The sequence below is a fragment of the Equus przewalskii genome, chromosome 2 (assembly GCF_037783145.1).
Source record: "Equus przewalskii isolate Varuska chromosome 2, EquPr2, whole genome shotgun sequence".
In the NCBI taxonomy this organism is placed as follows: domain Eukaryota; kingdom Metazoa; phylum Chordata; class Mammalia; order Perissodactyla; family Equidae; genus Equus; species Equus przewalskii.
In genome coordinates, this window is record NC_091832.1 from 40,000,101 (window position 1) to 40,141,878 (window position 141,778).

At 52.8% G+C, this 141,778-nt stretch overlaps 1 protein-coding gene and 3 long non-coding RNA genes across 8 annotated transcripts; 1 reads left to right on the forward strand and 3 right to left on the reverse strand.

Moving 5' to 3' along the window:
- Nucleotides 1-10,495: 10,495 nt before the first annotated feature.
- On the reverse strand, nucleotides 10,496-83,312 carry DISP3 (dispatched RND transporter family member 3). 5 transcript variants are annotated; one of them, XM_070603380.1, is made up of 21 exons: nucleotides 83,175-83,312; nucleotides 41,052-42,153; nucleotides 39,909-40,128; nucleotides 30,477-30,613; nucleotides 29,539-29,673; nucleotides 28,857-29,017; nucleotides 27,397-27,536; nucleotides 26,324-26,472; nucleotides 25,937-26,098; nucleotides 24,952-25,113; nucleotides 22,308-22,421; nucleotides 21,572-21,708; nucleotides 20,245-20,429; nucleotides 18,231-18,361; nucleotides 17,981-18,153; nucleotides 16,861-16,987; nucleotides 16,156-16,301; nucleotides 13,878-14,037; nucleotides 13,202-13,315; nucleotides 12,626-12,792; nucleotides 10,496-11,778 (listed from the first exon to the last, which is right to left on the reverse strand). In XM_070603380.1, the coding sequence occupies exons 1-21, from the start codon at nucleotides 83,175-83,177 to the stop codon at nucleotides 11,416-11,418; spliced, it is 4,188 nt and encodes a 1,395-aa protein (XP_070459481.1). In that variant the 5' UTR covers nucleotides 83,178-83,312; the 3' UTR covers nucleotides 10,496-11,415. The 5 variants fall into 5 exon arrangements, with proteins under 5 accessions (XP_070459481.1, XP_070459467.1, XP_070459469.1 ...); XM_070603366.1 differs by lacking the exon at nucleotides 83,175-83,312 and adding an exon at nucleotides 81,556-81,701; XM_070603368.1 differs by lacking the exon at nucleotides 83,175-83,312 and adding an exon at nucleotides 60,641-61,421.
- A 12,988-nt stretch (nucleotides 83,313-96,300) lies between these two features.
- Nucleotides 96,301-97,040, forward strand: LOC139078765 (uncharacterized). Its single transcript, XR_011531819.1, has 2 exons — nucleotides 96,301-96,456; nucleotides 96,954-97,040. It is a non-coding gene; the product is annotated as an uncharacterized lncRNA (long non-coding RNA).
- A 24,147-nt stretch (nucleotides 97,041-121,187) lies between these two features.
- LOC139081988 (uncharacterized) lies at nucleotides 121,188-123,781 on the reverse strand. Its single transcript, XR_011537573.1, has 2 exons — nucleotides 123,476-123,781; nucleotides 121,188-121,508 (listed from the first exon to the last, which is right to left on the reverse strand). It is a non-coding gene; the product is annotated as an uncharacterized lncRNA (long non-coding RNA).
- Nucleotides 123,782-124,294: 513 nt separating this feature from the next.
- LOC139081987 (uncharacterized) lies at nucleotides 124,295-127,757 on the reverse strand. The gene is made up of 3 exons (XR_011537572.1): nucleotides 127,624-127,757; nucleotides 126,810-126,951; nucleotides 124,295-126,652 (listed from the first exon to the last, which is right to left on the reverse strand). It is a non-coding gene; the product is annotated as an uncharacterized lncRNA (long non-coding RNA).
- Between the last annotated feature and the right edge of the window lie 14,021 nt (nucleotides 127,758-141,778).

Sequence of the window (141,778 nt, forward strand, 5' to 3'; positions counted from 1 at the left end):
GCATCTTTAGAGACAGTAATAGAGATGGGCAATGGTTTGTGCTTCATGAAATGAAAGCAATCAGGACTATGCCAACAGGGACCAAAGACTTTCCATCCTGCCTTTCTGAGTTGGGGTTCAGGAAGCTCTTGGCTGGGCTGAGAGGACTCAAAACTTGAGATGAGGAGGCAGAGTAGAACACATCTTTAGTGTACCTTGGCTCGGATTCCCTTGGCTTGCAGAGTTGGGGGTCAGGTAGGTGTGGTGGGACAAGAGAGGGTGCCATGTTCCCCCTGGGGCCCTGGGAATCTTGGAGGGTAACATAGATCCTTAACATGGCTTTAGGAAGTCCCTGCAGGACTGGAATTGAGAGCTCTGCCTGTCTCAAGGTTATTTAACTTCCCCATCAGCCATCAAGGCTACCTGCAGGTCATACAGGAAGTGATCTCAAAATCTGCCACAGCTGCAGGATTTTCCTCCGGCCTACTCCACCCCTCTGGCCTGAAGATGGTCACTGTCAGCACTTTCCCTCTCTATGTAGATCAATAGGGCCCTTGGATATGACCTCAAGTTCAATTACAGATTCAATTATGGAATAAAGAGGCTGTTATTACACACCTACCTCTTATTAAGAAAGCTGCACTGGGGGCTGGCAGAGACTAGACCTGGGGGAAATCATTAGCCCGCTAATTTGAAATCAATTTAAAGTACATTTGCTTAATGGTATGAGCACTGTGAATTATCTATAAATTGTTAATTTAGTTGGATATCACATCAGATTTTCATTTTATAAATTACATTTTTGGGTTGGCAAATATATGTGACCTTCCTCTCCCCTCCACACTTGCTTTCCCTTTTTTTCTAAAACAAAGCTTGATAATCCTGTCTCTGGGATTCAACCCATAACAGGAGGGTTGAGCACGATTCAGCCTATAATAGGAGGCCTTGTGTACTCCCACTCATCCTCCAGGAACCCTGACACTGCCTTGTAAACAAGCCTGGTGAGTCACACATGGCCTTGTGACCCCTGTTCCCTGAGCCTGACAGCTTACAATCTTCAGTTAATCTAAAGTCTTTGGTGTTAGAAACAATTAGGGCAGGAAAGAGATGCTACAAAGTGCTTGCATACCTATGACCCACCCATGCATAAGCGACAACTTGGGGAGGAGGATGGAGGAGAGCAGTGGGCCTGGAAGAGCTACCTTGCCTCTGAGCTAGCTCTGCCTGGCTCAGAGAGGGAGGTAGCTGTGCCCTCTTCTCTGTGGGTCACTGCCCTGTCTGCACCAGGAGACAGGAACATGTACCGAGAAGCAGCTTGGCAAGAAGAGTGAGCTCGGCTTTTGAGTGGCCTTTATGTTCTCCACAGCAACCACCATAGGAACGAGGATGTCGGTTTACAAGGTAGCTTTTTCACTGTGGACTGGGCACCTTCAGATATGAAGTGAGCCCTTGCAGCTCGGCAGGGACTCTCTATAGCAAACCAGCTGGAATTCGTTAGATTCTGTGAGCCTCTGTTCCCTGCCAGGCATTGTGCTAGACACTGGGCCCTTATGTGAGTAAGGACCCTGCCCTCAAACATACCTACGGATAGACCACCCTTTGCACTTATGGAGTCCCTGCTTTGTGTCTTGCTCTGTGCTAAGTGCTTTATCAACATTTTCTCGTTGAATCCTCACTGGAACTCTGAGTTGGATACTTTCACTGGCCCCATTCAACAGGTGAAGTGATTAAGCATGGTTGATTGTTTGCGCAAATGACCATAATTATTCTCCCTGTATCCCAACCCCTTTGCAACATGACTTCCCAGTTCCTGCCATCAAGAGGTAGAGTCTATTCCCCAGCGTTTGAATCTGGGCTGATCTGTGTCTGACTTTGATAGTAGAAAGCAGCAGAGGTGATGGCACACCCATTCTGATCTTCGGTCATAACAAAGTGCTGAGGGGCTCCAACCACAGAAACTTATCACCTCACAGTTCTGGAGGCCAGAAGTCCAAGATCAAGCTGCTGGCAGGTCCAAGCTGCCTCTGAAACCCATAGGGGAGGATGTTCCCTTGTCTCTTCCTAGCATCTGATAGTTTGCTGACAATCTCTGGCATTCCTTGGCTTGAGGATGCATTGCTCCAACCCTCCATCTTCACGCAGTGTTCTCTCTGTGTGTCTTCACAGCATCTTCCCTCTGTGCATGTCTTTGGCCAAATTTTCCCCCTTTTTATAAGGACACTGGTTGTATTGGTTTTCTGGGACTGTCATAACAAAGTACCACAGACCGAGTGGTGTAAACAGAAGTTTTTTGTCTCACAGTTCTGGAGGCTGGAAGGCCAAGATCAAGGGGCCAGCAGGTTGGTTTCCTCTGGGGCCTCTCTCCTTGGTTTGCAGATGGCCGTCCTCTTGCTGCCTCTTCACATGGTCATCCCTCTGTGTGCACACACCCCTAGAGTCTCTCTGCATGTCCTAATCTCATCTTCTTATAAGGACACAAGTCAGATTGGATTAGGACCCGGCTTAACAGCCTCGTTTTAACTTAACAACCACTTTAAAGGCCCTATTTCCAAATAGGTCGCATTCTGAAGTACTGGGGTCAGAGCTCCAACATATGAATTTGTGGGGGACATGATTCAACCCATAACAGGAGGCCTTGTGCATGCTCACCCCTTTTCCAGGAACCCTGACACTGCCTTGTGAACAAGCCTGGTGAGTGACACATGGCCCTGTGAACCCTGTTCCCACAGCTTGACAGCCAGCCAAGCCCCCAGAGCAAAACCACCCAGCTAATGTACAGCTGACTGCAGACACATGAGGGAGACCTCTAGGATCAGAAAAACCACCCGGACGAGCCCAGTTCAATTTAACTAGCGCACAGAATCAGGAGCAGAATAAATGGCAGCTGTTTTAAGCCACTGGATTTTGAAGTGGTTTGTTAAGCAGCGACAAATAGCTGGTACACTGAGGCTCAGAGAGATCACGTGGTTTGCACAAGGTTGCACAGCTGCAGGTGGAACCCAGGCAACCTGATGGTCTGAATACCACACCACGGAGAAAGGATCTGTCCCAAGGTATCAGATTTGTCAAAGTCTCCCTAGGACAAGGGTCCAAGAGCCCCTGAGTGAGACCTCTGGAATTCATTGATCCAGGGGACAACATGGGAAGAATCTTGCCTCAGCTTCAGCATTTGCTGTGAGACCTTGGGAGCAGTCACTTCACCTTGCTGAGCCCCAGTTTTCTCCTCTGTAAAATGGGGTGGTAATAAGCCTGCCTTGGAAAGTTGTGAGGAACCAGCGAGACTCTGAATGTGATAGCCCCTTGTGAGTTGCATAGTATTGTATACATTTTAGGGAGTCTCTCTCTCTCTTTTTCTTTTTTTTGTGAGGAAGATCTGTGCCAATCTTCCTCTGTTTTATGTGGGATGCTGCCACAGCGTGGCTTGACCAGCGAAGGCTTCCTGGAGGAATCTGAGTCTTGAAGGATAAGCGGGGAGCTATGAAGGTGCAGTGTGAGAGGAGAAGTGTTCCAGGCAAAGAGAACAGCCTGTGCGAGGGCCTGGCCATAAGCCACAGCTCTCCACATGTCAGGAACTGAAAGAAGTTTGGTTGAACTGAAGCCTGAAAAAAAGTGGAGACAGTAGCATGAAATAAAAATGGGGGAAATTGGGGCTGGCCTCGTGGCCAAGTGGTTAAGTTCACGTGCTCTGCTGCAGGCGGCCCAGTGTTTGGTTGGTTCGAATCTTGGGTGCGGACATGGCACTGCTCATCAAACCATGCTGAGGCAGCGTTCCACATGCCACAACTAGAAGGACCCACAATGAAGAATATACAACTATGTACCAGGGGGTTTTGGGGAGAAAAAGGAAAAAAAAATAAAATCTTTAAAAAAAAATGGGGAAATTGTCAGTGAGATCGTAAAGGGCCTTGAAGGCGCCACACTCCTGCTCATACCAAAGGTTGTGATTGGAACTCTTTGGCTCCAGAGCACATGATGGTTCCACATCCCTGCTCAGAGAAGAGGCAGAGAGGCTGCTGCTGGCCCCACCAGATCCTAGCAGCTCCCAGGTTCAGAGCACTTCAGCTGAGTTTTTGATGCTTTCTCTGGGTGAGGGGTGAACCCCCTCCCTCCCTATTCACTGCTCTCCCTAACTCACTCCATCCTCCTCCAGTCCACCCTCCACTCCTCAGCCAGACTGCGCTTTCTAAGGAGCAAATGGAAGCCACATCTCTTCTCTGCTCAAAAAAGTCATCCAGCTAATATGTTCCCGCAGTCCAAAAATCCAACAGTGTAAAAAGATTTATAACAAGGCTTCCTCCCGTTGCTGTCTGCCATTCACCTAGTACCTCCCATCTCCACAGGTAACCACTGTTTTCCTTTACGAATATACAAGCAAAAATAAGTATATAGTCACTTACCCATATTTTAACACACAAACTAGCATATTTTACACACTGTTTTCCAACATCTTCCCACCATTTAATATAACTTGGTGATTTTTTGCATATTGGCACTTAGAAAGCTTCCTCGTTCTTTCCTTCCAGTATGGACTGACTGTAACTTATTTTGTCTGTCCCTGTGCTGATGGACGGCTAGGAGCTCCCAGCCCCTCGCTATACCAGACAAGTCTTCAGCGAATAACTTCCACACTTGACCAGTGTAGCTTTATCTGCAGGATACATTCTCAGAAATGGGATTGCTGAATCAAAAGGATTGTGTGAATGCAACAGTTATTGACAAATTACCCTCTATGACAGTTGAATCAGTTTATACTCCCACCAGCAATTCATAAGAGAGCCTGTTTCCCCATATCCTCACCAACAGAGTGTGTTATCAAACTTTTAGATTTTTACCAATTGGATAGGCATTAAATGGTTTCCCGCTTTAAAAAACCCTCCATGATACCCCCATTCTCCTCAGATAAAGTCCAGCTTCCTCTGGCGGTTGTAGGGGTGTCCTTTTTCAAGAGCTTTTCATGAGCCAGGGAGGTGGATGTGGACCCGGCTCACTATAGCATGACACTTGTGTTCCAGCAAAGAGCCGAGAGAGAATAGGAAGCCTTCATGGAGGAGGTGGCATCTGAACTGAGCCTAGACAGATAGGTCAGAGTCTGACAGGTGTTAATGAGAGGAAAGAGAGGGAGATGTGTCCATAGTCCAGAAGAGAGATGGGAAATGTCTGGAGAGAGTAAAGAGCCCAAGGTGGCTGGAGGACCCAGAAGAAGACAAGCCTGGAGGGGTTTGGGGACCGGTCATCATGGGTCTTGAATGTCATGTGAAAGAGTTGAGGATTAGACCTGCAAATGATAGGAACACAATGAAGTCTTTTGAGAAGGCATGTGAAGTGGGTGAGTGGAGGGACTGTTTAGTTGGGACTCTTGATTTAAAGTGAAAGAAAACCCTGCTCAAGGTGACTTAAGGAAGAAGGGAATTTATTGGCTTGTTTAAGAAAAAAACTAGAGGTAGTTAGCTTCAGGCATGGCTGGATTCAGGGGCTTAAATGACATCACCAGAAATCTGTCTATCTCCCTTGGCTCTGCTTTCTTCTGTGTTGACCTCATTCCCAGGCTGTCTCCAGCCTTTCCTCTCACGCCTTAGAAATATCAGTCAAAAGAGAGTACATCATTCCCAATAATTCCAGCAAGCACACAGGAAGACACTCATTGGACTTATTTGGGTCAGTCGCCCATCCCTCAACCAATCCCTGTGGCCAGGAAGATGGAATGCTGATTGGCCTCGCCTGGGTCACATGCCTACCCACATGGTGGAGTGGTGGGAAGTTGGGAGGTAATGGGGGGTGGGGGAGTGGAGGTAAACGGAGGGAGTGTTTATGAGGGGAGGGTGTCTAGCAGCTTCCCCTGCACCACAGGGTCTGGGGTGGAGAGGGACCCTCAAAGACAAATCAATGTGTGGTGACCAGAAAAGGGAAGAATGGGCTTATATGGGGGACAGAATAAAGGTAGAGAAATTAAAGAAGAGACTGTAAGGTGCAGGCAAGAGGGATGAGGGAAGTAGAGGGGGCTCCCTGTGAGCTCCTCCCCTGAAGGTGTAGGGCGGGGATTTGAGCTTCTCCTTGTGGCCAGGTGGTGCGTTCCACCGGCCGCTGCACTCTGGTTCTTTCTAGAAAACAGCAGATCTTGGGCCCTAAGGCAAATCTAGGTGGCCTTGGAGGGCAGGTCTGGGCAAAGACATGAGGCCCCATGCCAATCTGAGACCTCAGGCAGGGTGGTGGTGTGTGGACCGATGGCCCCTGACTGCTGGGCTCGTATTTTAAGTCAGTTTGGAGTGGCTGGCATTTCACAGGACTCCGCTGAGCCTTGAATGCCAAAGGCAATGGTATTTAGCCTGCTGGAGCAGGCATAAACGCCAGTCTGAACTCTGGAGGCCCCGGCTTTCCAAGGGGCACCTCTGTCCGAGGTGCTGAAACAGCCTTGAGGCGCTGTCTGGCAGCATGTGGTCACCGTACCCTGCCATTGTTGGGTCACGCTGCAATGACAGCTGCTGGAAATCACAAGGCTGGACCATAACTCAATTCTCATTTGGCATGTCTTGAAGTTCATCCAGTAGCTGCTGCTGCAGCCATCCTGTTCTGCGTCAGGGAGGCCCTGGAGGAAAAGGAGATTGTTCTTCCTGGGCAACTTTCTCTGCAGTGACCAAGGCTGGTCTGAGATCCCTGCGCAGAGGGCCAGCCCACCTTGATTCACTTGGTGGGATGTGTGTGTGTGTGACTCTGAGTCCTGTAGGTAGGAGTTCCAAGCTCCTGAGATGTCCAGTTGTTTTCTCCTGGCCCAGCATGCCACCCCTTTCTCTGTTCACTGTCCCCAGAAGGCTCCAGTCTTGTCCCCTATAAGATACAATGAACCTCTTCTTTTATGCCCTAACATCAGCCTGCAGGAGGCTGGATTTTGGCTCAACAAGCCCTGTATCTGGTAGGATCAACTCCCCAAAGGCAAGAAAACTGGTCCTCATCTTTTAAATCTCAGGGCAGAAGCCACTTCCCCAGTGACTGCTCTGCCAGCCCGGCCACATGGCTCAGTGCCCTTACCCCACACTCTTCTCCCTCGAAGACCTCTGGCTTGTGGTTGTATATTTGAGAGATTCTTTTATTAAAGTTACTCTCTCCATCTTGACTATAAGGTCCCTGAGGTCAGGGTCAGGTCTGTTTTCGTGTTCTCTTGTATCACCGAGGCCTGAAATAGTGCCTGGCACAGAGCAGTGCTCAATAAATAGTTGTTGAACAAATGAATGAACAGCTCCCATGGGCATCCTCCTGCTTATCAGATGTGAACAATGAGAACAAGAGAGACTCACAGAAGAAGGATGGCAACGATGGTGGGCACTGAGGGCAGCTTGATTTTAGGAGACTCAGATCCTGGCAGCTCAGCAGTGGAAGGAATCAGAGCTCTGGACATCATTTTCTCCCCTGTCCCATTTTCCAGAGGATTAAATCAATGTTCAGTGGCATGCTCAAGGCCCCCAAGCAGGGTTGGGGCTAAGACTCAGACGCTGGACTCTTGATTCCAAGCCTGGGCTCCTTCCGCTCAGAGTAGCATGTGGGTGGGTGAGTGACTGCTGCTGTGGGGAGAACCTTGCCTGCCTAGCTGGCTGGCTGCTTCTATGAGTCAAACCTGGCGGAATCCTGAGAGGCCACAGGGGAGAGAGCAAACACTCTCCACCATCAGCCCTGAGTGTAAATCCTGCTCTATCATTCACAAGCTGTGTGACCTTAGGGCAGTTACTTCATGTCTCTGGGCTTCAGTTTCCTTAGCAGTGAAACAGGACAAAATCATCCCTTCTGAGGAATGCTGTGAGGATTCCCGAGAATGTATGGGCAGTCCTGGGACACAGTACTCCAAAAACGCTGGCTCTCTTTTATACCTCCTGGCCTCCAAGGGAAGGAGAGAGAGAAGCAGGGGCTCAAAGAATCTTTGCAGGTGATGGGGGGGTCCCCCTACCCTGGGCTCCTCTCACGCCCTCTGCCCCTCCTTGGCCTGCAGAAGGCCTGCACAGCCTCACAGATCCTAGGCTAACCGCTGTGCCAGAGCTACTGGAGAGCATCTCATTAATGCTCAGCAAAAGCTCATTAAGACCATGAGCTCTGCAACAGCGACAAAGGAAGGTCAAGATTCTTTCCATGAGAGTTAGTGCCTCTGGGACCCTGTGGCACCAATATTCACAAACAAGATGAAGGGGGATTTATCTGTAGGCAAGCAGGCAGCCAGGTGGGTGGCCCAAGTTCCCTGGAGCTCCCAGTCACCCACATCCTGCTCCCAGCCTTGCCCTGGCCTCTGCCCCTGGGAGGGAGAGCATTACCGGCCGGGAGCTGAGCAGAGCAGTCACCACGCAGGGCCTTAGGGACCAGGGCAGGTCAGTTTTAATGAGAGGAAGATCTGAAGTTGAAAATGCCATCCATAAAGGCTGAGGCTGGCAGGGAGGCAGAGTAGGGCAGCGACCCTGGGCCAGGAGAAGCTGCCTTGTGGTGTGCTGTGGGCATTCACCTCCCCCTCTCTGGGCCCCAGTGTGTTCATCTGTAAGATGGGAACTCAGCTTGCAGGAGAGTTATGAGGCTCAAGAAAGAGTTGTATTGATGCGAGGGAGCCCTAGTCACCCGGGGGGAGGGGAGCGACAGTGACACCAGGGCCTGACCTCCTCCACCCCTGATTTGCCTGCCCATCACCCCTGCAACACTCTGAAAAGATAGAGGCCAAGGGGAAGGAAGAGAAGCTATTTCTTAAAAGCAAAGAAATGGGCTAAGTGAGGGTTTCCTTACAAATGGACATTATTTGGACTGCGTGCAAATGATACGCAAATGACTCCGCCTCCACTTTAAAACTAGGCTATTGGGAAGGTCTCAGGACAAGGACTTAGAGATGGCAGTCCTTTTTCTGAGCACTTTCTGGGGTGTCTTAGCTTGCCAACTCCTCCTCTGTCTCACCCCTTCCCACCTGGCCTCCTCCCGTAAGTTTGCCCCATTCCTCTGGCAGCTGTGGTCATTGGAAGAGGTACGACCTTGCACAATGGCCGGAGCCCTGGGTTGACTGGCCTGGATCCCTCATCAGCCCCTTTAGGGCTGTGTGGTCCTGACCCTGCCCCCCAGCCACAGTGCTCTTTGCTGAGCCTCTGAGGGCTCAGGTTTCATGTAAGACTGATGGGGAAATGCTGAAGTATGAAGTATTGTACAAATTCAGGGGTTTCCATTCCAGAGTCTCTAAGAACAGGCTTCTTGACCACCAACCTTGAGCTTCCCTGTAACTGTCATCACCCTTTGTGTTAAAATTCTAGGAGAGGCTGTACACCTTAATGGTTGAGCACACGCCCTGGGGCAGGCTGGCTGGGGTCAAAAGCATGGTTCTACCATCACTGGCTGCGTGACGTGGGCAAGTCAGTCTCTCGGAGCCTCGGTTTCCCCATGTATAAAACAGGAATGAAAGTACTTGCTCCTTGAGGTGAACAAAAGAGCTGATGCATGTCGAGCCCTGTTATGGGTTGACTTGTGTACCTACTCCCGCAAAACATGTGCTCAAATCCTAACCCTGGTACCTGCGATGGGCTTCTCTAGAAGTAGAGTCTTTGCAGATGGTCAAGTCAGGATGAGGTCAGGAAGGGGGGCTCTAGTCCAGTATGGCTGCTGTCCTCATAAAGGGAAGATGACGTGAGCCTCACAAAGACAAGACAGGCTCATGAAAACAGAGGTGGAGATCAGAGCGATGTGTCTACAAGCCAAGGAACACGAAGGGCTGCTGGCAACCAGCAGAAGCCAGGAGAGGGGCATGGGACAGACTCTCCCTCAGAACCTCCAGAGGGAACCTTCCTGCCAACACCTTGGCTCTGGACTTCAGCCTCCAGAACTGTGACAGAATAACTTCTGTTGTTATAAGCCACCCCGCAGGTGGCACGTTGGCATGGCTGCCCTGGCAGACTAATACGAGCCCAGCAAGGAGCGTCTGGCATGGTTAGTGCTACGTGTCAACCAGCACCACTAACTGCTTGTTTGGTGTCTGTCTTCACCACAGATGGTGGGGCCAAAAGTCTGATGGTTCTTCAACAAATACTGAGTTTCTGCTTGGTGCCAGGCATGCTCTAGGCAGGGGAGATGGTGTTGCACATCTGTCTTGCATGCCTAGCCCCCCACTTCATATTTACAGATGACCAGGTGAGCTGGCCTGGAGACCACCTTTGATGACATCTTTCCCACCCTCAGGGCTCAGTCTGTGTCCAGTCGCCTAAGGCTCAGGGGGCCATGCCTGACCCAAGGAAGGTCAGTGCCCAGCACAAAGCCGGGCTCTCCGAAAGCACTCAAAAATGTCCCAACTGGGCAACCAGATGAGCCCCACTCCCACAGTGTGACCGAGAGGCCCCCAACTCCCCCCTGGGCCGCAGAGCACTCCCTCACCCTGGTCTCTAGGAGGTCCAGCACCCTCCACCTCACCTCCACCTCCTTCCAGGCCCAGCCCCAGGCCCACCCCTCGTCCCACGTTATGGCTGGGCAGCACCCGAACACTTAGTTATTTCAATTTTAAGAATATGACGGAGTCAGCGAGGCTTAAAATGCGTGTGTTAATAGCGGCGGTCTGCAGTTTCATTTCACTTTAACAGGAACCATCTGCTGCGAGCAGGCGGCAGGCACGGCCAGTTCTCCCCCCACACAGCCTCCCCCCACAAAATGATTCCATCCCTGGAGTCGAGTAGGGGAGATGGGGGTTCAGAGCTGTGAGGAAGGCCGTGCTGGGGCCCCACAGCCCCCAGGGAGGAGGAGCCCCTTGAGGATGGGGCCGGGAGTAGGACATGCAGAACCCCAGGCTCGTCCCTCCATCCTCTCTGGCCAGGAACAAAAGGCCTGGGGAGGACCACAGGACCACCGAGCACTGGCCGCTGCAAAGCTGAAAGGGAGGAGAGGAGGGGGCAGGGGGTGCAAAGCCCCCGCCCGCGAACCCACTGTGCTCTTCCTGCAAAGTCCCGGAGGAAGGCACGGGGCTCAGGAGGTCCCTCTGGCTCTGCCACCGACCCAGCCACGGGTCACTTTGCCTCTTGGTGCCTCAGTTTCACATCTGTAGACTGGGGGCTCTGACACCCACATTGGAAAGTTGTTGTGCGCACTGAGGGAGTGTGAGGGAGGCCCCCTGCAAAATTAACCTGAGCCCGGGGGGGACCAGGCACGGGAGGAGGGATGGTCTCTTCCGCTGTCGGGGGGAGCCCAGGGCGACTGCTAGCAGCCCGGAGGCTAGGGTGGCGGCTGGCTTCACACCCAGCTCTGGCTCAGCGCTGTGATGACGGCAGTGTGGGCCACACAAGTGGGCACCAGTTCCCATCCTGGGCCGCCGGGCACCTTCCAGCCCAGGCCTGGGAACACAAATAGTTGGAGCCGAGCTGGGAAACAGAGTGTCTCTGGGGTCAGAGAACAAGAGCCTCATCCCCATCCACTGGACCAAAGGTGAGAAGTCAAGACCCAGTGCCAGGGCTATAGGGAGGTCCCGTTGGGCAGGGGGATCTTATAGCCACTCTGGAGGAGCACAAGGCAGGCGCCCAGCCCCAGGGCCCCTGCTAGGAGCACGGCGGCCAGGGCTTTGAGGAAGGAAGTCCTGGTCCGGGTAAAGGAGCCGGGCGCCATGATGCCGAGCAGGGCCGTGCTGACCGTGAGCGTGTAGAGGATGGAGATGCCCGTGTTGAGTGCGACGATCTTGCCAAACTTGGCAAATGGGGCGATGATGCAGAAGAAGAGGGGCACCGTGGCGATGACAGTGGTGAGGGCGCTGGAGACGATGGCCACGCCCACGTGCCGCACAGCCTCCAGCGTCCGCCACTGGCGCTGGGAGTGGGTGTCCTGGGTGCGGCGGGGGGGAGAGGGAAAGCTGGGGCCCTGGACACTGCTGCGATCCCTCCCTGCCCAGGGCTTGGGGTGGGGCTTGGCCTCTGGGTAGACACATACACCACTGCCCAAGGCCAGCCCTGCCCCTGGAGGCCCCAGATTCTGCCTCGGTAACTGGCTATGATAACAGCAGCTACTGCACGGCTTGGTGTGAAGGTGAAATGATTCCCCTACACTAGGCACAGTGCACAGTGGGGGTGCATTAAGTGTTGCTGTGATGACGAGGATGCTGATCATTCGCATAGTAGGTCCTCATAAATGGGAAGCCCTGACTGGAACTGATTTCTTTCTCTTGACCAAAAGCAGCTAACTGTGTAATTAACTTACATATTTATGAATGTTTTCACACCAATACAATTCCGAACTAGGAAAAAACAAAAACTTCACGAGACCCAGGGCTGGTTTCAGCACTGAGTACTTGGGCATGTCCTCATGAAGCCAGAGGGCCGGAGGGGGGATTGGTGGCCTCGGGGTCATGACTAGAAGGGCCCAGCCGTGCTCCCAGGCTGGAGAAGGAGACTTGGAGCCAAGAAACAGGATGGGCCCTTGGCCGTGGCCTGGTCTAGCTGCTCAGGCTCACGTCAGGAGACAGAGGCTGGAGTCATGGACCCGCCCAGGGCCCACAGCACTGCTTGGGCAGAGACTTGAGTCCCCTGGGCGTGGAGATCGGCCCCAGAAGCCTCAGCTCCTGGAACATGCCCTGGTTGGGGGCTGGGCACTGGGGTGTCCAGCTGCCCTTGGGGAGCTGCACCAAGGAAAGAGAAGATTTGCTGGGGATGGTTAGGGCAGGCAGGGGGCTCACCTCAGCCTGGTGGGGGGGCAAGTTCTCTCCAGCCAGCAGGTAGCCCTCGACCAGATGGACGCAGTAGTCCACAGAGGAGCCGACGAGGATGGACAGGGAGATGGCTTCCACGGCGCCCATCTCCCAGCCACTCCAGTACATGATGGTCACCACCAGGCAGACGATGCCTGCAGGGGCAGGGGACAGCGGGAGGCAGCTCGGACTCGGCCCTACCCTCATAGTCCTGGGGAACGGGGAACGCTGAAGTCTAGAGTGGAGCCCCCAGCTCTGATGACAGGACGGAAAAGGAGGAACAGGGGCAGAGAGACCTGGGAGGGCCCCAAGAGAGGGGACAGGTGCAGCAACATATCACTGGGCTGAGAGCTACTACATGGTGACAGCTGGCTCTCCGTGGGGAGCATGCAGACTTGAGGACAGTCCTACAAATGTCGCAGAGACAGCAGTGAGCAGAGGGTCTTTTTGCTGGGGCTGGGGGTTGGGGAGGCCGGGAAGCCTTCCCCGAGGAGATGGGACAGCGAAGGGTTGAGAGACCTCTGCTGTGGGACCCCTGCAGCCCCTGCCCCACGGCCCACGTACCCAAGATGCTCAGGAGCACAGGCAGCAAGAGCAGCACATGGGTGGTGAACACGGCCACGGCAGCCACGCAGATGAGCAGGGAGAGGGCCAGGCCATACAGGGCGCTCTGCACCCCTGCAAGGGGAGAGGAGGGCCCTCAGACGCGCTGTGCAGACAGGGCACCCACAGCCCCTCACCCCACGGTTCAAAGGTTGCTGGGGTTACACAGATGGGCACAGTCACGGCTAGCTGTCACTCTGTGAAACCACTGAGCCTCCATTTCTTCGTCTATAAAAAGGGTTAATAACAGTACCTATCCCACAAGCCTCGTTCGGAGTTTACAGGGAGAACACAGATCAGGCCTCAGCACAGGGCCTGCCCCGAGAAGGGCTCTGAACGACAGACAGCTGCCTTATGCTCATGACTTTTACTTTTTAGGTGGCCAAATTCAATGTCAGAGAATGTGGCCAGATGTCCCCGAACAGGAGGGGACCCGAACTCCAGCCTCTGACTAGTGTTCTGGCCACTGGGTCATCCCAGTTTCTCCAGGGCTCTTGGCCAGCATTGAGAAAAGGACAAGTGTGGCTCAGATAGGCCATGCCATGCCCTCACTGCCCTGGGTCACCTCCCTGTCTCCCCCACCGCCACCGCCCGCCCTGCCGGGACCCCCGGGGTCAGGGGCTGGGCTGCCACTGGCCTATGATCTCCATGAAGATTTGCTTCCAGTGCTCGCAGGTCTGGAAGCCGCGGCGCAGGGCCGAGCCCTCGGGGAAGGTCTGAAGCTGCTGCTGCAGGAAGCTCTCCCAGCGCAGGTAGTCCGAGTAGGTCTGGAAGGAGGACTTGCCCTTGTACGTGGTCTGCGGGTGATAAGAGCCAGTGAGACGGGCCGGTGGCTGTGGCCCACTCTCCCTTCCCAGGTGGACGTGGCAAATGCAGCCAGCACTCGGCCACTTGCAAACAGAGCATGTTGTGTGTGTGTGTGCGTGTGTGTGTTGGGGGTGACAGATGACCCAATCCAAGATTACCTCCTGCCAGTCTCTGGGTGCACATGTGGTTCTTGGGTTCCAACACCACCAAAGTCCCTGTCCCCTTCCAACAGAGCCACCTTCAGCTCCCAGAGCCCCCTACACTCTCATGTTCCACCCTCTGCACATGCTATTCCCTCTGCCTGCACAGCCAGCTCCCACTCATCCTTGAGGCTCGCTGAGGTCGTGTCTCCTCCAGGAAGCCTTCCTTGATGCCCCAAGATAGGCTTCCACTCGGCCCTGCAAGCCCTCAGTCCTTGCCCATCAGAGCTCTTGTCACTGCCTGGCGAGCTGCCCGTCTCCTGGCTGGACTGTGAGTCCGGGAGGGTGGGAGCGGCCTGCCTCGCTCACAGCGCCCAGCTCTGAGGAGCTGTTCAGGGCATGGTGAAGGAGACAGGCATTTACTCTGCTCTGGAACTTTCACAAATGTTATCTCACTGGCCCAATTCTGCGCTCCCTGAGCACAAGCCAGTTAACCGTGTCCGTGTACACGGATGTGTCTGAGTGTTGGCGGGGTTCAGCTTGGAAGCGACGTCCTGTCATGTGGAGGAGCCTGTGCAGACATTCTCTCCTCTCAGAAACTGTCTAGGGCTTTAAGGCTTTCAGCCTTAAAAAGGAAGGAAATTTGGACACGTGCCACAACACAGATTAACCTGGAGGACATTACGCTAAGTGAAATGAGCCAGACACAGAGAGGCAATACTGTGGGATTTCACTTACAGGAGGTACCTGAATCAGTCAAATGTGCAGAGACGGAAAGCAGAATGGTGGGTGCCAGGGGCTCAGGGAGGGGACTGGGGAGTTAGCGTTTAGTGGGGACAGAGTTTCAGTTTTGCATGAAAAGTTCGAGACATGGATGGGGGTGATGTTGGCAAAACAATGTAAATACACTTAATATAGTGAACTGGACACTTAAAGATGGTTAAGATGGTAAATTTTCTTATGTATATTTTACCACAATTTTTAAAAAACTACCCAGGGATTTGAACTGGTGTCTGCATTAGCCTGGGGCTCACAAGGGCTTGGAGGGCCTCTGGGGCTCTCACTGGAGGTTGGCGGCCTGGGTGCTTGTGCAGCGAGTGGCACAGATGGTGGGAAGGACAGCAGGGCCGGGCACCAGAGGAGACTCGGTTTCCACCTGTAACCTTGTCATTCTCATCCTCATTCCCTGACACCTTCACATGATTTCACTGCTGCTTCTGGATGACTGAGGACCGCCAGAGGGAGGGTGGGAATCTGGACCCCGATTCTTTGGAGGAGGAGCTTGAGCCTAAAGGGGATGAGTGACTTGCTCAAGGACACAGAACACACCAGGATCAGAGCTAGGACTGGACCCCATGTCTCAGCACGAGGCAGCAAGGACAGACTTGGCAAGCCTCACAGAGTGACGTGCCAGGGCTGCGAGGACAGCAGGTACCCAGGTCAAGTGCACGTGTGTGTGTGTGTGCGTGTGTGTGCATGTGCACTTGTGTCTCCTTGGGTAGAACCCAGGGAGTGTCAGGGGTGACAGAGGAGGCAGCAAGATGTGTAGATGGCCAGTCCCCTGTCTTCCAAGCTCTCCTGGGGGAGGCCCAGCACAGGGGTCTGTGGCCCAGCACACGGCCCCCACAGTGGCAGAGAGGAGTGCCCTGGTCTTTCACCAGCCCCAGCCCTCCTGCCCAGAAGCTGCAAATTGACACTGACGGGCTGGTGGGGAGCGAGGGTGGTGGGAGCTGGCTGGAGCCTGTGTGGTGGGAAGGGCCCAGCTCTGCAGTCGGATGGCCTGGTTTAGCACGTGATGCTGACACTGATGAGCCCTGTGACAAGGGGCAAGCAATCACCCCTCTCTGGGCCTCAGGATGCCCCTCTGAAGAGCAACCCCTCTGATCTGGGTCAGGGGCTGGGGATCAGAAGTGACACACGTGAGACAAGCACTCTGCACTGTGCCCAGTGGGGCCGCCAGGGGCTCACCGACTCGAAGGCCATGGAGACCCACTGCACGCGGCCTTCCTTGACCCCCACTGCCCCGTGTGACAGCTGCCCCGGGAGCAGGTTGGGCTCGGGCAGCTCCTTGCATTCAGGGTGCAACATCTGCAGGAAGGAGGAGATGCTGTAGCCTGCAGGGAGAGGGGAGAGTGGTGGGTCGGGGTGGGGACCTGGGAAGAGCACCCCTCCCTACCTCATCCCACCTGAGCACAGGTGTCACCCACCTGAGCGTGAGTGTGGGAGGGGCATGCACCCTTCCCCCACCTCCCAGGTTTAAAAAGTGTCTGCAACCATTGGCAATGTCACTTGGAAGCCCACAACACTCATTTGCCATCTGGGTGGATAACGGCATCTTGTGCCACTCAGGGAGAACCCTGCATGACCTCACCAGGTTATTTGTGGGCCAGCCCCCGCCTACCCCGCTCCCAATTTGGAAAAGCCACTCCTGCAGGTGCGCCCACACACACCGCACAATTCCCCCCACACGTGCACCTCTGTGTCAGCTCACATTCACGCACAAGCCTACTCTCATCTGGAAGATTCACACACCCCCAGTGTGGACACACTCAAGTGTAGAGGCATGTCTGCAGATACATCCACTTGACAGGTGCGAGCATCCACGGGGCCGCCCACCCGTGGACCCTGGCCTCCCCAGTCCGTCCTCCCTCAGGAGCTAGATCCCCTACACACCTGAGGGCAGGCACTGGGCCCCGCCCGGCTTCACCAGCTCTGAGTTCCCCGCGATGGCCTTGCAGAGTCGGCACAGGTGCCCAACTTCTTTGAAAAGGTCAAAGCTGCTGTCATAGATGACGCTGCCCTTTCCCAAGGAGACACGAGCCGGCATGGCCACTCAGTGAGTCGGGAACCCAGTCCTGGGTCCCGCCCCTGGGGAGGAACCTCCGCAGCTCCCGCTACCATCCTGCCATCGTCACCATCACATTGGCGCCCTCTGCCTGGCGGCTCGCGGTCCCCACCCGCCCACTCTGCCCTGGCCCACCAGCACTCTCTGCTCCCATCGCTGCCCGCCTGCACAGGCCCCAGGGTCTCACCTCCTGGTTTTTACTCTCGACGCTCTCCCCGGGGCTCCTTCTTCCTTCTCTCCCTCTGCACAGCCAAATCCTACCTGTCCTCCAGCATCTGCCTGTCTCCTCCCGGCCTCCCCACCCCTCTGAACACCTGGGGACTCGTGGTCTGGACTCAACAGATGGATCTCCTCCCACTCCACCTGCTCCTGAATTACTTCGTGTCTGAAGTCCCATACTCCCAGCTGGACTGACTTCTCAACGCAGGGGTTATGGCCGCTCCTACGTCCAAGGTCCTTCCTACCACATGCTCAGCACCCATCATGTGCCAGGCACACCCCTAGCCCCAGCTCAGTCAGTTCCTCTCCCTTCAAATGCCCGAGAGCCCAGCACAGGGTGCAGACGTGTATAAGGGAGGCAGATCCCACAGGGCCGGGGACACCACGGCTGAGGACAAAGCAAGGGCTGTGGGCACAGGGAAGAGCCTCCTGCAGAAGGAAGGGGGCAGGGGAGTGTTACACACCTGCACTTCCCTCATCCCTGTTCCAGCCCGTAATGGTGAGGCCAGCCAGCTAAGGCCCCAAAATGTACCTAGAGTCCTGGGTGATGCTAAGAACTCAACCTTGCCCAGTCCTGGCAAGAAACGCTGCCCCAGTGGCCCATGGGGTCCTGTCTGGGCTGGGTGAACCGTCAAGGAGCCAAGAGGATGTGTATGAGCTGGGCTGGTGGCCCCCAGGCTGGTACTTGCTCCGGTCCCTCTGGCATCTGCCCACAGTGGGCACACATACCGGGTCTCTGATGACATGGTTGTCCATTTGCCGTGTGCGGTTGATGCCAATAATGCCAAAGACCACAAAGACCATGGCCCCTGTATCCACCAGTGGCCGCACTGCTGGCTTCCCGCAGCCTGTGTTCACGCAGGGGTTGAAGCCGAAGGTGGCCGACAGGCGGGACCTGGGCACTGCAGAGGGAGTCACATCTGTAGGGGAAGGCGAGGCCCAGACTCCCGCGGCCCCACCGCAGCCTCCGCGCATGTACCTTTCTCACTGGGCACGTAGAAGAAGCCTTTGGTCGGCCCGTCGGGGCTGGAGCTGAGTAGGCAGCCGGGGGGTGCCACGCACACGCGCCCGTGGAAGGGGGGCTTGTGAGACTGGGCAAAGTACAGTTTCCTGTGGAGGCAAGGGGGACCGGGACTGAGGCCGGGAAGGTCAGGAGGAGCCAGGGAGGTGAGGAAAGTGCAGCCACGTGCAGGGGCTGGGAGAGTGCAGGGCAGGGACCCCAGCTCCCCAAGCAAAGGGCCTGGGTCTCATGTTGGGGGCTGGGTTTGGAGGCTGGTTTTAGCCCTGCCCCTGCCGAGGCCCACCATACGTGCCCGCTCAAGCCCTTCCCCTCCAGGCCTGTCTCTCGGCCTGTGGCAGGAGGCGTGGAGGAGACCCACAGTTCCCAAACTGCCCTCCAGGAGGCGAAAGAGTTCACAGAAGAGCCTCAGGGCCGGCCTTGGGGGTCCCTGCTCAGAAGCCCCCTGCCCCACCCAATGTGAACAGTTACTGAGCCTCAAGATTCTGTTTGAAGAAAAGATTCTGTGATCAGCTTGTTCACCACTGGACCTGATGTAGCTCAAGTTTCTTTCTAGAATGTTCTAAGCTCATCCAGGCAGCCTGGCCTTGGTTGCTGTTATGTATGTACAGAGCAAGCCCAGCCCTGATGCACCAGGCTAGAAGGGCCCAGCGAGACGGTCTTGGTCACCTCCCAGCCTCCACGCTACGCCCCTCCGCCTCAGGTGGAGTTCGGCTTCACGTGGGTGCTCAACGCCCTGAGGTCAGGCCCTGTCAGACCACAGCCCCACATGTCACCAGTGCAGGGCCCCGCACTGCCGTGCTCCAGAATCTGGCAGCCCGGCTGTCTTCTAGAGCACGTAACGTCATTTGTAATGACGCTGCGGTTGACTTGTTAGCTGCTGTCTCCGCTTGTCAGCCCGAGGGCAGGAGCCACATCTGTCTTGTTTCCCACCGCATCCCCAGCACTAGCAGGGTGCCGGCACACAGTCGGGGTCCAGTGTTTGTTAAATGAATGAACGGATGAAAGAGCAGACCCTCAGCTAACGTGGCCTCACTGGATAAATGAGTGTAGGGTCCTGTGCAGACCACGTGGGATAAAACCTCGGAAAGACAACCCAGCTGGCCTGCAGACCCCCCAAGGCACAGAATGCAGTCACCCGTTAAGGTTTCTGGGGCACTTACTCCATGCCAGGCGCTAGGCGGGGCTTGAATATACAGTAGGTAAATACCACAGACACAGTCTGTCTCCTGTTAACTTACAGTCTAAGGAAGGGGGATGTTAAACAAACATTTTCGGAATTAATGATCTCTATCGGGAGTGTGGCTAGTGCCTTGGAGAGGAAGCTCAGAGTGGACTAATTCATTCACTCAGCACGTGTTGCCTGAGCATCTGCTTTGTGCCAGACACAGTGCTGGGGGCTGGGGTACAGCGTGGAACAGTCAGAGTGCCCACTGCAGGATGCCTGTGTGCTCCCGGCGGAGGCAGGTGCTAAGCCAGCAGCTCAGTACGATTCCCAGAGGGGATGGGGCCAGAAAGACAGCAGCAGCATGATATACCGAGAGAGACCAGGCGCGCGTGCTTTATCCGGGGAGGGAGTTCTGGTCAGGGACAGCCTCTCCCAGGATGGGACGTTTCGGTAGAGACCCGAATCTTGAGAAGAAGTCAACCACACAAGGAGCTGGGGAAGAGCATTCTAGGCAGAGGGAATGGCAGATGCAAAGGCCCTGAGGTGGGAACTGCTTGGCATGCTGAGGAACAGCGAGATGACCACTGTGTCTCTTGCAGAGCCACCAAGAGGGAGAGCGGCAGCTATGGGAGCAGATCGTGGCCTGTCATCTTTGCAGTGTTCCCCACGCCCTGTCCCGGGCAGAGAAATACCTGAACAGATGTGTAGGAATGGACAGGGGTATCTTAAAGGGGCCTGCTGGCATCTCCTGTGTGAGAGCGTGGGGGCGGGGCAAACGGCCGGCGGGCGGGGCTGGAAGGTGGTTACCGGGTGTGCTGCTGCTCCTTGGCGGCCACGTAGAAGCTGAAGTCAAACTTCCAGCCCCGCTTGGCATCGCAGGCCAGGGTCGTCACCATCCACTTGCGGGAGGGGCTCGCCGCCTGGAGCAGCCCTACTGTAGACATACAAGCGGTCAGCTTCCGGGTGAAGTTACCAAAAGGCGCTCTATACACCTAAGCAGTGGGTCGACAGAGACAAGACACGTGGCTCCGGAGGCTGCCTCGGCCTGGGCGGCCTCAGGCTCCGGCCCCTCCCTCCTAGGTGGACCCGCCCTGACCCAGCTCCAGAGTGGGGAACAGAGCCCTGGGCGGAGGCTCAGGAGGCCTGGGTTCGAGTCTGAAGATGGAACAAGTCCTCCCCGCCCTCTCTCAGCCTCAGTCTTTCCTCCCACTGAGCATCTGTTCCATGCCCGGCCCTGAGGGGGCCTCAGAGGATCAGCCGTGAGCAGACGGGCTTGGTCCCCGTCCTCATGGAGCTGCCAGTTACGACGGCCTCAGACTCTAAGGGCAACAAATTAAATGATGGGGATGATAAGACGCAGGATAAAGAGGCAAGGGAGGAGGGCACGGAGCAGGCAGCCAGCACAGGGCTCTACGAGGAGACGGCATCTACTCTGAGAACTGAATGGGGTGTCAGCCTTGCATTAAGCTGGAAGGAAAGCTTCCTAGGCAGTGGGAACAGCAGCGCAGAGGCTCAGCCTCAGGAAATGCCTCAGACACTTCATCCTTCAAATGGAAATGCAAATTCTGAACAAACGAGTTGATTCGTGTAACTGTCACCCTGGAGGGTGTAACACGTTAAAGAAACATAAACGATTCCTGTGAGGGGAAAACTGGAGGCCTGGGTTGGCCTTCGGAGGCTCTCTTCTGGGGTGCTGGGGGAGCTGCCAAGAACAACAATGTAACTAATGGCTGCCATTTACTGAGCACTTTCTACATCCCAGATGTTATGTCCTACCCACAGGCCTCCCCGCCTGTACCTCCCACCACCCCGGCTGGTACTTTTCACGTCTCCATTTCATAGATGAGGAAACTGAGGCTCAGAGAGATTAACTAATCTGCCCAAAGATACTCAGATTATAAATGGCAGAGCCAGGACTCGAACCCAGGTCTGGCTGACTGGGAAGCCCAGCCCTCACACTGTGCAGGTCCCTGCCGCAGACCTGGCTGACGGCAGGACGGGGTCCTCCTCTGTCTGCAGCAGCTCCATCCTCAGGCCCAGCCTCCCCCTCCTTCCTTGGCCAGTGACCACCAGTGCGGCATTGAGGGCCCCTCCCCTGGCGGTGGCAGCTCACTTCACAACAGCCCAGGCTCACCTGGAAGGAGGGCACCTCCCCGTCCCCGGGGGACACAATCTGCCAAGGGGCCGGCAGGCTGGCGTTGAGGGAGAACCTGTAGACGGCCGGGTGGCCTTTACTCTTCACCTTGGAGATGTACACGGTGCCTGGCGAGTCTAGGGGACAAACGAGGATGGAGGAGGGGTGGACGGTCACCTTGACTGGCTTCCCCTGACTTGGAACAGCCCACCCTCTGCTCTGTTGACTGAGGAGCTGAGCCCTGACCTTGGGGGAGCTGAGCCAACGATGGAGAGCACAGTATCAACAGTGGGGCTGGTGCTGGTAATGACAATGGTGGGCACAGAGGGGGCGACAAGGACATACAGAACAGCATCCCACCTCTGATGGAGAGCCCAGCAGAGATAAACCTGCCTTCAGTGCTCAGGACGCCCCTGCCCTCCCCCAGATATTCAGGATGGATTTGGTGCACGGGGCAGGTTCATGGCGCACCACAGGCCAGGCTGGGGTGGTGGCAGGAAGGGATCCCACTGTTCTGCCCAGGGAGAGCTGGTGGGATGGTGGGTGAGGGACCTGAATACACCCTGAGTTCACCCCCCAACCAACCATTCCACAGTGACCCAGGAACACAGGCTCTTGTTCTCGCAGGAGAACCAAAGAAGGAATTTAATCTGCTTTCCCCACAGGGCACCACACCCTGGCACCAGGCAGGCTCTCCCGACACCCTCACCCCAGACAGACCATACTTGCCACTGACCCTGTGGGGCGGCCTCAGGCCGGCTGGCCCAGGAGACCCCTGGGCCCCGCTTCTTCTTCTCCAGGGACGTCCGGATGTTGTTCTGCAGGCTGTGGGGCTTCTCCTGGAACAGACCTACCACCCCAGCCATGTCAGGGACAACAGGGCCTCCCTGGCTGGGCCCAGCCAAGGGAGAGCAGAGGCTGGGATGGGTGACAACCCCAGAGACAGGGGCCCCGGGGTCCTCAGCTTGGGGAAGTGAGGGGGTGTCAGGGGTCTGAAAGAAGCTAGATGGAACTAAAAAAAAAAACATCAAATAATGAATTTACAGGAAACTTAAGGCAAAAGGCATCTGCCAGCCAGAGAAAGACACTCTGCAGCTTTCCCTACTCATCTTCGCTGAGCCTCACTCTCCTCGTGGGTCACACGGGATGACACCATACTCCACAGGGGGTGGCCAAGGGACCAAAGGGGATGCTGTATCTCATGCACTGAGTAATCATGTGTCCGGCGCATGATCAACGCTCACTAAACAGGAGCATCACACATGGAATGTTATCAACTAGCTGAGATGATGGGAGACATTCCTGCTTTGTGCCAAGCACTGTGGATTAACGAGAAATTTTACACCTTCAAAAACTTAATTCTCACGATAATCCTAGAAGTCATTCTTTTTTTTTTTTTTTTTAAAGATTTTATTTTTTTCCCCTTTTTCTCCCCAAAGCCCCCTGGTACATAGTTGTATATTCTTTGTTGTGGGTCCTTTTTTTTAGTTGTGGCATGTGGGACGCTGCCTCAGCGTGGTCTGATGAGCAGTGCCATGTAAAGCCCCCTGGTACATAGTTGTATATTCTTTGTTGTGGGTCCTTTTAGTTGTGGCATGTGGGACGCTGCCTCAGCGTGGTCTGATGAGCAGTGCCATGTCCGCGCCCAGGATTCGAACCAACGAAACACTGGGCCGCCTGCAGCGGAGCGTGCGAACTTAACCACTTGGCCACGGGGCCAGCCCCAAAGAGTGGTTTTTTTTTTGTTTGTTTTTGTTTTTTTTTTTTGGAGGAAGATTAGCCCTCAGCTAACTACTGCCAGTCCTCCTCTTTTTGCTGAGGAAGCCTGGCTCTGAGCTAACATCCGTGCCCATCTTCCTCTAGTTTATACGTGGGACGCCTACCACAGCATGGCTGCCAAGCAGTGCCATGTCCGCACCCGGGATCCGAACCAGCGAACCCCGGGCCGCCGAGAAGCGGAACGTGCGAACTTAACCGCTGCGCCACCGGGCCGGCCCCCCTAGAAGTCATTCTTATTAACCCCTTTGGACAGAGGAGAGAGCGGAGGTTCAGGGAGGCTGGGTGACCTGGAGAGGAAGTGAGAGGCGGAGCCCCATCAAGATCCCATCTTGTCTGCCCCTAAAGCCGAAGCTCTTTTTGCTACAACACGCAGGGGTCCCTGTAAGAGGCAGTTCAGAGCTGAGATGCAAGGGCTAGGGCTGGCCTCTGGCCAGGGTCCTGGCCCTTCTCCAGAGAATCCCAGGAACTTAGGGGTTTGTCCTGGGGTTTGTCCATCTGTGAAATGGGAGCTGATGTGGCTTTTTGCCTCCAGGCTCTGAGAGATGGCAGGAGGCCTGTAGCAGCAGTGATAATGGAGTGTAATTCGTATGCCCAGGCAGGCGGGGAGGGGAGCTGGGCCGTGACTGGGGCTGTGGTGGGGCTGGCTCCAATCTAGGAGGGTGTCTTCAGGCACCTCTCTGAGCTGTGGTCGATTATCATGCATTCGGTGCATCCGGCCAATGCCATTACCGGGGGAAGGCCAGGTTAACCCGAACACCGCCCTAATTAAATGAAGGCAATTACAGCAGTCAGCGGATCTTCTCCCGGGAGCTGGGAGCACTCACCGAAGCATCTTCTCATTTGGTTTCTAACTGCCCTGGCAAAGCTGTATGACCTTGGGCCGACTTCCCACGTCCCAACCCCAGCCTCAGGCTCCCCTCTGTAAAATGAGGGCCTGGACCAGACTACCTCCAAGGCAAGGAGATATCTTTCTCTCCCCTCCTCGCTCATTCCCCATACCCACTCTGTCATCCCCCACCCAACCATTCCACAGACTCCTCACCTTAGCCCACCAGGCCCTGGCCCAGCCCACCTCGCTAGCCTTAGCTCCTGCACCTGTCTCTCTCAAACCTGGCCTTGGTCTTGCCCACCTCTGATGCTTCCCTCTGCCTAGAGTCCTTCCCTTCTCCCCCCCGCCAGCCTGGCTAACCCCTTCCCTTTTCTTCTCCCTCCCACAGCCTGGTTAACTCCTTCCCATTCTTCGAGTCTCTGCTTAGACAGTACCTCCTCCAGGAAGCCTTCCATGATGCTGTGTTCCCTGGGTACCCTGTTCTTCCTCCATCTCAGCTCAGATCTACTACAACAATGGCCCCTAGCAGTGGAGTGAACTCCCTGAGGTTGGGAAGCCTGTCCTGCCTACTGTGGTCTCCCCTGCACCAGCATCGCTGGCACCCAGTAGTTGTTTAAAGAAACGAGGGAGCTCTGAGGCAGAGAAGTGAGTGATGTGCTGAGGTCACGCAGTGATGGGGGGCCTGGATGTCGCACCTCTCGGGCCAACAGTTTTGAGACCTGGACTTCACAGAGAGCAGGGCCCACGGGGATCCCTGGCTGGAAACCCTCACCTGAACAGGTGATACAGGAGATGCCCTCAGCGCTCAGGTTGTACTTGAGGTCCAGCAGCACCTGGATGTTGGTATCGGGCCGGAAGAGCACGGGGGCGCGGCTGGCGGGGCGGAGTCGGCTGGCGAACACCAGGGACAGGATGAGGATGGAGACAAAGAGCCCTGCGAGGAAAGGACGCCACACCAGGCGGGGCTGGGGCCCAGGCGGCACATTCACAGTCGGGGCCTCCAGAGCCCTGGGAAAGAGTTGCTCCCTTTATGGGAGAGGAGCATCCCGAGGGAGTGGGCAGAGGCCTGGCCTGTGGGTGAAGCTTGCTGGCCTCAGTCCTCCAGGGGCAGGGGTTGGCTATTATGTGTGTCGCTTGGGGGTGAGACCATAAGCTATGAGCTCATACTCCTGGACAAGAACCAGTACCATCTTAGAGCACTCAACAGTTTATAAAGAGCTAGCATATCCACTTGAGTGCATGCAATCCTCAACACTGTCGACGAGGACGAGGATAACAGCACTTCAGGTTTAGTGACCACTGACTGCGTGCCATGCACTATGGCATTCCTTCTACTGCCTTATTAGATCAACCCTATTCTAATCCTCAGTTATAGGATAGGAAACTGAGGCTCCGACTGACACAGCCAAGCTCACACAGCTAGGATGGGGTAGAATGAGGATTCCAACGCAGCCAAGCTGGTCTAACTGCAGAGCCCGAGCATAAAGCACGCCGTCCGACCGCCCGGCACGATGCCTGTGACATCGCAGGTGCGCAAGGAGCAACGGCTACAGCGGGGCCAGCTTCACTCACAGGGAGGAGGTGAGGCTCGGAGAGAGGGAGGGACGCCAACCCCGTCTCTGACCTCCCGTTCATTTGCAGGAGGCAGGTGGGCTCCCAAAGCCTTCATGTTCTTTTGGGGGTGTCTGTCCCCCATGGCTCAGGCACTGGGGAGAAGCTGCGAGACAGGGGGGAAGGAGGGTGGGGAGCCCACTTACCCACAATCACCCAGCGGCTCTTGATGGCTGACCACAGGACCCAGTGGTGCAGCAGCTCCTGCAGCTGAGCAATGAGCTGACCCCGGCTGCCCCTGTCAGGGGCTGGTTGCAGGCCCTCGGGGGGCACAGACACCAGGGACACGTCTCCCAGCTCCAGCGACACTGCCAGGGTAGAGCAGAGGCCCATCAGAGGCCTGGCCCAGACTGGGTCAAAGTCCATCCTGGTCTCTGCCCTCTCCAGGGAAGCCCGAATGCTTGATGGGCATCCCCACTGGCCCTCAAGACCAGCCTGTCCTCAGACCTCAGCTTGTCAAGGGTCCCCTCCCCCGGCAGGGGCAGCCCCTGGGTCTTGCCGGGTCAGCAGGGCGGGCCTGTGCCAGCTCTCACCTGGCTCCTCCTCTACATTCAGCAAGGGGATGTCATCGTCCAGGTAGGGCATGGGGCCCTGCGCAGGGCTGCCCCCAGCCCGCTCGGGAGCTGCAAACACGTCCCCAGGGAAGTGCAGCGAGTTCTTGTGGCCACACTTCTGGTGGCAGCTATGGAGAAAGGGGGAGAGCAGTGACCCCCGAGGCTCCTGGGTGTCCAGGGAGGGCGGGGCAAGGCCCCAGCTGCCACAGGAACTCAGTGATCACACCGCATTGATGTCCACAGGACCCCCATCACAGGCTTCCAGGAGCCTGCTGCCTGATTTCTTTCCAGTGCCATCTCCCCCAGGGCCCTCAGGGCCACTCTTCCTCTGGGGAGACAAATGGTGACAGCAGCCATTACCTGGGGAGAGGGGACCCCTGACATCCCTGCCTTTGTGCACCCTGGCCCAAGCCCAGGCACTCTCCATCATCCCTCAGCGTTCCCAGCCCCAGGCAGCCGCCCAGGCCTGATGCCACTGGCCCTTCCCCTCTCCTCACCTTCCCCGACTACCTGGCCCACAAGACCCCAACCCCTTGACCTCCAGCAGCAACTCTGGACTGATCCGTTCAACTCTGCACATGGCTCACTGACTGTAAATATTGTTTCTCCACCAAGACAAGAACCCTGAGGACACTTAACACGGCAGCTAAGAGCGTGAGATCGGGAGTCAGATGAAAGCTGCCCAGCCTCCCTAAGCCTGTGTTTCCTCGTCTGTAAAATGGGCAAAATCAGAGAACCCAGCTCCCAGGGTCCTTGCGGAGGTTGGGGTGGGGGGGGCAGTGATAAGACCTCGTACAGAAGCACGCGGCCCACCTCCTGGTAAGTAGCAGGAGATCACAAATGGGAACTGCTGGACAGGATCCTCTTCTCCTTTCCTTGGTCCCCAGGAGGGCCCCGCACAGGACATACGGACATACAGGGCATACGGAAGTTGCTCAAGACAGAACCACAAAGCTTTCGGAGGGGAAGGTGATGTGCTGAGGGGCCCTGGGGACCTGGGATGGACACTCAGCGAGAGGAGGACACGGCCCCTCCACCTCCGCCCGGCTCACCTGGTCTGGCAGGCGCTCTCCAGCGGCGCCATGTAAAGGCTCCAGATGCCCAGGGCAGCGGGCATGGTGAAGAGCACGGCCAGCCAGCAGCAGGACACAATGAGAGACATGAAGAGCCCAAAGTCGTGGACGGCTGGGATCTGGTGACAGAGAGTAGGGGTGATGTGGGGTCAGGCCTGGAGCCCAGGGCGTCTGAGGTCTCTGCAGCCAAAGGCACTTAGGACCCCAGAGCACTCCCAGCATGCAGCAGGACAGGGAGGCCCAGGCTGCAGACAGGGCAGACACTGGCCCAGGGGGACATCAGAAGCCAAAGGCTGACACCGCGGAGGAGGGAGAGTCCCACCTCTGCAGCGGAGGTTCTTGTCTACACTGCAGCTTGCTGCCCGGAACAGTGCCTGGCACTGAGCAAGGGCTGGGTAACTGTCATTACGTGAATGACTAGGGGTCAGAGGAAGACACGCCGTCAGACCAGGATATGCGTGAGCGAGGGGAAGGGAGAGAGTGCTGCCACACGGTGGGGACAGGGAGCCTGGGGCCTGGGAGCTGTGTTCCAGAAGTGTCCTGGGTGGGACCTGCGCAGGGATGTGGCATTACGTCAGAAGGAAACTAACAACCAGGCAGACCAGCCTCCACTGTTTGCAAAATACTTTCACAGTCATCTCATTTCAGCCCCTGAATAATCCACTCATAAGGAAAGTGAGGCTCAGAGAGGTTAAACAACCTGTCTAAGGTCACACAGCCAGTAAACGGCAGAGGTGGGATTTGAACCCAGCTCTGCCTGTTTTCTGGATGTGGTTCTCTAGGAAGGCCTGGAAAACCCCACAGCATCTAGTGGTTTCTAAACGGGATTCAGCCCAGGTTATAAAATCTCTCCCAGACATTGGCGGGCTCACTGCTTCAGCTTCTGTCAGCACCAAGGACCTGACCAAACTCAGATCCTTCTCTGGAGCCCAACTCGGAGGCCTGACGGAGCCTGAGGCCAGCGGGAGGAAAGTCAGTGCGAGGGATGACAACGCAGCAGGTGGAAAGAGCTCTGGACCAGCGGAGACTTGGTCAGGCTCACCACTTGGGCAAGTCACTTTACCTCTCTGGGCCTCAGTTTCTGTATCAGGAAAATAGGGATGGTAATTATACCTAAGTCATAAGTACGTCATGAGGACTAAATATGAAAGAGCTTTGGAAACTGCCAAATGCCCTTCAGGGGAGAGCTTGGATTACTATTAATGAGCATCAATAATAAAGACGATTTGTATTATTGTAATTTTCCCATTTGTTAAGTTCTGGCAATGGAGATTAGTAAAAAATAAATAAAATAAAAAGGACTCTAGGGACATGGCGAGTGCCTTGAGGCAAAAGCTGTGTAGCTACCCGAGAAGGGGAGGTGGGAAGAGCAGAGACCAGGGCCAGGTATGCACGGGAGGAACAGGGAGGCCAGGGCGGGGCAGAGTGCCATCTCCAACCTGGGAGAAGACGTTGGCTGCGTAGGCGGCGGCCGTGGTCAGGGAGGTGAAGAAGGTGGCCTTGCCTGCCGTCTGGATGGTGTGGATCATCCGCAGCTGTGGGTCTTCCAGGTGGGTGGCCTGGCGGTAGGTGTTGATGAAGACAAAGACGTCGTCCACACCTGCGGGAGGGAGTCCCGGGCCAGCAGGAGCAGGCTCAGGATCACTCTGCTGTGTCCACGATCAGACCCGACCTGGGCCTAGACCAACCCTGAGAGGCCCTCTGAGAGCTCAGGCTCCAGGGGCGTCCGGCTTCTCAGCTTGGAGTTTGGAAAGACCCCTCTGACTCTGGCCCCACCCACCAAGAATCCAAGCCCCACCCTCATGCTCCCGGGCCCCGCCCCATCCCCAGAACGAGGCCCCTTCTTCCACATCTTAGCCTCCTTCCCACATTTCCTAGACTTTTCCCACCATTTTTGACTTCTACTCAGCACACCTGCCTGTTCCTTCCGCCTCGTGGGGGCTCCACCCACCATATGCTCAGGATTGGCCCACCGCTCAGTCTAGCCTCAAGGCTCCGAGGCCTGACAGGGACTTCGTGGAGCCTCCATGGAAGCCAGGCTTTGCGTCCTGGGAGAAGGCACCTTTTTGGGACAGAGTTCCCAGTGGGAAGCCCATCGCCCCAGCAATGGAGGCAACTCACCAATGCCCACTATCACGAAGGCGGCCACTCCGTTGAGGATGCCCAAGTACTGGATACCAAAGACCACGTGGTACAGGAAGAGTGCCACCAGGCAGCTGAGGCCGATGCTGGCGATTCCGAAGAAGGACAGGAACACTGGGCAGGGCAAGAGGCATAGGGGATAGAGTAGGGGGACCCAGTGGAACCTGACCACAGCTGGGTCCTGCCTCACCCCCACCACCCCCAAGCAGGGTGCCCTTCACCACTCTCTCTGTGCTCAGTACATCTCTCCACCCCCAGAGAAGGGGCTGGGCAGGAACCCAGGTGGCAGATGGGGCCGTCTCTGAATCAGTCAGGTTGTTCATGGGCCTCATCTTTGCGGAACTCACGTCAGGTGCTAGTAGGGAATTTTTATATATTTAACGTGTCACCCCAGTAGACTAGAGGTTCCATGGGCGTAGGAAGTGTGTCTGTGATGTTCATCACTGGTTCCCTGGCACCTTAGAGCAACCAGCACATAGTTGGTGCCCAATTAATATCTGTTACATAGATGAATGAATGTCTTTTCCATTTTGGAAGGTATTACCAATCTCCCATTCACTTGGGCAATAGAGATACCTACTGTATATGCAGCAAGAAGGTGCAAGGGGACATGCAAAGGTGGCAGTAGAAGAGGGAAGTGGGGGACAAAAGGGACCTGGGACTGTAAAAGAGGCCACAGAATAATCCATGAGGAGGTTCCAATAGTCTAGACTCCCCCAAACAAGGTTTTCAACATGAAAAAGACGGTCAAAGGGCAAAAGGTTAAACTATGTGAGGTCCTGGGAGTGGGGACCCTTAGGTATGGCCCAACCTGGATTATTCCTAGCATTCCTGAGAAGGAAGGCTTTGGCCAGACAGGAGCACACTGGGTGGAAAGGAGTGGCTGGCTCCATGCCAGGTGTTCAGGGCAGCCCTACCTGAGCAGGAGGTGAGAATGTAGACAAGGGCAGCGATGCAGCTGCTGCTAATGAAGGCCAGGAGCATGTCGTTGTTGAAGGTTCTGCGCACCTCATAATCAAAGAGGTCTGTCCCCCCATAGAGAACCTGCACTTTGCTGGAGGAAAGGAGGACACACAGAGAGGAAAGATGGAAGTGGATCAGAGATGGTGGTTAACACTTGAAGGACCAGGAGCTACCCACCTCACCCCTCGCTCTTTACCGTGGCTGTACATTAAAATCACCTGGGGCTTCCAAGAATCCTGCTGTCCAGGCTGTGCTCTGGACAAAATAAATCAGAATTTCCAGGAGTGGAGCTGAATCATCAGTGCTTAAAAGTCTCCCAGGTGATTCAACCATACGGCCGAGGTTGAGACACTGCTCTATACAGACAATAATACATTACAGTCAAATTCTATGTTATCTCTCAATTCTCAGTTATTCACAGCAAAATTCTAAATTCAAACTAGCTTCCACATATTCAGTTTTACACTGCTACTCAGTGAGCATTTAACACAAGTTTAAAACAACTTAAACAAGTTGCTTAACAACAAAAACATAATCAGGCTGGTCAAGTTGAGTTTTGAAATACACACAGGAGTGACAGCTGCTTCCGGCCAAGACGGAGGAACAAGACCAACTCTAGACCTACCCTGCCGGTGAAACGAACAGAAAAATGAGAAAATATGTGAAACAAGACTCTGGACATAAGACAACAAAGGCTGATGATCCTCGAGAGATGAGAAATAAAATGGGCCCTGCAGTTGCCCCGATTTACCACCTTGAGAGTTCCCAGGCCTCTGCACAGCCTAACATATGGATCACTGGACCCCTCAAAGGAGGCTGAAAAGTTTCCAAACTTGATGAAAGCTGTAAACCCACTGATCCAAGAAGCTTGAGCAACAAACTCCAAGCACAAAAACCACAAATGAAACTACACAATACCCATCATAACCAAACTGCTCAAAAACAGTGACCACGAGAAAATCTTAAAAGCAGCCTGAGGAAAAAGGTGCAGACGCACAAAAGAACAAAGGTAAGAGCGACAGCAGACTTCTTGCTGGAAACAATGCACGTGAGAAGCCAATGGAGCATCGTGCTTTACCCACCGGAAAAAAGTCAACCTGGAAAAAAACATATTTCAGAAACAAAGGCAGAATGAAGACTTTCTGAAATATGAAAAATCTGAAAGAATTAATCTCCAGTACACCTGCGCTAGAAGAATGTTAAAGGAAGTCCTTCAAGCAGAAAGAAAATGATGCTAGATGGAAATACGGATCTAGCTGAAGGAACAAAAAGCACTGGAAATGGTAACAACATGAATAAACATGTAAAGTGTTCTTATTACTTATTTAAATCTCTTTAAAATATAAATGGCCATTTAAACAATAATAATAATAACATAGTGTGGGATTTGTAACATTATATAAAAATAAAATGTATGACAACAATAGCATAAAGACCAGGAGGAAAGAAATGGTAGCGTACCAGTGTAAGGACCGTATACTACACATGAAGACATATAACATCATCTGAGGGTACACTGTGATAATTTAAAGTATACCACAAACCCTAAAGCCACCACTAAAATAAATAAAGAGTTATAGCTAAAAAAAACTAACAAAGGAAAGAAAATGGAATAATAAAAAATACTCAATTAGTCCAAATGAAGGCAAAAGAGAGGAAAAGGGGAACAAAGGATATATGGGACAAATAGAAAAAAATAAGATAGACTTAAATCTAGCCGTATTAATAATTGCATTAACTGTAAATGGCCTAATTACTCCAATTAAAAAGCAAAGACAGTTAGACTGGACAAAAAAAAAAAAATCAAGAGCCAGTTGCCTACAAGAAATTCATTTTAAATATAGACACAAATAGATTAAAAGCAAAAGGATAGAAAAAGATATACCATGTTAACACGAATAAAAGCAAGTTGGAGTGGTTATACTAATAAGAAATGAAGTAAATTTCAGAGCAAAGAATATTACTAGGAATAAAGAAGAGAATTTCAAAATGATACAGGGGTCAATTCATCAAGAGTATACAACAATCCTAAATGTTTTTGTACCTATAATAGAGCTTTAAAATACATGAAGCAGGGGCTGGCCCTGTGGCCGAGTGGTTAAGTTCGCGTGCTCTGCTGCTGGCGGCCCAGTGTTTCGTCGGTTCGAACCCTGGGCACGGACATGGTACCACTCATCAAGCCACGCTGAGGTGGCATCCCACATGCCACAACTAGAAGGACCCACAACTAAGAATATACAACTATGTACCTGGGGGCTTTGGGGAGAAAAGGGAAAAAAATAAAATCTTTAAAAAATACATATATATATATATATGAAGCAAAAACTGATAGAAATGAAAAAAGAAATAGGTCCACAATTATAACTGGACATTTCAAAATTCCTTTCTCACCAATTGCTAGAACAATTAGACAGAAAATCAGTAAGGATAAAGAAGACTTGAAAAACACAATCAACCAACTTGACCAAACTGACATTTACAGAACGCCCCACCCAACAACAGTAGAATACACATTCTTTTCAAGTGCACAGGGAACATTTAGCAAGACATACCATATTCTGGACCATAAAACAAGACTCAATACATTTAAAAGGACTTAAGTCATATAAAAGATGTTCTCTGACTACAACGGAATTAAATAAAAAATCAGCCACAAAATGATATCCCAAATATTTGGAAATTAAATAACATATGGGTCAAAAAGAGATCAAAAGGGAAAATAGAAAGTAATTTGAATTGAATGAAAATGAAAACACAACATATAAAAATTTGTGTGGGATGTGCTGTAACAGTACTTAAAGGGAATTTTATAGCAATAAACGCCTATATTAGAAAAGAAGAAAGGCTGCAAATCAAGGACCTCAGCTTCTACTTCTAGGAAGTAGCACAAGAGACAATCACACGTAGAGTAAGCAGAAGAAAGGAAATAATAAAGATCAGAGCAGAAATCAATGAAATAGAAAACAGAAAAACAATAGAGAAAAATCAATGAGATCAAAAGCTAGTTCTTTGAGGAAATCAATAAAATTGATAAACCTTTAGCCAGCCTGATCATGAAAAAGAGAATACACACATGAAAGAGGTGACATCACTACAGTTTCTACAAATATTAAAAAGATAGTAAGGGAATATTATGAATCACTTTATACCAACAAATTTGACAATGGACAAATTTCATGAAAGATTCAAACTACCAAAGGTCATGCAAGAAGAAATAGATAACTTTAATAGCCCTACATATGTGTGTGTGTGTGTGTGTGTGTGTGTGTGTGTGTATTCTTAATTTAATGTGTTGTTCTACCTTCCCATAAAGAAAACTCCAGACTCAGTTTCATTCATGAATTCTATCAAACATCTAAGGAAGAAATAATACCAGTTTTATGCAAACTCTCCAGAACTGAAGAGATGAGAATACTTCCCAACTCATTCTATAATACCAGAATTACCCTGATACCAACATCAGACAAATACATTACAAGAAAACTATAGCCTAATGGCTATCCTGAACATATTGTGCCCATGAACACAGAATATAAACAGAATCTAACACTATATAAAAAGGAAACTATATCACAACCAAGGTAGTGGTTTAGTCCAGGAATGCAAGGTTAGTTTAACACTAACAACTCAAACAATGTAACTGGTCACATGAAACTAAAAAGAAAAACTGCATGAATTCTCTGTAGATACAGAAAAAAATATTTGCAAAGTCCAATATTCATTGCTAATTTTTAAAAAACTATCAGCAAATTAGCAATAGAAGGGAACTTCCTTAATCTGACAAAGGACATCTATAAAAAAAAAAAACCTACATACTTTGGTTAGGAATAAGACAAGGATGTTCACTCTCATCACTTTTATTCAACATTGTACCAGAGGTTCTAGCCAGTGTAATCAGGCAAGAAAAAGAAATAAAAGCCTTCCAAACTGGAAAGGAAGAAATAAACTGTCTTCTTTAGCAGAAGACATGATTAACTATGTAGAAAGTCCAACGGAATCTACCAAAAAACTTCTAGAACTAATAAGGGAGTTAGCGAGGTTACAGGATACAAAATCAATTCTATTTCTATATACTAGCAACTAATAAGCGGAAATTGAAATTTAAGAATAATGTCATGTACAAGTGCATAAAAATATGAAATAGGGATGCATCTGACATAGTCAGATGTACTATGTTCGTGGGTCAGAAGACTCAATATTGTTAAGATGTCAGTTCTCCCCAAATTGATCTATGGATCCCACACAATCATAATCAAGATCCTAGCAGAGCTTTTTTTTTTTGGAGAAACAGACAAATTTTAAAATTCATATGGAAATGCAAAGGACTTAGAATAACTAAAACAACTTTGAAAAAGAACAAAGTTGGAGGACTAACAGTTGGACAAGACACAGTATAAAGCAACTGCAATCAAGACAGCGTAGTATTGTCTTGTGCAAATAAAGAAACAGATTGATGGAACAGAATAGAGAGTCCAGAAATAGACCCACACATAGATGGACAATAGATTTTTGTTCTATGGGCAAAGTAAATTCAGTGGAGAACGAATAATGTTTTCAACAAATGATACTGGAATAGACATAAAAAATCTGAATAGACAGTTCACCAGAGAAGATAAATGGATATCAAATAAGTACATAAAAAGATGCTCAACATCACTAATAACTAGGAAAATGCAAATTAAAATCATAATGAGATACCACTACGTGTCTATTAGAATGGCTAAAACTTTTTAAACTGACCAGACCAAGCATTAGGGAGGATGTGGAAGAATTGGAATTCTCATACACTGCTGGTGGGAATGCATAATGGGACAACCAATTCAGAAAACAGTTTGGCAGTTTCTCCAAAAGTTAAATACACATCTCACGTAGGATCCATTCATTCCACTCCTAGGTATTTATCTAAGACAAATCAAAGTATACATCCACACAAAGGCTTGTACATCAATGTTCACAGCAGCTTTACCTGCAATGGTCAATCCTGGAAATAGCCCAAATATCCCTCAGCAGGTAAGTGGATGAACAAAATGTGTCATTTCCATACACTGGAATACTACTCAGCATTTAAAAAGAATAAACTATCAATACACAGATATAAGTCAAAATAATTAGCCTGAGTGAATGAGTTCAATCAAAAGAGTCATAGTATATGATGCCATGGATATAAAACTAGAAAACAAAAACCAATATCCAGTGATAGAAAACAGAAAGTGGTGCCTGGGGTGGGGGTGGGACAGCAAGAAGAGAAAGGATGGAGCGGTTACCAGGGGACATGAGGAAAGTGTTGAGGGTGATGGATGTGTTCACTATCTTGATCGCGGTGAAGGTTTTATGGTGTATACATGTGTCAAAACTAATCACACTGTAAACTCGTAAGTCTACTCAGTTGGTTGTACATCAATTATACCTCAATAAAGCTGTTTAAAAAACCAAACAGGACATTTAGAAACCAAGTAGAAAATACATCTGGATGACCTCCTTTGTTGAGTTAAATGGTTAATTGATCTTTCATTAGAGGAGAAAATGGAAAGTTCAAGCAATTGTGCATTCATTCATTCACTCATTTGTACAGCATGTACAGAGCACCTTCTAGGTTCTAGGTCCTGTCTTAGCTGCTGGCTATAAAAGGACACAGGCCCAAATTTTCACTCTTAGGTATAAAGGAACAGCTTCTGGAAGACCAGTATTCCTGCCCAGAACTACTAAAAAGACAGATAAAATTCAGAAGTCACCTGTTTGATGACAGTAGAGAGTTCCTGAAGCAATCAGAACCAGAGGGCTAAGACTCCAGAAAGGGAAGAACCTAGGAAAGGTAAGCTGCCCTCCTATAGCCATTTTTACCCTGGAGGCATTTGCTGATTCTGTACACAGGCAGAAGGCTGAAAATCTAGGCTGGGAGTCAGATAAACTGGCAGAACCTCAGGTAGAGACTTGCAGACCAGCACAACACATGGGAAGTTTCCCCTTAGCACTTTCGCTGAATACTGGAGCTGTGTGGGGCATGAGGCTAAAAATCTAAAGCAGAAAGCCTCTGAAAAAGCCCGAGTGAATTTTTTTTAGCTGTTTTGAGACACAAAGATTAGAGTTTGGAACTTGTCAGGGGAAGGGGTTCTTCAGAAGACACCAGGTTCTCAGTTGAAAATCCTAGAGAACCAAGAGCAAACTAGAGGCAGGCTGAGACTTTTCAGGGCTGCAAACCAGCCTTGACTCAGGGTAACCACTGGCCGTTTAAGGTGATCAGCCACAACTCTTATCTGCCTAGTGGAGGGAAGGATAAACTTTCTCTGGAGGAAATCACATGATCTGGACCTCTATGTTTTTATACACAATGTTCATCACTCAATAAAAATTACCAGGCATACTCACAGGCAGAACCACATGACCAAAAACCAAATGAAAGGACAGACTACAGAAACAAATGCACAGGTTATCCCATATTGAAAGTTAGCTGATGAGAACTTTAAAAGAATTATAATTAATATGTTTAAGAACAGAGAGGATAATATGGTCAAAATAAATGAAATGATGAAGAATTTCACCAGGATTTAGATCAATAACAAAGATTCAAATGGAAATTCTCAACAGAAAAACACAACATCAACATTAAAATCTTAATAGGCATTAAATGGCAGGTTAGATACAACAGAAGACAGGATTCATGAAATGGCATATCTAAACCAAAACAAAGAAAGACAAAACAGAAAAGAGAAACCTAGAAAAGAGTACTGAAAACACCTGGGACTCATGAAAAGATCCAACATTTGTATGATTTGTATAATTAGAATCCTAAAAGGAAAAGGGACAGAAAAGGAGGTAGAAACAATATTTGAAGAGATAATAATTCCTAAATTATTCCTAAATTCCTAAAACCAATGAAAGTGTTTAACTCATGGATTCAAGAAGTTCTGTGCACCCCAAGCAGAACAAATACAAAGAAAACCCCACCAACATAAATCATAGTAAGACTGGTGAAACCAAAGACAAAGAGAAATGTTCAAAGCATCCAGAAAAACAAAAGACAATTGTTCAGAGGAACAACAAAAGATTTTCCCCTGATTTTTCCACAAAAATGATGGAAGTCAGAACACAATGGATTGACATCTTTATTAAAAGAAAATAACTGTCAATTTATAATTCAATACCAGCAGAAATAGTCTTCAAAAAGGAAAGTAAAATAAGGATGTTTTCTAGGCAAACAAAACAGAATTTATCACCAGCAAATCTGCACTAAAAAAACACTAAAGAGAGTCCTTCAGATACAAGGAAAATGATCCCTGAGGGAAACAAGAAATTGTAGAAAATAATGAAGAGCAAGAGGAAAGATGAATATATGAGCAAATATAGATGGATATGGACTCAGTAAAATAATAATGTAATGTCTTATGGGGTTTAAAATGTATATAGAATGAAAACACAGGCAACAAAATGCAAAAGGCCGAAGGTGCAAAAATGCAATAAACGTGTCCTAAGATTCTAGTATTATCAAGGATGTAGTAAAAGTGATAATTTGTATTATTCTGTAATAAGTCAAGGTGCATGTTGCCATCTCTTGGGTAACCAATAATAGAATAATAAAAAAGATTTTATTAATCCAAAAGAAGGTACTAAAGTCAAGTCTGCTTGTCACCACTCCCATGAAGCTCTGAGGGGAGAGGGGCTTTTTTATCCGGGAGTTTTGCCTCAGCAGCTGAACATATTAGGGAGAGGTAATTGTTGGTAGCAGAAACCCTGAGGATCCTTCTACAGCCAGCCCCTTCCGGCTTGCCCACACAGCCAGTACCTTTCCCTGAGGCACCTCCATCCATCCATCCATCCAACCATCCATTCAGTCCCCAGACAAAGCCCTACTAACGGGTTCCTGGCATGTGCTGGAGGCTAGGCTGACAGAAATGAACCAGAAGCAATCCCAGTCCTCAGCAAACTCACACTCTTTCGGGACATAATTAAACTAGATCTTCCTCAAACTTTAATGTGCGAACAAATCACCAGAAATCCTGTAGGTCTGGGAAAGCCCTTGAGATTCGGCATTTCTAACAAGACCCCAGGACTGCACTTTGAGTGACAAAGAATTCAACAATTAAAATACAGAGTGACAAGCGCTATGAGGAAATTGCAGCTCAGAGAGGTGAAACGGCTCACTGAAACTCCCACTGCGAAGTGGAGGAACTGGGATCTGACCCCAGATATATCTAACTCCAAATCCTGTGTATGCGGTTTCCTGCCTCCCTTAGTGAGAAGGAAGGGGACTGTGGAAGTGGGTAGGGTGGGCATCTAATCCAGCCTCGGGGAAAAGCCACCCACGTTGCATCTTAGTGGACAAATAGGAGTTTGTCTGGCAAAGAAGCAGGGCTGGGAGAAGGCTCCGACCACAGCACCAGGCGGAAAAACACAAAGGATGAGGGTTCTGGATTAGAAAGCCTGGCTTCCAACCTCGTTCCACCACTTGTGAGCTTTATAATTTTGGATAATTTAGTTAAGCCTCAGTTTCCTCTACTGTAAAATGGAGATCATTATAATAGCACCTCCCTCATTGGGTTGATGTGAGAATTAAATGAGATCCTGTATAAAGGGCTTAGAACAGTGCATGGCACACAGTAAGCCCTCCATAAATGTTAGCTCTGATTACTGCAGCAGTTGCTCGATATAACGGATGAGTAATGGAAGGAATGAGGGTATTCAGGCAGAATGATTCGTCTTGCACCCGGGGCTGGCCTCGGCAGCCTGGTCAGGGCAGGAGACTGAAAGGCACTGAAATTATTCCCCAGCAGGACTGACAGATGAACTACCTTGCCCTTTCCTCGGGAGGATGGGTCCAGTTGTGTTCTTAGACGCGCATCCCAAGGCTTGGATGACAACCAAGCACCCACAGCCCCACATCACTTTCACATCTCACAGCTCATTTCCTCCTAGTGACTGCAGAAGGGTGGCAAGACCCATTGCCACTTTTTCTGTAGGGAAACTGAGGCCCAGAGAAGTCAAGTGACTTGCCAACTATCCCCCTGGGTATCAGAGGCAGAGAGGAACTCCTTACTCCCTGGTCAATACTCTTTCCAGAAAGCCATTTAGTACTATCTCAGGAGAAAATCGATACCCAAGACCTCCAGGGCAAGAGTTCTGGGATTTCCTACGCCCTCCAAAGCTGTCATATTCACTAACCATTAGCACTGATCAAGAAAAGAGGTCTTTCACCTGTCAGAGTGACAGCAAGGAGGTATCCGGCTCTGCCCCCGATTGGGGAAGAAAGACTTCCTAGGGAAGAGGTTTCAGGAAAGGGGATCTGGGATTTATAAGAAAGAAGCACCTGGAAACCAATTCTCTACGCTAATACAGCCCTTTCCTGGTACACACAAGAGCAGGCACATACTGGGTGTGGCTGGACCTCCTACCTAGTAGACTGCTTGGCCAGCATGGCCACATAGGTAACCACGAAGCTCTGAAACTTGGCCCGCTGCTCCTCCCAGCGATCGTCCACCGAGTAGTAGTTGGGCAGAGGTGCTCCAAACAGGATCTCGCTGCGCAGGAGGGAGCTCTTGAGGTTTTCTGCGGAGAGGCCCTCGTCCACGTACCAGTAGAACTCAGGGTGAGTCATGGCCAGCTCAAGGGAGCCTGTAGGGGTGGAGGCCCAAGGACGCAGCAGCTCAGCCCCCACCAGCCCTCCACCAACGTCATCCCGCCCTCTCACCACCTCACCTCCTTTCTAAGGAGCTGGGAAAGTCCCCCTCGGGCTGCCTCCAACTGTCCCTAACAGGACAGAGGGACGGTTTAGAGAATTCACAGCCGCCCAAGAGGAGCAGGCCCCCAGATCTGCTCAGGCGGCTCCCACTAAGTTCACATTTCCATTTCAGCTTGAACGTCACCTAATGCAAAGGCTCAGTCACCGCAGTCCTGTAACTCCACCTTCCCCTTCCAGTCCCTCCTCCATCTACCTGGAACGCTGCCCACATCCCCTTTAAAAAGCAAGCCTAAGCCCCGCCCCTACAACCATCCCTGGCCCCGCCCTATCCTTCCTCAAGTCCCACCCCTAACCTACCTCAAACTAACCCCACCTTGGTCTTCCTTCGATCTCAGCCTCTCCCCTATCTTCCTCTGACCAGATGCCCAGTTCTCTGTAACCACACCCTGGCTTCTCTCTAAAAAACCTCAAGCCCAAGCCCCAGCCCAGGCTTTCTCTAACTCTGGCCACAGCATAATTGCCAGCCTCCCTCAATCCAAGCGTGCGCCCAAACCTCCTTCCCTGCCTCCCTTGGTCCCATCTCAGTCAACCCTCCACCTAGCCCTCCCTCACACGGCCCCCAGGCCTGCCCGGCACTCATCTCCCAGCCTGACTCCGGCTCACAGCCAAGCCCCACTCCGTCCTCCTACAAGGCTCTGAAGTCCTGACCCCACCAGGCCCCGCCCCAGCTCATTCAGGACCCTCCCCTTGCAAGCCCCACCCACCCTCAGCCTCCGTCCCTTACAAGTCCCACCCCCAGCTCCTTCAGGCCCCGCCCTCTACAGGACAGGCCCCAGCCACACCCAAGGCTGCTCACCCCGGATGTCGGCCAAGTCCTGGCCCATGCCGTCGTAGTAGATCTTGCCGCCCCTCTCAGTGGGGAAGAAGTAGGTCATGAGCGAGCTGGGAGGGGAGCAGTAGGAGTAGGAGCCGAGCGGCAGGTCCTTGAGCACTTCATGGGGCTTCCAGCAGAATTCCCGGAAGCCCGGGTGGTCCATGATCTTGCGCTCAATCTCGTGGATTGTCACCAGCCGCTCACTGGTGAAAATGTTGCGTTCCGCGTCGCCACGTGCTAGGAAGATGAGCTCGATGCGCCAGTGCGCATGCGTCTGGGTGTTGGCGCTCACGTAAGAGCGAGAGTACTCCCAACGCGAGGCGCCCCGGCGGGCACGGCTCTGATTGGCCGCGGCCGCCATGGGGGGCGGGTCGCTGGGTTGGCGGCGCCCAGTCTCGTCCAGCCCCTGGTTCCTCGGGGCTTCACTCTGGTTGGCTGCCAGATCTGCCAGGGGCGGGGTCTCGCGCCGAAGACGCCCGCTCCGATTGGCTACTGGCTTCTGGGAGACAGAGGTGTCCCACGACAGGCCGGGGCCACGCCCCAGGGCCACAGGGACCGCGTGGGGTGCCCTGGCTGCGGGTCTCGAGCGGTTGCCGAGATGCAGCTGCTGCAACTGCTCTGAGATGAGGCGCTGGAGCGTCTCAGAGGTGAAGTCAGCCAAGTCGCGCCGGTTGCGCCCCCAGGACCCAAACTGGGACTTGAGTGCCAGCGCGAGCGCGTCGAAACGCTGGGAGGCCTCGTGGTTGCGGATCTCAAAGGCATTGTAGGAGATGTCAATGTCCAGCGGCGGATAGTAGAGGAACATGAAGGCTGACAGGGCCATGGGGATGCTGCAGCCCAGGAAGAGCACCAGCCCAGCACAGCACGGATTGGTGAAGGCCCAACCCAGGGTACTCCAGAAGCCCGAGGCTGGGGGCCGGGAGGGCAAGGTCCAGTGCCGCCAGCAACACTGCCCCCCTGCCCCAGCTTGGGGCCCCAGCTTCTGGGCCCTCCTGAAGGCCTCACCCGTTGCTTCCTCCTCCTCTTCCTGTTCCTCGTCCAGCCACACATCCTGCAGCAAGGGGTCATCCTCCGAGTCCATAGCCTACAGGAGAGGGAGAGGGTTAGCAGGCTGGAGAGAGGGAGAGGACGGTGCCCTGTGGCTGCAGTCGCCCAGCCCTGGGTATGAACCCTGCCCACTCATAACCAAGTACAAATACTACAATGGAATTGCATCCCGCAGGCATTCAGCCCAACAGAATTCAACCACATGTGCACCAAGCAGAAAGAAAAATCCTCTTATTTGCCATCACCTCCCCCAACTAGATCATGGCTTTCAAGGTCTCAGAAAAAGAAAAATCTTAGCCCTTTTGCAAACAGAAGAGGTATTCCTCCCCATGTAAGGGATATTCAAGGGAAATTTTGGCTATGCATGATTTCCCAATTTTTGTTGCATTCTGATTTTAGAACTCACTGCCAATGTGAGGCGTAACTCCACTGCAATCACTTTTAAAGTACCTTACTATAAAGTACCTTACAGAAGTATCAGGGTGGGAGGGAAAGAACATGATCTTTGGAATCAGACGGACCCTGGTTTGGGTCCCGGTGGCGTGAACCTCTCTGAACCTCAGAGTCTTCATCTATAAAATAGAGGTAGCCATTCGTGCCTCACATGATTGTGGGGAGGGTCAAGGGTGGAAGCACTCTGCAGTCTGTATAGTACATTAGTTATTATCTGTCGCATAAGTAGATTTCTTTGCTCCCCTCTGGGGACTGTAATGTGCTCAGCCATGGCCCATGTGGCTGTGCCACAGCGGATGCCTGTCATAGCTCTCCTCAAGAAGTCTCCATAGTTCCCACCCCCTCTTTGGGATGCTGCAGCTGCAGCCACTGTTTGTCAGGCTCAGATCACTTAACATGCAGCTCCAGCAGCATGAGACCTTTGGGCACAGACAGGGGTCAGGCATCTGTCTCCCCAAGACATGGGCACGAGCAGCAGGAGGGCCTGGCAGGAAAAGGCAGGGCTGGGCAGCCCGAGGATTCCAGCAGGATGGCCCGAAGGCAAGAGGCCCCCAGGCATCCCCAGGCACGGCCTGTCCCCCTGTCCTGTCTGCCCTCTGTTTGGACAGAGAGAGACTCATTATCCAGTTAGACGCCAGGCAGAGAGAGGAGGAAGCTAATTATGCCAGAGTTGGCTAATTAATGCTGCCTTTCTTATTAACATTCTCTAGAGTGCTCCATTTCAATTAGACGATCTGTCCGGGAAGAGAGGGGCAGCCGTCAGCCCCGGGAAAGTGAGGAAGAGAGGGGAAGGGGAAGGAGGGAGACAGAGACAGAGACAGAGACAGAGACAGGAGGCAGGAGAGATGAGAGACAGAGACAGATGGAAAGAGGAGAAACAGAAGGGTGAGTGGGACTGGGTCCGGGCAGAGACAGGGATGCAAAGAGAGAAACGGAAAGAGTGAGCATGGGGCGCTGGCGGTGGGTGGGAGAGGAGGGGCCACAGCAGAAGACTTGAAAGGGACAGAGGCCTGGAAGAGGGGGGAACTGCTCTGTAATATGCGAGATTCTTGTCAATGAAATAATTAAACTCCGGTTTATGATGCCCTAAAGCGAGTCTGCCAAGGGGATGAAGGGACGCCAACTGCTCTGAGGCCCAATTTGTATTCGCAGAAACACCTGCGAGTGAACCAAAGGCGCCCAGACTCACCCCATCTCCAAAGGGCAAAACCAAGTTTGCACATGGAGGTGGGGGCCTGTGGGAGCCTCGCACAGTCCCAGCCACCTACCAGCAGGAGGAAGCCGATGGTAATACGGTGGAGGAGGCAGGAGCGACTTTTGAACTGTTTCTGGGGACCAAGTCCATCCAACCTGTCCCCAGCCTCCGCCTGCATCTCAGGGTGTAGTTTACAAAGCTTTGGAGTGTGAGGAGGTCAAAGGCCAGGATGCTGGGTCACAGCAGCACTGATTGGGTGATTTGGGGGCCCCTCTATCCCACTGCTACTCCACTAGGAACGCCACTCCCTTCCCCAGCTGTCCAAATCTAAAGCATCTTTCAAGGCCTTGCTCAAACGTCACCTCTGCCAAGAAGCCTTCCCAAATCTGACCGCCCCCCACCCCCAGCTGCTTGTCTAAGCTTCTTGCCATGCTTTGGGGATAAAAATTACTTACAGACAGAGAAGGTGAGGCAGTGTAGCAGAGTGTTAAGAGCTATGGCTTTGGAGGCAGACAGACTGGGGTGCCAATCCCAGCTGTATGATTTAGGGCAGGCGATATAAGCTTTCTGAGCCTTAGTCTTCCCATCTGCAAAATGGGCCTAAGAGCGCTCACCACAGAGGTTGTGAGAAAGATGATCTCACAGCAGGTTGCCCACAGTGCCTGGTAGGTATAAGAACTTGGGAAATGACAGGTACTGTTTTTTAGACTCTGCTTCTCCGTAAAGGCTGTGAACTCCTAAAAGACCCACATGCATTGTATTTGCCAAAGATGGCCTCAACAGTATCTCCCATCTCACATGCTTTTCTCACGATGGCACTTGGAGACTTCTCCCATCAAGAAGTAATGCCTGCATTCCTTCCCCGTGGATCCAGCTGGGCTGGTGACTGCAGCAGAAGTGGGGCTCTGTGACTGCGGAGGCTAGGTCGTAAAGGGAGATGCACCAGGTCTTCCACCTGGCTCTCTTGGGACACTCCTCCTTGGGACCCAGCCACCATGCTGTGAGGAAGCCCGGACTAACCCATGCAGAGAGACCACATGGAGGAGCTCCTGCCGACAACTCGGCTGACAGCCAGCATTAACCACTGGACACGTGTGAAGACGGATGATTCCCGCCCCCAGGTCATTGAGTAACCCCAGCCTTCAGGTCTTCATGCTGAGGCCCAGATACTGTGGAGTAGAGCTAAGCCACCGTCTCCTGTGTCTGTCCCAACCCACAGAGTCCATGAGCATAACACACTGGTTGTCATACATCACTAAGTCTTGGAATAGTTTGTTACAAGGCAATTGTAACTGGAACAAGGGCAATAGCGCCCATCCCATATGCATGACTCCATGGCCTGCAGGCAGCATTTGCTGGATTTAAGTGACCAGAAAATTGGGCACAGCCATTTTCCCTCCCAGTGAGAGCCCCGCAGCTGGGTGGACGTGAACTCCGAGGGATAAGAGACTTGGCTGTCATGTTCCCTGCTGGGTTCCTGTGGCCTAAAATACTCCTGGAGGGGGTCCGTGCTTAGCAGACGTTTATTGAATGAAGGGAGGAAAAGGACTCTCTGAAGAATCTGGGTTAGATTTTAGATAGAACTTTCCCACGGATAGAGACAGTCAGACACCACACGTACACGCGTGTGGCAGAGAGTACGGTTTCTTCTGCGGGGGGTGGGAAGGCCTGGAGAGTATGAAATGGACCAGCCCGAAGTGGACTTGACCCCGGCCCCATCCCCACCTTCTCAGGCCACCCCTGAAAAGAAAAGCTTCCATGTGGGAAATCTCACCAGACGCTGCCTCCAGCTTTCTGTGTGGCCCTGGGGATGTCCGGTCCACTCCTGGTCCTTGTCTCCCCCATCTGGCAGTGCGATGGTAAAGGCCCAGGTCCCACCAGTTGTGACACCCCCAGACTCTCTGAGAAGCCCTAGTCTGCAGGCCAAGGAGTGTGGGTGGAATCTGAGAGACGCCACCAAACCGAGGGAGGCCTGGCTAGTGAGTGGAGTCTGAAGTCAGTGCCTCAGGCAGCAACCACCTCTCCAGGCCCGTCCACAGGATGGGCAGCAAACTGCAAATTTGCTTTCCTTTCTCAAGTGGCAGGAATTGATTAGCTTGGTGAAGAGCTCCAGCTGCTCCTTGGAAGGGAGCTAAGGGTGGCTCCTTCGATACCTGTCTTTGGCCCAGACTAAGAGCCCAGAGTAGGACTGTGGTCACGGGGCACAGATCATGCTGTTATGATCCCCCATTAGGGCGGGCCCTTGGAGTGTGCTCCTGCTCAGCGAGCAACGGGCTCTCTGCCTTTCTCCATCTCTATCTCTGTGTCACACACACACACACGCACACACAGACACACACATAAACATACACACTCACAGGTGGTCAAAATTAAACTCTGTGCTTCCCAGGGGCCCATGAACCAAGGTGGACACACATCCATGGAACAAGGTCTCCCTTGTCTTGGGAAAAGCAAGTGGGGCAGTTGCCTAAAAGGGAACAGCAGACCGTGGGAGCCTTAGAAGGAAGAACCTGGCCCAGTTTCAAGGGCCAGGCTTGGGGCAACCCAAAGCCACATTTGCAGTGTAATCCCAGTTCTACAACAGGAAAAAAAAAATCCACATATATGTGCATTTTTAAAAACTCCGCTAATAGTGGTTATCTCTGTCTGGAAGGATTGTGGGTGATTTTTATTTTCTCCTTTATACTTGTATATTTCCAATTTTGCTGCACTGATCAGGTACAGGCTTACTTTTAGAATCAAAAATAAATGTTATTTGAAAAGAGAGCGTGTGTATGTGTGGGGAAGGGATTTTGCTAACAGCCTTCAACTCTTGGAGGAGACTATAATAGGCAGGAGGGGAGGGTTCTGTCCTCCAGGGAGAGAAAACAAGGCGAGGTGGCTCAAGTTGCAGCAGAAGCGATCCTGGTTAGAAAGCAGACGGCCTGGGCAGAGAGGGGGCTGGCAGGTGCTCAATGGGTGGATGAGTATGGCGTCTCCTATTCCCCTGAGATGGAGAGAGGCGTCTGTAAAATGGGCAGGAAGTAGATCATGGTCCAATGGTCCCCTTGGACCCAGAAGGGACCCAGAGCACAGGTAGTCCAACTCCTTCATTTTACAGATGGGGAAACTGAGACCCAGCGAAGAGAAGGGACTTACCCGAGGTCATATCCCAGTGGCAGAGCCAGGACTCTTGGCTCAGAGGAGTGCTCAGTCTCCTCCATCACCGGATTTTGGGGGGAGTTTTTGGCAGCCTCAGGCGACAACCAGGCCTGGAGAAGATGCCGTGTGGACTCAAAGAGGCAAAATAGGGAAGCTATTTTTAAGGTCTGAGAAAAGATGCATTCTTCAAGTCATAGGCCAGATGGACTTCCCCAGCTGGACAGAAAGGGGCTTCGGGGGGAGGCAGTGTTGCCTCAAAGACGCCCCCAGGCCCCACCAGGTCTCACTCTCCTCCCCAGTGGCTCAGGGATGTGTCCCCATGCCAGAGCCTGCCTGCAGCCCTGGCTACCACTTCCCTCCTCCTGGCGAGGGGTGACGGAAGCCTTCCTTCTTCATTCCCCCATCCCAGCCAGACTATTAAAATGTAATCAAAAAATCACATTAGACATGCAGATTTGACTTAAAATACGTATATGTATGTACAATTTAACAGCAATTAGGAGCTAATCAGCTTTTCTTCTTGTCCCGGGGTGTTTTGCCTCCCTGGTTCAGCTCTGGTCCTTGGAAACATCTTCGGGTCTTTGATTCTCCTACCCGTGGGCTGAGAGATTCAGGCAGAGTTCAAAATGAGATATTTTGAGTTGAACAGCTTCATCTATACCTGATGTGCCCAAGTGGGGACATTGTATCCTTCTCTGCTTCCTGGTTATGGGCCCACCCTTTGGTGAATTCAGCCCATCTGACGCAGAGAAGGGAGGAAAGGAAAGACGGCTGGCCCTCCTGGGCATCACTGCCCTCAGTCCCAATACCCCATCTTCTGAGAGTCCGCCACCCTCCAGATGCCCCGGCTTTGTGCCTGCCATCCAGAGTCCCAAACCCTCCTCTCTGAGACCTGGGAACTCCATCTCAGGCCAGGAGGCTGCAGAAGCATTGGAGACATGGTGGCAAAACTGGGACAAAATCTCACAGATGGGGTGAAGTCGTAAGTCCCACTAGATCAATGCAGAAACTCTGATACCCTTTAAGATAGCATAATATAATAATTACCTGTTATGCTAGAACATGTGCAATCTCTCCATCCACCCTCTCTCATACTCACATAAGCCCTGCAAGGGAGGCATTATGAGTGTCCCCATTTTACCAAAGAATAAACAGACAGGTTAAGTGACTCCTTTGTGGCCACACAGCTAATAAGGGGTGGAACTAGAGTTTGAACCTCAGGTGTACCTATTCCAAAGCCCATTTTCTCCATTCCAGGCAGCCCTTGAGTTTCTTGAGAGCGGAGATGTCTTCATCGTTTCACTGAAGAAACCTACTGCCCTTTAGCAAGCCTGCACCATCCCCACCAGACCTGAGTTGGGCCTCATGCAATCAACTGAAGACCTGGGCAGAGTAAAGGGCTGAATAAGAGTACTCTCTGCTGATTGCAGGAGCTGGGACATTGGTCTTTTCTAGCCTTCAGACTCGGTCAGAAACCCCGGCTCCTCCTGGATCTCGAGCCCGCTGGCTTTTGGACAGGAACTTAGATGCCTGGCTCTCCTGGGTCCCCAGCTGGCCAACTGCAGACCTTGGGACTTCGCAGCCCCCATAATCCTGTGAGCCAATTCCTTATCACCAGTCTATCTACCTATATCCATCATCTATCTCTCTCCTATTGGTTCTGTTTCTCTGGAGAACTCTGACGAATACAATTTCCACAGGGGGAAAGTCGGGGTGAAGCAGGGAGCCCCATCCTAGCATCTGGACCCCAGGGCCCTCCTAGAGTTTTCTCTCAAGAAGCCCCAAGTCCCACCCAGAAGCTCAAAGGAAAACGGCAGCAGAGCCAGGGAACGCCCTCCACATCTGTAGGGGAAGGAGGTGGCTGGGTGACTTTCAGTACTCGTCTGGGCCCTTCCCCCAGCAAGCAGACCCTAAGTCCTCACCCCATCCTCACTGCCCCGGCCCCGAAGAAACCTGGCGTTGTGGCTGCAGCTGAAGCCGGTACCTGCTCCCCATCAGACCTGCTGCCCCCAAGAAACACCATCCTCTTTGGCTAAATTTGCCAGCAGAGGGCAGGAAATTCAGAGGGATGCACATGACCATTCCTTCCCCCAAAGAAAATTGGGGCTTATTTATTGGGAGCCCAGGTGGAGTTGGAGAGGGAAGGGAGGTAGGCAGGGGCTCTGTGGTGAGCCTATCCAGGCCCCTCATTTCTCAGGGAAGGGCGGGCTGCGGAGATGGAGCGCATGAAGGATGGCTGGCCTCCCCGGGCTGACAGCTGGTGAGGAAACTGTGGACACTGACTCATACACCCAACAGCTCCATATATATCAGGCAAACAAGCTTTGCTCCGGTCAATACATCACCCGGGGAAACGTCCCAGCCAGCACCAGAGGAACCCAACATTAATGGTCACAACAGCCACTGTCACTGTCCCCATTTCTGTGTTCTCTCTCTAATGGGCGTAGTGGAACAAAACTGGTCCCCCAACACTAAGAGTGATATCCAGTACTGAGAGCAGCAGGGCCCGATCGTCCGGGGGAGCGGGGAGCTAAGCGGGCATTTTGCAGTCAGACGAACCTGGGTTCCAACCCTGGCTCTGCGGCTAGCTGGGTGCCCTGGGCAAGTCTCAGTTTCCTCATTTGTAAATTGGGGATGGTGAAACCCAGCTTGCTGAGTCACAGCAGCCAGTATGTCATGATAAGCTTCGCAGATGGGAGGAGCCCCAAATCCGGCCCCTACTCATGGGCAGGTCTACAGGTCAGCCGGAGCTGACTCCTTTACTGTCGACCGCAGAGGCCCTCGCACTCTGATGTGGATCAGTCACCGGGTGCACTTGTTAGAATGCAAACTCCTGGACCGGACACCAGATGCAGTCCATCAGACTCTCAGGACATGGGGCCCAGGAATCTGGGTTCACACCACCTCCCCAGGTGATTCTGTTGCAAGCAGTCCACGACTATTCTTTGAGAGATCCTGCCGCCCTGGGCACCCTCCCCAGTCCCCAGTGACTTCTCCCTGGTGATCTGGCCTTTGGCCTTCCCCAGCTGGGGCTCACACGTGCAGGCTTGTCCTGCCTCCTGGCTCAGCGCATGGACTCAGCCTCCTGGACCTCTGGCCAGGGCTCACTCCTCAAAGTACCTCTTCTTCCAGCCACGGGGAAGGAAGAAATAATGGCATTTGGGCCAAAAACAGGACTTTATATCCAGAGAGGGGGACGCAAACAGGCGTCCCAGATCTGCCAATTGGCTCTTCCTGGTGGGGCCAGGCAGTGAAAGAGAATAGAAGGCCAAGGGCTTCCTATCTGCCACGCCCCGCACAAGGGGCTTGGGCAGGAAGCCTCCCGTCTGCTGAGCACCGCTGTGTGCCCAGTGCTGGGCGCTTTCCTTGTTTATGTCATCTCTGATCCAGCCTCAGCTCGACAGGGCAGCTTGCAGGAGTGGGGCTGAGATCTAAGCCTCTGCAGGCCGGCTTCTGAGCCATCCGTTTAGCCGCTGAGCTCTGCTGTGCTCTACTGCCGAAAGGAATTTCACCCTGCCTGACCTACTCTTGCCTTTCTCTCCCCTCTCCTCTCTGCTTGCACAACTCAGGCCTCACGGCCCAGATGCATCAGCTCTGGCTCCTGGTACCCGCCAAGCAGCCTTGGCATCTCTGAGGAAAAGGCAATAAAAGCTTAATAAAACCAGCAACCCTTTCAGAGCCAGTGAAATACAGCCCGGCCCCCAGACGTCCCTTGCCTGAAGGGTCAGAAGGCTCCTAAAAACCCTCACAGCACGCCTCGGCCAACCTGTTAAAGCCGCCCCCCTCACCTCCCCTCCCCACCCCCAGGCCCAAGTCCTGGCCACTGCTGTGAATTCTGTGTGAGCCCGGAGGACCCACTGGGCCAAGCAGCCAGGCAGCTCCCCAGCCCCCAGACCACTGGGTTAGTGAAAAATAAAAAGATCCCCACAAAATACGACCAATAACCATGGCCATAAAAGCCAAATTGGATTCCTTCCTGGCTGATGAGCTCAGGGCCCTTCTCTCTCTCTCTGAGACCTGATTAACAAACATGTAAAACAGTTCCCCTCACATCTCCGGCTCCAGCAGGAGCCAGCTCCTCCTGGAGCTCAAGCTCAGGGGCAAGGGAGGTGGAAGAAGCAGGGGACGGGTAGTTGGGGCAGCAGAAGTGGCCTCAGGGGCTGGGAGTACGGACCTGCCCTGCCGCCAGCCTGCTGGGGTACCCAGAACAAGTCACTTAACGTCTCTGGATGGTTGGTCCCCCACCTGTCAGATGGTGGATGGGGAGAGACACTCTCTAAACACCCCACCTCTGATTCTCAGTGGCTGCCCAAGAGGCAGGGCGGCAGAGGAAGGGGACTGGGCTCCCCTCTACCCCTGTTCAGAAGCTATTGTTTAATGGGGGGGGGGGGCGGGGCACGCAGGGTAGGTCCTACTGTAATGTCACATCAAGCAGCAGGAGCTGCCAAATAGCGCATGCTGGGTACCACCATTTCTGCTGGGACCCAGGAGGTGACCATCTGCTGGTTCTTAGCTGTGGGGAAACCTTCGGTGACCACTGTCCCTCCCCTCCCCCAGCACACCCAGACCACATCTGTGGGTCCAGGGACATTGCAAGACTCATCTTGGCCCCATACCACAAAAGATAAGCCTGAGGGTAAATTGGAAGCTAAAAGATAAAAAGGCACATTGGCCATGTGCTCAAACCCACTGAGGGGCCACCCCGACTGGGTGGGGATGGAGCTCTGGGAAGGGGCTGTACCCCCAGCCTTGCTGCCTGGAGAAAGAAGGTGAGAAATCTTAAGGCAAATCTGCCCCTCTGAGAACCCAGGGCTCCCCAGCCCCTGCTGCCTGGGCGAAAGAAGCCAGAACCAGATGAAAGCAGCCCAGCAAGGAGATGCTGGAGGCCGCTCAGGTCCCCATGTCCCCAAGCCAGAGCCATTTCTCTTCCTGTCCTTGATCCGCTCATCTGGGGGGTACTGAATGATATTGCATCGATGGAGCAGCTTACAGCTTACAGGTGATTTTCGTATAGGTTTTCTAGTCTCAGGAATTATTTCCAATTTGCAAACAAGAAGACAGAGGCTAAAAGAAGTAAAGGGATTTATTTAAACCTGATTTCTCATAAGCCGAGTCCTATGCTCACTATATTAGATTTTATGCGAGTCTCCCATGAAAATTCCCAGCGTTCTAGCGTCAGCTCTCCCAACCCCCGGTGGCGTGCGCACACTCGCACTCATGCACACACACTCACGCACAGGCACTCTCAGGGCCTGCCCCCCGAGTCATTCTGGCCCAGTCTAGGCACAGCCCTGCCTGTGTGGGAGCCTCCCGCGAAGGGAGGAGAGCAGAATCATCAGGGACTGACGCACAACTTCACCGTCTTGGGTGTCCAGGTGGAAAGGCACCTTCAGAGTCAGTACAGGTCAGTGGCTCTAGGAAAGGGTTTCTCGGCTCTACAGCTGATTGACAGCTCAGGTGTGTATAGTGGGGACAGGGAGGTCAGTCCAGGAGGTGCGCTCAGTACCCCTCCACACCTGGGGCCAGCACAGAGGCCCCTGAAGGGTGAGGGGGTCTGACACTTGCTCTCAGCCTCAGCCCACCTTCTACAATGGTGCAGCTCCCTATGGAGATAAGAACCAGGTTGGAGCTGAGCGGCCAGAGCAGAGGGACAGCAGATCGCTGAGTACCACCCTCCCCAACTCTGCTGCCTTTCCCACAAAATGCTTAGGAGATTCAGGGCCCCAGGAACTAAGGACTGATGCTCCTGGCCCCGGATGCCAGGAAAGACCAAATGAAGCTGCTGGGCTCAGGAATCCCAGGCCTCTTCCATCCCACTTCCACCCTGCCCAGTGGTGCAGTGTTACCCTAAGTCTACGGGGAACTGCTCACCCAATCCTTCCACCACCATGGGGCTCTGCCTCCTATTTGCTTGTGACCTCGGGCAGGTCTTTCCTCCTTCCTGGGCCTCAGTTTGCTCTTCTGTCAAACGGGAGGGCTGGACTCAATGAGCTTTCAGGTACTTCCCAGTTCTGTCATTTGGAGTCCCCAAAGGGCCAGGATGCAAAAGTGTGACAAGAGAGAAGAGGAGGTAGCTTAGGGCTGGGGAGCAGCTGGGACGTTGAAGAGGGTTGCAGGATTCTCAGGGGGCTGGGGCTGCAGCCTCTGTCAGCTTTGCAGCCTCCTGGGTTCCAGCCCCTGCTGTGGACAGGAGCCAGAGGAGCCCCACGGCCTGCAGAATGGGGTAGGGCTGGGGCATGCAGTGGGAGGGCAAGGTTCAGGGCTTCAGACTCTCTCTCCCCAACCCTGAGCTGAAGGGTGTTCCGGGGACAAGAACAAGACCCTTCCCTTTGTCAGTACTCGGAGTCAGGCCTTGCCAAATCAAGGCCATGGCTGTCAAAGTCCGTCAGCCCCGTTCATCAATTCTACATTTACCTGTCCATTCATTCCCTCACTCATTCATCATCTTAAGTCATTCACTTGTTGGTACTTGCTATATAAAATAAGGACATTCTTTTAAAGCAGCATCTTAACTTTGTGATGTCTTAAACTTCCTTCCTCCCAAAGGCTCTGTGAAACTTCCCACCCCAGATCTATTCTCATGCTAACTAATGCCCAAGAGTGCCTCTTGGCTGACATGTCCCTGTTCATCACTGATCCCCGCCTCTGTTACTCTGGGCCCATCTGCTCAAAGCCTCTGGAAGACCACGTCGGAAAGTGAGGAACCCTTGCAAGGAACACGCAGCAGCTACAAGCCTGCGAGGTTCTCCACCAGCCAGCCTCTTCCCAGCTTCTCTGGCTGAAGAAAGGAAGGCGTTTTCCCCTCCAGCTGCAAACACTTTTCCAAAGCCTGGATTGTCTCCAACTTAGCCTAGTGTCTCTCAGGCGTGGATTGCAGAGAGGAACCAAAACCAGCATGCTGCCTTTGTGAAGTCACAAGATGATGCTTTAAAACCAGCAAACTCTTTCCAACCGGGAACGGCACACACACAATCATGTCTAGAGAGATCCCAGTCCCAGCTGTGTCCACACGGAAGGACAGGGGAAAACATGTGGATGAAGGCCAGGAAAGTCCTGCCAGGCTGCCAGATGTTGCCCACATCTAGACTCCGAAAAGTGATCTGCTCGTTTGCTTGGGAGTCAAGAAGCAAATGGTCAACCCATATCATCCTGTCAGCCAGGATGCAGCCCGAGTGTCTGTGTGCAAATTACCTAGATCACTGAAGGACCCAAAAGATATTTTGGTTTCAGTGATGCTCATCCTTAAAGACCGAAGTCAAACTAATATAAAGGCCAAATTGTGGGCCTCAGTCATCGTACGGTGGTTGTGCTTGTGGCACTGAGGTCAGCCTGCCTGGGGCTGCGTCCTATCTCCGTTGCTTACCAGCAAGCTGCCTAGTCTCTCTGTGCTTCACATTTCTCATCCTTACAAAGGAACAATAATGGTAACTCTCTCATAAAGCAGGTATGAGGGTGAAAAAAATACCTGTAAAGCTCTAAGCCCAGTGCCTGGCAAGTAGTAAACATTCAAAATATGATGGCCATTATTACAATCATCGTTATCATTGGGGTGACCACCCTGCAGAACTCTTCCAGAAAAGAACATGAGAAATCCTCCAGGACAGTGCAAAGGCCACTGCAGTGGGGGAAAAACACAGACTCCTTTGCGCACAGCCCAGGAACATCAGTTCACCACAACCGATCCAGCTCTGAGCCCCATTTAAGTGGCCTACCCCAGAGACAAGATCAGCACATTCTCCTTCATGACAGCAGTGGCTTCCAGCTGGCAGTCATGTCTTCTCTATTAACAAGGTTTGGCAAAGAACCATCGTCCAGGTGCCAGTATGTATGTAGGATACCTTGGGCAGATGGCTGGGCGGGAATGAGTCTTCCCTACCACACCCCATCTCCCACCAAGACGTCAAGCTGGGGAGAGCACCCGGGGGTACTGCAGTCACCACCCACGTGAAACTTTCCTCCTGACCCTGGAATGATCATTTGCCTGGATCGTGTCTTCTGAGCCCCAGAGATCATCTGGGTCCCTCTTCTACTTCCAGTGGGGGACCTGGGTGAGCCATTGCTTATTAACCATCACCTCTGCTCCAGGCAGGAGGTGCCAGGGGTGGGGATGGGAGACACTGGGGTGAGCTCTGCAAGGACAGAGACTGAGGTTTTCCCACGTCAGCATGCCCAGTGCCTGGCACAGAATGCAGCTGCTCAGGCAGACACTTGGGGGATAGGGGATTAAACAGAAGCCTTTTTCTGGTAGAAGAGGTTTAAGTCAGGACATCACTCCCTGGTTCCAAGGAGCATCCAAGGATGTCTGCTGGCATCCACATCCATGCCAATCCTTCCCACTTCCCCTCCACCTCCTCCTTCCCAATGGCCAAGCTCACTGCATACGGCAACACTCTAATCTGCCACCCAATGGCCCTTTCCAAATTGCCCAGGTCCCCAGTCTGGTTCCTTCAGAGGGAGGAACAAAGGGAAGAAGTGAGATGCCAGAATCATGGGCATGTCTGGGGGTTCTGAGCGCCTAGGGGGGGTCTCTCCCGAGTCCAGGGAGAAACATACCCAGACCCCACGCTTCAGTAACATCCCCCAAGGGCTAGTCCCAGGACCCTGCACCAGCCTGCTTCCTTCCAGGTTTTGGCAGAGACACGGCTTCTGCCAGCACAAATGCCAGCAAGTGTGACAAGGCCTGGAGGTGTAATATAAATAGCCTGCTGCTGCCCGTCAGCTCTTCCTTCCCCTTGGCTTTGGTTCCAAAGCTTCCCCTTCCTCAGCCCCAGAGTAAACCTGCTGGCAGGGGCTCTGTGGGGCTCCACCTGCCTCTTTACCAGCTGTGTGACCTTGTGCAGGCGAGTCGACCTCTCCAGCCTCAGATCCTTCAGTGGCAAAGGGGAGTAAGAATACCTGTCTCCATGGTTGTTGTGGGGATCTCATCCATCAATATATGCCAGGCATTTAGCACAGTGCCTGGCACATGGCACACGCTCTGTCTTTGCTACTGTTGCTGTTGTTCGCGATGATGATGGCCTGGGGCAGGTCAGCAGGGCCAGGCTTGATTTCAGGGAGGATGCGGAGGAGAGGCCTTGGGCAGGGAAAGGCAGTTGCATTTCACCTCTGTGCTGGGAAGGGAAGTGTTAGGCCTACTGCCTGCATTGTTCAACCCCCTTTCCTGGGGCCGTTTGGACCCTCCCCACACACTCAAGGAGGCCAGCCTGGATACGTGGCATGCCAGCCTGGGATTCTGAGATTCAGGCTCCGCCACCAATGTGCTGTGTGATACTGGGCAACTCAACTGCCCTCTCTAAAGTAACTTCCCCATCAGCAGAGGCCTCTCGCAGCTCTGACCTCTTATGAAGTTAAATTGTTTTTCATAGTCCGAGCCCCACAGTGGGGCTCCTACCTGAGTCCATATCCCAGGCAGACGGGTTCTGACTCTCACGGTTGAGATCAGACCCCGAGGTGCAGAGGTAAGGCACCCAGTCTCAGCCCCAGCCCAGAAGCCTCGGGTAACCATCCTGGGAGCCACTGAGAGAGGCCAGAGCTATGCTCAGGTGGCAGTGCTGCCCTTCACCCCTCACCTAGCCAGCAGAAGAATTTACATCCTTTTGAAACCCATCACATAATGGTTTCTTGACAAAAAATATTGAATGAATGAATGAATGAATGAATACCAGAAACAATGCAGAGTACTGGGCAAAAGAGGGGCTTGCTTCATTCAAATCAAAATCTGATCCCAAAACTTGGCCTCTTCCAGCTGTGTGGCCTTGAGCAAGCCTCTTCACTTCTCTGAACCTTGGTTTTCCGTTACGTTAAATGGGGATAAAAATCCACACACCATGAGACGGTTGCAAGGTTGAGATAGCACCTGTAAATGCTTAGTACATGGCACACAGTAGGTACTCGACGAATGGCAGCTATTATTATCGCTATTGTTATTACCAGCCTCCTGTTCCCACTGTAGGCAGAGGCCCCGAGGCCATCAGCCTCGTCTGGTGCCCGTTTCCGAAGAGCTTTGACTACCACACGGCAGCGTTCATCGTAGCCCTCCAGCCCGCGTACCTTCCAGCTGGTGAGGAGCAGGAGTGGCTGTCTGGTTTCTCGGTGGCCAGGCAGGCAGGGAGCTCACTGGGGGAGGCTCTGCCACCTTTCCTGGACCAGTCCCAGCAGGGTCCATGCCTCCAGCCTTTGTTGAGCAGCTGGAGCGTGAGCCACACTGTCTGCCCGTGAAATGCGACTTTCGGAAAACATGCATATTGGTGAGCTGGTGTGTGTTTCTATTTCGGGCCGACACTGCTCTCTTTATTTATTTTCCCTGGGCTTTGCGTTTGGAACCCAGCTTGGAAGCGTGTTTTGACAGACTTTGACACTGCTCCCGGCTCCTCTGGCAGGAGACAGGCTCGAGGCGGGGGAGGGTGGGCACGAAAAGGAGGTTTTCAAATGACAAGCTCTCCTCCCCTGCTAGGACTGATGGACCATTGGATACCCCTATCTCACTGTCCCAGCCCTCGGTTTCTCCATATTGGGTGTGGGGAGGAGTATAAGAGAGATTCAGGTGGGTGAACAATTTCAAAGTGGGGGAAGGGAACTAAGGATGCCAGCCATTGAACTTCCAATCGTAACAATGCTAACATCATTATCAACACCAATGATTTTATTCTCAACCACCGTTGTCACCACCACCACCATTTTTGGGTGCCTATTTTTATGACTGACAGTGGGCTGGCTGATTGCCCTTAGGAAAACCACGTTATCTTTCAGCATCTCACTCTGCTCATCTGTAAAGACAGTGTTTGCAGTGCCCAGCTCATGGGGCTGAGAGAAGTGGCTGCTCAGACAAATGGCAGCAATGACTGTCTCCCCCACCCCAGCCTCAGATGCTGGCCAGCTGCCCACGGACAGCCTACTTGGTGAAGTCTTAGGGACCAGGGGTTGATTGCTAAGCCCCTACCCACCAGGCAAGGCCTCTAAAGCTGTTCCCAGGTAGTCCTTTCTCTGTGGTCATTTGCACCACCCTAGCATCTGCCTTAAGGGAAGAAGGGTCTTAACTCAGACAACTCCATCTGCCTTTGAATGACCCAGTGAGTGGGAAGGGAGATGAGGAAACAAGGGAAACAGGTCTAAACTATCAGAGAAAGGGGTTCAACCCATAATTCCAAGATTCTAAGGGTCAGGAGATGCAGGTTTTAGTCCCTACTCTTCTACTCATTCATTTATTCATTCACCAAGCATGCGCCAGCAGAACCAGCTGTTCATGCAGAGGATATACTGACACTAGAATCAATGCCTGCCCCAGTGGAGATTGCATATCAGCAGTGTGACCTCAAGAAAATTACTTGACATCTCTGGTCCTATAAAGGAAATCATCTGAACATCCCTTGCTCAGAGGACAGGATGACTTCCCCAGTGGTGGTGCTCTGAGGAAGGGGAAAGGTACCATAACCTCTAGGGTCAGAACCATGATTTTCAATCCCACACACACTCAAGAGACTCACGAGAGAGTCAATGTCCCACATTATTAAGGCCAAACAGGGACCCTTGAAGATCACCTGGACCAGCCCTATCCTTGCACAGATGGGACACCTGAGGCTCAGAAAAGAGAAGTGACTTTCCCAAGGACACACTGGGAGTCTGTGGGAGGCTAGGACCAAGGTCTCCCCACTTCCACTCCAGTGATCCTTCCACCACATCATGCTGGGACGCTTCCTCTTTCAACCCAGTTTCCGGATTTTAAGGGCAACAGCAGGAAGGCTGTCAAAGGGCAAGCCGGGGCATGGGTACCAGATCCCTCAAATCCCCAAGGGGCTGGGAAACCAGGGAATCCTGACCCCCTGGAGAGACTGTGGGGGATCTGGGGCGTCTGGCCCTGGAGATTTTCCCAGGGAGGGGGCAGAAGCTCCCCATGGGGAGCGGGTACCAGACTTCCAAAGAGAGAAGAGTAGGGGCGTGGAATCTGCCCGGAGAATAGAGTCAGCTCCCCTTAAGCATCAGCTGTGCCGGCAGTAGAGTAGATTGACTGGGTTAGACCCAAGCTATGGGGTCTTTGGTCTAAGACCTAAGTTGGGGAGAGAGTGAAGGCAGCTGGGGAGGTGGAATTGAGAAAGACAAAAAAGGGAGGGGGGCGCAAGATAAACGTGGGGGAGGGGAACAGAGCAGGGAAACAAAGACACAGAAAGTGCAAGCAAAGAATGATGGGGGGAGGGGCCATGGACCTTGGTTGTAGATGGAGATTTGTCTAGAGTAAGGTCTGAGGAAAGGGGAGCAGGAAAGGGGGTGCTGAGCTGAGCAAAATGGACTCTGAGCATAAAATCAAGATTCTGTAAGGCTGGGCTTCTGCCTGCAGCTTCCACTGGGCCACAGCCTCCTCCCTCCATTTAGCATATGCCCTGGTTCCTGCCCAGGTCCGCATTGGGGTGCGGGGAAGGGTTCGCTCTTCAACTGCTGCTTTCCCCGAAGAGTGTGTGTGTGCCCAGGAGCCTGAATGGCTCTGAGTCACTGGGCATTTCTGTGAGCACCTGTCGGTGAGCTCTGGAGTCTGGGGCTTAGTCAGGTGCCCAGAGACTGCGGGACCTGGAGTGCAGATGCTGCCCGGATTGCTGGTGCTTGATCTGTTTTTGTCCACGTGTGCGTGCATCTTCCCTCTGTATGTGGATTGTGTGGACGGTGGGGGGATGAATATTTGCGTGAGCGGACTATGAATCTGTGTGGGGATTGTTTGCAGGTGGTCTGTAGATCTGTGTGAGTGTGCGCGTGGACTGTAGGTCTGTATGCGTGGGACCGTGGGCACGTGAGGGGATCGTGAGTCTCCAAGGCGGCCTCGAGGCGCTGTCCGCGGTGCTGACCCAGGGCGTGGACGGAAAGGGACCCGCGCCCAGCCTCAGGTGGAACCGCAGGAAGCTGGCGCAGACTGTGGAGGAGAGAGGGGCAGAGGAAGGGAAGCCTCCAAGGAGGCTCATTCCTAGCCCAGCTGCGGGCCCCCACTGGGAGTTGGGAAAAGTTTTCCCAGCGGCGGGGTTGGCTCATGGGACTCGCCGCCGCTCTCGCCAGGAATCTTCCCCTGACCCTTAGCGCCGCCACTGCCCGGCTGCCCATGCCACCTCCACCCTCACTTGCGTTCTCGGTAGAGCGTGGGAACCCTCCCGCGCTCGGCTTCTATCGTCCGCTCGGTCTGCCCCAGAGCTCCCCGCGTGCCTGGCTGGACCTGCAGCCAGGTTAATTTGGCCCCAGGACTCAGGAAACGTCCCGCCAAAAGCATGAGTGTGCTAAGGTAAGGAGTGGATGGAGAGGAGGTCATTAACCTTTTCCTGTCTCCTCCCTCCGTGCTAGCCTGGCCAAAAGCTCGATCTCAGACGGTTTCAGACTGACGCTCAACTTTTATGGAATCAGTCATCCGCCCGCGGGGACGAGCAGGGGCCGGAGGTCTGAAGCCTCTCCGGAGGTCGGAAGCCTTGCCGTTTGTGGACATCAAACCGGCCAGTGCAGATCAAGGGTCCTCGGGCCCCACGGGGAGTTGGTGTGGAGCTGCGGCCCGGCCATGGTGGGGCAAGCTCTGGGCTCAGCACCCCCACCAGCCAGCCTTCCTGCAGGGTCCGAAGCCCACATCCCGGCTAAGTGCACAGCGGGAGAACTTCACATACAGCCCCGCGCAGGCCGGAGTGGGGGCGGCGCGGAGGACTTGCCACCCTCCTCCGAGCAATGCATCCCCCGGCCCCGACCCCGGATGGTGCCCAACGGCTGTCGCACTCACCTCAGCTGGCCAAGCTGAGCTGGCTGAGCCGCGGGCGCAGGAGGGAGGCGCGCCGGAGGGGCCGGGGACTGCAGCCACCCCGCCGTGCGGACCTGTCCCCTCGAGGGAGTCGCAGGGAGAAGCTCTTCCGAGCTACAGGAGGCCGGGGTTCCCCGCTCCGCTCCAGAGCGCATAGACGGTGCACAGCCTAGCGCGCATCCCAGTCCCCAGCGCGGAATCCGGAGCACTTGGCGCCGCCGCCACCGCCTTTTATTCGCCGCCCGCCTTTGTTTGGGTCTTGGCTCCTACCACAGGGTGTGGGGGTGTCCGAGGCAGGCTCCGGAGCCTTGCCGCCCCGCAGCCACTGGAGCCTCTGGTCTCCGCGCTGCCGGGCCTTGCGTCAATGGCCAGCGAGGGCCGGCGCTCCGCCGCGCACTGCTGTGTCTGCATCCCGCCGCCAGGCTCCGCCGTGGCCGCCGCTCCCCCTGCGGGAGCCGCGCGGTGGTACAGCCGGTCTCCCTGAGCCTGCGGGAGGGGGCTACGCGCGGCGCAGCGACCCCTGGGGGTCAGTCCCCGCATCTGCAAACGGCCCAGGCTGGGCCCCCTGGCCAGCCCCCGAGTTTCTCACGTCTCTCCCCGCCTGCGCTCCTCTCCCGGTGCGTCCAGCCTTGGCAGGTCACCAGCCCCCTGGACACTCGAGGGCATCCCCGGGCTCCTCCGGAGGGAGCTGCCAAGCCCAGGCTGCTGGCGCCGTCCCTTCCTCCCTCCTCCATTCACCTCTCTGGCACCAGAGCCCAGAGTCATGCCAGTCCCTGGAACCAGGCATCGCTCCAGCTCTAGCACACGGTCTCCTTGTTGCCCGTGGCTGGAGGGCCACAAAGAGAAGGGGCTGGGGAGCCAAAGCCAGTGCCATTTCTCTCCATCAGGGTTCAGAGGGCATTGGCATTGGTGTCACCCAGGGAGAGCCAAAGGGGGTCACCTCAGAAGAGGACCAGCTGCCAGCCCCCAGCAGGATCGAGAGGTTTTACTTATGGAAGCCAGAAAGAAGGCAGGCCATTGCCCACTGTTGTGTGAGCCAGGAGTTTATCATACATTCTCAGAGCTGAGCGAGAGAGGAACAGGGAAGAGAGCGAGATGGGTGAGATACAAGCCCTGCCTTCAGGAAGTTCCCAGCTTTGGGGGGAATAAGAACACCAGAGAGCTCTGAAATGAAGTACCAAGCCCCAAGCACACAGGCGCTCAGCCCATGTCAGTTTCCACAGCCCCTCTTTTTTTTTTTTTAAAGATTTTTATTTTTCGTTTTTCTCCCCAAAGCCCACTGGTACATAGTTGTATATTCTTCATTGTAGGTCCTTCTAGTTGTGGCATGTGGGACGCTGCCTCAGCGTGGTTTGATGAGCCGTGCCATGTCCGCGCCCAGGATTCGAACCAACGAAACACTGGGCCGCCTGCAGCAGAGCGCGTGAACTTAACCACTTGGCCATGGGGCCAGCCCCCGCAGCCCCTCTTTTTAATAGAGGAAAACTGAGTCAGAGGCACCTCTAACTTCAAGGTGCTGAGCGGAGCTCCTGCTCTGTTGCTCACCTGCCACTGCTTCTGTCTCTCTGGTGTGAAATCCCTGGAGCTGTGTCCGCTGGCTGGCTGCCATCTGGCCACATCGGTATTTATAACCCTGGATGCCCTGAGAGCTCATCTATGCAGAAGCAAATGGCCCGAGCCGATGTCCCTGCCCTGGCACTCACTCCCCATGTGCTCAGGATTGTCTGGGGATCCATTGCCAGGCTGACCAAGCCTATCAAGGGACTCCCAGAGGCTCCATCTGGCCTCAAAGACATTAGGATTGGAGGCAGCTCCTGGCACGAAGGGCACTGCCTGGGCCTGTGAAGAGACAGAAAGAGACAGGAGATCTCTCCTGAGAAGTGGAGAGTGTGCATGTTGCTGCCCCAAGATCGGAGGCCAAATCTGACGTGAAAATGCAGAGGAACAGACCAAGTACTGCCCTGCAAACTTCCAGTCGCTCTTGTTACAGCCCAGCGGGAAGGCAGAGAACAGGGAGCCGTGGGAGAGGGTGGGAGGAAGGAGAACAGGGAAAGATCTGTTTTTAAGGGAGCACCGGGGGAGACACAAACTGTGTTCCCAAGCCCAGAGGTGAGCAAAGGGTTTTCTTTGCTGGGTGAATGGCTTACTCTTTTCAGTCGGTTTGAAGGCTGCTTCCAGGAAGTTCCCCAGGGCTCCTGCACTGTTCCTCTCAGTCTGACAAATCCACAGGGAATGCCATTGGTGCGCCCTAAGGTGCCGTGTCACTTCAGCCCACTCCTGGAGACACAGTCCCCCACTCCCCTGGTAACTATTTTTAGTGGATTTGGGTCCTAGCTTCATGCTGCCCTTCTGGCTATAGCCGTGGCCACCCCAGCTACACCTGCCTCAGAGCCCTCCCTGGCCTCCTGGGACCTCCAGACGATCTCCAGTGGGCTTGCTCTGCCCTGGGTTGAGGATCTTCTGGGAACCGAGGGTGCAGAGGCAGAGGCCCAGCGGAGTCGGGGAGGAGGTGGCAAGTGTGGTACCCAGGAACACTGGAAGGATGCAATTTTCCCAGGCCATCAGCAGGGTTTTAAAAATGCAAATGGAACCGGGCCTTTGAAATATGCCTGCCATAAAGGGGAACCAGTGCTGGCAGCAGGAGCTGGCGCGGGTGTGCAAAGTCATGAGAATCCTCCTCCTGGGGCCTCATCCTCAGACTTCCTTCCCTTTGCTCCCAGCTCTGCCTGCAGGGTGCCTGTTTACAGGGGCCTGGGAGTACTGGACTCAGAGATCCCTGCCCAGTCTCAGGGCACATCCCTGAAGCCTCCTTTACCTCTTGGTGGTAATTAGAGATGACTCCAGTGGCCAAATGGTCTGCCCAACTAAAAGGCTGCAGATTCTACATCCTGCCTGGCCCCCACTCCAGCACTATCTGGTGAACGTTCTTCCTGGGTCTGATTTAAATGCCTCTTGCTGCTAATAAGTGGCTTCCCTTATACTCTGTCTTCACAACTAATTGAAAAGCCTTCTTTTGTAAGGGGTTTGAGCTATAACGGGCTGCTTTGTCCTTAGCTTTCATGCCTTTATTTCTATCTTCTCTTCATCTGTGGACTCTGAGCCCAGCCTCTGATTCCACCACTCCCAGTAAGGTCATATTTCTGTTCCGCCCCTTCCCAGCTATGTGACCTTGGGAAAGTCACTTCACCTTGCTGAGCTCCAGTCATCCTGTTTACAAAATGAGAATGGTAAAAGGACCTGTCTCATAGCAGTGGTTATAAAGAGTTTATTAAATGAGATAATCTCAGGGCAAAAATAGCGTTTAGCACAGTGCATGGCACAAACCAAAGTCTAAATAAATATTAGCTTATTATTGTTATTACTACCTGCCGGGCAAGAGATGACCATAACATCTCTCACCTCTTCGCCCCATCTGTGGTGAGCAGCACTGTGTATAAATCAAGTCCCACCAGATGGTTGGGCCCCCGAGGGGAAGGCTATATGGGGAGGGCTGAGGGTGTTTATCTTTAAAAATGTAATATATTAAGACAGTTTCTCCATTGTCCCAGCATCAGGGAATTGAGGGATTACCCTTATAATTAATTCTCTCTTCAATCTGCTAGGACACTGACTTTGGCCCCTACCTCCAATCTTGCCTTCTCCAGGAAGCCATTGGGTACAGGCAAGTGAACTGGGGTGTGCTGGGAAGAGCTCTAGATTCAGGAAGCTGAGTTTTTTCTATGTGTCTTTTATTAGCTGTATTACCTTGGATGACTCACTTCATTTCTCTGAGACTCAGTTTCCTCAACTGCGAAGTGGGAGTAATAATGATCTCCACCTATAATATGCTTGCAATTATCTTTTCAGCTGAGATGGAGCACGGATGTATAGGTAACAACTTGATAATTAGCCATATGCATATAGTTACATATATAGTTATATATTGTTATAGTTATATGTAGTTAGAGAGATACATGATAGATAGAATTATCAATTCCTGTTTCCCTGACTTCCAGGGTTGATTGCACTTCATGTGAAATAAAATGAATGTGAAAGAGCTCAGGAAACTTGCCCAAGTTCATTATGAATGAATTTCCAACTCAAGGTCATGTAGCAAGTTAGTGGAAGAGCTTGGGTTGGACCCAGGCCTCCCAGGTTTCCGTTTCTTCCAAGCACCATCTTTCCTCTCCCCAGCCCCCTCTTCCCTGGAGCACCACTCAGGAGGTGAGTGAGAGTTTATGAAGGAAGAGGATAGAGAAGCCAATACTTCAAGAGGAGAGAGAGGTCTGAAGAAAGATGAAAGGGCCAGACTGGGATGGGGATGCTGCAGACAAGGCCTGGGGGCAGCTGGACAGATGGCAGCCCTCCACTCCTGCCTCCTCCAGAATTCCGCAAGCAGCCGGGCCGAGCTCTCCTTTCCCAGCCTTGCCTGCCTCCTCCAAGGAAGTAGGCAGCCTGCGCCAGAGTGAATACAATCCAAGTTATTAATTGCCTGCAACAATTAGCCCCAGCACCTGGGCCTGCAGACACCCAGGCTCGGAAAGAGGGAGCCAATTACAGCTCCATCAGTATTCACGTTGCCACATAATCCTTTCCCAGCATGATAGTCCCTTCATCCCCATCCGTGTTTCTAGGGACCTTTGCTCTGACCCCAACATCGGTGGAAGACCAAGTATTGCTGAGGCCTTCAAGAATGAAAGTCAAGGAGAGGTTAGACCTCGAGGGGCATTGTGCATAGCAGGACCAAAGCACTGGCGGGGAAGAGCAGGACCTGCCCAAGATCTGGACAGTATGGCGTTAGCCAAAGACTGCCCCATTGTGTGGGAGTGGGTATAACCTCCAGGTTGATGGTTTTAAGTAGATTCCCTGAGGGTCTGATTGTTAGGACTGGCTTGAAAGGGAGAGGTCAGAAATACCCCCCAAAGTTCTGGTTTTAATCTCAGCTCAGTCACATACTAGCTTTGTGGCTTTGGGAAAATTTCTTCATGTCTCTGAGCTCATTTCCTTACCTGTAAATTGGGGACAGTGGCCATGCCTCCCCAAGGAGGAATATGCTGTGCAGAAGCAGATAGCAGCACAGCGAGTGGCACAAAGTGAGCTGGAAATAAACGGTAGCAATTGCATTCAATATGGGAAGAGCACTGGAAGGAGAAAAAAGTCCATGTCGCCTGTAGGTTCCTTGGCAGGGGATTGGAAGTGCGGGGCAATAGGGAATGAGATAGATGGGGAGTTAGGAAACCTGGACATTGACCCCAGGTTTGCTCTAACTTACACTGTGTTCTTGATGCCCTTTCCACTCTGGCTTCTTGTTCCTACCTGCAAATGAGGGCATGAGGCAAGATTTGCCCTAGAGCCCCTCTAAATGTGATCTTTCAGGAGAGTATTGGCAGAGGGAATGAGTGTAGAATGAGTAGGAGGCCACGGGGAACATGGAATCACCAGTTTTTTGAGGGGGTGAATGGCAGCAGTCGTAAATGTGATGGAATTGTCAAAAGAATGTGAAATCATTTATATGAATAGTTAAGTCTAGAGTCCTGAATCTGTTGGTTCTACATCAAAGAAACCACACACCTTTTATCAAGATAGGAAATAAAGATCATCACCTGGTTCAGAACTCCTGAGAAAGGCTGGGTACCTGTCCCAAGTGCAGCCCTTGTTGGTGGGGTGTTTCAGGGACCATGGACAGCAGCCGATGCCAGCCTCCAAACACCTGGGCCCTGGCTGAGGGTCAGGCAAAGCAATGAGTGGTGCAGACTTGGCCATTGAATTGGATCCCTGAAGGTGGTGTGATGCTCAGTGTTAGTGATGCCAGGGCTCAAGAATAACTCAGTTACACCTGGTGGTCATTGAGTGCTTGGTGGGGCTGCCCAAGCATTAGAGGGTAGGGTCATGTATAGGGCCTGTCTCCCAGCCCCTCCCCAGGAATTCCTAAAGCTCCTGGTGCACCTGCCTGTGTGCAAGCTCTTCCATGACTCAGCATGGAATCCCAGCCCCATCTCCTCACTCCACCCTGCCCCTTTGTCCCTCTGGCCTCAGCTTCCTGGCAAAGTTGGTCAGCACCTCCCCCTCCCCCAGTCAGCCTGGCTGGCCCTCTGGCGCCAGGAGCCAGGCCAGCTTTAACCCTGACCACCAGGCTCCATCTGGGCTTCTGCAGTGACAGCAAGAAAGAGCTTTTCTGGCACTTTCCCAGCCAGGAATCTGTGCGGCTCTGATGGGCTGCCCCAGTGCCAGCTCCTATTCCAGCACATCCTGTGTGGGCAGGGCAGGAAATGTTCTATGCCAGAGAACCGTGTGGCCAGGGCCCCTAAGTTGGAATGAAGGGCTGGTAGACAGATCATCAGTGCCCAGGCTTTTAAAACACCTTTGTGGAAGCAAGAGATGCTACTAACAACATCAGCACCAATAATAATTAGTGGCTGCCATTTATTGAGCGCCAGGCCCTATATATGCGTTACTTCATTTAAACTCACAACCACCCCATGAGGTGAGTCTTCTTGTCATCCTCATTTCCAGGTGAGGAAATTGAGGCTCAGAGAGTAAGTCGCTTCATGTCACACAGCAGGTAAATACTGAGAACGCAACCTCAGGCAATTTAATTCTATAGCCCAAAATCTTTATCACATTATTATTCCCACTTTACAGAAGGGAAAATTGATGCTCAGAGAGGTTAAGGGACTTGGTTAAGGTCACAGAAAGCCTCAATGATGGAGAGGATTTGAACCAAGGTTTACCTTATGTCGAAGATACCACATTTATCTGCTCTACTCTGCTGCTCCCCGATGAATTAGGTCCCCCTTGGGTGCCCACTTTCAGAGCCCCCTACTGTGGCACTCGGGGCTCATCCTAGGTCTACAACACAACTAACCTCCCTGTTCATCTTTAGAAAAGTCACTGCTTCTCTCTGAGCCCCAATGTCCCAAGGGAAACATTCTAAGACAGAGTCACAGTCCAATTTGAGAATTGCTTTGTCTGATGAGATTTGCCCATGGAAACTAGAAGGGCCATCCTGCAAAATGGCAGGACAGTCCTAGGACCCAGGAGGACAGGGTCACACCCGTACCTTCCAGAACAAGATGTAGGGGCTGGGGCTGCTGGCTGTGGACACATCATGGGATTGGCATCACCTGACACAAAAACCCAAGTCATGTCCCAGCTTCTCATTGATCAATGGGGAGACCGAGCCTCAGGGCAGTGGTCACAGTGGGGTGGTTGCCTGCTGACAGAATTGTCCTTTTGGCCACCCCTCCAAGGCCTCTGTGTCCTTCACAACACCCCCAAGTCCTCATTTTGCAGCTGGGCACGTCTGGGGACATCTGTTCTTGCTGGCATCCAGGGCCACATCTGGCAGATGTGGCAGCAGGATGCAGGAGGAATGCATGAGTAGCCTTAATGACCACGTGGGCAGTTGCCTGGGCCAGGCCAGCACGGCTGATGGTGCCTGGGGAGCTGGGCTAGCGACATGTCCCCTTAGCGACCTGCCTCCTCTCCCCTCACCCTCCTCCTTCTCCTCCTCCTCTCCCGTCACCCTCCTCCTCCTTCTCCTCCTCCTCTCCCCTCACCCTCCTCCTCCTTCTCCTCCTCTCCCCTCACCCTCCTCCTCTTTCTCCTCTCTCCTTACCCTCCTCCTTCTCCTCCTCCTCCTTGTTTTCTTTTCTGTCTCTCCCTGCTATGCTCCCAAACTCCCCACCTTCATCCTTCACACTTACCCCTTCCCTTCATATTGACCACAGTAAACATTTATTGAGCACTTACTGTGTGACAAGCCCCATACCAAGGGTTTTACATGCACCGTCCCCTTTAATCTTCACAATAGCCCTTGGAGAATCATCATCTCCCTTTTACAGATGAGGAAAATATGGTGCAAAGAGTTCAGGGTTTATAAGGTCCAGCTGACTCCCGAGCCCACACTCTCCGGTCCCTTTGCTCTGCTGGGGACAGTAGCACTTCATCACACATGGAGCAAGGAGGCAGGAGGTGCTATGATGCGTTCTCTTTTGGCCTTGGATGGATTGTTTAGCGGGTGCTTTTTTTCTTTTGGTTTTCCTTTAAAACTCTAAGCTGACTTCATCTCCCCACACTGGATTATTAGGTTCTCTGTGCCTTCTAATCCTTCCCTTCCCACTGTACGTATGGGCAGCCCAGGGTCAGCTGATGCTCATCAGGTTTGGGAAATCAGGAAAATGGAACCAGACTGTCACATGTGGGACTGAGCATTACTGGGCCAAGTACAGAGTACTTCCCTTCATCCCCTGGGGATTTTGTGATCACTGTCGTTTTAATCCATGGACAACCACAGAGCCTGCAGCGCTGGTGGCTAAGAGCAGGGAGTTTGGAGTCAGACAGACTTGACTCCATTTACAGTTATGTCACTTATTGGCTGAGTGATGTTGCCAAGTTGCCTCAACTCTCTGAGTCTCAGTGTCCTCACCTGTAAAATGGAGACAACACTCACCCCAAGGAGTAGTTGTGAGGATCCAAGAAGATGGCCTATGTGGTGTGTCTGGCATGCAGCAGTCCCCGGGCAATGGCATTGTCTGGCTCCATCTCATTTTGTCTCAAGGGAATTTAGAGAAACGTACTTACTCTACCCTGTGGAGGTATCCCTGGGACTCATTTCCCAGAAATTGTGTGTCCTCCTAAATAATTTTTGGTAGGATTTAATTAACAAGTTAATAGCCAACATTTTTGTATGTGTCCCATGTGTGATGTGTGAATTGCTCCTATCATCTCACATAGTTCATGTGGGTTCAGAGCACAAGACCTGGAGCCAGATGACCTGGGTTCAAATCCCAGCTCTGCCACTTGCTAGCTGTGTGACTTTGGGAAAGTCACCTAACCTTTCTGTGATTCAGTTTCCTCATCTGTAAACAGGGCTTATAGTAGCGCCTTCTTCCTAAGGCTGTGCTGAGGAGTTAGGGGGTGCCTGGAAGGTACTGAGAGCAGTGCCTAGACACAGTAAGTGCTCGGTCAATGTCAGCTTTAATTATGTAATCTCCACAACAATCTCAGAAAGTGAATATTATAGTCCCTGTTTTAGAAAAGAGATGACTGAGAGAAGTTGGGTCATTAGTCCAGGGTCATACAGCTGGTAAATGCCAGAGCCAGGATTTGAACTCAGGTTGGACTGATTTCCGAGCCTAGGGGTTTCCCACTGCAGCCACGTCTCTACCAGGTAAGAGGAGGGTGGGATTCGTGGCCCGTCCAAGGCTCCGTCCGTCTGCTCCAATGGCATGGCCCAGGTGAGCTCACCTCCCACCCTCTCGCTTCCTCTTGTCTTAGCTGGAAACTACCCTCTCCCACCCAATCATTTATTTCAAAAATTCCTCTTTAACCCCAACAGATTCCCTGGACCTTTCCACTCCCAAACCTGCTTACTTTGCAGGGCTCCCAGGGCTTGGGGGCCTACGGAAGCCCTGAATCCAGGCCTGGTATCGGGGCCTGGGGGAAGCCAGGAGAAATCCCGGGACACCCAGGAAGCCAGCACGACTTCTGCTGTTCCTGCCCCTCTGCACTGCCTGCAGGACACAGCCCTGACGAAGAACATGGCACTCAAGGCCCTTTCCTCCTCAGTGGCCTCTCTCCAACCCATCAACGGCAGCCCCCTCCCCACCCCAGCAGCCCAGCTCCGCTCCCAGCTGAGGAGCCAGTCCACGTCGCTCACACACACCAAGATCCTTCGTGCCTCTCAGACTTGACTCATGTCTCTCCATCTGCCTGAAAAGCTCTCTCTTCTTCTCTACCAGCTGAACTATTACTCATCCTTAAGTACTCATCCCTTCCATGATGAAGCCACCCCCAACCCTACCCCCACTCTTTCCCCAAAGAGTCTTCAACTTGCTTTCCACCTTGCTCCTAGAACAGTTTCACACATCTATTTCTGCGTGTATCACAGTCTGACGTGTTTTCTATATAGAGGTTGTTGTGTGAGAATGCACGAGGTGTGAAGATGCCCGAAGACTCTGTAGAGGGGCCATTTCCCAGCAAGGGCTGAGGGCAGGGTAAAGGGGCAGATCATAAGCAGCAGCAGGGCCTGGCGTTCTGGGACCATCTGCTCCAGGACCTGGCTACTGAGGTCAGAAGTCAGGGTCACATGATCCTTCTCATTTCAGAGACGGGACAATTGAGGCTCATTGAAGGAACGACTTTCCCGTGATCATATGGCACTTCACGAGTGGACTGTAGAAACTGGGCTCCCGACTCCTAATCCAGTGGGGTCCCCAAAGCTCCAGTTGCAGGGCTGGGCTGATGCACACTCGCTCTCTGTCACCCAGAGCCTCCAGTCCTCCCTGATACCTTTATCAGTCAGCTTTTGCCAAAATAACGCGACCTAACAAACCTCAAAATCTCAGTGGCATCTAACAGTAATACATATTTAGCTCACAGGTCTGGAAGCCGACTGGAGGGGCTCTGTTTCTGGTTGTGGGTCAGCTCGTGTCTGCTCCACGTGTCACATAAGGGGCTGTGGCTACCCTAGTGAAGTTCCTTTTCTGGCTATGGCAGGAGTGCAAGAGGGCAAGCACAGCCACGGAAACACATCTCAAGCCTCCCCTCTCCTGGTATCTGCTACCATCCCATTGGCCGGAGCAAGTCAGCCAGCCAAGCCCAAAGTCAAGTGATGAGGGAGTAGACGTGTCTCACCGTGTGGCCAAGCAAAGGTGTGAATGTAAGATGCTGCTTCAGGAGAGTGAAGAACTGAGACAACTATCTCAATCTTCTGTGCTGCATTTACGCCTCCACCTTCCCTCTCACAGATTCAAATTGATAGCCAACTGCCCCAAAGCCGCTGGACAGGTCCCCCCAACCTCCCTCCCGCAGAGCCTTTGGCTGACTCTCCACCTTCCCCAGCCAAAACTTCGCCACGCTGGTTGCAAAATAACAACGGAGAAGTGTAAAGAGAATATTCAGGCTCCAAGAATTGAAAGCAAAGGAAGAGGAAAGGGGCACACAGTTTGTTTAGCTCTGGAAGGGTGGACAGTGGGGGAGACTTCCCTCACCCCACCTTCTGGAACTAGCCAATCTGAGAGGCGACCTTTAGGGATCCCTCAAAGCTTTGAGTCAAGTTCTCATAGGATTACTGATCTGTATAACCTCAGAACCTCAGTGTGTGGACAGTTTTTTTTTTTAGGAAGATTAGCCCTGAGCTAACATCTGCTGCCAATCCTCCGTTTTTTTTTTTTTGCTGTGGAAGACTGGCCCTGAGCTAACATCCATCCCCATCTTCCTCTACTTTATATGTGGGACACCTACCACAGCATGGCTTGCCAAGTGGTGCCATGTCTGCACCAGGGATCCAAACCGGCGGGCCCTGGGCCACTGACGCAGAACGTGCGCACTTAACCGCTGCGGTACTCGGCTGGCCCCTGGGGACACTTTTTATTTTTGCCTTCTTCCATCTATTCACCATTCTTTTGATAGCAGCTCCCCAATTTCCAATGAAGAACCACCACCCCCCTTCAAGCCATGTGATTTGTGTGGGGGGATGCTCATGTGACCCAGGCCTAAGCCAGTCAGAGTACCCCACCATCCCCTTGGCTACAGTGATTGCTTCAGAGATAGATTCACGACAAATCCAGGCCAAAGAGAATTCAGTCCTGGACTTTTTGTCAAATTTCTGGGCCTGGTATGAGGAGTTAGAGGAAGTCAGAAAGAGACTATTTCTCCTACAGGACTTGAACCTGAGAGGATACAGGCTTTGTGTTACCAGGAGCCATATGCCACCACATTGCTTCCAAGAATAAAGTCACCATGAACTGAGGAACAGAGAGAGATTTGAGTTCCTGGATCAAACTATGACTGAAGTCCTAGTTCTACTTTTGGACTTTTCAACTATAAGCCCGGGTGGAACAGGTTTTCTGTCCCTTGCAACTGAAAGAATACTGAGAAATAAACTTGGAATCCTATAATTACAAAAATTTGGACACCTAGAGCCAAGGATGATTAGAATAAAAAATTCATTGAATCTCAGAGAGTTGAAGTTCTTGATTCAGGGGAGCATGGGGAGGGGCCCAAAGCTATGGGTGTGGGGAGGTGGAGAACCCAGGTGACTTTATGTAGCCTGACTGATGCCAGCACGTTTGTCCTTGACCAGGAGCTCCTGCAGCACCAGGCTCTTGCCTGCAGGTTGGCCTGGGCGAGCCAGGTGCAATGAGATGGATAAGCCCAGCTTCTTGGTCTCAACAATGGCTCCAACCTGTAGCCCTTCATGGTTGTGTTTCTACACGGCACTCTCTCATCCTCTCATCCGACGAGGAGATGGGGTCTGAGTTGCCTGGGACAGTGCAGGACAAGCTGCTACAGACAAGGATCTGGAAAGCACAAAGATGCTCAGAGGGATGGGTGGACAGTGAGGCGCCCCTTGGAAGGCCTGCATTTGGTTGGCAGAGCAGGCTGCCCCAGACTGGACTCCTCTGAGCCAGGTTCCTGGCCCAATGTTCCAACCTCCAGCTTGGCATCAGTACCCGTTCTTGCTGGCTAACCTTTCTGAGCAGATATTTCAGGAAAGGGAATGAAGGCTCACACCTTGCTCTGGCTTCCCCACCTGCTGAGACAGTCTTCAAGGGAGCCAGCGGCTGACCTGGCTCCTGGGCCACTTGCCCCTGCCAGGGCTGGGGTTGCCACTGCCTTTGTTCCCCTCCAACCCACGCGGCCTCCTGCCTGGCTGCAGCTCCAGGATGCAGCTTCACTTCTGGCCTGGCCACTCTTCTCAGAAGGCAAATGCTCCTTTACCCTGAAGGGAGTATCGTGAGTGTAGTAGACTTGGGTTCTAGATCCACTTTCTCTGGTGACCTGCTACTCGCATATCTTGGCCTCAGTCTACCCACTTATAAACTGGAGGCCTCCCCAATAATGATAAGCCCCACACTACACTTTTATGAAATATACCTTACCACTCCCATTCTACAGGCAAGGAAACCAAGGCTCTGAGAGGTCCTGACTTCATTCATTCAGTAGCATTCATTTAACAAGTACTAGATGAGCACATTCTACTTGCCAGTCACCGTGCTGGGCTCCAAGGACACTAAGGTGACAAAAACAAGATCTCAACCCACAAGCTGCTCAGTCGGGGTGGGTAACAGACTCGCTCAAGTTCATAGAGGAAGCTATCATCCCTTGCACATAGTAGGTGCTCAATCAATGCATGCATTGGCTGAAATACCTTGTGGGCAACGGGCAAGGAGGCATCATTGGCAAAAAGACAGCGGGATGCAAAGGATGCAACAGGAGAAAGGGAGACGTCAATTTCCAGCCTCGAGGCTGGGTTTGCAAACAAAAATCTATCATATCTGACGCTGTTTGCTAAAGACCAGAACGGAGATGAAGGAAATGAGCGGTGGCGGCTGGTGTGCTTGGCTCCTGCCTGACAAAGCAGCTTGGGGCCTGCAGGGGCTGCGCTTGGGCGATGAGCTCTGGAGTGGTCCCGGATCCCCCCAGTCAGGGCTGCAGAGAGGATGGAAAAGCTGCAATCATGATGACACACTGCTAACACCAGTAGCAAAGAGGGAGGGTTTGCAAACATGAGGATGAACCCTTAACTGCCTGCTGAAAATATCTTGAAATGTGCCAGCCTCAGATGATGACAGCAGGTTCTCTCTGTCCTCTGGCCCTTGCTTCTCAAAGTGTGGTCCGTGGACCAGCAGCATTGGCAACACCTGGGCATTTGTTAAGAATGCAGACTCTCAGTCCCATCCTGGACCTACTGAATGTGAGTCTGCATTTTCAACGAGGTCCCCCACTGTTTCTTAAGGCTGGACACACGTTAGAATCACCAGGGAGGTCTGGAAAACGCTGATGCCTGGCTCTACCCCAGAGATTCTGATTTATTGGTCTGGGCTGTGGCCTGGGCAGCAGGACTTTATTGAGATACAATTGACACATAATGTTGCTTAAGTTTAAGGTGCACAACATGTTGATTTGATGCACATATATATATATATATATATTTTTTTTTTTTTTTGCTGGGGAAGATTTGCCTTGAGCTAACATCTGTTGCCAATCTTACTTTTTTTTTTTTTTATGTGAGCCACCACCACAGCATGGCCACTGACAGATGAGTGGTATGGTTCTGTGCCTGGGAACCGAACCAGGGCTGCCAAAGCAGAATGTGTCACACTTTTAGGCCATTGGAGCTGGCCCAGATACACTTATATATTGCAAAATGATCACCACCATGGGGTTAGCTAATGCCTCCATCACATCACATAATTGTCATTTCTTTTCAAGGAGGACTTTTTAATGTCCCGTGGGTGATCCTAATGTGCAGCTGAGGTTGAGGACCACTGCTTTAACCAACAGTACACATTCCTAAACTTGACCTCATACGCCCTTCATGACAACCCTAGGAGCTCAGGAGGGTATGGTTATCCCTATTTTTTGGAAATGAGGATATCTTCATTTTTCTACCTAGCAGGCGTAGAGCAGAGGTTCTCAAAGCCAAGCCCCAGGCCAGCAGCATCAGCAGCACCCAGGAGCTGACTAGAAATGTGAACTGCAGAATCAGAAGATCCGGGGGTGGGCCCAGAATCTGTGTTTTATCAGGCTTGTCCAGGAGACTCTGATGCACGCTCAAGTTGGAGCACCATTGGTCTAACAGAAAGTGCCCTGGACTGGGAGAGGAGAGCTGGCAGGTCCTTCATCTGTGTCCTTGGTCTGGTGACTGTCCTTTGGGCTTCAGTTTCCACGTGTGTAAATGAGCGGGGTGGACAAGATCAGGGCTGCCACCCTCCCCTAGCGTCCCCTGGCAGATGAAGCACTGCTTCCCACCACGCCCCGGATTGACCCCAGAGCTTTCCTGCGCCCACCTCCCCTCTCAGGTGGTCGGGGTTGGCATTGAAATTAAACCCTCTTTACTATTTTGGATGCTGGATGATCTCTGACAACCTCTCTGACTCTGTGTTGGTGGCAGCTGCAGGCCTTGGACCCTGAAATGCTGTGATTTTTCTCTCCTCCTCCTCAGGCTCTAAGAAATGGAGAAGCTGGTGCATCCACATGGGCCACAAAGATGGGTCCAGGGGGCAGGTGAACCGTCCCCACCTTCACGACATTTCACACCATGCATCGCCTGTTCCCACTACCTGATGTCCACTTTTTTGCCTCCTCTTCTGGACTAATCTTACGCAGTCACTAAGGCCCAACTCAAACGTCACCTTTTCAGTGAAGGCCCCCAATGCCTCCAGGTAGGGACAACCCAACTTCCTTGGAGATGGGAGCACTTCCTGCCTGCATTATGCACCTCCATTAAAACCTCCCTGCCCCAGTGGACCGCAGCTCCTGGAGATCAGGGACCATCAGGATCCCTAGCACCAAGCTCTAGGCTTGGTAGGAATAAATGCTCAAGGCAAATGTGATTGAGTGAGACACCAAGATTCCCAGTGTGGGGGGCAAAGTGACAAATGTGACTGAATGAGGTACCCAGATCTCAGTGTCAGAGGACAAAATGTCCTCATGGGCTTCAGTTCCATCCTGGTCATGGCTCCTTTTGTGCCTCGTTCTAACGGCATATTGGCCAACTTCTCACTTGCCAATCCTCCAGCACTCAGAGTTGAGTGCTGGCCCTGGTGTGCTGCGGAGAGGTGCCCGGCACAGCCCATCTGGCCTGGCTCCTTCCCAGGAAAGTGGGAGGGAGGGAGGAGGGAGGCAGACAGGTGGCAGCAGCATACCTGCGGTCTCCAGCAAGGGGCTAACGGGCAGGTTAGTGAGGCAGTAACTGCAGTCAGATTACTGATCCCAGAGAGTTGAGGACGTTAGCACCAGGACTGTAATCATGCTCACGTGCCAAGTCGAGGTCCATTCAGTCCACATTGACCGAGCACCTGCTGTGCGTTCAGCCGTGGGTGAGACGCAGCGGGGCAACAAGGAGGGGACACAGGCCCTGCTCTTAAAGAGGCAGGAGCAGGGGAGCGTCACGGGCATTTATTGAACATGGCCGTGTGCCACATCTTGTGTGGGGGCAACGCACATTGAGCATCTACCATGTGCCAGTCCCTGAGCGAGAGGAATGTGAATAGGGCATTTAGTAGGTGGAATCCTTGTGAGAGGGAAGGAGGTATTTAGCACCTACTGTGTTCCGAGCTCTGTGAGAGGCGGATGTGCATACTCCCTAAGACAGGGCGATGCGGAGTGAGCACCCACCGCATACCAGCCCCATGTAAAGAGCCTCACACTCATTTAAACATTATGATGGTCCTTGCAGGAAGCTCCAGGAAATGGGCTTTCACTTCTGTACCCTCCCCATGGGAACCCACCTCCTCCATGCCAGGCCCAGCTCGAAGGCCATCTCCTATGGGAATGCCACCTCCTGTGGGAAGTCCTTCCTGACCCTGGGCAGAGCTCTTGGCTCTTTTCTCTGCTTTCTCTCAGAGCGTGTCAAGGCAGTCCTTGTCTTGTCTGCCTGGGAATATTGGCCACCAGACTTCCACGTGCTCAGCCCTTCCCAAGGGCCAGAAGCGGGGCTGAGCTCTGCCATGCATTCTCTCTCGTTCCTCATCACCTGTGATGAGGAGAGCACTACCGTGACCATTTTACACCTGAGGAAACTGAGGTCCCGAAGGCTAAGGGACTCGCCCAAAGCCACGCAGCCAGCAAGTGACAGAGCCAGAGCTTGGCCATAAACTCAGCCGTTGCCAAGACATTGGGTGAATGACCCAGCCCAGTCTCTGGGCCCCCGGACATGGCTGTCCCCAGAGGACATCTGCTGGCCATTTTAACCACAGAGAACTGAAGCTTTTGTCCCCACTTGGCCGCCTCTCACCCCACTCCACACTAGCACCTGCCCCCATGTGCAGAGACCTCTCCCCGGGAGCTTACCAAGACTCCAGCATTAGAGTCCCAAACTGGGACACGTGCTGACGTTTCTGGGGAGAAAAGACTCATCCCGAGAAGCTGGGCTTTCACCTCCTCCCTGGGGATCTGCAGAAACATTTACCCACGATGCTTTCCCTCCCACTCACACAACAATTGCTGAACAGATTGCATCGGACGGAGAATTCCTGGATTATGGAGTCATGAATCTAAATGGTTGTTTATCTGTGTTTTGCTTCATTTCTTTAAAATTTGTTAAAATTTAAGTAAGTGAGTTAAATGCAAAGGAAATGGCAGCTGTGTCCACCACCCCATGGAAGATGGCTCTGAGCACCGTGGGAGGAAGTGACTGGGGGAGGGATAATGGCCACCATCAACTGCTTGCTGGCTTTCTGGACCTGCTCCCTACTTGTCTGTCATAGTTTTCCTCATTGTCTTCACCACCGTACACATAAGAAAATGAGAGCTCAGAGAGCTCAAGTGACTGGACTGGGGTCACACAGCTGATATGTGGCAGTGCTGAAATTGAAACACCAGTTGGTTTGACCCCAAAGCCAAGCTTTCCTCCTTCCTGGGGTGAATTGGAGCAGTTTTCAGCTGCCTCTCCCTGAGCCTCACTGAATGGTGACTGGTGTGGTGGAAAAGTACACAGACGCCCAGCTGGTTAGGATCCACACCTGGAGATGACAGGCTCTGCCTGCTGTGAGCAGGGCTCTGTCAGGACTGGAGAGGGAGAGGCAAATGGAATCATACATAGTCCTCTCCTGCCCTCCGGGAGCTCACGGTCTCAGGGATAAAATGAAGGGCCCCCACATGGCGATGTGCAAGAATACCACCTTCTCAGTCCAGGAGTATCTCTGGGCTCTAGCCTTTCCTAGCACTGAAGCTCTGGGCCTCTCCTTGGACCCTTGAGTACATGCTCCTCTCTCTGCTGCTCAGCTGCATGGCCTTTCAAGGCAAGGACAGCGTCCTCATTCGTGGTCTGAATTCACATCTTCACTCTGAGGTTTATCAATCATTAGACCTTGAAGAAGTGCTTAACTGCTCTGAGCTCAGTTCATTCATCTGTAAAATGGGGACAACAAAAGCATCTACCTCTTAGGGTTATTGTGGGGGATTAAATGAGTTAATACAAACAACACATTAAAAGGATCACACACCATGATGGAGTGAGATTTACTGTAGAGATGCGAGGATAGCTCAACATCCACAAATCAGTCAACGTGATACGCCACATCAACAAAATGAAGGATAAAAATCATACAATCATCTCGATAGATACCGACAAAGCATTTGACAAAATTCAACATCCTTTTATGATAAAAACTCTCAGGAAAGTGAGTATCGGGGGAACACACCTCAACATAATAACGGCCATCTATGACAAACCCACAGCTAACATCGTACTCAACAGTGAAAAGGTGACAGCTTTTCCTCTAAGATCAGGAACAAGACAAGGATGCCCACTCTCACCACGTTTATTCAACACAGTATTGGAAGTCCTAGCCACAGCAATTAGGCAAGAAAAAGAAAGAAAAGACATCCAAAGTGGACAGGAAGAAGTAGAACTGTCACTCTTTGCAGATGACACGATACTATATAGAGAAACCCTAAAGACTCCAGAAAAAAACTGTTAGAACTAATAAACAAATTCAGTCAAGTTGCAGGATACAAAATCAATACGCAGAAATCTGTGGCATTTCTACACACTAATGACAAACTATCAGAGAAATTAAGAAAATAATCTTATTTACAATTGCATCAAAAATTTTAAAAAGGGGCCGGCCCCGTGGCCAAGCGGTTAAGTTTGTGCGCTCCCCTGCAGCGGCCCGGGGTTTTGCCGGTTCGGATCCTGGGCACCGACATGGCACCGCTCATCAGGCTATGCTGAGGCAGTGTCCCACATGCCACAACCAGAAGGACTCACAAGTAAAAATACACAGCTATGTACCGGGGGACTTTGGGGAGAAAAAGGAAGTCTTTAAAAATAAAAAAAAATCTAGGAGTAAATTTAATCAAGGAGGTGAAAGACCTGGTCACCTAAAACTATAAGACGCTGATGAAAGAAACTGAAGACGTAAGTAAATGGAAAGATAATCCATGCTCACAGATTAGAAGAATTGATATTGTTAAAACGTTTGTATTACCAAAAGCAATCTGCAGATTCAGTGCAATCTCCATCAAAATTCCAGTGGCATTTTTCACAGAACTAGAACAAATAATTCTAAAATTTGTATGGAACCACAAAAGACCCCGAATAGCCAAAGCAATCTTGAGAAAAAGAACAAAGCTGGAGGCATCATGCTCCCTGATTTCAAACTATACTGCAAAGCTATAGTAATCAAAACAGCATGGTACTGGCACAAAAACAGACACACAGATCAATGGAACAGAATTGAGACCCCGGAAATAAACCCACGCATATATGGACAGTTAATTTATAACAAAGGAGCCAAGAACATAAAATGGAGAAAGGACAGTTTCTTCAATAAATGGTATTGGGAAAACTGGACAGTCACATGCAAAAGAATGAAAGTAGACTGTTATCTTACATCGTGAATAAAAATTAACTCAAAATGGTTTAAAGACTTGAATGTAAGACCTGAAACCATAAAATTCCCAGAAGAAAACATAGGTGGTAAGTTCCTTGAGAGTAGTCTTAGAGTGATGTTTTTGTGGCTAAGACTACAAAGGCAAGGGAAACGAAAGCAAAAAATAAACAAATGGAACTACATCAAACTAAAAAGCTTCTGCACAGCAAAAGAAAGCATCAACAAAATGAAAAAGCAACCTACTGAATGGGAGAAGATATTTGCAAATCATATATCCCACAAAGGGTTAATATCCAAAATGTATAGAGAATTTATGCAACTCAACAACAAAAGAGCAAACAACCCAATGAAAAAACAGGCAGAAGCCCTGAATAGACATTTTTCAAAAGAAGACATACAGGTGGTCAACAGACACATGGAAAGACGCTCAACATCATTAATCACCAGGGAAATGCAAATCAAAACTACAAGATATCACCTCACACCTGTGAGAATGGCTATTATCAAAAAGACAAGAGATAACAAGTGTTGGCGAGGATGTGGAGAAAAGGGAAGCCTTGTATTCTTTGGTGGGAATGTCAACTGGTGCAGCCACTGTGGAAACAGTATGGAGATTCCTCAAAAAAATTAAGAATAGAAATACCATACGATCCAGTTATTCCATTTTGGGGTATGTATGCAAAGAATATTAAAACACTAATTTGAAAAGATATAGGCACCCCTATGTTCATTGCAGCATTATTTACAATAGCCAAGATACACAAACAACCAAAATGTACACCCACGGATGAATGGATAAAGAAGATGTGCTATATATACATATATATATATATATTTATACAACAGAGTATTGCTCAGCCATAAAAAAGAATGAAATCTTGCCATTTGTGACAACACGGATGGACTTTGAGGGTGTTATGCTAAGTGCAATAAGTCAAACAGAGAAAGACAAACACGATACAATTTCTCTCATATGTGGAATCTAAAAATAAAAATAAACACAAGAAAGAAACCACAAACACATAGATACAGAGAATAGCTTGGCGGTTACTAGAGGGGAAGGGGAGTAGGGGGTATGGGCAAAATGAGTGAAGGGGGTCAATCGTGTGGTGATGGATGGAAACTAAACTTTCAGTGGTGAGCACACTGAAGTTGTCAAATACAGACGTCAAATTATAACGTTGTACACTTGAAACTTATAATGTTATATGCCAATTTTATCTCAATCAAAGAAAAAGAGAATACAAGTAAAGGGCTTGAACAGCGCCTAGCATGAGGACCTAGTAAGTGCTCAGTGAATGCTGGTTCATAGTATTCGTCACTCAATAATTCGTTTACCGGGCACCTGTTTGCTGGGCACGCAGAGGTAAGACACAGACCCTGCCCACTCGGAGCCTACACACAGAAAGCCTGGCGAGGAGAGGCGAATGGGTAAAGACCACCTGGGGGGCCACGAGGGGCAGTGCAGGTTAGCTCGGGGCATTAAGGAGCCCAGAGGCACAGGGTCAGTGAGGGCTCCCGGGAGAGCTGACAGCTAAGCTTGATCTTGATGGATGAGGCATTACTCACCAAGGAGCCCACCATGACTGACAATCATGGGGGACAGGTGGACGGTTAGGCACGAGTCAGGCATCCAGGCAGAAGAAACAGCACACCCAGAGGCCCAGAGAAAAGGAAAAACGTGGCTCATCTAGGGAACTGCCGGTGGCCCAGTATGTGAGGGGCAGTGATGAGAGAGGAGTAACAGGGGGCGGGGCCAGATGCTGGGAGTCTTGGGAGCCGTTATGGTTTGACTCGTGTCCCCAAAAAAGGCATGTTGAAGTCCTACCCCCCAGTTGCTGTGAATGGAGCCTTATTTGGGAATGGGATCATTGCAGATTGTAATTAGTCAAGAGGAGGCCATGCTGGAGCAGGTGGGCCCTTAGTCTAACATGACTGTGTCTTTGTGAGAACAGGAGAGAGACACTGGGAAGAGAATGCCATGTGAAGACGAGGCCCGTGAGGGGAGCAGCCCAGGTGGCATCGGAGGCAGAGACTGGCAGTAGGCGGCTGTGGAAGGCCAGGGATTGCCTGGCACCCCCAGAAGCTGTTAGAGGCAAGGAAGGATCTTTTCCTAGAGCCTTCAGAGAGATCAGGGCCCTGCTGATGCCTGGATATTGACGTCTGGCTTCCAGAACTGAGCGGGCGTAACTTTCTGGTTTTGGAAGCCCCCAGCTTGTGATGTGTTGCACAGCAGCCCTAGGGAGCAGCACAGCTCCTTACAGCTCCGGGGCAGAGAGGGCGAATCCCAGAGGGCCCGGCGACTTCTCTGAGTCCCCCTCGGTGCCTGGCGCTCTGCTCCCCGCCTGGCGCGCCCCATCACCTCTGCCTTCGTCCTCTCGGCCGCTTCCTGTCCGGCCCCCTCCCCCTGCGCCCACGGCCAGCCCGGGCTGGAGCCGCGGAGGCTCATCCCGAGACATACAGCCGGCCTTGGGCAGGGTGACAGGGCCGTGGGGCTGGCATGAATCATGTTTATCCCAAACAGGAAACGAAAGGAAGAAAGGAACAAAGCCCTGGGAGGGGAGTCGGGCGGCGGAGCGAGGCGCCCAGCAGGGCGTGGGGCGGCGGGAGGCGCCGCCCGCGGAGACTCATTAACACCCTGACGTTCGCTCCGGGCCGGCCGGGCAGCCCAGCGCGCTGCTGAGGGTTATCTGTGCGCCTCAGCTGCGAGGCGCGCTGCGTGCCAGCTGCTTGGGCGCTTCAGAGCCTTCCCAGGCCTGGGAGGGGCGGAGGCAAGATAGCGGCTTCCGGCCCATCCATCACGCCGGCAAAGGCCTGGCTTTCAGCGCTGTCCATGGGTGAAATTGCGTTACATCCTGCCCGGTAATGAGGTGTTGCGGGCCTTGGCGTGGGGCCAGGAGCTGCTCTGGCGCCTGCCCCGGCCGGAGTCCCCCGGCCCAGACTGGCCCGGCCTCAGAAGCCGGGGAGGAGGCGGGGCGTGGGTGCCGGCAGCGGGAGGAGGAGGTGGTGGAGACAGAGGGTCAGCACCAAGGAGACCAGAGGGAGCCGGAGCTTACTGGGCGCCACTGTGTCCCCGGACTTGCATTCAGAGTGTTTGCTACGTTAACAACTGTGTTAGTTTCCTAGTTCTGCTGTAACTGGTTAGCACAAGCTGGGTGGTTTAAAACAAGAGAAACTTACTCTCTTACCATTCTAGAGGCTGGAAGTCCAAGTTCAAGGCGCTGGCAGAACGGATGCTTCTGGCGGCGGTGAGGGAGTCTGTTCCGTGCCCCTCTCCTGGCTTCTGGTGGTGGCCGGCAGCTCTTGGCATTCCTCAGCTTGCAGATACATCACTCCAGTCTCTGCCTCCATCTTCACGTGGCTTCTCCCTGTGTGTCTGTGTCTGTCCAAATTTTCCTCCTCTTATCAGGACACCAATCACTGGATCAGAGCCCCCATCCATTATGGCTTCCTTTTAACTTGATTGCATCTGCAAAGACGTTACTTCCAAATAAGGACCCATTCACGAGTACCTGGGACTTAGGACTTCAACGTATCTTTTCGGGGCACAATTCAGCCCACAGCACAGTCAACGTTGGCTGATGGCTTGTTCGATGCCCAGCACTCTGCTGGGAGCTATTCCTGGGTCTCTGGTTGGACCCTCACAGCAGAAACACGCAGTGGGTACTGTTACCATCCCCACTTTTTAAAAAGTTATTATTATCGATGAGAAACTTGAGGCTCAGAGACGTGTAGCTGAAATGTGGCAGGTCCCAAATCCAGACCCAGACCCGGGAACACGCTGCAGAGTCCTGCCGGAGGTGGCATCGCAACAGCGAAATGGGGGATCCAGGGCTTGGGGGGCCAGAGCTCTGAGAGCGTTCAGTATGGACACATGATGCAGGTGGAGAGGCCCCAGAGGCTTCCTGGAGGAGGTGAGCCAGACAGAGAGGGCAGGACTGCGGTCTTCCTGGAGGAGATGACTCAGGAACAGAGATCTGGAGAGTGAACAGGGGTTATTTTATACACAGGGAGACTAGGTCCGGAGGACAGAAGGGCAAGCCCAAGGTCACAGAGTGTTGAGGGCTGGGTGTGGCAGGCTCCGACCTCTGCACCCTGGGGCGAGACGCAGCAAAATGAGAGGCTAGAAGCTCTGGCCTCCAGTGCCCCTTCTGCCTCCCCCTCCCCATTAAAAGGCTCCTGGTCTGACTCCAGCTCCCCAGAAGGGGCCCTGGTGGTCTTGGCCATCCCCCAAAGGCCCTGCGGAGACACAGTGACAGAGCTAGGGCCCAGCCTTGCCACTTCCTAGCTGTATACCCTTGGGCACCTTCACTACCTCTCTGAGACACTTACTGCCACAGCAACTGAACAGGATCAAATAAGACGATAGAAGTGAAAGTGGTTTGGGACTTAAAAGCTTTCAGGAAATGTCACCACTTCCTCTACAACATGCGAGATCTGATCATAACACTTCTCCCACCCTACTCTCTCCTGCAAACCCCTGAGCCTCCGGCGACACCAACCACCTGCTGTTCTCTGAATGTGCCATGTTCTCTCCCACCTCTGGGCCTTTGCACAGGCTGTGTCCTACCTGGAGTGCCTTCTCCTCAGCCTTGTCCTCTTTGCAAACTCTCAGCTTTACAACATGCTGGCAGGGTGACCTTGGAGAAGGGACTTCACCTCCCGAGACCTCAGTTTCTACAAAATGGGGACGTGTATGTGCCTACTTCCTGGGGCTGCTGGGAGAATTGAACAAGGTGATGTTCGCAAAGCATTTGGCATGGTAGCTGGTGTTACCATTATTAGTCAGAGGAGGTGGTGGTGGTTTCCACTTGGATGGCTGGGAGGATGCGGGTGGCCTTATTTAACAAAACAGGGAGTCCAGAAGGGAGGGACAGGCTCAGGGCACGTGGGAGGACAAGGGCTTTGGAGCTGACTTCAGAGGCAAGATCTGAGAATAGGACCCAAGGGTCCTTGCCTCTTGCTGGCACTAACCATTTGTCTTCCCAGCTGCACCCCCAGGCTCTGCCAGCATCGCCAACCCTGCTTCCTGCACACCCTGATGATCTCCTTCAGAAACCCGGCCGTTTGCTAGGAGCCTGTTTAACTCATCCTCCAGGACTCATTGGTCACTCCTCTTCCATGAAGATGGTCCTGCCCTTTCTCTTCCCTCCATCCCTGCTTCACCCAAGATTCTGTGTACCTCCTTTCACTGGCCAACCTCCAGGACACGAGCTCCTGCAAAGCAGCGCTGGACTTTTGTTTCAGACTCTCAGGTCAAGCACGGGAAATATTTCTCAATGAATCAATGAATGAAATGAGTCCATGAGTGAATGTCTGGGAAAGGGAACAAGTGACAGAGTCACCAGTCCCCTCAGCCCTAGCGTGAGGCTCCCCTACCCTCTATGGCCACTCCTGCTTCCTCTTTCCCCTTGTCTACAGCCCAGGCCACACCCCTCTCGGCAGGGGGCTTCAGGGGGTGGGTCTGGTAGCCATTCTGCCCATCACCTCCAGCAGAGAGAACCTAGCCCAGAATGTCAGCTCCATCAGGCGGCATGAGTTGCTGGAACCCTGCTGTCTGCATCCCGCCTCTTCCTGTGGCCTCAGCGGAGGGGAGACCCGATAGTTGATAGGGAGTGGGAGGGGCCCCGTACCTGGTGGGTCACGGGGACATGCGGTCCTCACCAGGGGAGGAGCAGCAGCAGCACAACCATTCTCCCCACCCCAGATTCAGCATGTCCTCACCCAACAGGCAGGCTCTCCATCTTCCGGGGACCCTGATATTTAAGGAAATTAAGGTCAGGTCTGGCTGGTAAATATTTGTTTAAGCTGAATAGAAAATGGTGCCTGAGAAGAAGGCCTTATTTTATGAGCAAATAAATTGCTTGAGGGAGAGTGGGCTGAGAGAGGGGAGGCGGGGCAGGACACTCAATTACTTAGAGCAGGAAGTGCCTCCCCAAGTCTGGGAGGCTGTCCATGTTCCCCCTTTTTAAAGGCGTGGCTCCTCCACTTTGCTCCGTGGGCCAAGGCAGGGGGTCTTGCCCTCCTTGCCTGGATCCATAGCAGGCCATTCCAGGCTGCCCTTCCCTGAATGACTGCACATTGTGACTCCCCAGGGCAGCCAAGCAGGGGAGAGTTTGACCTCCGGGCTCATCTGGACCAAGTCTGCATCCCAGTTCCGCCATCGAGCAGCTGTGTGGTTTAGGAAATCTCGGTCTCCCTGAAGCTCAGTTTTCTCATCTGTGTAATGGGGGTAAGCTTGCACTGACTTCATCAGTCGTTGTAAGCACGAAGTGGGGCACTGCATGTGAAGTGCTCAGCCTGGTGTGTGGTCCATGGGGGTGTGCCTGTGGTCAGCAGAATAATGGCCTCCAAAGACATCCACGTCTACTCCCCAGAACCCGTGAATGTGGCACCTTACGTGGCAAGCAGGGGATCAAGGCTGCAGAAGGAATTAGGGCTACTGATCAGTTGACCTTCAGATGGGGAGACTAACCTGGGTTATCCGCGTGGCCCAAGGTAATCACAGAGTCCTTAGAAGTGGAAGAGGGAGGCAGAGGAGTCAATGTCAAAGTGATGCAGTATGAGGACGAATCCACCAGGATTGCTGGCTTTCAACACGGAAGGAGACTACCACCAAGGAATGTGGACAGCCTTTAGAAGCTGGAAGAACACAAAGATGGATTCTCCTCCAGAACCTCCAAGATGGAATGCAACTTGACCGACACCTTGATTTTAGCCCAGGGTGACCCATTTCAGACATCCGACTTACAGTACGGTAATAAATTTGTGTTGTTCTAAGCCACTAAGCTGACGGTAATTTGTTACAGCAGCAACAGGAACCGAGTACAGTGCCCACTGAGCAATCAATTCTGTCACCGCTTAGGAGTCACACAAGAAAAATATGTTGATTAAGTGAATAACAAGAACCCTGGCCTGGGCATCAGGAGTCTGGATTCTAGTTCCAGCACCTTATTGGCTGTACTTCCTGAGGCATCTCCCACTGCTCCCAGGACTCAATTTCCTTATCTGTAAATTGAAGGATTGGATTACAAATGATCTTCAGGGTCCCTGCTTCCCAACTCTAAATATTTTCTTGTTATTATTGTCCCCTGAAAGGTTCTTGTGTCCCCGCCCCATGCCCCTCCTTGCCGCCTTGCAATCTGCTGCCTTGTCCCAGGCAGGGTCCAGGTTGGCACTGGCAGAGCCGGCGGCCCCCAGAGGAGATAGTTAATGAAGGCGGGAGGAGGAGAGTCAATGCGCTGACATCCCTATGACAGATTGGTGAGAGCGACAGATTTAACATCCTGCCGTTTTCCTTCCCCAGCCTGGGGGCCGGAATTGATGAAATAAATTAGAGCTCCGCAGCCCAGGATGCTCTGGGTAAGGTCGTCTGGTCCTCCCGCCATCACTGCCCTGCTGCACGGCTCACTCCACCCAGGGCTCGAGCACCTGGCAGTTCTGAGAAGCCAGCCAAGGATGGAGTCCTGAGAAGCTCGGGCACCTCACTCTCTGTTTGGACCACACAGGGATGCAGATGGACCCAGGGTCAGGTGGGAGATGTGGGATGGGATGGGGAGAAGGGGGAAGAGACGGAGAACCACAGAAGCAAAGGTAAACTGGGACCCTACCAAGAGCCGGGTGCAGGGGTTGCAGCAGCGAGCTAGAAGGGCAGGGTGCCTGCTGTATGCCCCAAGGGTACCCAGGCTGGATGGAGCAGGGGGAGCCCTTGCAGAGGCCCAGGACAGCAGAGAGGGAAGGGACTTGCGCAAGGCAATTTGTGACCAAACTGGAGCAAAGCCCCATTCCTCCCTCCGGGTCCGCTGAGCCCCACCCCCACACCACCCTCCAGCGCACCATGTTGGCATGCATTGCCCTCCCCAGCCGGCTTCTCTTCCAATCCTTCCCGTGACCACTCAGGGAAGGCAGGCTCATCTAAACAGCCTCCTGAGCCTAGAGGATTGAGAGTAACTCAGGTGTCAGCAACGACAGTGGAATGCCTCCTAAGGCTCAGCAGGAATGACTGGCTGTCTGGGGCCAGTCCAGGTGCCAGCTCCTCCCCCTGGGTGTGGAGTAGGAGCCACCTGTAAGGCCACAGAGCTTCAGAGGGAACCTGTCTCCTCCCCTCCACCACCCACAACCTCGGTGCGGTGTTCGTCAGCCCTTCGCGATACACGGAGGTATCTTTTGGTCATTTTTCTTTCCAGCGTGCCCAGTTTTATAAACCCAGTTGATAAAACCCAGTTGCTTGGAGGCAAGGGCAGATCTCCACTTCACAAATGAGGAAATTGAGGCCAGAAAAAGGAAGCGGCTTACCCAAGGACACAGTCGCAGCCTGGACTGGAGCCCAGGACACCTCGCTGTCTCCCATATGAAAGCTTGTTCCACACCAGAGGAAGCACAGAAGGGAAGACCAGCTAGGGGCTGGCACAGGGCACGGGTGACGGTGGGGCAGGGACAGGCTGGGGATACGATGATGATTTTGGCTCTGGACTCAGGAGCACGATCTGAGAAATGGGACGCAGGGACCCCCCTCCCTCTGTGCTCTGCCAAAGACGTCGCCAGCTTCCTTTAGCCCACGTTGAGCCGGCAGTGCATTGGCGGACGGAACAGGCTCTGGAGTGAGATCAACCAGGGTTTAAGTCCCGGCTTTCCCACTGACCGTGGGCCTCAGACAAGCCATCACCTTTGCAGAGGCTCAGTTTCCCCATCTGTAAAATGGTGGTAATAAGGGCACCAACCCCACGAGAAGTGACCTGTCCCGGGTAAATGACAGAGGCAACATTTGAAGTCAGGTCTGCCTGGTGCCTCCTGGAGCCTGAGATGCCCCAACGACCAGGGAAGATAACGCTCATCAAGCACGGACCAGACCCACAGCAAGGGCTCAACAAGGGCTGGTCACGCCCCAATCTGTGGATGATGCCGCACTCTGCCCCTCAGTGTTCTCTGAGATTCAATTCAGTTCAGGAACTCATTTGATGTAGTTTGAGGTGTCAATGGAGCCAGCAGTTCACGGCTCAACCCTTCCCTTTTCCATGAGGACTTTGGTCAGCAGTCCCCAAAACACGCTGTCCCCAACCACCCAGATCTCTACGGAGGCCGCTCGTGGCTAACAGTTTGGGCCGCCTGCCAGGGCTCGCCTTCCCTTCTCCACCCCACAGTTCTGTCTCTCCACCTTGAGCCAGTCCCTTGGCCTCCCGAGGCCTCAGTTTTTCTCTGTGTCTTGCAACTGAGGTGGGATGCGCAAAGGTGGCAGGCAGCCAGGCGCTTGAGGAGTCCCAGGGGCAGTGTCCACACTGAGCCATCAGCCTGTCTGCCAGCTCGGAGGCCAGCTCCCAACCGCAGCTCACGGAGCAACACCTCTCTCTCCCTTGCAATTAATTCTTGCTCCAATCTAAATCCTTCCGGGGGTGGGTGTTAAGCAGGCGCCCTGCGAATGGATGGATCCTGGAAGGAGGGCAAACTGGAGCGTGTAGAAAGCAGGCCCGGAGGCCTGGGGACACGTCTGGGAAGACCAATGGAGGGCACCTGTGCCCCACATCAGAGATCCTGCTCTTGAGTCCAGAGCCGAATTCTTCAGCATCCTCCCAGCCCGCCTCTCTGCTGCCGTCACCCTAGTCCTGTTCCAGCCCCTACCCAGCTCTTCCCTTCTGTGCTTCCTTTTTCTCCAAATGCACCTCCAAAAAACAGGTGGTCAGGCCGAAACCACCGGCCGTCGCAGGTAACGAGAACAACAGTAACAATAATAGCTCCCACTCCTGAGCACTCTGTGGTGAGCAAGCACAGTGCTGGCGTTTTGCACAATCATCTCATTTAATTCTCACAACCCCCCAAGTGGTAGATGTGAGTTTGCTGCCAATTTATAGACGAGGAGACTGAGGCTCAGAGAGGAGCAGAGACTGTGAGGGACAGCTGGGATTCGCACCCAGGCCCTCCTGTCTGGGAGCTGGCTCCTCAGCGCCTTGGTGGGGTCTCGTCTAGGAACCTCCGATTCTTGCTCTCTTCCCCTCCAGGTGATGAGTCTTTCCCATCTTCCTTCTGACCTGGTGCCCTTCCCACTCACCAGCCCCAGCCCAGGCTCTCGGCTTGTGCTGGGGAAGTGCCCTGGCCTTGCCCTGGTCATCTGGCCTCCTCTCCCAATCACCTCTCAACAGAGTCTTGTCCTGGCCTCGGGGTGGGGGCCCCGTCCCTGCTCAACATCGTTGCTACAGAGCTGGGCCGCCTAGGACAGACGGCTTCACGCTGGGGCCCAGTCGCCCATCTGTACAGAGGAGGAAAGTCACACCCCAGCAGCTCCTGGTCCGTGTAAAGGGCACCTGTTTCCATTCACCCAAAAGTGCTGTGCGTGCTGGTGGTGGCCTTGCCCAGCCCTGAGGATCACTGGGAGGCTAGAAATGAAAGTCGCCACTTAGCAGCGCAGAGGGGCTGCCTCCTGGGCTGTGGGGGTGGGGGACGTGGGGTGCTCGGCAGGAGCGGGAGCCGGAGCGCTCTTGGAGGGAAGGTAGCAGCCAGCTCCCCGGGACGAAGCATGGCAGGGACCACAGGAGGTGGCTCAGGCCGTCTCCTCCTCCTTCTCGTCAGAACATCCACCCCAGGGCCCCGCCAGCCTCCACATGTCAGGGCAGCTCCTCCAGCCCTGCCCAGGATGCTCTGGCCGGCCAGCTGCAGTCTGCCAGTCCTTGTCCTGCTCGGCCGTGCCCTGCAGGCCGCTAGCCCAAGGTCAGTAAGTCAGAGGCCTCAGGCAGCACGGGCAGGACCAGATCCAGTATCCTCTGCACAGATGGGGACACTGAATGAGGCCCAGAGACTCTCCAGTCCAGATCTCCCCAGCTTACTCAGGAAGCGTTGCAGGAGCTGGGCACATCAGCCCTGTGCCAAACCCACCGTTCAAACGCTGACCTCTGCCCCCGTGGCCCCGGGCGGGGAGTGCCGAGCGTGGCTGGTGTGGGCAGCAGAGGGATCTCCATGGCGTCACTGTATCTTTTTGTAATCCATTTTGTAATACGTGTATGTGATTTTTTTAAATCAAGCATTGTGAAGAGTATAGACAGCAAAGAGTAAGCTTCTCCTCAACCGGACCCCTGCTTCCCTTCTTTTTCTTTCTTTTTGTTTTATTGTGATAAATTATATATAACATAAAATCTACCATTTTAACCATTTTCAAGTGTACGGTTCGGTGGCATTAGGTACATTCACACTGTGGACTAACCATCACCACCATCAGCCATCTCCAGAACTTTTTCACCTTCCAAACTGAAACTCTCTCCCCAAGAAACACTAACTCCCTTCCCCGTCCCCCAGCCCCCGGCACCCCCTGTTCTGCTTTCTGTCTCTGAGTTTGACCCCTCTAGGAGCCTCAGGTGAGTGGGGTCGTCCAGGTTCTGTTGTTCTGTGATGCTGTCTCCCTTCTTAGGGCACCCACTCTTCCTAGCTCCGTGCGTACCCTTCAGTCCCTCGGTGGAAGATCTTGGCAATGGTCTCCCCGCACATTAGAGCTGCCCCATTCCTTCTTGAGCTTCATTTTGACGCTGTGTGGCTGAGCCACCACTCCTCTAAGCGGTGCCCTATGCGTGGTTTCTGGTCCCTCCAGCACGCTGCTCTGTGTACACATGGTGAATGTCACTGTCGGGTGGATTTCTTGGAGTGGAACTCCTGGATCAAAAGGTTTGCACATTTTTAATCCTGAGAGATGCTTCTAATCACCCTCCGAAGAGGGGGCTTCGCCCGGAGTGGACGCTGCTGTGAGGGCAGGCAAGCACTGCCTTTCAGGGAGGGGAGGGGGGCCAAGGGGGTGAGCCAGCCTCAGCCTCTCCCAGGTCTCCTGTCATTTCTCCCTGGCTTTGAGGGAGAAACCCCCCATCCACTGTCTCCCTTGTTGACATGGCTGTCCCTGGAAATGCTCTGACTTTTGTCCCCAAGCTGGAAACCAGGCCAAGGGGAGGCTAGGCCCCTTCTCCCATTAGCCCCCTGGGTTCCTCAGTCTCCACCGCAGACCCGCAGCCTGGGCCGCCTCCACCTGCCAGGGTGGCCCGGGCTGAGTTACAGCCCCATTCCTTCCTCTAGCGAATTCGTCCAAGGAAATTTATCTTGGGCCTTTCTTTCCCTGAGACAAACTGAGAAAATTCACAGCCTGCCATTCTCCCAGGCAAGCTGGGAAGCATTACGGGTCTGGAGGAAGGGCCTGGGGAGCAGGAGGCATGGAGAGACCACCAGGGCGTTGAGGGGAGACAGCTGTGGGGTCAGGCATGGGGGGTGCTCATGCGCTGTGACGGGGCACAGGGGCTGGCGGGGAAGGGCCCCAATCCATTCGCTCTGCTCACAGTAAAGCGTCCTCAGCAGAGCGTGTGGGTCCCTCGGGAGAGACGACTAGCAGTAAAATAAGAAGGGAGCCACCGCTCAGCAAGCCCGCCCTGCGTGCTGGCCTCCATGATTCTATCTTCTCACTTAACTCTCCCTCAAACCCTGCACCCCAGAAAGGATCCCATTTACAGAGAGGGAAGCTAAGTCTAGAAGGCTAAGTGACTAGCCGAGGTCACTGAGCTGGTGAGAGCGCAGAGCCGGGATCCTAACTCAGGTCCCCTGGCCCTAAACCTCAGCTCTCAGGCCCTGTCCTCCAAGAGGAGAGAACACGGGCTTTCCGAGCAGAAACCTGGGTTCTGCGTGCACGGCTCCTCAGCTCCCCCCCTCCCCACCCAGACCCTCTTCTCAAGGCCAACCCCGGCTGAGACGGGGAGGGGGACGTTTCTGGACTGTTTCTGCACAGGTCTCCTGGCTCATCACAGCCATTGCCCTTTAGCCCCACCAGCGCCGAGATGGTGCTGCTGCCATTGTAGTGAACAAAGCAAATGCCTCAGCTGTCCAATGCGATCCACCAGTCCAGCAGCGGAAGCTTCTGGAAACCAGTCTCTGAGAAGTCAGCTTCAGTATCCTCTCCACACCACACACCTGCCCCAGCCCTTTGCCCCCTACCTCACAACTCCTACACAGACCCATTTTCTTTTCTCGAGACGCCATAACACACCAATTCCCCGCTGAGATCTCCCTCAAGTGGGTTGGGGATCTCCTATGAGGTTGGGCCAAGGGGTCAAAGGTCAGAGACTGTTGTGAACTTCCCAGAGTGTGAGACCTAGATGCCCCCGCCTCACGGGGGAAGTATTAGGACAAGCTCCCTAATTATGGAGATAGTCAGGAGAACACATGACGAGTGGGCATGGAGCCCGGCCCTCAGGCCACCCTATGCCTCAGACTCGGAAGCCACAGGCCCCAGGGATCTGCCTCACGCCTCCTCCCTGGCCCTAATCCCGCAGTCTTGCAGGATTCATTGCTGACAATAATTAGGTCTCACAAGAATAAAACTTAAACAAGTCCGAAGCCTTCAGGGATGGTATTAGCACACTAACTCTGTTTGTGGTTTAAATATTAATGTCAGAGTGTAATTACTACCCCTTCTGTCGAAGGCAATGGTTTGGAAACAGTTTTAGCCCAGCAAATGGGATCCATCCATCCTGGATGGCAGTGTGCGTAGGGAGCGTTTGGCGTTCTGGAGAGTTCTGGAGCATTTAGAACTCAGGGCATTTAAAACAATGGTTACAAATTGACAGCCTGTCAGCCCAATCTGGCCTGCATGCCTGTTTTAAAATGTTGGCCTGCACCATATTTAAACAAAATGGATAACCTGGATTTATAATTTCTGTGGAACAATGGAGAAATTTGCCCATGCTGGGCCACAATCCCACATGGTGACAGCGGGCTGGACAGAGTGGCGGCTGTCCCCTGGTGACAGGCATTCATCTCCAGTTTACTGCGGTCCCCATCACTTCCTATTGTACCATGCCCAGCCCACTTTGTCCATTTGCTTCACCTGTCTGGGCCCTGTAGGCATTTGAGTTTGTACCTCCTGGTTTAGGATTTGGAAAGTTTAGAAATGAAGAGGATTGGAATGGCAAAGCTAAGAACTAGAAGCCAGGAGCCCGGAGGGGGACAAGCTCTTGATGTAGGAGAAGGAGCATGCCTGGGTGAGGGGCAGCTCCTGCCTTCCCTGTCCTGCTCGCACACAGACCTCCTTGGTGGGGAAGAACCAACCCTCCATGTTTTAGATGACGCCACAAGCACACTTGTTCCAGAAATTAAGCCTCACCACCAGAAGCCACCATCAGAGGGGACAGGGGCAGGAGCCTTGGGTCTTGTGGGGCATTTTCATGGGTAATTCGATTCCCGACTTGCCACGAGCACCAGCATCCCGAACCCTCCCCACCTCCAGCCTGGAGTGAGAGTGGGAGCCATGGCCCCTGGATGGGGCACTGCCTGGTGACCTTGGACAGGTTCTGAACTTCTGCCCATCTGGACAAGTGCTCCCCACTTGTGCCTCCCCACTTCACCACGGCTGAGGCAGCTGCTGAGAGGCCGGCCAGATAGGGGGTCACCCAATGCTCTCCTAAGAAAGGGACCCTGTAGTGTCCAGCACGGTGCACTGTCTATAGCAGGGCCTTCATTTGAGCACAACAGAGAAAAGCTCTGGAATCAGAGTGCGAAAATGTACCATTCCTTGCTTCTCCTCTTCCCGGCCAGATGAGCCCTGGTAAGTTACTTGACCTCTCTGGACCGGTTTTCCTCTTCTGTAAATGAGAGAATTGATACCAACCTCACAGGGATGTCAGAGGGAATAAATTAAGCCCCAGGCCCAGCACTCTGCATGGTGCAGGTGCTCAATAAAAGCCAGACAGTTGAAATGAATTTGGAAGAATAAAGGTGTTGCATGAACCTGAGACCTCCAGGGTCGGGGAAGAGAGGGCTGAGGCTGCGGTGGGGATGTAGGGGGTAAGAGGAGGGACCAGGGGGCAGCAGGACAGGAGGACAGTGCCAGAGGGGCCCTAGGAGCAGCGCCTGTGCTGTGGTCCCTGCACAGACTCAAAGGAATCAAGCTCGCCTCAAGACACCTCGCGCTGACCTGCGCAAGCGGGGCTTATCATTCAGTCTTAAAGGTGCCTCCGCCCCCACGGGTGGGGGCGGGGCACTGAATGGCAAAATGATAGGATTTAAGGGGCTGCCCCTGCGTCTTCCTCTGTGCATGTGTCAACCTGTCTCTCGTTGTCCCTTTCACTGTCCTTCGTTGCTCTGTCTTTCAGTCTCTGTTCCTCTCTGTCTTTGTTCCTCTCCATTTTTGTCTCTTCTATGTGTCTCTGTCTTTCTCTGTCCCGTGCTGCCCTGGCCTGCCTGCAGCTTGCCCCTCTTCTGCCCCTCTCTGCAGGTCCACTTGGTTCCCCTCCTTCTCTCTGCATCAGCCCTCCCTTTGTCCCATGCAGAGGGTCGGATGTGACCACCGAAGCCCCAGCTTCCCACCACATCCAGTTCAGGTGCCAGCCCATCAGAGACAGCAGAATCTCCCAGGGCCAGACTCTAAACCCCTGCAAGGTGGTTGCTTGGGGCCCGGCCTGGACCGGCACCTACATCCCTGGTCTGGCCCACCCAGGTGGCTGCGGGAACATCACACAGGGCTTAGCTCTCAGGGCATTTCTCAGAGAAGAGGCCCTGGGCTGGACCAACCCAGAGGTGCATCTATTCCAAGGCCTTGTGAGGCTGTGCCTGGGGGTCAGAGTTAGTCCTCAGTGGGGGGGTTAGCACTGTGAGTGGCCCTGACATTTGGCTGGCAGTAACTCTGACATTTAAGGGGTACCCTAGGGCCAGCTGTCCAGTCATAACCACCTGAGCTGAAAAGGGCTGTGGCACTCAGAGCCAAAGAGCATGCCACCCTGCCCCCCAAGGGACTAAACGGGGCTCTTGGAGACATCCAGCCCCCTCATCACCGGACACAAGCTGGCACCTCCCTGCCCAGGCAGGACAACAGAGGGGAGAGGTTGGGGAGAGCAGACAATTGGCACAAGACACATTCTCTGGTACGCAGCCGGTGTTCAATGAATGTTTGCCGAATGGATGGACGAAGGAGTGCGTACAAGCAGGATAGAGTCGCAGATTTTCACAGAGCAAGGAGAGAGGGAGCATGGAGTGGAGAGGAGAGCCTCAGACAGCACGAGCGGAAGAGAAAACTGGGCAAAGGAGATGGGGGCAAGGGGTTGGCTGGGGAGTACCGAGGAAGAGAGGGGCAGGGCCTGGGGAGGGGAAAGGAGAGACTGTAATTCATTTCACTTCATCTCTGTTCATTTTGGAGAAATAGAGCAGAAACTGCAGACCAGGGAAGGAGGAAACAGGGCATGAAATTGCACTGTGCCTTGTAATAGCTCTGCCAGCCGGCGGCCGGGGGCTAATAACCCACTGGGTCAGCCCCGACCCGCCCAGGCACTGTGTCGGGGGCACCCCAACGCCCGCACTGCCTGGCTGGGCACTGGAACAGGAGTGTGTGGTGAAGGGTGGCCGAGGCTGCCCAGTTCCTGCCTAGGAAGCTTCAAGTTCATCCACCGCCTGTGCCCTGAGTGCCCACAGGATGCTCCAAGGAGCTGAGGAAGAGACTTTGAGGAGACGTCAGAGAAAATCTCTGTGAGTTTAAGGGATTTGGTGAATTAATACAACTTGGATTGAGACGATCAAAAGCATTTCTGGAGGCAGCTGTATGGAAGCCGCTGGAAGCTTTCAGCTGGATATGGGCTGCAGGAAGCCTTCCTTTCCGTCTGCAGGAGCCTGGTGGGATGGAGGGTGGAAGAGGGGTTGGTCCAGATGGGGGCTCCAGAGGGCAGCAAGATCCACTGATCTGCAGCCTGGCCCTGCTGTCCTGCCTGGGCCAGCTTGCTGGGGCTGTGCCCATCAGCAAAAGTTCAGATACAAGGGCAGAGGATAAGGGCAAGTTCCCTACTGACAAACTCTGGGGTGCCTAGTTCCCGGCGGGTCCTCTTCTGAGGCAGGATGGACGGGTGGGGTGGTGGGAGGACCCCCAAGCATCCAGCTCCTCCATACCAGATCAGGGTCTGGACAAATGGCCTACTGGGCGCCCAGCTCTGGACTCTGCCCCCACTGATCCCGCTCATATCTTCCCGCAGGTTAACTTTTCTCCATCTCAGCTCAACCCCGGTGCTCCTTCGCCTAGCGGGCCGTGTTGGCTTTGGAATAAATCACATCAACCTAAATAGCAAGTGCTGCCATATCTCGAGGGCTTATTATATTCCAGACACTGGATCAAGCCTTTGATGTGCGTTAGCCCAAGGTGCCACCAACTCCTCACAACAACCCCATATACTCATCACCCTCATTTGAAGAACCCCGGCCATCTGCTCCAGAGCTGATCCTCTTCACCTGGGCAGGTGGGTGGGCGAGCTGGTTCATGTAGGTGAGGTGGATTGATGGATTGAGTGATGGGTTGGGGGTTGGGTGATGGTAGGTTGGCTTGGATGGGTGGGTTGGTGTGGTGGGTTGGGTGGGGTATGGAAAGGTGGTAGGTGATGGGTTGGGCGATGGTTTGGTGGGTTGGATGGGTGGCCTAGGGCTGGACAGTTGGGTGGTTGGATAGGATGCATGGCGGACTCAATGACCCCAGAGCACAGTATGCATTTTCCAACCTCCAAATCTTGGCTTTGCCGTTCTTCCCACCAAGGGCTCCTTCTCTCCCCTTCTCTTATGCCTCCTTCAAGGCTCAGCCCAAACCCTGTGCTGTCTTCTCATGCCACCACAGCAAAAAGCAAGTTCATCTCTGCAAACAGCCTAAGACGCCCCTGTTGGTCCCACTCACCTTGCACCTCATCATCTACTGTCTCCTTCTACTTGCCGAATGAGACAGGAAGCTCTTTGAGGCAGACACTGTGCCGCGTTCATCTCAGTATGGTGGTGCCAGATACATTGGGGGCAGGGAGCAAATAGCTGACCAAGAGAAGGAAACTCCAGAGGTTCTCGTCCTGTGCCTCTCAGCCATCTGCCCTGGACCCTTCAGAGGTTGAACCCTAAAACACAGTGGCGCCAGCTCTCCGGGGCCACAGCCTCCAGAGGGCCCTGCAGGTCTTACTGTAGATCCTTCCACTGCAGGGCATCCCCAGCTGTGTGGCTCTCAGTCCTGGAAAATGAGTTTCTGACAGTGTCAGGATGCCCAGGCTGCAAAGACTGCACAGGAGCCCATGGTGGGGACACAGCTGGGGCAGAGACCAGCTGCCCCAGGGTTGGTCCAAGAAGCTTCTAGCAGCCCCTGGGCCCATGGGGAAGGCAGAGCCTGTGGCAGGGGAGGTCTAGGCCAGAGTTTCTGGCAGCCTTTCACAAGATCCGCGGTCACCCCTGTGGATCCTCACTGTCCTCTGCTGGTGACATTCAAGCACAGCCCCCTCCTCCACGCTGCCACTGCCCCCCTCCCGCTTGTTTACCCTCCTGCGGGGGCATTGGGGGGCACACTGGAAGGAGAACCAGTCTCCTCCTATCAAGGCAAATACTTTCTCTGCTAATTGGTATTTGCATGGCAAATCCCGGGTAAAGATGGGATCATTTGCATGTTCTGGGTGTAATGATATTTGATGTTGTCAACTTATTACAATCTTAATCACCACTCAATTTCCTGCTTTCCAAGCTCCCAGTCATGCTGCCGCCCAAAAGAACCACCTCTTTGAGACTCTGGCAGAGCCCCACTGGGAGGGAGCCATGTGAGGATCCCCGAGCTGAGGGGACTGCATGACATTCTGATCCCAATGGTGCTCCTCCTCCCTCCTCCCCCCCTCTCCCTCATCCCCCTTCCCCATGTGCCCCTTTCCCTCCTCCTTGCACGCCTCCTCTCTCCCTCCTCCTCCCGCCATCCTCCCCCCTTCTCCCTTCTGCTCCTCTTCCCCTCCGTTCCTCGTCCTCCTCTTTGCTGCCCCCTCCTGCCCAAGGGCCTCCCAGTGCACGGAGTCCTCACTTCGCTAAATCTACCTGTTGTCAGTGGGAAACAGGACAAAGGAGCAGGTCTCCATTGCAAGGTCCGGGGAAGAAACTGCCTCACAATGCGGCCAGCATCTCATTAGGCTATTTGTCTCCAGGAGCAAGACGGAAGCTTCTCTCCAAGGCTGCACTAGGACCCCACTGGACCCCATCACAAAAAAGATAACTATTTTATAAGAACAGCAAAGAATAACTAACATTTAGGGGCACTACCTGAGCCAGGCACTGTGCCCAGGGCTTCACCTGGATTTCTCACGCCCCCGTTCCACTCAGAGTAAAGCAGGAGGCCTTACCAAGACCTCTGCAGCCTCGCCTGATCTGCCTTCATCTCCTGCCACCCTCCCTCCCACTGTCTCTGCTCCAGCCATGCTGACCTGCTCACACTGGGCGGCCTCCTCCACAAACACCAGGTGGCCTCCTCCACAAACACCAGGTGGCCTGCTTCGGGCATTGTGCTGGCTGCTCCCTCTGGCCAGAACACTCTGTTCCTGGACGTCTGCTTGGACCACTTTGCCTGGTCTTTCCTTCTCCTGTGGCCTGCCATGACCCCCTCCTCCATTTAATCCTGTAACCCACTGCTCCATCGTGCACAGAGTGTGCGCGTGCACACACACACACACGCACACTCCTGCTTCCAGCACTTGGCATCCTTCTTGTCCTTCTCTTCTTTCTCTCGTCCTCTTAACAGGCTCCCATTGACTCACTGAGTCTGTGTCTCATCTATCTTCCAGCCTAGACCGGGGCAGGGTCATATTAGACACTCGGATATTTGTCATCTGAATAAAGACACCTTCACAATGACCTGGGGAGGTAGGCACTGTTGTCACCTTCACTTTACAGACAAGGAAACTGAGGCAGACAGAGGTTCAGCGTCTTGCCCAGAGCCACACAGGTTAGGTGGCCAGCCCTGGATCTCAACACAGTCTTCCTGACCCCCGAGCTGTGCTCTTACACAGCCCAGTGCTGCCCGGGAATGACAAGCCCAGGGCCCACCCTGTTTGGCTGGAGTCCATGCAGAGCTGCCCGACCAGGTCTAATGGAGAAGTTAGTCCCTGTCAGCGGCGTGGGCTGGGGTCAGACAGACCTGGGTACAAATCCTGACTTGCCACCTAGTCCTGAGCGACTCTGAGCAGTTACCTATTCTCAACCCGCCTCAGTTTACTCATCCACGAAATGGCGCCTGCCTCCTAGAGCTGGATGAGGTGCAGGGAGCAGGTTCTCCAGCCTATTGACACAGCACCCGCGCACGCCAAGCGTTCAGTGAATGCTGGCCGCCCTCATTACCGTTTCCAAGATGTCTAATAAATATTTCCCAGTGTTTCAAGGGTGGCAGGGCCACCCTGCTGGGCTATCTGCTGGGTAGTATTACCTGGCCAGGGGGTAGGTCTAATGTACTGACTGGGTGATGTGCCAAGGGCCACAGGCCAGCCCAGCCTATTCAGCGGGACCCAACCCCAGGGCTGAGGCCCCTGTTGTGTCCCCGGGCTCGGTGAGCTGTGCCCCAGGCAGTCTGCTCCCGACACCCTGAAGTTCACAAACTTGCACAGCATCTGCTTCTTGTTATCAGTTCGGCCGATATTATGATGTCACCACACCCTGTTGTGTTCCCTGGTTGAGAGAGAAAGAGGAATTGGGTGTTAACCTGGGACACACCGTGGAAGGGGCTGTGCCTGGAGCCACATGACCCGGGGGGCTTGAGGAAGGGGCAAAGAGAGAGGAGGCTGGAGTAGGACACACACATCTTCTCCCCTTCCTTCAGCCTACAGACAGGAGGAAAAGGGGCTCGCTGCTCCCAACCTTGAGAGGGCTCACTGTATCCAACCGTGGAGTTTAAACTGGATCTTTCGAGAGCTCAGGAAATTGGGGTGGGGGCTCTGGTGCATGTGCAGACAAGCAGACAAGCCTATCTTTGGGGACTGGGGAGAGCTGGTGGGCTGGAAGTCCCCACCTGAGGCAGTCACCCTTCCCTGTGCCCTGTGGCCCCGTTGGAGCTGAGCCCCCAGGCAGACCTTGGGCAACAGGGCCCTTCTATTCCACCGACCACAGCTGTGAAGAGGACGGGGGTCCCCCAGATGCTGCTTCCCCAGGCCCCCTCCTAGATAGCCTCATGCCAGCAGCAGCTGCCCCCCCCCCCCCAACACACACACACCTTGGGCACCACGGCCTCTAATCAGCATCATTGGGTAATCAATGCTCTCACTTTTTGCCTCTAAACGGCCAAGGAAGATGATCATTAAATACTCATGTAGTAATTCGACAAATTGCGGCCTTTTAAACCATCTCAAGGAGGAGAAGCCGGGCTTGCGCCCAGCCTCGCTCCTTCCGTATATATTTTCCGCGGGGAGGAGTCGGGGAAGGCAGCTTGGCGCGGCTCCGCGGAGAAGCAGGAACAGCCCTCGTGCCGGGAGGGTTTCCTGGGAAAGCACTTTGAAGGAAGGAGGTGCTGGGGGAGCGGGGGGGACAGGCTCTGAACCGATGAATTAAACATTTGCTGAGCTCTTTCGAAGCAGCTGCTACCAAGGAGGGGAGGTGCTTTAATTAATAAAGCTCAGTCGGGGAGAGGGAGCTGTTTTCCGACGCTGCACCCTGCGGCTCCAAGAGCAAGGTAGATAAAGCAGAAGCCGCAGCCAGTGCCCATGCTGGGAGGGGTGAATGCTCCTCCCTCGGGGTCCAGGCTGAGATGGCGGCTCAAGTGTCCATGCAGCCCCAAGGAGGTGGGAAGAAGGCCTTTCCTGCCTCAAGGCCCAGCCAGGGCTGAGCCCACCTGCCCCATAGGAGACCCTGGAGATGTGACAAAAAGCTCTAAACTGGGAGTCCCAGGACAGGCACTCCATTTGCAGTTCTAAGTTGCTGTGTGACCTCAGGTAAGGCCCCTCCCCTCTCTGGACCATCCAGGGTTCTCGGATGGGGTTCTGGGGAGCCATGAGGCTCCTTGAAGGTGTCTCAGGGCTGCCCATGGGGGTGCAGACAGTGAGGGGTGCAGGCAGGTGGGGCTCTGGGCCCCAGACCCAGCTTCCGCCAGAGCAGCTTTGCTTTGGTCTGCTAATACAGGACGGGCCTCGTGTCAGATGTCCTTTGAAGAAAGAGCCCCGCAGGTCTAAAACGAAATTGAAACCACTGGCTTAGATGTTTTCACCTGTCTCTTCAGGAGCCTGGGCCTCAAAGCTGAATGATTCCCAGTTGGCGGGTCAGCCAACATCAGTCATGACCAAGCACTTAGGTGTGCCAGGTGCTAGGGGCTGCAAAGGAGAGGAAGAAGGCCCTACCCTCTTTCGGGGGGGCTGCTAGCCTAATCCAGGTGTGGCAGCTATGGGGCATACATACCGCTGTTCCTGCCGTGGTGCCCGTGGCAGACATTACTAGTCAATCACAGCCCTCTCTCCTACAGAGGTCAAACCCCGTGCTCCAGGCAGCCTCCATCCATCAGTTGACCCAGGTACATGAAGTGAAACCTCTCCCTGCCATCTCTGATTGGTTCTAACAAACAGGAGTTTCCCAAAATGCAATGGGCTGCCTCACTCAGGAGTGAGGATCCCATCCCTGTTTGTCTATTCAGTCAACAGGCATTTATTGAGCACCTGCTGTATGCCAGGCACTGCTCTAGGGAGACAGCAGTTCTGGTGGCTGCTATAGGAGGGAGAGAGATGGAGGATAAAGGTATAAACAAGGTAAAAAGCAAGAGGACCTCAGGTGGTGAAAACGGATGCAGACAATTAAAGTGGTGTGATACAAAAGAAAGGGACTGGCCGGCTACTCTGTCTTGGGTGGACAGGACAGGCTTCTTTGAGGAGGTGACAGGTAAGGAGAAACCTGAATAATGGGAAGGAGGGGGTCATGCAAAGACCTGGGGAAACAGCATCCTTAACAGAGGGAACAGCCAGTGCAAAGGCCCTGAGGCAGGACAGAGCTTGGTGTGTTGGAGGAAGAGCAAGGAGGCCCCTGGGGCTGGGGCCTGGGGGAGGAGAATGAGGTATACGATGAAGTGGAAGAGGCAGGCGGGGGAGGAGCTAGCGGTTTTTGTGGACCATCATCAGGGGTTTATTTGAGTCTCAGAGTGATGGAAGCCGTCAGAGGGGAGGGACTGGGTCTGATGTATATTTTAGAAAGATCTTCAGCAGCAGCTGGACAATTCCCTGTTGGAGCTATGATAGAGGGGATTTTTTTTTCTTAGGAAAGTGTCGATATTGGTGAGTCCAGCATTATGATTCTGTATTCTTGCCGGTTCCTTGTCAAATATTGAAGAAGTCTGCATCTCAGTGTCTTTCCACCTCTGTTTCTGGCAATTTCCACCTGGGGAGCCTCTTTTTTTATTTTAAAAGTTCTCCTGCTGCCCCCACTGCAGTGCGTCCTAGCCCCATCCCAGCCGACCCTGCACGTCCCTTGTGCCCCGCATCCTTTCCAACTCTCTCGCTCGTCGAAACGGATACTTCCTGTGCTCCCCTCCTCGCTATCTAGCCAACTAATTAGGCAACTCATCTATGCTGATGTCTAAGTGGGTGGATTTCAAGGAGTTAAAAATGGGTTACCTGCCCCAGGTCTTTCGTGGGGTGGGGAGCATGGGGGTTGGGGGGAGTCCAGAGACGCCACCTTACCCTAAGGAAGCAGCTAGAGCAAGGAGGAGAGAAGATCCGGAAGCAAATACAGCAAATCACAAATTACATCTCAAGTGGCTCAGTTTACACGTGGGACACATGCAGGTCCGAACCCATCCCTCTCTAAACCCCAGCACATACCATGAGGCGCTCCCACTGGCTCCTCCCAACCCAAGCGAGCCACGGATCCTAAGGGGTCACAGATTGATTACAAGGGGTCCTCACACATCCACAGGTTGCCTGCAGATTAAATAAATAATGTGTCTTGCCGGTCTATGCAAGACCATTTTCAAGGGTAGGAGGATGCTGTTGTGGTTCATAAGGGATAAATTCATGTATGCATGTCGGCTGGATTCATGGTCACTTGTTGCCATGTTGGATGTTCTCAATCAGTGCGTGGGAAAGCACAGCTGACGGCGGGGGGGCACCCCGTGGACCAGCTGAATGTTGAACGGAGCGGCTTCACAGAGCGGGCTCCTAATGCACTGTTAGGTGGTGGGAAAGCAGCTCACAAAGAAATGTGTACAGTAGGAGCCCGCGTTTGTAAATATACGAGGAGAAAGGAGGGAAAGCCGCAGCACACAATAGATAGTGAAAGGATTTACAGGCCATTTTAATTTTTCTCTTTGTACTCATCTCTTTTCTCAATATTCTTCCATGGATATGTGTCACTTTAACCAAATTCTATAAAAGGAGAGGAGCTCTCAAGCTGGAAAAGAGTGGGAATGACGGGGCACCAGTGGAGAATTCCATTCATCCTCCCTCCTGTCCTGCTGGGGGGCAGCAGGAGCTGGGTCCCGGGCTTGCTTGGCCCGGCCCCCCCAGTTCTGTGGGATGAGAGGGGATGGACAGCCTGGGCACCTGGGGAACAGCAGGCCCTGGGCCGCAGGATCACTCTGAGGGGGCTCTCAGACGCAGCCCAAGAAGACAGGAAACCCTGCGGCCACCCTGGGGGCCTTGGACAGCCAGGCTCCCCCAGCTGCCGTCTGCCCCATAGTCAATGTGTCTGGCACCCAAACTGGCCTTCTTGGGGCAAAAAGACTTTGGCTCAGATGTCAAAAAAAAAAAAAAGCCCTGTGTTCTCATTCCAATCTGGGGAATGAAAGCCTATATAAAACAGCTTCTTATCGGCCGCTCCGACGCTTTATACCTTCAAGGCTCTTTATTTCACTCCGCTGGCAAATTTCTCCCAACAATTACTGCCTTTGACGAGCCTGCCAGGCTGCAGCGGGCGGGCGGGCAGCCTGTCCTTCACATCCTGCCTGTGGGAGACACACAGCCGGGCGCTCCTGGGGCAGAACAGACGATGGGCGACAGTGGTGGGGCAGCTGTGTGCTCTGCCCAGGCCCCCACCTGCTGCGGAGAGGAAGACCGCCTGGTGCTAAGAAGCCAGATGGGGACTTGGACATATTTGTGAGACAGACTCTGAGCCCAAGGGCATCTGGGAGGAAAGCATTGCCCGGATCCCCTGCCCAGTTGCTCCCCAGAGTGGGAGTCTGGTCTGGCTCTGGACCTCTGGGCCCAGATACTTCCGGGGAATGGGGCTGCCTCAGTCTTCTCAGGCATCAGTGTTAGGTGTGGGCCTGGGAGGGGACAGAGGAAGTGTCCTCCATGGGCAGCCACAGGGAGCACAACTGCTATGCCCCTGCCATCTGCTCTCTGTTCCCTAGGGGGCTGAAGCAAGCTCCCAACACCTGCCTCCCTGAGATGCTGGAGAAGGTCCCTGGAGAGCAGGTGCAGTCAGCAGCAGGGCCAGGTTGGAACTGCAGGTGGCAGAGGGGATGACAGATGACGTGGTGATTTGTGTGTTCCTGGGTGAGAGGTTGGACCCTTAATAGATGACATACCCCTCAGTCTGCTGTTCCTGGCTTGGCAGCCTGGCGGTCATTAGCAGAGCATCCTCCCTTGCGTGGGCGAATTCCAAGGCAGTGATGGGCCTCCTGAAAAGCGTGGTACACGGCCGGCCAGCCGATGCCATGTGGAGGGCCACCTCCACAGTAGCCTGGGCGACTGGCCCAGGAGTCAGTGAAGCTTGAGGGTGTGGGCTGGTCAGCGGCCAGCCTACCCCCAATGGGGACATCTGCCAGTTCTCACGGCGGGTTGCTGCTGAGACAGATGGGCAGTCTCTGAAGGCATCCCATTCCCCATCTGTACCTAGAGCAGAGGGCTTGCCATCGACCCCAGGGCCCCTCCACCTTGGCACACTGATGTTACAGACCAAAAGCTTCCATTCTTGGCCAATACTCAGCCCTCCTCCTGATTGGCCCCACTGCATGGTCTCAGATTCAGGGCAGAGAAGAGCCCGTCATTCATTCAACGAATCTTGGCTGAGCACCTACGAGTTGCTGGGAACTAGGGACACGGCAATGAGCAAGACAAGACAGCTGCCCTCCTGGGCCACGCCTCATCGACCTCTGAAGATGCTGCTCCAGCTCCAGGGCCTGGCACATCGGAGGGCCCCCCATGGTTTTGCTAAAGAAGACGAAGGCCCATCCCTCACCTCTGCCAGAGTATGTCTTCTCCGCTGGTCCTCTCCTCCAAGAGAGAGGAGGGCAAAGCAAACACAGAGAGGCCGGCCGCTCTGTCCCAGATGCTGAGCTCTGAGGGCACAGGGTGCGGCTCATTTTGCCACCAGTGCATTCCCAGCCCAGGACAGCACCCCTAACATTCGCTCATTTATGCCACAAATGGTTTGTGAGCAACTGCTGTGGCTTAGGTACGGTTTTAGACACGGGAATATATCAATGAAGGAAACAAAGTCTCTGCCTTCATGGAGGTTCTTCTCTTGGGAGGAGGGAAATGATAAATAAGTAAAATGATACCCGTGGAAGGGAATGGCTGCTGTGGAGAAACACAAAGCAGAGACGAGGGGAAGCGTTGCAATAGGGCTTAAATAGGGTGGCCAGGGAAGTCCTCGCTGGACGGATGCCACCCAAGCAAAGACTTGAAAGAAGTGAGGGTGTGAGCTGCAAGGACTTCTGAAGGCAGGGGGCACCCTGAAGCCAGAAAGTTAAGGAACAGTGTGGAGGCGAGTGTGGCCGGAGCGAGTGAGTGACGGGGAGAGGAGATGTGGGGAGAGGGGGAGTCTCGATTAGGCTGTAGTGGGTTCAGTGGTGGCCCCCAAAATATCTATCCACATCCTAATCCCCAAACCTGTGACAGCGACCTTATTGGGAAAAAAGGGCCTTTGTGTGTGATTAAAGTAGGATCTTGAGATGAGGAAATCATCCTGGATTATCTGGGTGGGCCCTAAATCCAATGACAAATGTCCTATAAGAGACAAGCAGAAGAGAGAGGCAGAAGAGGAGAAGACACGGACACACAGGGGAGAAGGCAATATGAAGACAGAGAGAGAGATGCAGCCACAAGCCAAGGATGCAAACGGCCACGAGGAGCTGGGAGAGGCCAGGAAGGATTCGCCCCTAAAGAGAGAGCGTGGCCCTGCCAACACCTTAATTTTGGACTTCTGGCTTCAGGATTGTGAGACAATAAATTCTTGTTGTGTTAAGCCATCATATTCATGATAATTTGTTACTGTAACCACAGGAAACTAATGTGGGGGCCATAGCAAGGACCCCAGCGTTCATTGTGAAATGGGAGCCTGTGGAGGCTCTGAACAGACGGGATGTGCACTTCACCGAGTACAGATGATGGGAGGAAGTTTGGAAGGAGAGAGAAGGGCAGGAGGCCACAGCAAGTATCCAGGCAGAAACTTGATAAAGAGGCACTGAGTGTTGAGGGCAGGGCACGGCATGGGGCACAAAATGCCCCTGGGACCTGGCCCCCGGCCCTCTCAGAGCTCACTGCCCAGGATGTAGCATGGAGAGGGGACTGCAGGGACAAGGTCGCTGTGTGCAGGGACTCGCAAGTGGTCAAGCTGCTCCTACGAGTACAAAGCACACGGTAAATAGTGGAACGATTGCACTTGACGTTTACTGCATACTCCCCACGAGCCGGGCTCCTTGCTAAGTGTTTTTCATGCCTTGTCTCGTTTCATCCTCATAAGAACTGTAAAAGGTGGGTCCTGTCTTTCCATTTTGCAGATGAGGAAACTGAGGCTTGCTCAAAGACGTAGAGCTAGCGAGCGGCAGAGGCCGAATTTGAACCAGCTCTGGCTGAGGTCAGAGCTGGGATCCTCCTGTGTCTGGAGCAGCAGAGGGACAGTGGTGGGGAAGGGAGGAAAGGAGCTCAGCTAAGGTTGCCCAGGCAACTGGAGGCTGAGCCGGGACTCGAACCCAGGACCTCCATGGTTCACAAAGCACAGTGCACATGTAACAACCAGCACCTGCCAGAGCAGTAGGAACCACGGGAGGTTCAGAAGCAGGGAAGCTGGGCAAGGGTGAGCAGAGGGTGTCTTCTCCAGGCATGTGGGACTCAGCTCAGGTGGCAAGAGGGCGTGGGGCGTGCGAACCCAGTGGAAGAAGTGAGTCCCCCAGTCCAGCCCTCCCTGCCAACTGACCACCAAGGTCCTCAGCTGCTGGCCCAAGCCATCTCTGCCTCCACCAGGCCTGGGACCGGGGCCAATGAGAAGCCAGGGGCCCTCGGATAAAGACCAGCAGCCAAGCCAGGAGCCACCTGGGTCTTGCTGACTTTCATGGGCTCCTCCTCCCCTCCTTCTCCCTTCTTCTGGATTAACATTATCGTCGTCGAGGCCTGAGCAAAATTAGCCACATGCTGGCAGCTTATTTTTAATTGTTTCCAAATGCGCATCCTAATTATTATACAGTTCTAAATAGGAAGTGATGGCAGGAGCAGAGAGTTTGTTTCGGTGACACGAGGAATGAGGGATTACACGTCCTCAGCAGCTGCCTCGGGGACCCCAGCCCCCACCTCCTCGCCTGGTGTTTTGTCTCTTCTTGTAGCTGTTCCTAATAACTACATCAGGCAGGAGAGTGGAGCAGGGAGCTGACACCTTCCATAAAACACCCGTGGAGACGGGGCACTGGGGAAGCCCGGATGATGTGCAGAGGAGAAATGGAACACGGCATGGAGGCAGGTGCTGGGTCCAGCCTGCTGCACGTGGGAGCACACGCATGTGCCCAGCCAGGCCTGTGATGTCCACAGGCTGCTGACAGGGGAGAGCAGGTGGGTGGGGAACGTCAGGGGCCAGGACAGGAAAATGAAGAGAGCAGGGACCTGCCCCACCCATCTCCATCCCAGCTCACACACACACACACACACACCCTCCTCCACTGAGCTCACCTCCACCCCCATCCTCATCAGTAATTCATAGAAGAGTGAGCCTTAGTTTTGGGTTTTAGATCCTTTTGAGAATCTGACAAAAGCTGTAGGTTCTCTCCCCTAACGATGCACACACATGCAATTTCAGGGGGCCAGAGCCTCCAGAGCCTGTCCGGGTCCCCCGATGACCTTGAGTCCATGATGCTACGCAGTGGTGAAGAGCACGATTTGACGGCGGCCCACCTGGGTGGAATGTTGACTCCATCATTTACTGACTGTGAGGGATCTTGAGGCCACTTCTGTAGCTTCTCCAGGCCTCACATAGTGCATTTGTAAGTGGAGAGGGGATAATAACATCAACCCTTTTCTAGAAGAGCTGTGGGCAGTCTAGATGAGCTCATGTGCCTTAAGCAGTTAGTACAGCTCCAGACACATAAAAAGATTCTGAATTAATGTTGGGTACTGTCAAAAGGAGGGGAAAGGACTCGAGAGAGAAGCATTTTCGTCCTGATTCTGCTGCTAACCTGCCGTGTGACCCCGGGCAAGTTACTGCCCCTTTCTGACCTTTGATTTTTTTCCTTCCATTGAGGACATTCTTTGATTCTCCAATTTGTTGAAATCAGAGATCTAGGGCTGATGCCTCTGGGGATAAAAAGAACAAGAGACCTGGCCCCACCCTCCAGGAGCCCTCACCTGTCTCTGGCTCATTTCTCATCCTTGTGGTAAGGACGACAGGAAGGAGAGGTGTGCACTGGGTCAATCAGGGAGGGCTTCCTGGGGCCTCCAGAGCTGGGATTTGAAGAGCAGGAAGGGTTTGAGTCCGAGGAGAGGCAGGCAGAGGCAGTGGGAACAGGGTCAGGCCTTGGGGTTGGGGGTGGGGGGCAGTCCTAAGGCCCCTCTCAGCTCACAAAGTCCTGCTGTCTGCCTGGGGTGTGTGGGGAGGGGTCCTTGCCTTGCTTACCGCCGCATCCTCAGCGGCCTGCACGTGCATGCACATAGTAGGTGCTCAAGAAATGCTTGCGGACAGGCAGGTAGGCACACCTGTGTTCCCAAGCCCTCGGCCCCTGCGTCCCTGAGGTTGCTGGTCCAGGCTCTCCACTCTTGCCGCCCACCCTTCCCTCCCAAGCCGAAGGGAGCCAATGAGCTGTGGGTGCACAGGGTTGAGCAGAGAGTTATGACCTAAAACCCAGTGAGGATAAATGGGGCTGATTCCGTTACTCCGCTGTCATAGCAGAATGAACGCTGCACGTCGGGGGGCCAGGGACCCAGAAGATGAAAGATGAAAGAAATATTTGCTCCACCCTGTCCCCAGCTTGGGCCTCTGGGAGCTGGGGCCTCCCAAGACCAAAGGGTCTACAGCCGGGTCATGGGTCTGGGCACCAGGAATGAGGGCCAAATTACCTTTGTTCCAGCTGGCGGGTGAATCTAGACAAGCCCCAGGTAACACACACGGTGCTGGGGGCGGGGGTGGGAAGAGCCTGCGCAGCATGGAGGGTACAGGATGCATGGGCACTTACAAGTCACTTCTTCCGCTCCCGGAGCCTCCGTTTTCCCACCTCTAAAATGGGGATATCATTACCAGGACTAGAGATCGTGCTGGTAGCCTAGCGCACAGCAGCTGTTCTTCATGCCCCCTGGGTGGGGTGGGAGTCTGGGGCAGTGAGCCACTTACTCTAAATCCCATTGGACGGGTGGGGGCGGGTGAGGGAAGTGGGAGATGGGGAGAATTCCCACTACTGAGGCTGCACAACAACCCAAAGAAGGCCCGGCTGTAGGGTGACGTTAGGGTCCTAAGAAAGCCTCTTATGGAGTCCCCTCTCAGTTATTTCTCTTGGGCCATACAGTGCTATTTAGGGAAAACACATTGGCCTCAATCAGAGCTGGCTGTGGACCCTTGCACAGTCTCCTGGTGGATCGGCTTACAAAAAGCAGGAAGGAAAATCGACCCAAATGTGTCCACTATTGCTGGGTGTGGGACCTCGGAATGGCAAGGACGTGGCTATGAACGAGCCCTTTATTGGTGGGGTGACCAACCTGGGCTGGTTCTCCCAGGACTGAAAGGCCCAGGCAAGCGAGGACAGCCGGTCACCCTACTTACAGACCACTGGCCATGTTGGGGTGAGTGTAACACACACCAGTGGATGAGGGAAAAGAATTGCCTTCCTTATTCTGAAGCGCGGGCACCTGTAGCTTAGGCTGGAATTCCCAGTGACAGCAACACACACAGACTCAAAAGTGCCAAATCTTGGGGGCTGGGCCGGTGGCGCAGCGGTTAAGTTCGCACGTTCCGCTTCTCGGCGGCCCGGGGTTCGCTGGTTCGGATCCCGGGTGCGGACATGGCAGCCATGCTGTGGTAGGCGTCCCACATATAAACTAGAGGAAGATGGGCACGGATGTTAGCTCAGAGCCAGGCTTCCTCAGCAAAAAGAGGAGGACTGGCAGTAGTTAGCTGAGGGCTAATCTTCCTCCAAAAAAACAAACAAACAAAAAAACAAAAAAAAAGTGCCAAATCTTGGACACCCCAGATGGAGGCCAAGTCTGTGTTCTGAAGACAACTGGAAATGGGGCCTGGCAACTTCCCGGAACTGGTGGGGGGCAGTCCCTGGAGAGGAGCTTGAGTAAACTAATTTCATAAAATGCACTGAGTAGAAAAATTCACATTTCTAAATTAGCACACCTTATTTTAGATACGCGCTTTTAAATAGATGCATGTAATTAAACTAATAAATAAATTTATAAGTAGATATTTAACCACTTTTTCCAATGACATAAGAAAACATAAATTCAAGTTGGCCCAACAAAGTCCCGTTTGCTGTCTTGGGTTACCTCCAGCATCACACCCCATGCCTGGGTGACATGGGCCCCATGGACAATCGGATCTATTCATGTTGCACAGGGAAGGGGCCTCATTCACTCATTCATCAAACAAATATTTATTGAGCACTGTGTGCTAGGGGTGGAGTAGGTTTGGGGGATAGATCAGAAGCTCAGTTGTGTGTATGTTACATTTGAGATGTCATTTAGTCCTTCAGGCGAAGATGTTGTGTGGGCAGCTGGATATACGACATCTTGGGGCTGAAAATAGACCTTTGGGGATCATCAGCATTTACGTGGTGTTTGAAGTTATGTGCTTGGACGAGAGCATCTGGAGAGCGCGGGTAGATGGAGAAGTCTGAGGACGGAGTGTGGGGCAGGTCAGGTTGAAGAGGAGGAACCAGCAAAAGAGGCAGAGAGGAAGCGACCAGGGATCACAGGCAGAGAGCCAGGAGAGGGGGGGTCCTGGAGCCAAGAGAACAGGTTCAAGGAGCGGGGAATGGCCCAAGTCAGCTGGGGTCAGAGCCCCAAGACCAATGTCAAGGAGCTTTCTCCCTACGTTTTCTTACAGTTTCAGGTCTTACGTTTAAGTCTTGAATCCATTTTGAGTTCATCCATTTTTGTGAGTGGCGTAAGATAGGAGTCCAAATTTACTCAATTCTTCTGGAAAGGACAAGAACAGAGAGAACCAAGAATTGACCACTGACTCTAGCAATGCAGAGGTGATTGGCGACCTTGGTGAGAAGTTTTGACGGAGGGGTGGGGCTGAGGTCCTGATTGGGTGGCTTCAAGAGGCACTGGAGGAAAGCAATTGGAGACAGCAAGAGAACTCTTTCAAGGAGTTTTGGTGTAAAGGGAATGAGAATAGGGAGGCAAGATAGAGAAAAACATGGTGTAGAGAAGATTCTCTTCTTAAGACGGGAAAAATAATAGCATGCTTTATGGTGCTGGGAATGACCCAGCAGAGAGGGAAAATTGATGATGCAGGAGAGAGTGAGAGGAGGACATCAGTGGAGCACTGTCCTTGAGTGGGGACGGGATGGGACACCAGGGCATATGTGGACAGCAACTTTCCCCAGGGGTGCAGGGCCCCCTCGTGCCCTGGGCTTGGCCCCTCGGCCTGTCTTATGTTCTGGAGCACCCAGCACAAGGCCTAGCTCCCAGCTGGTGGGTGAATGAGTGGATACAACGGGGCTCAACACACATCTTGAAAGAATTTTAGAAAGCAAGCTCTGGACCCAGATAAACCTAGGTTCAAATAGTTGCTCTGCCACCCAGTAGCCGTGCGACCTTGAGCAAGTTTCTCAACTCCTCCAAGCTTGCATTTTCCTCTCTAAAAGGAGGAGACTAATGGAACCCACCTCGTAGGCTTGTGGGAGGATTAAGAACGTAGTCGTGCACAGTGAATCCTGAACGTGGTATCTGGAACGTGGGAAAGTGCTCTGGAGGGGTTAACTACCCTCATTATAAGCAATTCAATAAATTCCCCATCTGAGCTCATGCACAGTTTAATAATATCCAGCGTGTAGAAAGAAATAGACGTACCTATAAAATTGCAACGCACATGCCCCACGATCACTCACAGCCACCCTGACCGTTTATGACCCTCAGCTGCCACGGCGATGAGCCAGCCCCAGGACCTGCTGTTCCTAGACTTCAATCCCCCGCCCTCTTCCCTGCAAGGAAGCACATGGGATGAGTGACAGCAACCTTATTAGAGAGATAACACTAAATCTACTCTATTTGATCTTTTTTTTAAAAGCAAATTACTCACAGGGGTTGGTACTTCAATGACTATTAGTGACACGTTGCTTGAGCATACTTGCAACTGAACTGCACACCAGGGTGGCAAGCAGACTGTGATGCTAGTTAGGGAAAAGCAAATGAACAAACCAAAAATGTGAGACGAGCTTGGGTGGTCAAGGAGGGCTTCCTGTAGGAGGCAACCCCTCAGGTGAGCATCAGAGACAAGAAGGCTTTGACCAGGTAGAGAGGAAGAATTATGTGGTTCTGTTTTTTTGTTTTTCTTAGCAAACAACTGAGCAAATGGATTTGATTGGATTTGTCCTTTTAACCACCTGCTAAGCCCGCCAGAGCCACCTGCCTCCTCCCCATGGACCTACACTGCCACACCTTCACCCTCCCAGAAGACATCACCAGACTCTCACTGTCCCCTGCCCTATTGAGCCACCCAGAGGAAGGGGCTTGGGGCAGAGAGAGAATTCGATCAACCCACAGCTACCACTTGGGAAACGGTCAATCATTCAGCTCCAGGGACAGCTCCAAGCCCTCTCCAGTCAACCCCGGGGTCCCCACTAGAAGGAGAAAAGGGCCTAGCAGACGGAGGAGCAGTAGCCGTGGTGGCAGCTGCGACATTTGTGGAGCCCTGCCTGTGCGCAGGCCCTGGGCTGGCTCTGTTGGGGCGCTTTGCTTTGCATAAGCTCATTTAACGCTCACAACAACAACTTCCAGGAAGATACTATTATTGCCATTTTACAGATGAGAATAATGAGGTCAGAGAGCTTAGGTGACTTGTCCAGTGTCACACAGCTAGAGAGAGGCAGAGCCAGCCAGGACTGAACTCTGGCTGTGCCACGCCTGACAGCAAAGTCCAGGGAGTGGGGGAGCACAGGAGCAGAGAGAGCCAAGGGGCCTGGAGGAGGCACAGATTCTTTGCCCCTTTGCATAAGATGAACACAAACAAGCTTCCACCTCCTTCTAGCCTGGGTTCCTGAACTATAGAAGCCGCACAACCGAAACTGGGTTTCCCAGACTCCCTTGCAGCTAGGGTTCTGGGTGCAAATTAGGTCCTGCCAGTCACACGAGTGATATCCAAACCATGTGACCCACCAACAACCCATAAGCTGCCCTCGTGGGGCCAGCCCACCTGACTCCAGAAGCAGGGAGGGTCCCACCTGTTTCCCAGGAGGCAGATAGCAGACTTGAGAAGACAATGTCAGCCCAGCAGGTCTCAGGGAGGGAGGGGGAGAGCAGGGACATTGAGGGAGGGCCAAGGCAGGATGTGTGGTCAGAGGCAGTGTGGCCTAGTGAAGACTACAAGCACAGACTGTGTTGACAGTCTTTAATCCTGGACTTTAATCCTGGCTCCACTGCCCCCCTAGCTGTGTGACCTTGGGTGAATTACTTAGTCTCTCTGTGCCTCAGTCTTCTCATTTGTAAAACAGAGATAATAGCACCTACTGTACAGTATTGTTGTGAGGATGGAACGAAATAGTGGATGCTGAACAGAATGAGGCCTGGCACCTGTGAGCACTTCATAAATGTGAGGTAGTGTCATCAGCACATCGTAATGTCTATTTGTTAAGCTCCAACTCTGAGCAAGCCATCCCCACATCGTATGTCATCCTCACGACCTTCCCGCAAGGTCGGTGGTGTCGCTTCCATTGTACCAGGTGAGGCTCCAGGCGGTGCGGCTGGCAAGGGGTGTGGGGGAAGGAGACGATCCCAGATTCCACGGGCCCATGCTGCCTCTCCCTGAGGCACAGGGGGTCTCAGGGAGCCTGTGCAGACGGGAGGGCTCCTGGGGCACCAGAGGTCCCATGGCCTTCCCTCTGCCCAAGACAGCAGCAAAGAGACATCTCTGTCTTCGTTGCCTCCCTACCCTGCAAATTCCCAGCCCAGAGTCAAGGCCTTGCTCCCAACCGCTGGGAGAGCGTGGTTGAGTTATGTCATTCTCCCAATCCCAGGCGGCCTCCTCCCGTGCTCCGGGCAGCCCCCGAGGTCTTGAGTCTCTGCCTCTGGGAGTGGACACTGGCCCCTTCCTGAGCTGCCAGGGGCCTACCCACCACTCCTAAGGAAACCAATTATATTTGCGTTTCATTTGGAGTTGAGACAACTACTGCCGAGGGCTAACAATGCGCCAATTGATTACCAGAAACATACGCGGGGAAGAGGAATCATTCATTGGGCAGGAGCCACAGCTCCTGTTCCTCTAACTCAGATAACCAAGCAGCTGTTGGCAGTTCTACCCCCGTTCTGGGCCTGTTGGAGTTTGGGGAGCTGCCAGGACATCTTTTCTAGGGAAAACGAGTCTCCAGGATGGGGCTGTGTCCCAGGTCTCACTCCCTTCTCAACCTTACCTCTGTATATGGGGATAATAGAACGCACCTCATGAGGCCAGCTGAGATCACCAACAGTCAGTCAACAAACACTCAATGAGCCCCCACTGTGGGCAAGACTCTGTGTCTGAAGATGCAGAAAGGAAGAAGACACTGTCTCCAATCTCAGGGCACTCCACAGACCTTGGTGAGAGCGACAAAAGCTGTGGGCCCTGGAGCTGCCAGAGCTCAGAGGAGGGAGACGGGGCGGTGGAAGGAGACCTGCAGTGGGCACTGCGGGGTCGTCAGCCGCTGTTCGCTTTGAAGAGCCCAGGTCTCTGCACAAAGGCTTCCCTTTGCTCCCTCCGCTGGTCTGGCCGATGAGGTGAGGACTACCCTGTGTCTTTGTGGCCCCCGTGCAGCGCCCCACTCCCCTCTGCTGTGTGAATGCAGGCACCTCGCCCCACCTGCGGGTCAGTGAGTCTGGGCTACAGGGAGGCTGTGCTGGTCAGAGACGCTTTGGCCACAGATGTTTCAAAGATGAGATTCTGAGGTCTGGAAAAATCCAGGTTATGGCTTTTCTTGGAGACGAGCTTCGGATGGCACCCAGCTCCCAGCAGAGGCGCTTGACTTCTCAGAGAGGGCCGTCCCAAGTTACCGAGAAGCAGCCTCATCTTGTCGGCTCTGAGTAATCTGCGACTCTTAGGAGGCCGCAGGAGCTGAGGGAAGGGTCTTGGGACCTAAGGCCTCGGATTGTCAGCAGGATGCTCTGCGTGCATTCTTCAGGGCTATCGGTAGGTTTCATCAGATTTTCAAAAGGGTCTGTGACTCCCTAAAAACATTAACAGACACTGCTTTCTTGTGGCCTTGAAGAGAACTCCACTCTCTCTTCCCTTCGCCCCCCCACCTATGGCCCCCACCCTGCCCCCAGGCTCATCAATTCTGAAGGAAAAGGCCGGGCATCTGATGTACTTCTTGGGGGCGACAAAGCGGTGAGAAGAGGGAGCACGTGTACAAACAGACGGCTCTCCAGAAGAGAGGAATTATGCGAATTACAATTGATTTTCCACCGTTAATGAAGCATGAACCCGTGTGATTGCATCTTGAAAAGATTTATAATTATTCATTGAATCTCGGAAGATAATTAAACTTCATTAAACGCAAACATGACAAGCCTTCAGAGCAAGCCGCGACCTCCACGGAGGGTTCCAGATCAGAGCAGACGACGCGAGGCTGGGACCCTGTTGGGGTGCAGGGTGCGAGGACTGACGAGGAGGAGAAGGGAGAAAAGGAGGATGGGAGATCTCAGGGAAGAGGTGCCCACTGAAAACGCAGACACTCCTGGGTCTTCTGATTGCTCTCCCTCGCCTTTGGGGACCCCCTCCTGGGGACCCGTCCCACGCTCCCCAGCCACCCCTGCCCCACCTCCTTCCTCTTGGCAGAGGAGGAATGCTGGGAATACAGGGCAGCATCTGCCATCCTGCTCCGTGGCCCTGCCGAGCCCAGGACCTCGGAGGGGTTTCGGGGACAGCATGACCTAACAACAGGGGGAGGATGACAATGGGGGTTCTTCCAGACCTGTGGATGGCAAAGTAAAGTTGGGGGTGGAGAGGACCCGGGTGTCGTTGTGTGCGCAGGTGCACGTGTGTGTGCACAGGGTGTGTGATGTCTGCTCTGTGAGAGCAGTAGCTCCTGCAGTCAGGAAAACCATCCGGCAGGAGACACACCAAATTGCTATCAGTAGGTACCTTTGGGGGAGGGGGGATGAGAAGGGGTGGGATAAACAAGGCAATTTCACCTGTTTTTCCATAATATGCTTATTTAGTGCTTAAATTGCACAGTGAGCATATATTCAGATATAACACATGTAATTAAATTTTTTTTTAAATATATATCACCGTGATCCGTTTAGTGGATATTTATAGTTGATCGCCAGGCTCTTAGCTAAGTGAGCCGGGCACAAAGAGACGACTGAGTCCAGTCATGTCCTTCCTTAGGGAGTGCACAGTTGTGTGTGTGTGTGTGTGTGTGCATGCACACGCACACAGGCACATGCACACACAACACAGGACTGGCTGGGCTGGTTATAAAGAATGTCCCCCACGCCACTTCTATAGGCACAAAGGAGTCAGACCCAGCTGGGGGGTGGCCCTGGTTGTGACCTCCTGGGGGTGGGCACCCAGTCCCCCCACCTTCATCTCTTCCGGGCTATCCCTCTCCATCCTGTGGGGACCCCGCCTGAGGACCCCTCCCATCCCTCTCCCCAGCCTGACACCTCCACTAGGCTAAACCCACTCTCATGAATGATGCCACAGAGCCCCTCCTCTTGCCAGGTGCACAACCCTCTCCCCTGTATCTCACTGTTCCCTGAAAAGTGACAGAAGGCAAGAACATCGGTGAGGCCGCCCTCCCCTATCCTTTACGGAGCTACCTCTTGGCTGGGACCAGGTCTTTCTAAGGACAGGCCGGGAGGGAGTCACGCCCCAGCGTGTGTCTGGCCCAGATTCGGTGGCAGGGCTACGAAGTCACTGATGAGCCAGGCGCTTGATGGAGGAGGTAAGGATGGCGGCACAGGGGTGTCTTCAAGGCAGGAGGATAGAAAGGTGGGGTACCCTCCCTTAACACCAAGGTTAAGATCCCAGCTCCTCAGCCAGACAGCCTGGTTTCCAGTTACAGTTCTACTATCTTGCAACTATGTGACCTTGGCCAAGTTACTTAACCTCTCTGAGTCTCAGTTTCCCCATCAGTGGTTTAATAACACAGCCTCCCTTATGGGGTTTTCAGGAGAAGTCAGTGAAATGATACACATAAAGTATTTGGCATAGTGCCCAGCACAGCAGAGGAGCTCAAGAAATGGCAGCCATTGTGATTTGTATAATTTGAATTATTTCTCCAGACACCATCCAGTCACTTTTTAAGGGCCTTTACTTCATGGTGAGCTCCCAAGAACAGAAAATGTGTCTTATCGATCTCTGTATCCCCTTTGTCTGACCCAGGACTTGGCCCCTAGTGGGTGCTCGAGGAAATGTTTGTTGCATGAATAAACGAAGAAAAAATAAAACCAAGCCATATGGCTGACTTCTAATCTCAAGGTATCTTCCCTAGATGAGCTACTTAAAATATCTTTTAATGCATGGATAGGCTTGTGGGAAAGTGAAGAAAACCTTCAGGAGTCAGAAAGGACAAGAGATGCAATTCAAGAGAAGCAAGCCAGCGTTTCCCTGGGGCCATCTGGTCAACCCAAGGCCTGGCCTCTAACACACTGTGGTGGGAGGACGGGAGACCAAGTCTGAGCCTGTGCAAGGAGGGAGGTCAAGTTTGCCAGCCCGGCGTAAAGTGAGATGCCTCCAGAGGAGAAGCCTACCCTGGCACTGGTGGGAAGGGGAAAACGGGGGAAGAAAGCTCCCTCTGTGCGAATTCTTACCCACAAGCTCACCCTCACTGGGCTTGGGGCCAGGATTTATTCTACTCACGTGGCTTAAAAAACCACAAGCAGAAAACTGACCCACCATTGGTAGTGGCCCCTGGCAGCAGCATACATTAATTCTCTTTGAAGAAACACCCTCTAAAGCCAGGCCTCGAAGACTTCCTACAGAAAACAAGTTCCAAGAAATGTGGGTGCACAGTAAAAAAAAGTCGAAACACACAAGGAAACAAGCTCCTCTGAGCAAGAGCAGAAACAGCTACTAATCAGACCTGCAAATGCGGGGGTTATCAGAGAAAGACTATAAAATAAGTATGCACGTCTGTTCAAAATGTAGAAGTGGGTACCAAACGTACGACAGTGGAAAATGAGATTGTGAGAAATTACCAGGATGATCTGGGAAAGAATCAAATAATATATCTAGAAACGGGAAGTATAATAGTTGAAATTAGAAACTTAATTAACGGGTAAGACATAAGATGAGACACAGCCAAGAAGAGAATTAGTAAAGTGGACGAAGGATAGGAATGCCTTTCCCAGAAGACAGCAGAGAGAGACAAAGAAATGGAAAATATAAAAGATTAAGAAACGTGGAGGGTAAAATGAGAGGATCTAACATGTGTTTAATCAGAGTTCCAGAAGGAGGTACTAGAGAGATTAATGGAGAGGCAAATTCAAAGAGAAAAGAGCCGAGAGTTTTCCAGAACTGTGAAAAATTCCAAAACTCAGATCCGGAAAACTCAACGAATCCCAAGCAGGATAAATAAAAAGAGGTCTCCACATAAACACAGCATACAGAGACTACAGAATATCACAGACTTTGAGAAAATCTTAAGCAGCCAGAGATAAAAGAGAGATTGCGTCAAATAGACTGATGGCGGGGTTCTCAAAGAAAACCGGAAGCCACAGCATAACACCCTCAAAAAGCCGAGAGAAGACAGCTGTCACCTGAGAATTCATAACCTCTGAAACTGTTTTTCAAGAATGAGAGCAAAATAAAGACATTTTCAGACAAACAAAAACTGTTGGAGTTTACAGCCAAAGCCCTTGCTAAAGGAAGTCCTAAAGAATAAACTTCAGGAGGAAAGGAAAATGAGCCCAGCAGGAAGGTCTGAGATGCAAGAAAGAACGGTGAGCAAAAAAGAAACAGTGGGTAAATTTAAACAAACATTGACGATTTAAAATGCTTAATTTGTGGGGTTAAAACAAACCAACAAGAAAGATGCAAAATCCGGGGCAAGCAGACTGGCCGCATTTTCAGGTCTTGGATCTGTGTGGGAGCAGGGTGAACACAGAACTCAGCGATGACAATTAGAGCCTAAATGTGCATGTTAAATTTTCTAGGGTAATTACACCAGACTAGAAATAGCAATGTATTATAACTTCCAAATTAATAGGGGGAAAATGGAATGAGGGGGTGAAAAAGCTTCAACTGATAAAATTGAAAGAAGGGAGGAAGAAAGGCGAAGGAAGACAGGAGGGAGGGAGGGAGGGAGGGAGGAGGGGGAATCTGGGGACCAGAGAGCAAGTTAGAGGTAAAGTGAGGACGAGGGTGCCCTTTCCCCAAAACCACGCCGTCTCCCCCAGTCTGCACAGGGGTTATCGGAGCAGGAAGCCACTGTGCTTTCCCAACCACAGCAGAAAGGTGTCTGACAAGAAATCCTTTGATCAACAGACACAGAGAGTAATAACGATTGTCTCTGTGACAAAAGTCATTAACGTATGCACGGCAATTTACACTGTGGGCCGCTCCGTGTATAACTCATTTGATGCTCACAATGACCTATGAGGTGGATGACGGTAACGTGCTTGTTGTGCAGATACAGCACCCACGGCCAAGGAACATGAAGTGACTCTCCAAGGTCACCCAGCTGGGAGGTGGCACTGTAGGGATTTGAAGGCAGACCGTGTGGCTGCCCTGCCTCGGTCGTCACAGTTGGACGCAGGGCCCGGCCTACAAACATCCAGGTACAGGGACAGGACTGTGGAAGTGGGCAGTGTACCGGAATGATCCTAATTAGAGCCTGCATCTAAAACAAGAAATAAGACAGCTATGAAGGACAGCTTTGAGTGACTAGGGAAATTTGCATATGGGCTCTATGTTAGATGATATTATTGCGATAAGATTGAGTGTCTTAGTGGGATCGTGGTAGCACGGCCGTGCAGGAGGATGGCCTCGCTCTTAGGAGACAGATGATAAAGCGTGTGCAGTGGAAGTGTCATGATGTCGCAACTTTCAAATGTTTCAGAGAAAGAAGTATAAAAGGAACAATAAAGCAAACATGGCAAACGTTAATAATAGGTCAATCTAGGTAAAGGATAAACAAGCATTTATTGTCATATCTGTTGTTTGTGTTAACAAATCATCCCTGAATTTAGAACAGCAGCCGTTTATGATTTCTTGCAAGCCCCGGGCTGGGTGGGTCATGAGTCTGTCTTCAGCTGGTGGGTGGGCTGCAGCCGGGCTGATCTGGGGTGACCACGGTTTGCACAGCTCAGCTGTCCCCCACGAGTCTCCCATCCCGAGGGCGGGCTGGCCTGGGCGTGTCCTCATGGCGGGGTCCAAAGCAGGAAGAGGAAAAGGAACACACGTGCTTTCAAGCTTCTGCTTGCCTCAGTGATGCTGCTGTCCTTCTGTCAAAGCAAGTCACAGGGCCAAGGCCAGGCTCAGTGCAGGGAGACGCTTCCAAAGAAGGTGACACAGGGGGCAAGTGTCGTTAATGCAATCAATTTATCACAATTGTATGCAATCTTAACTTTTTAATAAACTTGAAATCTTTCAAAATAAAAAGAGGGCTATATTAGGGTACTCCAGAGAAACAGACCAATAGGAGATATATATATATATACACATAAAGAGCGAGCGAGAGAGATAGATATGAAAGAGAGAGAGAGAAAGAAATTTATTATAAGGAATTGGCTCACATCATTGTAGAGGCTTGAGAAGCCCCAAGATCTGCTCCCAGTAAGATGGAGACCCAGGAGAGCTCACGGTGCAGTTCCGGTCCAAAAGCCGGCAGGCTCGAGATCCAGGAAGACCTAACGTTTCAGTTCGAATCAAAGGTGAAAAAGAGCCCATGTGCCAACTCAAGGCAGTCAGGCAGGAGGAGTCCCCCCTTACTTGCAGGAGGGTCCGTGTTTTTTTCTATTCAGGCCTTCACCTTATTGGATGAGGCCCACCACATTGGGGAGGGCACTTTGCTTTACTCAGTCTTCCAATTCAAACGTTAATGTCATCCTGAACACCCTCACAGACGCACCCAGAATAATGTTTGACCAAATATCTGGGCACCCCATGACCTAGTCAAAATTCACCCTAGTCATAAAATTCACCATCACAAGGGACAGAAGAAAAAAACCAATCTAATCATGTCACTCCTCTACTCAAAACTCTTCCCTACGTCCACTAAAAGGTGTTTACAAGAACGTTTGCTGCAGCTTTACTAGTCAAAGCCCCAAACTTGAAGCAACCATGATGTCCGTCAACGTCATCATGGATAGGTAAACCATGATATATTCCTAACACGGAATAGTAAACAGCAATGAAAAAGACTGAACTGGGACACGCAACAGCACGGATAGATCTTATTTACGAGCAAAAGAAGGGAAAACTCAAAAGCCTGCACACTGTAGATCTCCAATTATACGACATTCAAGAAGAAAGAAACGCATCTAAGTGGTTGTCTTGGGGAGCCTTTATTGGGAAGGGCCATGAGGGAATGTCCTGGGGTGCCATAAATGTGCTGTATCTTGATCTGGGTGGTGTTTCCATGGATATGATCATGTAAAAAAATTTATTAAATTGTACACTTAAGACTTGAGCGCTGGGGCCGCCCCATGGCCATGTGGTTAAGTCCGCGCGCTCTGCTTCGTGCTCGCCAGTTTGGGTCCTGGGCGCAGACCTAGCACTGCTCATCCAGCCATGTTGAGGCGGCGTCCCACATACTAGAACTGGAAGGACCTACTACTGGGATATACAACTATGTACTAGGGGGCTTTGGGGAGGGAAAAAAAACAAAAATCGGGAAGACTGGCAACAGATGTTAGCTCAGGGCCAATCTTTAAAAAAAAGAAAAGACTTAAGCTCTTTGTAAATTCGATCTCGAAAGGATGGAAACACACACACATAACATCTCTTAAAACTTGGGTTCGCCACACCCCTGCGTAAGACCCAAACTCCTGAATGCTCAATTCAATTTAATTTAGTTGAGCACATGTTTATTCTCTCTCTCCAAAGTGCCGGGTTTAGCAAGCAGGGCGGCCTGCTAACCTCTCGCTGCCTCGCGTAGGTACTTGATAAATGTGCGTGAATCCATGTGGGGACCTCCAGGGATGGGGACCTCAAGCGTACTGGGGCATCAGATGGGCTGTGGGTGGCGTCTCTGGTTCCTGGCTCCTTCCAGGCCCACTTTGGTGACTGCGCAGTCACTCCATCTCGCAGGGGTGGCTCCCGTCCCCCTCCTCCACCCAGGCCCGCGGGAGCCAACCCTGCCCCTCACTGCCGCACACTTTACAGCCATTGTCAAACATAATGATTCTTACCCTGGAGAGAAATTGGGTTCCATTTTATATTTTATTGCCTCAAAAAGGACGTTTCTTACCTTCACACAGTCTGCAGCCAGCAGGAAAAGGACGATAAATCTCAGCCAAGATTTCCACAGAGATAGATGCTCCAGCAAGGAGACCGCAGTGTCCCAGGCGGGGAGAATAAACAAGCAGTTTGTTTCTGCCTTGCCGCCCCACAAATGTGGGGACAGGTGCCCTGTCCCCAACACCACCTGGCAGCCTCAGGGCTGAACACAGAATGGGGGAGGGGCTGTGGCTCCAGATCCCCAAGAGAGAGCCAGGTGGAAAGAACGGCCTGAGCTTCAGAACTTGCGCCTCCTCCTGCCCTCCCATCCGCATTCGGCAAAAGCTTTCTTCCCCGGGAGAGGACGCAGATGGTTTGCCAGGCACTCATCGCGTGCCGGCCATGTGCTTTATCACGTGTGGTTTTCAGAGCCCCGGGCTGTGGGTGTGTGTGTTGTCCCATTTTACAGAGGAAGGGACTGAGCTTCACGGAGGTAGGCATGCAGCTGGGGAGGAGCGAACTGAAATTTGAACACGGGTCTTCTGGGAATCCAGTCAATGCTCCAGGGGTTCCCCTCGGCTCCTGAGGAGCTGGCCGGGGAGACCAGAGAGACGCTGGGGCGGATGGCAAGCAGGAACCCAGGGCCACGGCTGGGACAGACTCCTCTGCTGAAGGCCCGCCCTGGGAGTTGCCCTGAAGCGCGGCCACTGTAGTCACTTTCCCTCAGTCGCTGTGTGACTTGGACAAACCTGTTAGCATCCCCAGAGAGGTTGCTGTCTTGCACACAGTCACACAGTGAAAGGCAGAATCAGGACAAGAACTCAAGCCCTGTGACTCCTAGCCCAGGGCCTTTCTTTTCTTTTTCCCAATTTTTTTATTGTGGTAAAATACACATAACATAAAATTTACCATTGTAACCATTTTTAACTGTACAGTTCAGTGGTATCAAATACATTCATAATGTGCAACCAGCAGCACCGCCCACCTCCAGAACGCTTCATCTTGCAAAACTGAAACTCTGTCCCCACCAAGCAATAACTCTCCTTGTCCCCCGCCTCAGCCCCCAGCAACCACCAGTCTACTTTCTGTCTCTATGAATTTGACTTCTCGGGGTACCTCAGATAAGTGAAATCATACTGTATTTTTTCTTTTTTGATTGGCTTATTTCACTTAGCATACTGTCCTCAAGGTTCATTCACCTTGTCCCATGTGTCAGAATGTCCTTACTTTTTAAGACTGAATAATATTCCATTGCATGTATAGACCACATTTGCTCACCCTCTCATCCATCCAAGGATGCTTGGGCTGTGCCTGCGTTTGAGCTGTCGTGAATAAGGATGCTGTGAACGTGGATGTACAGACATCTCTTCCAGACCCACCGTCTTTCTTCTTCCCCATCATCCTGTCTCACGGACTGTCTAACAAATATCTACTGTTGTTCCTTTCTAACACATTTGAAAGTGTGTAGTTTAACCATTGGTCATTTAATAACATCGCGGAGTTGTAAAATCTAGCACAAAATAAGCCAGTCACACAATACCACATATTGCACAATCCCGTTTCCAAGAAATGTGAAGCACAAGCCAATCCTGAGAGACAGAAGGCAGATTGACGGTAGAGTGGGGAGCAACTGCTAACGGATACTCTTCTGGGGTAATGGAAACCTTCCAAAATTGATTGTGGTGAGGGTTGCACAACTCTGTGACTATACTAAAAAACATTGATATTTTAAATAGGTGGATTTTATAGTATGTGACTTATGTCTCAATAAAGCTTAAAAACATCTGTTAGTCTCTCTCAGCCCCAGTTTCCTTGTCTGGAAACGTGATCGTGAGAGCTGCCTCGTGCTGCTGTTATGAGGCTGAATTAACACTTGAAAACCTCCCAACCAGATGCCCAGCCCACAGGAGAAGCGCCCCAGCCTGCTTTAAGCATGATGTTCTCAAGAGCACCAACCTCTCAAGAGGCTTGAGAGGGATGGGGTGGGGAACATCGACAGAGGGTGGTCGAGAAAATTCTGTCTGAGGAGGTGACATCTGAGCAGAGACCTGAAGGAAGGAGTGAGCCATGCAGCTATCTAGAGGAAGAGCATTCCAGGCTGAGGACACAACAAGAGCAAAGGCCCTGAGGCAGGAGCATACTAGTTGATTTCAAGGGATAGCCAGTGTGGCTGGCGGGCGGGAGCGGGAGGGTAGAACAAAGGAGGAGTTCAGAGAGTAGCAGCGGAGCAGATTGTGTGGGACTATGGGCTGCGGAGGGACCTGGCAGGGCTGTGAGCAGAGAAGGGACATGACCGACTATGGTTTTAGCAGGACCCCTCGGGCTGCTGGTAAACAATAAACTGGCAGGGGCAAGGGTGTCATCAGGGAGACCATTTAGGGGGCCACAGCTACCCTCCACACAAGACTCGATGGTGGCTCTGACCAGGGCAGGGCGGTGGGGATGGGAAGAAGTTTCTGGCTTCTGGTTATTCTTTAAAGTCAGAGCCGACAGAATTTCTTGAGACGGTGTGGGTGTGAGAGAGAGGCAGCAAGAACTACTCCAGGGTTCTAGAGCTGAGCCGCTAGGCAGTTAGGGGAGCCATTCACCAAGGCAGGTGGGACGAGGTGGGGTGAAGGAGAGGGGTTTGGATCTGCTAAGGCGGGGAAGCCTGTTGGGAACCCTCAGGATGGCGCAGGATGTAGGAGAGCTCCAGGGTCCCTGATCCACGCTCCCAGGGTGTGGAGGGCCCAGCCTGACCATCAAAAGCCCTCCCCAAAATGGACAGGCGTAAGTGGGGAAACCCCTCTGTCCTTCCCCCCGTCGGGAGGAGGCAGTGTGACCATGCTCAGAAGGAAGATACAGATGATCGCTGAGCAGGAGGCCAGAGCAAGACCTTGTCACACCCGCTCTGAGGCTGGGCCTCTCCTGAGAAGTTTCTGAGAGGTTCCCCAGAGGCAGCCTGGCTGGGACAGAGACCATTGCTGGGCAGATGAGGTGGACAAAGGCCTCGAGGAGCCAGCAGCTGGAGCTGGGCTCTTCCACTTCTTGGCTGCCAGGAGCGAGGTACCAAGTGCATGCTTTCCAAGGATGCCCTGGAGCTGGGAACGGACCCTGCCGAGGCTGAGAAGAAGGATCCCCAGAGGCTGCTTGCTCGGTCCCGGGTGGGGCTGGAGGAAGAGGAGACCAGCCTGTGTCCAGCTGGACACAGCACGGGAGGCAGCCGCAGCTGAGGAGGAGCAGAAAGTGGGTCAGCAGCCCGGGAAGATGGAGCAGCGGCCCCCTGCCCACTTCATCAGCCACGACCCGCGTAGCTGGCCCACAGTCGGGCCGAGACCGCCCCTCCACCCCGGGCCCTTGCAGAGATCAGAAATGCTGAGATGTACCCGGACGGAGACCTGGAGTCTGTCCCTCCGCAGGGTGGCCAGCCTATTCCTTGGCTTCGAGGGCATTCACACATGCATTCGGTCAACACATGTTTCTTGAGTGCCTACCAGATCCCGGCCACTACAGAGCCTTGGGATACCTCTGTGAACAAAACAGACAAAAGTACATCCCAATGGCGGGGGCGAGGCACTCAGAGACAGACGAGAACCAAAGGAAACAGAGAGAGGAAGTAAATTAGATGGTGTGTTAGAAAAGAATGTGGGCCGTGTAGGAAAACCAAAAGAAAAAGCAGAGCAGAGTTGGAGGGTTGGGAGTGGGGTGAGCGGTTGTCATTTTAAACAGTGAGGACAGAGGGGGCTCTTTGAGAAGGTGACATTGGAAGAAAGACTTGGAGGCGGTAAGGAGTGACGCCCCGGCCCAGGGGTGCCCCTTAACTTTTGCCTCCTTCTCCTCTCTTCCTGGCCCTCCCCAGGGACCCCCATTTTCCTCCCCCTTATCCTTTCCCACCTCCTACTCCCTCCTCTCTCTCCCCCTTTCCCTCCCTCCTTCCCCCTCAGAGAGGCCGGGTGTAATCATGATGAAAGATGGGGAGTGGGGAGAGCAGAGAGAAAAGGACGGTGGAGAGGAGCCCCGCCCTCTCATAACGCCCCCAGCCTGGGAAACGGGGCTCCCAGGGGAAGGGGAATGGGGAAGGGGCTGGAGCAGCAGTGGGTCCCTGAGGGGTGCCTGTCCCCCAGGGGGACCACAGGACCAGAGAGGCTTCCAAAGACGTAAGAAATATGGTTTGTGGGGAAGGGGAGACATATGGCTTACCGCCTCCATAGCAGGGCCAGTTAGAAAACTGGAAATTAGGTCACGGTCTCTGTAGCCAGAGCCGGTGTCTACAGCTGAGCCAGGTCTGCCCTGGGGCTTTGTTTCAGGCTGCCAAAGAGACAGGGAAACTGCTGCCAAGTTCTGGTAACTTCCCACAACCTCCCCTCCACATCCACGCCCTCCCATCAGGATACGGTACCCACCAAGTCTGAAGGTGGGGGCGAGGGGAGGACATAGGGCATTGTTTATGGGGTGAGGGAGGCAGCCCGTGGCAGCTGTGCCCTTCCCTCAGTGTCCTCCAGCTTCACTATTCCACATGGCCACACACCTTGGCACTGCAGGCCAAACCTCAAAAATCCTAAATTCTACATTTTCTATACAAAACGGGAGGGGGTGTTGGCCAACACCTTCCACGTTTCCTGCCTGGAAACAGCACCCAAGGAGGTGTGGATGGTTTAAGGAGGAGTCCTGGCTCCCCCAGAGGAAGGTCACCAGTTGACAGGCCCTGGGCCATGGCCACTCCCAGGAGGAGTGAACGGGTGAGAGGAAAGCTTGACAGTCCCCTTCCGTACATCTGGAGGACTGACAGGATTTTGACTCTTCAAGAAACCTACAGCCGCTGGACAGCCCACTGGCCGGGTCTCACCCCCGACCAACCTTGACTCACCTGGGCAGGGGCAGGACCACTGAAAGGAGGCTGGAAGCCCCTAAGCCTCCCTGAGGCTCTCTGCCAAGTGCAAGGTCCAGTTTGCTGTGGCTGCTTCCCTGGGGTCTCCAGAGGCCCCACTGCCCCTGGCAGGACCCCCACCCCCACCCCCACACACCCCAGCACTTCCCCAGACAGAAAGCAGGTGGCAGAGGGAGAAGCTGGGGCTGGAGGCGATTTCAACAAGTCGACTGCCTCAGTGGATGGGGCACCCCTGTGGACAGGTGTCTCGGCCTGGGGAGAGGCCGGGGGTGGGCCCAGGAAGAACAGAAAGAGAGGATACTGAGGGGGCTCAGAGCCCCACAGCAGCAGCCTGGGCTGCTGTCTCCACCGATGTTCTCACCACCTCCACACGCTGACCTGGAGCTGGAGGACCTCACAGGGGCGGTGAGCAGGGAAGCAGAGACCCTGGCAGCCAGCAAGCAGGGTCGTGGTAGGTGGGCTGTGTCCTTGGGGAGCTGGGAACGAAGAGAATCATCACTGTGGCAACCGCGTTCTTCCTGCTGGAGGAAAGAGGCCTGGATCAGGCACCGTTGTCACTACGCTCCATCCTGAGCAAGAGGCAGGGGGCTGGAGGGGGAAGGAGGGGGCAGCTGACAGGTGATCTGCAGCAGAGGAGACCAGGCCCTGTCCAGCTACAGGGGACACACTCCAGAGAGACAGGACATTGCCCACCTCCAGAGGGTGACGGCATGGTGGCCACACCCAGCTGGGCAGTTAAGTTTCGCAAGAAGCCTGATGGGACCCTGGCAGTTTCTCTGCCAGGAAGGAAGACTGGGATGGAGGGAGCCAGGTTTCCTGAGCACCTCCTGTGGCAGGTGCCTAAGTTCTTCCATACTTCAGCCTCGTTTCCTCCCCATCACGATCCCGCCAGCTCTGGACTACAATCCTCATCTCGCAGATGAGAAAAGTGAAGCACAGACAAGTAAAGTGCATTGTCCAAAGCCATAGAACGCTGAAAGAACGGCTTTGACAGTTCAGGAAAAAGGAATTTGATGGGAGAAAGAACTAGGATATGGACCAAATGGGACTGTGAAGGGTAGGCAAATGATTATGCCAAATGGCGGAGGGGGTTGGGCAGGACTAAAAGGGCAGATGGGGCAGGGCCACGTGATGAGGGAGTCAGCAAGAGCGGCAGAGGACGCGGTGCCCTACGGAAAGAGATGTACGTCATGGGTCCTGTGCATGCCAGGTGCGTCCAGGCAAATTGCTCGTTGCTTCCTGAGCGTAGAGTGTAGAGTGGCTATTGGGTGTTGTGTGTAGTCATGATGGCTGTCAAGTAGGGTGTGTTGAATGGCATGAATATTGAGTGGCTTAAGCTTTCCGTGCCTCTCCCTATTCATCAGCAAAAGGAAGATAATCGTACTCACTTTCTAGATGTGTTGTAAGGATTAAATTAGTTTATTTCTGGGAAGGTCTTAGAACAGTGCCTAACACTGTAAGTGCCCAGTTAACATTAGCTATTATCGTATTATTATAAAGTTCTGTATGTTTTGCAATGGATGCACTGCATGATGTGTGCCCTGTACGTGGTGTGTGTGTGTTCTCCGTGGGGAAGAGCAGGTGATGTGTGTGTGCACACATTGTATGTGGGTTACATGTTGTGTCTGTGTGTACGCATGTTGCACAGTGTGTGTTGCACGGGTGTGGAGTGCATGGGTTTGGTGGGTGTGTAGTATGGGGTGTGTGCATATTGTGTGTTGCCTATGGTGTGGTTTGTGTATTGCGTGAGTTGGGTGGTTTGTGGGTCTCGTAAGGTACTTGCATGTTCTGCCCTTTAATTAGTTCATGTTGCAGAAAAACCAACCCAGAGGACCCTAGGCCTTCCAATGCCCAGTTTCCAAAGGGGAGTTGCCCCACCCTGGGGAAAGGGGCAGAGAAAGGAGGGAAGGGGCTGAACAGCTCTAGCTGCCCACCGCCTGCCAGGCCCCCTGCACCCCGCTTCTAGCCCTCCTGGACCTCCTGACTGGGTCAGGCCTCTCCCAGGCCTTCAAGACTGGAGCACGCCCTGGAGACTCAAAGGAAAATATCACGGGCTCAGCTGGAGGGATGATGAACAGGGAGAAGGGCTGGTTGTGATGGCTGTAATGAGTGAGCAGCCCTGCCAAAAGGCCGGGACTGGAGCCACGCAGGGGAGAGCCAGGCCAAGTTACCGGCTGCCCAGGGAACAGGCACGAGGACCCTGCTGCTTCCTCTGGCAGGACAGGCAAGGAGAGGGGAGCTCTCCAACCATTGGATAGTTTAGGGGTGAGCCAGGCCTGGAGCCAAGGTTGGGCTGGAAGACAGAGACGTCCTAGAGAACGGCCGTGGGGTCAAGCCACTCACCCTCTCCCGGCCGCCAGGATCACACGATAAGAAATGATTTCCTCCTCCCTACCTCCCCGGGCAAACCAAAACCACTTGAGACTCTGCAAAAGGAAGGTGCCATAAGCATCTTAGACAGATCAGACCCACAGGTCGTGCCCACCTTCTACACGGCAGCCAGACCCAACTGCCTGCACACAGCCAACACTCCGGGCTCTGGCCTCAGGCCCTTGCACATGTCTCTCCCTCTGCCGGGTATCTCTCCCCTCCTCACACCACCACCAGCTCCAGCTCATCCTTCAGGTCTCAGCTGAAAAACCGCCTGAGTTGGAAGCTTTCCAAAAACCTCATTGTCCCAGCTGGGGTGGCCCCTCCTGTGGCCCCACGGACACCTGACTCTTCCCCTCTTGCAGCACACACAACCACATGTCATAATTGCCTGTGTACCTGTGGGATCCTTGAAAAAAGGAACCATCACTTATTACTTTCTTTATCTCCGATGCCTGGCAGAGTGCCTGGAACACGGAGCCCTCAATAAATGTTGGCTCGGTGAATGGAGGGGTTTTTGAGTAGATGGATAGGTGGGTGGACGGGTAAAGTCCTGAACTTTTGCAATGTGGAAAATATGCTTTCAACTTACGCTGATGGCAAATCTTCCAGGGTTTGTATAATTCCCAAGATGACGTTACCAAAATATGACACTGAGTTCCTCTTCCCCACAGGCACCAGACAAAGCTAGAGTCAAAAAGGCAGAGGGAAGGATTAGCACTTTGGAGCTGGGAATTTACAAGCCATAATTCAGTGCCTTGAGCTGCAGGGAGCAACGGCCAGAGTAGAAGAGGGAGCCATGCAGTGCAGCCTCAAACCAGCCAGTCCTCCGGCACAGGGCCTAGTGGGTAGGAGGTTCCGGAAGGGAGTTGCCCACCCTGCCCAACACCACCCATAGACCTTGGGCCTAAGGCCAGGACATGCCACCCTTCGAAGTCAGCAGAATTAACATCTCACAACCGAAAACAGGCAGATGCACCATCTTCAGAGATGGTGGGTCAGGGTTGCAGGAAAGAAAGGAGGCCTGGCATCTCCTGTGTCCAGAGGGCAGAGTGGCTCTCAGCTGAGGTGCAAATCTCAAAGCTTCCCCAAGGGATTGGAGAGTCAAGTCTAACCAACCATGCTACGACCTGCCTGTTGTGTGCAAAGAGTGTTCCTCCTGTGCTGTCCTGGAGAGAGGGAGGGACACTGTCTGACAGCATGAGCTTCCTGGCTGCTTAGAAGCAGTGGGCCCTGCTGTGGGCAGGGCTTGCACCCCAGACAACTCTCAGGGCCTGACTCTGCCAGTTCCACTCTCAGCCACAACCTCTGGGGAATACACAGTCCAGGTGTCCTAGATGGTGGGTGGGTAGGAGTCAGGGTCATTGGAAGGGCTTCTCCTCACTATAAACTGATCAAACTGATCACTTGGTTTATCAGGTAGGAATAACACTCAGCTACAAGTATCAGATCACTATGAACTAGTGGCTCAAACACACAAGGGTTTAAACTCTCATGCGCAAAAATCTAGATGTAGGCAATACAAGGCTTGTAGGGTCTGTCCATGAAGTCGTCAGAGACCCAGGATCTTTCTCTATTTCTTCAAGGTCACCTCTTAGTCCAATATGGCTGCTGGTGCTCCATCTATAGCAACTACATTCTAGGCAGAAGAAAGGAGAAAAGAGACAAAAGGGACAGCCCCTCTCTTCTAAAGAGACTTCCTAGAAGTCTAATATATCACTTATGCTTACTTTTCATTGGTCATAACTTAGTCACATGGACACATCCACGTCTGGGGACTTTGATTGGTGTAAGTTCTCTTGAGAGCCTTGGGTGAACTGAGAACATGGAGTATTTGAACTTTTAAGTCTGATTGCAGAGCCTGGACCCCCAGGAGTCCCAGCCTCAGCCGTCAGTGGGCTTCTATCTTTGCCAAAATTACCCAGCTAATAAGTGAAATAGTCAAGATTGACACCAGCACTGCCTGTCTTTGCAGCTCCTGCTCTTAATTGCTATGCCACACTGTTGCCTTGAGTTCCAGCTCTGCCTTCACCCCCTTACTAGCCATGTGACCCTAGGCAAGTCTTCAGAGCCTTGATTTCTGTACCTATAAAATTGGGATAATAATAACACCCACATCAAATGGCTGACTTGTGGAGCAAGACAGATAATGCATGTAGATAGAGGATCAAGATCAAACGGAGCAGATCAAGAAAAGGACCTAAATCTGTTTAATGCTAGAGCTGAATTCACGAGAAAGGTGCTGGACCTTGCTGGCACCTGGATATTCTCACAGATCTTATTGATGGAAGAGGCCATTCTGCAGTAAGTGAGAAGACAGCAACCAGGGGCTCCTGGAAAAGTCCGTTCTATAGCCCAGGGAAGGGAGCAGTTGCTCAAAGTTCTTGTCTCCAAGATATCCATGGAGGGTCTGATGGAGTTCCCTCCCCTTCCTCTGTCTCTGGCCCAAAGCCCTTGGCTCTATGACTGTCAGTTGGTCCAGAGAGGAGCAGACTGCAGAAGGAGGCTGCCCATTGCCTTGGAAACGAAGGCCAGAGCCCAGCACCCTGCAACTCCCAGACACATAGCGGATGTGCCGCCTCTGGGTTCCAAGTCCCCAGACAGCCCTCCCACCCAGCACGCACACACGCACGTGCACACACACACACACACAGACTCCCAGCAACCAGCTGGCTAACCCAGTGGACTAGCAGCCATTCAACTGGGCTGTGCCAGGGGACCAAGTTTCTCTAGCTGGCAGAAGACCAAGTCTCTTGCCAGAGAAGTCAGTCCCAGTGGTCAAGGACAGCAAAGGGCAAGGCTGACGACAAGGGCTGAGACAGGCCACTGAGGACAATCCTTGGTTGTCACACTCACAAAGCCACCCACCGGGCTGGTGCATGGAGGTAACTCACATGGCCACGCACATAAGCCACATGCCAGCAGAGGCTCTGGCCCTGCAAGAGGCAAATGCACTTGCTGTCCTGGAGAGAAGGAGGGACACTGTCTGACAGCATGAGCATCCTGGCTGCGTAGGAGAGAGGTGGGCCCTGCTGTGGGCAGGGCTTGTACCCCAGGCTCAGCCCTGCCCAGAATCAGACTCCTCTCTGCAACTCCAGCGTCATAATTGACCATCAGTGGATGCAATAGCATATTCACACAGTCTCGCGATATCTCCACAGATTACTTATTCATCACAAGATGGAAAAGATACCTTTCCAGTGGATAAATCTGGGAGACAGCACCTTAACCAAGTGGTCAACATAGGGCCACCAAAAATGGGACAAATTAACATTACGTGCCTTTTCAGGAGATGAAATAATAAGTACACAACATCTCCTATGTAGTATTCTCACCAAAAACGTTTGAAGTGAATCAGATCAGGAGGAAACAACCGACATATTCAGATTGTGGGGCATTTTACAAGACATCTGATACGGACTCTTCAAAAATGTCAATTACAAGAAAGACAAAAAGACTAGATTAAAGGAGACTAAAGGGACGCGACAATTAAATTCAACGCACGATCCTTAGTGGATCCTGAATGACGGGGAAATGGCTCTATCAGACATTTTTAGAACAACTGGGGAGCGGGAATGTGAACAGCACATTAGATAACATTATTGGAGCAGTGCGAAAGTCCTTGGCTGTGATAACTGCATCATTCTGGTTATGCGGGAGAAGGTCTTTGTCCAGAGATGATAGGAGCTTCTGTATGTAGGGATGACTGCAATTTACTTTGAAATGATCAGAAGAAAATAGAGAAGGAGAGAGAAAGTAGGAACATTAAGAATTGATGAATCCCTGTGAAGGATAGACAGACGTTCGATAGACCGCTCTTTCAACTTTTCTGTGGCTTTGGAAATTTCAAAATCTAAAAATAAAGCCTTAAGAGAAAAAGACTCTTTAAAAAGGAGTCAAAAGATTCCATATCCTTCCCAATTTTTCCGGGCATCTCTGCAGTGGGGGACGGGGGCCTCTTCCATTTTGTTCTGGTCACCTCGGCCTCCATGCTCTGTCTTCACCCAAATTAGCTTAGTTTGTGGTCCGTCTTGCCATCCCATGTGGCTTTTCCAGTTTTGCGCTAGGTCCCTCTCCTGGATTTCGAGAGGGGACAGTGAACCCCTCAACGGCGCTTCCTGGTGACTGACAACTTTATTGAAGGTTTAGCAGGTAACGGAGGTGGGCGTGGCAGGAAATTTAGTATTTGGCAACCTCTTCTTAAAATCTACCCCCGGTCTCATCACTCCCTTACAGCCCCACCCTGTGGCTTGACTGCTTACTTGAGTCCCTCCCCTCTCCTCTCCTCTTTTTGCTTTTCCCATTTCTTTCTTCTGCCCTGTGGTTTCACAGTCTCTTTGCAGTCCCCTTCTGACCTGTGTGCAGAGGACCAGCCCAAACAGGCGAAACAAAGAAGGATCCTCCATCACTTTGGCACCAAATTCCTCTTGGTGAAGCCAAGTTTACTCACTTAGTCTTCCATGCTCTACACTCAACTCCTCGAGAAAACTCAAGACCCCTACTCCCATCCTAGTAACAATAAGAGCTATGACTTTTGAGCAAGGACCGTGTGCCGGATATTGAGCCAGGCCCTTTGAACGCATCATCTCTAACATTCCCAACAGCCCCATGAGGGAGACACTAAGGAATGTGAGATTCAGGATGGCTGATGAACCAGCTCCCAAGTGGAGATGCTGCCCAATCTGGGCCTTTTATGACGCTGTCCAACTCAGCTGAAGGGTGTTTCATAAGCAGAGGCTGCACACCTTGCGGAAGGGCACACCCTGCCCAGGGAAACAGAGTGGGGACTGGGACTCAGGACGCTCCCTCCCAGGCCTAGATGCTCACCTACTGGCCCAAACTAGGCACCACCCCTCCTACAGAGGGCGGGAGGCCCCGCTCTTGCAGTCGATGGCCGGAGAGAAGGCCACGCGGCAGAGAGGCTGAGGCAGGCCCGAGGTTGGGAGGCCAGGAGTGGAGACTGGCAGATGGCCACCCATTCACTCCATGATTTCAGGGTGGCGCAAGGGGGACTCCGGGCTGGACTGGGCTGGCTGAGCCTTGTGCTGTAAGAACAAGGTACCAGAACTTGGGTAGAATAAAACAGATGGAGTTCGGAAAGAACTAAAGAGACTGGGATGGTGGGGAGTGGGCAGCAGTTAGAGCAAGAAGGTCTGTGATGATGGGTCAGCTCAGTGCTCCCCAGTCCAGAGTGTGGATCCCAGGCATTGGGAATGTACTGGGGTGCCTACCCCCAAAATGGGAAAGGCCACTCTCCTCCACCTCCCCCGTCCTCTCCTGACTCTCCAGCCATCCCCAGAGATTCCGCCACCTCTGCTCCCTCCTGGATGCAAGCAAGATGAGAGACGCAGGAGAAATACGCTTGAAAGGAGACTGGAAATTTAATCCAAAGTAGCAACAGTGAACTGTGCGCTGGAAACCAGGGGGAAACTGAGTTGCAGGCAATCGGCGCACAGCAGCAGAAGGCTGAGGCCTGGGAGCTAAGGCAGAGCAGGAAAGGGCAGAGACAGGGAGGGAGTGGAGAGAGGATGGGGAGAGGCCAGCTTAGCCCCATGGCCACGGAGGCGGAGGAGGCTGTGACAGAGGGGCCCGAGGCCTCCCTCCTGGGAGACTGGGACGATATTAGATCTAGATGGGAAGCCTGGTATTTCTTCTGAAATATGAATGAAGGTCATTTTGGTCTGGGGACATCTGAGGAATGTGAGAGGAGAGTCTGGGAACCAGGAATACAGAGAGACAGACAGAGATGGAGGGAGAACCAACTTTTTTGTTGTTTTTTTTTTTTTGTGAGGAAGATTGGCCCAGAGCTAACATCTGGGCCCATCTTCCTCCACTTTGCTTATGGGACGCCACCACAGTATGACTTGATGAGCGGTGCGTGGGCCCGCGCCTGGGATGTGAACCCGTGAACCCCGGGGCACCAAAGTAGAGCACAGGAACTCAACCACTACACTACCTGGTGGCCTCAGATGCAACATTTTTTGAAGACTCTTTCCTGTGTCCTCTAATTTAATACAGCAATCTCCAGAGGAAGATGTTGTTATGCCCATTTTGCAGGTAAGAAAACTGAGCTCAAAAAGGTTCCATTATCGGGCCAAAGTCACCCAGTAGAAGAGCCATTGACCCCAAACCTCCCAGACTGGGCCGAAATGGGCCTCCATTTTGAATTTATTATCAAAATGGGATCCCTTCAAACTCTTGGGTGAAGTTGAAGATTGGTGAAGTGGGAGACAGAGGACTTCCTGAGGCCACATCCTGAGTCCAAGAGCTGGGTCTGAGCAAGTATGAGCACACAGGATGGGGGGGCAGGTAGCCCCAGAGAGACGGCGGCAGGCATAGGGAGGCAGGGGGACCAGGACCTCACCCAGAGGGCTACTTCATGGCCCTTTCAGCAACCCCATGGACTGGACTTTGGGCAGAACCAGAGCACCTCCAGAAGATGGGGTAAGATGGATGTGTCAGTAAGAGGAGCCCAGAGAGGCCACGCCCTCCTGTGTGGTGTCCCCAAACAGCAGGCTCCCTCATGACCACTGTACCTCCTTTTGGGAAGTAGACTTGCATTTGACACCCGATTCTGCTGCTTCGTGTGTGACTATGGTCAGTCACTTAACTTCTCTGAGCCTCAGTTTCCCCTTGTGTTAGATGGAGATTATGATCATTCCAGCCTCATAGAGTTCCCAGGAGCCTTCATCAAGAGAATGATGTCTGTTAGTCATACAGCTACAAACCCATTCCCATTATCTTCTTATTCAAATACATATTTAATGCACCAGAAGCATCGCCTGTAAATTGTCCTGGTGATTCTTATAAACAAACGAGCTTCCCTCATGGACACGCTTTGGGAGCCCGGATGTTCAGATTTGGGGGGGACACCTATGTGCTACTACATACTACACAGTCTTCCTCAAATTTCCCACCTGCCATTTGTGCTGTAATATTTGTCTTTGGCTCCTACGTCTCCTCCCCCTCACCCCTACAGAATTCTGTGCTCATTTCCAAGTCCACAGTCGGAATGCAGGAGGTGAGCAAATTCAGAGCTGCCTGTTGACCTCTCCAGGCCTGGTGTGGACAGGGGGCTGCACCAGGACTTAGCTTAGCCCTCTGTGGCTGCGCTGTACGCCAAGCCATTGGGCCAGGAACGGAAACAATGCCCGTGCCTCACCATCTGCAGTGTCTTAGGTCAAATTCCCCAGGAAACAAACTCCAAGGCAGAGATTTGCAGGCAGGAGGTTTGGTGGGGAGAACTCTCCTTAACAGCATCTTTGAGAGTGCGAGGGAAGCAGGATCAGGCAGAGGGAGGTGTCGAAGTGCGATGCAGCTGCAACAGAGGCCTCAGCCCATCCCACAGGGATATCTGGAGCTGGGCTGGCCCTTCAAAGCTCTCCCAAATCAAAGCAAAGGGCTCAAACGTTTGCACCCCTGCACTGACCAGTCATTGAATCCAAGCCTCCCTTGGAGAAGGGACATAATCTTGGGTGAGGGTGAGACCACTCCTGTTGGCAGAGGCGATTTTGAGAGAGGGACCATCAGCAGCCAACATTTCCAGCAGCTGGGGGATGGGTGCCTTGGCCCTCCGTGGGAGATCTCTGTGGGTCACCACAGCATCCACTACAGTCCACCCCTTGTTCTGCTGGGACCCGCTTGCTCCATATGGTAAGTCTGCCCATCTAGGGTCAGTTCTTCCAGGACTCCGGTTGGTCTCTTTCCCTGTAAAAACTTAGAAGAAGATGGCAAGTGGGTTGAACTACAGCTTCTCTGACACTGAAGCTGGTCCTGAGGGTGCAACTGATACCCTTGCCTCCCTCCTCTCCTGCCCACTTGAGATGCCCCTCAACCGCAGCTGGCACCTCTGCTGGTCAAGAGAGTTTACCTAGTGGGATGACCCAGACTCATCTCAAACTGGCCTGGGCCCCTGGTCACCAAGCCCTTCTCAGTTCTTGACTGCTACACCTGTCCATTTACTGCCAAAAATGGACAAGGGAGTGGCAAGAGACCACCTAATGGATCACTGGGGTACCAAAATTGATCTGCTTCCTTGCCCTCCTTGTGTAACAGCAATCCTACCTTCTCCTGCCAGTTGGTCAGGGTCAATTATTCTTGCCAATTTGGTGTCTCCTTTCCTCGCCTGCTAGTCATGGTACAAGGAACCTGAAATGACCTGCTGGCCAATGTAGGCTAAAGTTTAATGGAACTCTAACTCTGTACCATGGAGAAAGTGTTCCCCATCTGGGAACCAAAACAGATCTTAGACACACAGAGCTGAACAGTGCAGGGACAGGAAATGTAAGTTGCCTGAGAGTGACAGTAGTGAAGACTCTCCTGCTTGTACCCCTTAGATTCCAGACTCACGTATTTTACCTAGTGGGGACACAGCACCATACAATGGTCGTTAAATTGGGATGTGTATTGTGTTCTAGAGGATAGCGCTCTGTCCTCACAGGGTGTCATCTCTCAGCTGTCTCTATCAGGCTGATCAGATGCTCCAGCTCTAGCAGGACCCAGAAGTACATGAAAGCTATTTTCGAACAGTGTATAATTTTCCACTGCAGATGGCGTGGCCTTGTTCCAGAACTCTAGGGATCTATGTTGTTATCGCCTACGGGCTTGCCATAAACTCCTCATCGTGTCTTTTCTCACCACAGATCCGTCTGTTATCAAAGAGACTGCAGGTCACATGACCCAAGTAGCAGGACTGTTTGTACGCCAGCCGGGAGCTGCTGCAGACTCTCCTGCCTGGGGCCCTCCCCAAGCTGGCAGCCTTCCATGCCGCTTGGTGAAATGGGTTGGAGCAGTATTTGTCAAGTGTGGAATAGGCTGCTTAAAGAACCTAAAAAGGCCTACTGGATGTTGTGCTTCCTGCTGACGTGTGGGAGGTGCGAGATGCCATCATGTGGCCCTTCCTTTGGAGGGGATGTCCTGGCATGCCTCAAACCACTGTACCCCTACAAACGTCACTGAGATGTAGCCCGCACCTTCTGAAGCGCATCTGTCTTTCCAAGGCCTCCAAAGTACTTGCCATGTCTTGCTCACCAGGCAGATTATCACAATGTCATTGATACAACGGACAGTGGGATGTTCTATGGAATGATGTGAGGGGCCAGACCCCTTTAGTCCAGGCTTTCTCAACCTTGGCATGAGTCACATTTTGGACCAGACAATTCTTTGTTATGGGAGCTGTCCTGTGCACTGTAGGATGTTTAGCAGCATCCTTGACCTCTACCCACTAGATGCCAGTAACATCCCTAACCGACCCCCCACCTGTTTTGAAAACCAGAAATATCTCCAGACATTGCCAGATGTCTCAGTGGAGACCCACTGTTTTACACTACCTTATGACAGAGGGTGGCGAAGTTCACATTTGCATAAGGCGGAACTGTCTGTGTTTACTGTTATCCATCTCACGTGAGGGCAAGCTGCTTCTGATCACCCCTCCTGATAGAAATGGAAGAAGAATGCATTCTCCAGATCAACACAGCCCACCACGGACCTGAAGCTGTGCGGATCTGCCCTGGCAAACATCCATATGCAGCACGGCAGCTGCGATCAAGGCTACTGTTGGGTTGCATTTATGGAAATCTACTCTCATCTTCTAGAATTCATCCAGTTTTTTGTAGGGGCCAAACTAGTGAATCGAATAGGGTAAGAAGAGGCTCACTGCCCAAGCATCATAGGTCTTTAAAGGTGACACTAATCTCTGCCATCCCCCTGGGGTGTGAAGTTGGGTTTTGGTTATTTGTTCACTTGTTTTGGTTTCCACTTGGCCAGGATGGAGGGCAGTTTCGGAGGCTTCCATTCGGCCTTGCCCGCTGCAATAGCCTTTAGCCACAGGCCAAGGAACACGCGGGAGCTCTGTCAACCATGTGTGTCCACTCGAATTACATGTTCAGGAAAAGGGAACAGGTGGGTTCATGGACTCAGTGGATCTTCCATGGTCAAAGCTTAGAGCAGGATTCTATGTATTTTCTGGCTCCCATCTGCCCCTCTTCCAACAGGACATCATAATGACGTTTCGGATTCCTACATACCAACGTCATCTTGGACCCTGTATCCAATAGTCTTAGAAATGTCTGGTTATTCCCCTTTTCCCCTTGGGGTACAGTTACCCAAGTAAATGGCCGAAGGTCCTTTTGCAGAAGGACTGCGGTAACTGCTGTCATGTCCAAGTGCCGTGGGGATGCAGGCTCCTTCTTCCTGGGGATCCAGCCTCTCCTTCACCGAATGGGTTCTGGGTCTGAGCACTAGCTCGGGTCTGGAAACCAAGCAAGGGCTCACGGCCTTTTATTGGGGCAGCTGCTTCAGCCTCCTGGCCATCTGGCCTTGAATTCTTTGGGCTCTGTAAATTACATAACACTCTTTTTGGCTGCCCACCTAGCTTGCCCCTGGGACGCCGTGTTCTATTATTGACCGTATTCATAGCTCTCTGCAGGCCGGGCTCCCTACTTGCCACTCTGACCTTGTGGCTTACTGCAGTAATGTTGCCCGCTTTGCTCATGATGTTGAAGTTCCACCACTGGCCTCTATTATTTCAGGGTGCCGTCATCCCTCTCGCTGTCAGGGATCCCAGCTCTGTCACAGCTTCTCCTACCATCAGCCTCGGCTTACAGACGAAAGCCACCATTGAGCTTTTCAGCCATGCTGTCACTCCTCTCACCAGTGCGTTCCTTATCATTCCAGTACACGGAGTGTCCTCGGGCCTTTCCAGAGAACACAGTTAGCAGGTGGGTTTTCTGGCTTTAACGTGGTCTGTCCATCCTGGCATGCCCACTTCTCTGAGCCTTTGATATCTTCCTTCACCATCTGCCATGGCATCTCTGGCGTTCCTAGTTCGCCCAGTGGGAGCCCTTGCTTTTTCCAAGCTTCCAAGAGCCATCCTAACATCAGGTTAGCACCATCTCCTGGGCTTCAAGCCAGGCTGTTAACTCCTGGATCCCGGGACGGGTTCCCTTGTTGAGGAAGTCTCCCCATCCCGCTTCATGTTCCATCGCCTTTGACCCCAGCACCCTCATGACCAAATCCCATAGAAACTTCCAGTTTCTGCCGGCACGTGTTGACCAGATCCTGCAGCCTCTTCGGTGTATAGTATCTTTCTTCTCTGAG

Bases quoted from the DNA above. Each gene is read 5' to 3' on its own strand.
- DISP3 (XM_070603366.1), bottom strand. The intron at 22,422-24,951 runs GTGAGGGTTTCC...CTGGGGTGGTAG, and splicing joins CTCCTGTATCACCTGTTCAG to GTCTGTTCCAGGAGAAGCCC. The intron at 21,709-22,307 runs GTCAGTGGCAAG...TTTGTCCCCTAG, and splicing joins GCCTGAGGCCGCCCCACAGG to ACTCGCCAGGCACCGTGTAC.